General features: G+C 43.9%; 2 protein-coding genes across 2 annotated transcripts; one reads left to right on the forward strand and one right to left on the reverse strand.

Moving 5' to 3' along the window:
- Positions 1 to 667: 667 nt before the first annotated feature.
- On the forward strand, positions 668 to 2016 carry LOC132830482 (nuclear speckle splicing regulatory protein 1-like; the record flags this gene model as incomplete). Its single annotated transcript, XM_060848237.1, has 3 exons — positions 668 to 742; positions 1734 to 1781; positions 1984 to 2016. Coding segments are annotated over 3 exons (156 nt in total), but the record flags the coding sequence as incomplete, so codon positions are not given.
- A 27549-nt stretch (positions 2017 to 29565) lies between these two features.
- dhx33 (DEAH (Asp-Glu-Ala-His) box polypeptide 33) lies at positions 29566 to 119869 on the reverse strand. Its single transcript, XM_060848154.1, has 12 exons — positions 119650 to 119869; positions 110903 to 111063; positions 99870 to 100097; positions 91758 to 91928; positions 81926 to 82111; positions 66216 to 66327; positions 58882 to 59041; positions 58624 to 58712; positions 44799 to 44926; positions 41568 to 41771; positions 39090 to 39176; positions 29566 to 31669 (listed from the first exon to the last, which is right to left on the reverse strand). The coding sequence occupies exons 1-12, from the start codon at positions 119831 to 119833 to the stop codon at positions 31361 to 31363; spliced, it is 2019 nt and encodes a 672-aa protein (XP_060704137.1). The 5' UTR covers positions 119834 to 119869; the 3' UTR covers positions 29566 to 31360.
- Between the last annotated feature and the right edge of the window lie 24285 nt (positions 119870 to 144154).

Genomic DNA, 144154 nt, shown 5'->3' on the forward strand with positions numbered 1-144154 from the left:
AGAAATGTGCAGAGAGAGACACGCGCAGAGAAAGACACGCAGAGAGAGAGACGCACAGAGAGAGACGCTCAAATAGAGACATACTTTCAGAGAGAGAGACATGCAGAGAGAGCGAATGTGGTGCAGAGAGAGGGACATGCAGAGAGAGAGAGAGATGTGCAGAGAGAGATGCGCAGAGAGAGAGACACAGAGAGAGAGAGAGAGAGACACGTGGAGAGAGAGATGTGCAGAGAGACACGCAGAGAGACAGAGAGACGCTCAGAGAGAGACACGTTCAGAGAGAGAGAGGGACACGCAGAGAGAGTGACAGCGGCGCGGAGAGAGAGACGCGCAGAGAGAGTGAGATGCACAGAGAGAGAGAGACGCACAGAGAGAGTGACAGCAGCGTGGAGAGAGAGAGAGTGAGATGCACAGAGAGAGAGAGACGCACAGAGAGAGAGACACACACACAAAAGAGAGAGAGAGAGATGCACAGTGAGAGGGAGATGCAGAGAGAGAGAGGCACACACAGAGAGAGGCGCACAGAGAGAGAGGCGCACAGAGAGAGAGGCGCACAGCGAGAAGGACACACATAAACAGAGAGAGACGCACAGAGAGAGAGAGACGTGCACAGAGAGACGTGCACAGAGAGACGCACACAGAGAGAGAGAGGCGCACAAAAAGAGAGACACAGAGAGAGAGAGAGGCGCACAAAAAGAGAGACACAGAGAGAGAGACGCACAGAGAGAGACATGCACAGAAAAAGAGACGTGCAGAGAGAGAGAGATGCACAGAGTCAGAGAGATGCAGAGACAGAGAGAGAGAGATGCACCGAGAGAGAAAAAGAGACAGAGAGAGACGCTCAGGGAGAGAGAGAGACATGCAGAAAGAGCGAGAGCAGCGCAGAGAGAGAGAGACATGCAGAGAGACAGAGAGAGACGTGCAGAGAGAGAGGCGCACAGAGAGAGAGAGAGACGCACAGAGAGAGAGAGAGACGCACAGAGAAAGAGACGTGCAGAGAGAGAGAGAGATGCACAGTCAGAGAGATGCAGAGAGAGAGAGAGAGAGACACGGAGAGAGAGAGAGAGAGATATGCACACAGAGAGAGATGCACCGAGAGAGAGAGAGAGACACGTTCAGAGAGAGAGAAGCGCGCAGAGAGAAAGACACACAGAGACAGAGAGAGAGAGAGAGAGAGACAGAGAGAGAGAGAGAGAGACAGAGAGAGACGCTCAGGGAGAGAGAGTGACATGCAGAAAGAGCAAGGGCGGTGCAGAGAGAGAGAGACATGCAGAGACAGAGAGAGATGTGCAGACAGAGAGGCACACAGAGAGACACAGAGAGAGAGAGAGGCGCACAGAGAGACAGACGTGCACAGAGAGAGAGAGAGAGACGCAGAGAGAGAGATGCAGAGAGAGAGACACACACAGAGAGAGAGAGAGGCACAGAGAGAGAGAGAGGCACAGAGAAAGTGAGAGACGCACAGGGAGAGACACGCAGAGTGAGAGACATGTGCAGAGAGAGACACGCGCAGAGAGAGAGAGAGAGAGACGCGCAGAGAGAGAGACGCACACAGAGAGAGAGACTCAAATAGAGACACACTTTCAGAGAGAGAAAGAGAGAGACATGCAGAGAGAGCGAATGTGGCGCAGAGAGAGGGACATGCAGAGAGAGAGAGAGACGCACAGAGAAAGAGACATGCAGAGAGAGAGAGACGCGTGGAGAGAGAGATGTGCAGAGAGACACGTTCAGAGAGAGAGAGGGACACGCAGAGAGAGCGACAATGGCGCAGAGAGAGAGACGCGCAGAGAGAGAGAGACGCGCAGAGAGAGAGAGAGAGTGAGATGCACAGAGAGAGAGAGAGAGACGCGCAGAGAAAGAGAGAGAGAGAGAGAGACGCACAGAGAGAGAGACGGGCAGAGAGAGAGAGACACGCAGAGAAAGAGAGAGGGACGCAGAGAGAGTGACAGCGGCGCGGAGAGAGAGAGACGCGCAAAGAGAGAGAGTGAGAGACACACACAGAGAGAGACAGAGAGAGAGAGAAAGTGAGAGATGCTCAGGGAGAGAGAGAGACATGCAGAAAGAGCAAGAGCGGTGCAGAGAGAGAGAGAGAGAGAGACAGACAGACAGAGAGAGAGAGAGAGGTGCACAGAAAGAAAGACACACATAGAGACAGAGAGAGAGAGTGAGACGCACAGAGAGAGGGAGACGCAGAGAGAGAGAGGCACAGAGAGAGAGAGAGGCACAGAGAGAGAGAGGCACAGAGAGAGAGAGAGGCACAGAGAGAGAGAGGCACTGAGAGAGACGTGCAGAGAGAGAGAGAGAGATGCACAGAGACAGAGAGATGCAGAGAGAGAGAGAGGAACAAGCAGAGAGAGAGGAACGAGGAGAGAGAGAGAGAGAGAGAGAGAGAGAGAGAGATATGCACAGAAAGAGAGAGATGCACCGAGAGAGAGAGAGAGAGAGAGAGAGAGGTGCACAAAGAGAAAGACACACATAGAGACAGAGAGACGCACAGAGAGAGAGAGAGAGAGACACACACAGAGAGAGACAGAGAGAGAGAGAAAGTGAGAGATGCTCAGGGAGAGAGAGAGACATGCAGAAAGAGCAAGAGCGGTGCAGAGAGAGAGAGAGAGAGAGACAGACAGACAGAGAGAGAGAGAGAGGTGCACAGAGAGAGAGGTATACAGAGGGAGAGAGATGTGCAGAGAAAGAGAGAGATGTGCAGAAAGAGAGGTGCACAGAGAGACGCACAAAGAGAGAGACGCACAGAGAGAGAGAGACACGCACAGAGAAAGAGACGTGCAGAGAGAGAGAGAGAGAGAGAGAGATGCACAGAGTCAGAGAGATGCAGAGAGAGAGAGAGACACGGAGAGAGAGAGAGAGATGCACAGAGAGAGAGAGAGAGAGAGATGCACCGAGAGAGAGAGAGACACGTTCAGAGAGAGAGAGGCGCGCAGAGAGAAAGACACACATAGAGACAGAGAGAGAGAGAGAGACGCACAGAGAGAGAGGCGCACAGAGAGAGAGAGAGAGGCATGGAGAGAGAGACGTGCAGAGAAAGTGAGAGACGCACAGAGAGAGACACGCGCAGAGAGAGACACGTGCAGAGAGAGACCCGCAGAGGGAGAGACACGCACAGAGAGAGAGAGACACGCGCAGAGAGAGAAATGTGCAGAGAGAGACACGCGCAGAGAAAGACACGCAGAGAGAGAGACGCACAGAGAGAGAGACGCTCAAATAGAGACATACTTTCAGAGAGAGAGACATGCAGAGAGAGCGAATGTGGTGCAGAGAGAGGGACATGCAGAGAGAGAGAGAGATGTGCAGAGAGAGATGCGCAGAGAGAGAGACACAGAGAGAGAGAGAGAGAGACGCGTGGAGAGAGAGATGTGCAGAGAGACACGCAGAGAGACAGAGAGACGCTCAGAGAGAGACACGTTCAGAGAGAGAGAGGGACACGCAGAGAGAGTGACAGCGGCGCGGAGAGAGAGACGCGCAGAGAGAGAGACACACACACAAAAGAGAGAGAGAGAGATGCACAGTGAGAGGGAGATGCAGAGAGAGAGAGGCACACACAGAGAGAGGCGCACAGAGAGAGAGGCGCACAGAGAGAGAGGCGCACAGAGAGAGAGGCGCACAGCGAGAAGGACACACATAAACAGAGAGAGACGCACAGAGAGAGAGAGACGTGCACAGAGAGACGTGCACAGAGAGAGGCGCACAGAGAGACGCACACAGAGAGAGAGAGGCGCACAAAAAGAGAGACACAGAGAGAGAGAGAGGCGCACAAAAAGAGAGACACAGAGAGAGAGACGCACAGAGAGAGACACGCACAGAAAAAGAGACGTGCAGAGAGAGAGAGATGCACAGAGTCAGAGAGATGCAGAGACAGAGAGAGAGAGATGCACCGAGAGAGAAAAAGAGACAGAGAGAGACGCTCAGGGAGAGAGAGAGACATGCAGAAAGAGCGAGAGCAGCGCAGAGAGAGAGAGACATGCAGAGAGACAGAGAGAGACGTGCAGAGAGAGAGGCGCACAGAAAGAGAGAGACGCACAGAGAGAGAGAGACACGCACAGAGAAAGAGACGTGCAGAGAGAGAGAGAGATGCACAGAGTCAGAGAGATGCAGAGAGAGAGAGAGACACGGAGAGAGAGAGAGAGAGATATGCAGAGAGAGATGCACCGAGAGAGAGAGAGACACGTTCAGAGAAAGAGAAGCGCGCAGAGAGAAAGACACACAGAGACAGAGAGAGAGAGAGACACACAGAGAGAGAGAGAGAGAGAGAGAGAGAGAGAGAGAGACAGAGAGAGACGCTCAGGGAGAGAGAGTGACATGCAGAAAGAGCAAGGGCGGTGCAGAGAGAGAGAGACATGCAGAGACAGAGAGAGATGTGCAGACAGAGAGGCACACAGAGAGACACAGAGAGAGAGAGAGGCGCACAGAGAGACAGACGTGCACAGAGAGAGAGAGAGAGACGCAGAGAGAGAGATGCAGAGAGAGAGAGACACACAGAGAGAGAGAGAGGCACAGAGAGAGAGAGGCACAGAGAGAGAGACGCGCAGAGAAAGTGAGAGACGCACAGGGAGAGACACGCAGAGTGAGAGACATGTGCAGAGAGAGACACGCGCAGAGAGAGACACGCGCAGAGAGAGAGAGAGAGAGACGCGCAGAGAGAGAGACGCACACAGAGAGAGAGACTCAAATAGAGACACACTTTCAGAGAGAGAAAGAGAGAGACATGCAGAGAGAGCGAATGTGGCGCAGAGAGAGGGACATGAAGAGAGAGAGAGACGCACAGAGAAAGAGACATGCAGAGAGAGAGAGACGCGTGGAGAGAGAGATGTGCAGAGAGACACGTTCAGAGAGAGAGAGGGACACGCAGAGAGAGCGACAATGGCGCAGAGAGAGAGACGCGCAGAGAGAGAGAGACGCGCAGAGAGAGAGAGAGAGTGAGATGCACAGAGAGAGAGAGAGACGCGCAGAGAAAGAGAGAGAGAGAGAGAGACGCACAGAGAGAGAGACGGGCAGAGAGAGAGAGACACGCAGAGAAAGAGAGAGGGACGCAGAGAGAGAGAGAGGGACGTGCAGACAGAGAGACGCTAAGGGAGACGCGCAGAGAGAGACGCACAGAGAGAGACGCACAGAGAGAGACGCACATAGAGAGAGAGAGATGCACAAAAGAGAGAGAGAGAGATGCATGAAGAGAGGGAGACGCACAGAGAGAGAGGAGCACAGAGAGAGAGGCGCACAGCGAGAAGGACACACATAGAGACAGAGAGACGCACAGAGAGAGAGATGCTCAGGGAGAGAGATACATGCAGAAAGAGCGAGAGCAGCACACAGAGAGAGACATGCAGAGAGAGAGAGAGAAAGACATGCAGATAGAGAGGCGCACAGAGAAAGAGACGCGCAGAGAGAGAGACGCGCAGAGAAAGTGAGAGACGCACAGAGAGAGAGATGTGCAGAGACAGAGTGACGCACAGAGGGAGAGAGAGAGAGACAGAGAGAGATGCTCAGGGAGAGAGAGACATGCAGAAAGAGCAAGAGCGGCGCACAGAGAGAGACGTGCAGAGAGGGGCGCGCACAGGGAGAGACGTGCAGAGAAAGAGAGACACGCAGAGAGAGAGACGCGCAGAGGGAGAGAGACGCGCGCAGAGAGAGAGACGCGCGCAAAGAGAGAGACGCGCAGAGAGGGAGATGTGCAGGGAGAGAGACGCGCAGAAAGAGAGAGACGCACACAGAGAGAGAGACCTGCAGAGAGACGTGCAGAGAGAGACCCGCAGAGAGAGAGAGACGCACAGAGAGAGAGATGCGCAGAGAGAGAGAGAGACGCACAGAGAGACACGCAGAGAGAGAGAGAGACGCACAGAGAGACGCGCGCAGAGAGAGAGACGCGCGCAAAGAGAGAGACGCGCAGAGAGGGAGATGTGCAGGGAGAGAGACGCGCAGAAAGAGAGAGACGCACACAGAGAGAGAGACCTGCAGAGAGACGTGCAGAGAGAGACCCGCAGAGAGAGAGAGACGCACAGAGAGAGAGATGCGCAGAGAGAGAGAGAGACGCACAGAGAGACACGCAGAGAGAGAGAGAGACATGCAGAGAGAGAGAGACGCACAGAGAAATGCACAGAGAGAGAGACGCAAAAAGAGAGAGACGCTCAAATAGAGACACACTTTCAGAGAGAGAGAGACATGCAGAGAGAGCGGGTGTGGCGCAGAGAGGGGGACATGCAGAGAAAGAGAGAGAGAGAGAGAGATGTGCAGAGAGAGAGAGAGACAAGCAGATACAGAAAGAGAAAGATGGGCTTAGTAGAAGACTCACACCACTCCATCCACACCACCCAAGAATTCCTGAAGACCAAAGAAATTAGGATTGAAGAAGATGAAACAATGGCCTCCTTTGATGTAACAGTGCTGTTTACTTCAATCAACATCAACCTGGCCAAGGAAACAATGACTACACTATTAGAAGACCTAAAGACAGATGCTGAAAATGCGTTGCTGGAAAAGCGCAGCAGGTCAGGCAGCATCCAAAGAACAGGAGAATCGAAGTTTCGGGCATGAGCTCTTCTTCAGGAATGTGTTCAGGAATTCCTGAAGAAGAGCTCATGCCCGAAACGTCGATTCTCCTGCTTTTTGGATGCTGCCTGACCTGCTGCGCTTTTCCAGCAACGCATTTTCAGCTCTGATCTCCAGCATCTGCAGTCCTCACTTTCTTCCCTAAAGACAGATGCACCAAACACCACTAACTTCATCAGCAAGGACAGTATTGTCAAGCTAGTGGGCCAATGCCTTACCGCCCAGTTCACCTTCAAGAACAAAACTACAGACAAACCAACAGAAAACCCATGGGATCTCCGATATCAGGGTTCTTAGCAGAGGCAGTAATGCAGAGACTTGAGCAAACAGCTCTGCCAACCATCCAACCCAAACTCTGGGTCTGCTACGCATCATCACAAAACAAAATAAGTTCGAGGAAACCTTTAAGACCATTAATAATACCCTTTCTGGCATAAAATTCACTAAAGAGGAGGCAAACAACAACAAACTGCCATTCCTAGATGTCATAGTCGAGCGAACAGCCAATGGGGAACTTCAAACCAGCGTCTACAGGAAAACACCACATACTGACCAAATATTGAACTACAGAAACAATCATCTCAACACCCACAAATGAAGCTGTATCAGAACATTATTTCAACCACACACTGCAGCACAGGGGAACTGTGCAGATCAGAGGAAAATCACCTATACAGTGTACTCAAAACAAACGGGTATCCAATGAACACAGTCCACCAATTTCTCAGCAACAAACCCAAACAAGGAGACAAAACATGTCCAGCAACCCTAGCCACTCTTCCCTACATCAAAGACATCTCGGAAATGACTGCCAGACTACTCAGACCCCTTGGCATCATGGTAGCCCACAAACCCACCAACACACTAAAACAGCAGCTAATGAACTTGAAAGACCACATACAAACAACAGGCAAAACTAATGTCATTTACAAAATACCTTGCAAAAACTGTAATAAACACTACATTGGACAAACAGGCAGAAGACTAGCCACCAGAATACATGAACACCAACTAGCCACAAAACGACATGACCCTCTCTCGCTAGTATCCTTACATACAGATAAGGAAGGACACCACTTCGACTGGGACAACATATCTATCCTAGGACAAGCCAAACAGAGACACGTGCTCGAATTCCTAGAAGCATGGCATTCCAACCGGAACTCTATCAACAAACACATCGAGTTAGACCCTATCTACCACCCCACTGAGAAAAGGAAAGAAAAGTGACCTCAACACAGAAAATAACATTATCACAGGAAATGATATCACCAACCCAAAGAAAACCAAACATATACATAGAAAGCAGGAATTTTCAGCATTGCTTCGCCCGAGGCACACTGAAAACGTTACCTAGTAGGGTAACGAAATGTCTGGAAATGAACCTTCCAGCTCAGGAAAAACATATTTGGTACAGAGCATTAAATAGAGGGGAGGCTCTTCAGGAGTGTGGAGTATAGGATAGTGCTTAAAAACTTTGTAGTGTGAAAAGGGGTAGATAGGATGAAGGAAAACCCCAAGGTATTTTATAATGATATTAAGCATGAAAGGATTATCAGGGAAAGAATGCGGGCTATTAGAGACTAAAGGGGCAGTCCGTTTATGGAACTAGCAAATATGGTCACATCAGTAATGAATACGTTTCATCTGTATTCACAGAGAAGAGAGACATTTCATCTTGAGATTTCAGCAGGAATAGTGAGGTTAGAGAGCATGTTAAGACTAATAAGGAGGAGTTGACAGAATCATTGATTCTGTACAGCGTGGAAGCAGGCCATTCAGCCCATCAAGTCCACAGCAATCGCTCTAAGGAACATCCCGTCCAGACCCACCCCCCCCCATCCTATCCCATGGCCTGTACAAGTTTAGACTGTGGGAAACCGGAGCACCCAGAGTAAACCCACACTAAGACATGAGAATATGCAAACTCCATGTGGACAGCCACCCAAGGGTGGAACTGAACCCAGTCTCTGGTGCTGGGAGGCAGCAGTACTCTGGCTTCATGCACAGATTTCCTTTTGGTCCCTACTGGGCCCTCTCCTTTCCCTGGTTATTCTCTTCTCCTGATTCGTCCTAATCTTGCTGAACACATTTTTTTTCCATGCCCCGTCTTTATTCTTCCAATTACTTCCTTGATTTGTCCCCTCCAGCTATTAGATGCTTTAACTGAGATCAAGGTGCACAACACCCCGGGGCCTTATGAGACGTACCAGAGGCTGTTAAGAGAGCCTGGAGGAGACATTTAATACCCCACTGGTCACAAGTAAAGATGACTGGATGACAGCTAACGGAGGCTTATTCAAGAAAGGCAGCAGGGATTGGCCAGGTAATTGCAGCCCAGTTAGTCTGACGTCAATGATAGGGAAATTATTAGAGAGGATTCTGAAGTGCATGGTTAATCAATACTTGGCTAGGCAGGGACGGATCAGTGATCATCAATATCAATTTATTAGAGGGAGATCCTGTCTAATTTAATTGACTCATTTGAAAAGGTGATTGGTCCAAAGGTAAGAGACCATGGGATCTCAGACAAGGTGGCAACCTGAATCTAAACCTGGCTTGCAAGTGAGAGAAAAAGGGTGATGATGGAGGGATGTTTTTCTGATTGGAGGCCTGTGTCCAGTGTGTACCACGGTGCTGGGACACTTGCTGTTTGTTATATACATTAATGATTGGAGGTGAATGTAGAAAATATATTGTGAGTCTGTACATGACAGCAATTGGTGATGTTGTTGATCGTGAGGAAGATGGTCTCAGGCTGCACTCATTGATCAGTTGGTAAATTGGGCAGAGCAATGGCAGATGGAATTTAATCCTGGGAAGTGTGAGGTGATGCATTTTTGGGAGTTCTAAACAAGGGAAGAATACACACAATAAATGGTCGATCCCGAAGGATTACTGAGGAACCACGGGACCTTGGTGTACTAGTCCACAGATCCCTGAAGGTATCAGCACAGGTCGTCAGGGTGGGGAAGAAGGCATGTGAGATGCCTGTTTTCATTAGTCAGGACAAAGAACATAGGAGCAGGGATGTCTTGTTCCAACTTGGATTTATAAAACTTTGGCTAGGCCACAGATAGAAAGCTGTGTGCAATTCTGGTAACCACACTATCAGAAAGATGCAATTGCACTGGATAGGGTGCTGAGGGGATTCACCAGGATGTTGCCTCAAAAGGGTATGTCTCAGTTATGTGGAGAGACTGGACAGACTGGATTTGTTTTCCCTGGAGCAGAAGAGGCTGTGTAGGATCTGATTGAGGTATACAAAACTATGAGAGGCATAGGCAGAGTAGATTGTGAGAATATTTTCCTCATGGCAGACTAAGACCAGAGGGCATAAGTTAAAGGTGAGGAACAAGTGGTTTAGAGGAGATCTGAGAAAATATGTTTTCACTCAGAGGGTGGTTAAAAATGTGGAACGCGCTGCCTGACAGGGTGGTGGAGGCAGATTTGAGAAGCACCTGGATGGGCAGTCAAAATGTCAGGGCATGGTAAGCGATGGAACGAGGGCAGGTAAGTGGGATTAGTGTTGCTTGGGTATATTTTGATCAGCATTAACACAGTGTGCAGAAGGGACTGTTTCTGTGCTGTATTTATTTAATTTATTCGTGGAATGTGGGCATCACTGGCTGGACCAGCATTCATTGCCCATCTGAGAGTGAGGAGCTGAGTGGGAGAGGGGAGAGTGAGGAGCTGAGTGGGAGCAGCGAGAGTGAGGAGCTGTGTGTGAGCGGGGAGAGCGAGGAGCTGAGTGGGAGCGGGGAGAGTGAGGAGCTGAGTGGGAGCGGGGAGAGTGAGGAGCTGAGTGGGAGCGGGGAGAGTGAGGAGCTGAGTGGGAGCGGGGAGAGTGAGGAGCTGAGTGGGAGCGGGGAGAGTGAGGAGCTGAGTGGGAGCGGGGAGAGTGAGGAGCTGAGTGGGAGCGGGGAGAGTGAGGAGCTGAGTGGGAGCGGGGGAGAGCGAGGAGCTGAGTGGGGAGCGGGAAGAGTGAGGAGCTGAGTGAGAGTGGGGAGGGTGAGGAGCTGAGTGGGGAGCGGGGAGAGTGAGGAGCTGAGTGGGAGTGGGGAGGGTGAGGAGCTGAGTGGGAGCGGGGAGAGTGAGGAGCTGAGTGGGGAGCGGGGAGAGTGAGGAGCTGAGTGGGGAGCGGGGAGAGAGTGAGGAGCTGAGTGGGGGCGGGGAGAGTGAGGAGCTGAGTGGGAGCTGGGAGAGTGAGGAGCTGAGTGGGGGCGGGGAGAGTGAGGAGCTGAGTGGGGAGCGGGGAGAGTGAGGCGCTGAGTGGGGGCGGGGAGAGTGAGGAGCTGAGTGGGGAGCGGGGAGAGTGAGGAGCTGAGTGGGGGCGGGGAGAGTGAGGAGCTGAGTGGGAGCGGGGAGAGTGAGGAGCTGAGTGGGGGTGGTTGAATGCACTCTGGGAAGGCGAGTGAACTGATATATTTGGGCAGTGGCTGAACCTGAGACACCCACCCACCCTCCTCCTCTAACCAAAAAAAAAACTGTGGTGTTTGATATGTTAAGGATTTTCTATTTATCACCTATCTATTATTTGATTTTATAGTTGGACCAACTTAAGCTTAAGATTAAAAATGGCAGGAGATCCCAGACCTGTGTATTGCTCCTCTTGCTCAGTGTGGGAGCTCAGGGACGCAGTTGATGTCCCTGACTCTTTCAGGGAAACTAAATGAGGAGGTTCGTGGCAGTCAGCTAATAGTAACTAAAGCCTGTAAGGAACTAGATAATAAAGGCAGTGTGACTAAGGGGAAGAGTAGGCAGGGACAGTTGGTCTGAGGTGCATTTGTTTTCATACAAGATGCGTCGTAGGTAAGGCAGATGAACCTAGGGCTTGGATTAGTATCTGGGATTATGGTGTAATTGCAACTACTGAGACTTGGTTCAAGGAAGGGCATAACTGGCAATTATTTGGTGGGCGGCACGGTGGCACAGTGGTTAGCACTGCTGCCTCACAGCGCCAGAGACCCGGGTTCAATTCCCGCCTCAGGCGATTGACTGTATGGAGTTTGCACGTTCACCCCGTGTCTGCGTGGGTTTCCTCCGGGTGCTCCAGTTTCCTTCCACAATCCAAAGATGTGCGGGTCAGGTGAATTGGCCATGCTAAATTGCCCGTAGTGTTCGGTAAGGGGTATATGTAGGGTGGGTTGCGGGTCGGTGTGGACTTGTTGGGCCGAAGGGCCTGTTTCCACACTGTAAGTAATCTAATCTAATCTATATCCCAGGATATCAATGTTTCAGGCAGGATAGAGAGGGAGGCTGGAGGAGTTGCAGCTGTGCTGAAGGCGGGCACTATGGAGGGCTCAAGAAGTGAGGCAATATGGGCAAAGCACAACAATAGGGAGGGTGTGGTAACAATGTTGGGGCTGAACTCAGGCCTCCCAAAGGCAAGCAGGAGATAGAGGTACAAATACGTAAACAGATTATTGAAAGGTGAAGGAGCAACAGGATAGTGAAATCTTATAGCAACTGTACAAAGAGCTGGTGAGAACACATCTTGAGTACTGAGAGCAGTTTTGGTCCCCTTATCTGAGGAAAGATATCAGTTCATTGGAGACAGCTCAAAGAAGGTTCACGAGGATGTTCCCTCGTAAAAGCAAAGCAGGTTGGGTCTCTCCTCACTGGAGTTTCGAACAATGAGAAGTGATCTCAGTGAAACAGAGAGGATCCTTAAAGGACTTGACAGGGTCAATGCTGAGAGGATATTTTCCTCATGGGAGAGTCTGGGGCCAGACAGCACCAGCTCAGAATAAAGGGGCACCAATTGAAGATTCAGATGAGGAGAAATTTCTTCTTTCAGAGGGTTGACAGTCTTTGGAACTCTTTGCAACAGAGAGCTGTGAGGGCAGAGTCCTTGAGTCTATTTAAAGCTGATTCTTGATCAGTCAGGAATCAAGGGTTGGGAGGAAAGGACAGGAAAGCTGATGTGAGGAATGCTGGGTCAGCCGTGATCCTATTGAATGATGGATCAGGCATGATGGGCTGAACGACCTACTCCTGTTTCTATTTCTTATGGTTTTACTGCGAGCCATCTTCAAAGCCCTTTGGTCATCAGCTTCAGAAAGTTCCACTGTGCTGCTCCTCCAACTGGGCAGTTGTCTCAGAGGAACAATTGACCTTTGATCAGTCATTTACACTGTTATGAGGAATTTGGAGTGTTACAAAAGTCCCTTTGTTAATTCTTTACACAGAACATGAAAAGGGCAAAGGGCATGTCTGCCTTTCAGTGAACATTGCTGGGAGCTGAGTTGTTGTTCAACTGTGATGAGAAATGAACAATGCAATCTAATTAAAGCACCAACTGCCTGCACTAATGGCATGGAAATGTTAATTAACCCACTCTCCTTAGGAACATAACACTCTTCATGTGCTTACGAAGACGATTAAGAAAGCTGTTAACCTTTGTACACTGTACATTCACTTGGAAGCTTAACTGTTGGCAAGAAAAATCTGCCGGAAAAGCACATTTTGCAAAACCTAAGCTCACCTCAGAGAAATTAATCTTCCATCGACTCAAAAGCTGTAAAATTTACAAAATGACAAGTCACATTAAACTAAAAGAGCCATTGTAATAAATTAGTGTTTAAACAAAAACAGCTGTCAGAGAGCCAGAGATGACTTTTCAGGCTTGAGATAGACGCAGGTAGTTGGATACAGATAGTTAAAGATTGATATTAAAAATACTGTATGCACAGCTAGATGTATTTTGATTTGGAGATGCCGGTGTTGAACTGGGGTGTACAAAGTTGAAAATCACACAACACCAGGTTATAGTTCAACAGGTTTAACTGGAAGCACAGTAGCTTTCGGAGCGCTGGTCCTTCATCAGGTGATTGAAGCGTCGCTCCGAAAACTAGTGTGCTTCCAGTTAAACCTGTTGGACTATAACCTGGTGTTGTGTGATTTATAAAGATGTATTTTGAACAGTCAACATAAACAAAATGAAGAACAAAACTATGAATTAAGTACAGCACGGGGCGGGGGACACATTTAATCCATCAGCTGGCTCTTTCAAATAGCAATTCAGTTAGTCCCACTCCTAGTCCTTCCTCATTTCCCGGAAACTCCTTTCTCCTTCAAGCATTTGTTCTACATCCACCTGAAAGCTACTAATGAATATGTATCCAGCAATGTCTAAGGCAGCATGTTCCAAATTCTAACTGGCACTCACTTTCAATCTGTACCAGCCAATTATCAACTACAGTCTAGTTTCTTACCAGCACTTTGTCTGAACCTTTCCTGATTTTGAACACTTTGATCAAATCTCCTTTTTAATGTTTTTTAGCTCGATAGAGCACAATCTCTGCTCCAACTGAGGGGCCACAACAATTTTCAAGGTTGAAAATGAAATCACAGTGAGTGAATGCTTGTGATGCACTGCCCTAAATCCTGGAACCATTTGTGTAAATATCTTCTAATCTTTCCTAAATAGCATTGCACTGTGGCCAGACCAATGTTTCTATCGGTACAGATTAGCCTCCTGGTTTTCGTACTTTCGTTCAGAATCTGGGATAGTTGAGTCACTGTTAAGACCATAAGAAATGGGTTAAGAGTATGTTGTTCGACCTCCAAGCCTACTCCACCATCCAAGAGGATCACGTTTGATACGACATTCCTCACATCCCTTTTCCTTCCCTTTCCCCATAATCCTTCTGACCCCCTGTGACCCCACAGCTCCGTTGTGCTGCTCCTTCAAAAATCTGTGTACAAATACTGATAAAGAAACCATCCTGAAGTGGAGATACCAGACTCGAAATGTTAACTCTGCTTTCTTCCCATAGATGCAGCCAGACCTGCTGAGTTCCTCCACCAATTTCTGTTTTTGTTTCAGATTTCCAACATCTGCAGCTTTTTGTTTTATTTGTGCTTACAAATACTGCAGGATCCTGTCGTAGAAAAAATGTAGAGAATCACCATGAGACGCAGAGAGTTCTTCAAGAAGTAGGTCTTTTATTTGCAAAAAAAACCCGTGACACTAAGAAAGCAGATTCTCAAATGCCCACAGACCTCAGGGTTCATGGATTTTAATTTTTTTAATCATGTTTCTGTTAGCTTATCAGCATGTCCAACTATATTAATCAAAGTACCTCACTTTAGCTACACAATAAACCAGTGATGTTAGTTCCCATTATCTCTTTGTTGTACATTCCACTTAATGTTATTCTAATGTCATGGTTAGATATTTATTGCTCACTCTGCTACAGTGATCCTCCATTGCAGGCTAACTTGCCATGATAGATATTTAGCTGTTCCATCTATTACAATAGTCTCCTATCTCAAGCTGACTCCACTAACTATTAATTAGATATTTTAATGTCATGTCCCAAATATTTATGGTCCCAATGCTGTCATAATAACACTTAACAGAGAAACTTGCTTTATTACTTGTGTTATCTCATCTGGCCATAGTGACCTTTCAGCCTTAACCTTACTCTGCTAATTGGTGTAAGAGCATTCCACTATTCTTATCCCATCCTGCCTTGCACAGACCACACACTGCCAGTGGTCTTCATGCTTTAGCTCTTCCCATGCTTTCATGTTCTTTATTTTCCATAATACCCGTGTTCTGACATCCCCTGACTGCTGGGCTGGTATTCTCACCAATAAAGTATCCCTAACTTTCTAGAGTTGAACTTCATCAGTAATTTGTCTGCCCCTTCCAGCAGCAAGTCATGGTCAGTGACGCCCACACCACAATAATGTTTTTTTTTCAAAAATTAATGGCACATTTAGTCTATTTGGTCCATCACATCGAAACAGTCCTACTCAATCCTTGCTGTCCAGGTTTATTTTCTTCAACTGCTCTCCAATTTCCTCCTGAAATCACTGACCAATAACATCACAGGCCATAAATTCGAAGTTTAAACAAAAAATATACTTTCTATTCTTTTCCAAGTCTATCATTTGTTGCCCATCTACAAATGCTTTCAAAAAGGTGATGGTGAGTATTCTCCCAAGATCTCTTCCCAAAACTTTGAATCAATGTTCCCTCCTCCCTTTCCATCAACTATTGGGAACAACATTTCTCTGTTGACGAAGGCCCTGCTGTATATACTTTGAGCCTGCAGAGACACAGGCATGCATTCAATGACTCCTTAAGTCACTGTGGATCCCACCATCCCGAATGAATCACATAGCCACCCTTCTTTTAGAGTACAGAGATTCTCTGGCTTCTCTGACTTCCAGCAAGATATCAGGAATTGGATTATGCCACCCGTTTCCACATCAGAAGGACCGACATGCCTGGAGGGTGAAGGAAACATTTGAGCCATAAAGCATAGAAACATGCCATTTGGCCCATCATGTTTCTGCTGATGAACAAATACCAAACTGTGCTAATGCCACTTACTAGCACGTGACCCACAGTCTACTGTGCCCTGGCATTTTATGTGCTCATCCAGATGCTTCTTAAATGTTGCGAAAGGTTCCTGCCTCCACCACCCTCTCAGACTGGATGCTCCATATTTCCACCACTCTGGTGAAAATTTTATTCATCACTTACTCCTCACCTTAAATGTCTGCCCACTGGTCTTGGACACATCTGCCATGGGGAAAATGATCGACCCTATCTATACCTCTCATAATTCTGTATACCTCCCTCAGTCTCCTCTGCTCCAGGGAAAACAAACCCAATCTATCCAGTCTCTCCTCACATCTAAGATTTTTCATCCCAGGCAACATCGTGGTGAATCTCTTTTGCACCATCTCCAGGTCCAGCCAGAAAACTCTGTCATGCCCCTGAAAGTAACAGCAGACTGTCAGAGCTGCCCATGTAGTAGGTAGCTCAATATGTTTGCTTAGATCACTGCCCATCTGTATACCTCCCCATGGAGAGCCTCAATTGAGATGAGAAGCTTCACATCTGGTTTATGTCCTAGTCCTGAGGAGGACAAGATGAAAAACAAAGCCTCCCTGCTCTTCGACTCTATACCACAAATGATAAAGGCAAACGTCCTGTATGCCTACCCTATTAACCTGTCCTGCCACTGTCAGGTACCTGTGGACAAACATCCCAACATTCCTCTGTTTATAGTCACGTTCATGAATATCTTCCTTTCCCATGTCTCTGTAAGTTGGCTGCTGGAAACTTTCAACTTGATTTATATTATTGAAATCCTTCAAGTTTATCTCAAGTGAAGATCCTCCAAGCTATCCTCCCTATTCATTTGGGCCATGAATTCAGTAAGGCCCGGTAAGGGGTGTGGGGTTTATTGTTTCCGCTGTATCCAATGTAGGCGATGTGAGACAGCACACAAACAGAGTGCTATTCGCTCATCTCCATGGTGCCAGGTATTTGTTGGTGCAGTGGTACTGTCCCTATCTCTGAGCCAGAGACCCACATTCAGCTCCTGCCTGTCTTTGAACAGGCTAATAAGAACATCTCTACCCAGCAACACAATGGACTCTCAAAACCATTATCACCCCATCAGCGTCAATATCAAAGACAGCAACCTCCAGTCAATTTTATGTAATCAGATTTATTTTCAGCCAATACCTTTGATCCAATTACTGGGATTAAGCTGATTCTAAATACTTTCCCATCCAAACTACAATATGCCACGTATTGTGAAAATTTCTTTTACTCAGTAAGAAATGATGGCACCTTGTGGCACTATGCCATCCCTCCCAATTAGCTACAATGCATTCTGACAATGAAGGATATTCTATTCCATATCTCGGAGCTGAAAGAAAGTTGGGGGGGTTCATGTACCATTCCAGGATTTGAATACAAAAATCTAAGTCAACACTTCTGTCCACTTCTAAAGGGTAGCCTAGAACTCTGTGGGAAGCTGGGGAAATGATTGCCTCTTATTGAAATATTTGTATAGTCACAGATCAGGTGCAGGAAGACTGGAGGTTGGCTAACATGGTGTCACTGTTAAAGAAAGGTGGTAAGGACAAGCCAGGGAACTATAGACCTGACGTCGGTGGTGGGCAAGTTGTTACAGGGAATCCTGAGGGACAGGACATACATGTATTTGGAAAGGCAAGAACTGATTAGGGATAGTCAACATTGCTTTGGGCGTTGGAAATCATGTCTCACAAACTTGATTGAGTTTTTTGAAGAAGTAACAAAGAGGATTGATGAGGGCAGAGCGGTAGATATGATCTATATGGACTTCAGTAAGGCATTCAACAAGGTTCCCCATGGGAGACTGATTAGCAAGGTTAGATCTCATGGAGTACAGGAAGAACTAACCATTTGGATACATAACTGGCTCAAAGGTAGAAGACAAAAGGTGGTGGTGGAGGGTTGTTTTTCAGACTGGAGGCCTGTGACCAGTAGAGGACCACAAAAATTGGTACTGGATCCACTACTTTTTGTCATTTACATAAATGATTTGGATGTGAGCATAAGAGGTACAGTTAGTAAGCTTGCAGATGGCACCAAAATTGGTGAAGAGGGTTACCTCAGATTACCATTGGATCTTGATGATATGGGCCAATGGGCTGAGAAGTGGCAGATGGAGTTTAATTCAGATAAATGTGAGGTACTGCATTTGGGAAAGCAAATCGTAGCAGGACTTATACACTTGATGGTAAGGTCCTAGACAGTGTTGCTGAACAAAGAGACCTTGGAGTGCAGGTTCATAGCTCCTTGAAAGTGGCAGGTATATAGGATAATGAAGAAGGCATGGTATGCTTTCCTTTATTGGTCAGTGTATTGAGTACAGGAGTTGGGAGATCATGTTGCGGCTGTACAGGACATTGGTTAGGCCACTGTTGGAATATTACATGCAATTCTGGTCTCCTTATCGGAATGATGTTATGAAACTTGAAAGGGTTCAGAAAAGATTTACAAGGATGTTGCCAGAGTTGGAGGATTTGAGATATAGGGGCAGGCTGAATAGGCTGGTGCTGTTTTCCCTGGAGCATCGGAGGCTGAGGGGTGACCTTATAGAGGTTTATAAAATCATGAGGGGCATGGATAGGATAAATAGACAAAGTCTTTTTCCTGGGGTGGGGGAGAGGGCATAGGTTTAAGGTGAGAGGGGAAAGATATAGAAGAGACCTAAGGGGCAGCTTTTTCATGCAGAGGCTGGTACGTGCATGGAATGAGCTGTTAGAGGAAGTGGTGAAGGCTAGTACAATTGCAACATTTAAGAGGCATTTAAATGAATAGGAAGGGTTTGGAGGGATATGGACCAGGTGCTGGAAGGTGGGATTAGATTGGGTTGGGATATCTGGTCGGCATGGATGGGTTGGACCGAAGGGTCTGTTTTCGTGCTGTACATCTCTATGACTCTATTACTGCCACATTGTCAGTGGTGCCACCATTTGGGTGAAACAATGAAACCTCTGTCCTCAGGGAGATGTTAGAAACATGGAATGTAGGAGCAGGAATAGACCATCCAGCCTGTCAAACCTGTTCTGCCATTCATTACGATTTGTGCTGATCATCCAAGTCGGTACAAGGGGTCCCTGACTTATGAAAGTCCACTGTATGAACACGATTCCATGCAGAGGTGTAACTTTTAAAACTGAACATTTCCTGGACTTACAAACAGGTGCTTTTCACTGTCCTACACTATTTGCCGAATTGCAAACCAATGGTCTTTTTTTAATTCACTCATCACTCTCTGGGCCAGCATTTATTGTCCATCTCTGGTCGCTCTTGAGAAAATCATGCAGAGCTGCTTTAGAATCACAGAATCCCTACAGTGTGGAAGCAGACCATTCAGCCCATTGAGTCCACACCAACTGACCAAAGAGCACTCCACCCAGACCCAAACCCTATCCTACCCTATCCCTGTAACCCTGCATTTCCCATGGATAATGCACCGAGCCTGCACATCTCTGTACACAACGGGCAATTTAGCATGGCTAATTCACCTAACCTGCACATCTTTAAATTAAGGGAGGAAATCTGAGCACCAGGAGAAAATCCACAATGACATGGGGAGAACATACAAACTCCATACAGACAGTCACCTGGAGTTAGAATTGAACCAGTGCTGTGAGGCAGCAGTGCTAACCAATGCCTTCTCAAACTACTGCAGTCCATCTGCTGTGAGTTTACCCATAATGCCAGAAGGGAGGGAATTCCAGGGTTTTGAACCAACATACAGACTCCAGAATGGATTACCTGTATCCGATTCCTGCATTCTCATCATGTCCTTTGACCCTTTTTGTCCCAAGAACTATGTCTAGCACCTTCATGAAAACGTTCTATATTTTGGCTTTAGTGGTTTCCGTGGCAGAGAATTCCACAGACTCACAGGTGAAGAAATTTGTCTTCATCTCAGTTCTAAAGGATTTACCCTGCATCCTTAGAGTCTGATCCCCAGTCATCGGGAACATCCTTCCTGCCTTAACCCTTTTTGAATTTCAGAGGTTTCTAGGGGACCTTCTTCCAAATTCAAGTGAACATAATTCATCCAATCCAGTTTCTTCTCACAAATTAGTCCTGCCATTTCAGTAATCAGTCTCGTAAACCATTGTTGCACTCCATCCATAGCTGGAACATCCTTCTAGAGATGTAGAGACCAAAACTGCATACATTTCTCCAGATGTGTTCTTACCAATGCCTTCTCACAATCTATCATTTGTCAGATAATCGCTGTAAGATTTTTGCTACGTAAGTGGATGACGTCACATTTATCCCCATTATACTACACTGACCACCCATTTGCTTAATTAGTTAACTTGTCTAAATCATTCGGCACTGTAAAACAGGGAACTCTAGTGTGTAGGACCAAGATAACTAAAGGCATGACCACCAATAGTGAAGTGATCCCACATAGGTTTAAACATACAGTTATGGAAACTGAGAAAAGGAATGGGACCGTTTTCTCAGCAGCGAGTTGATATCGATTCAACAGGCAGTATCACCTCCAGTGGAGCCATGGCCACTCTGCCCTGAGCAGGAGAGTTACTCAGAGCATCATGGACAATACTTATCCTATAAATTAAAACCGAAAAACAGATTATCTGATCATTATCTCACAAGTGTTGGTGGGATGTTGCTGTGTAAAAATTGGCTGTCAATTTCCAACATTGCGCATGAGTATAAAAACACTTTATTGGCTGTAAAATCTTTTTGTTCATGAAAAGAACTATTGAGTAGTTCCCCCGCCCCGTACCTACGGGGTATGTTCCAAGACCTACCATGAAACTGCGGATAGGAGCGAACTCATTTGTTTAAACAGGAAATTTACCTCCCAGCAGCCCCATCGTCCCTGGTTCTGGAATGTTCTGTGTAATATGTTCGGGCTGCAGTAAACTGCAGGGGTAACTGAAACCACAGCTGGACCTGCAGATATGGCGATCGTCTTGTATAAATGTAAGTCTTCCTTTTCTGTTTGTCATTCCTTCCATGTGTTTACATGTTGAATGAAAGTGTATCTTCTTTCTTGAACTGAGTTTCAGGTGTTCTCTATGTTTCTTGTACTTCAAACATTTCTTGAGTTACATCATTCTTGACAGCTTTTGTTGCACCTGCATTCAGTTCCAAACTCATTGGGTCTATTCTGTTGTAAATAAAGTCTCTTTCAGTTCCACATTTTTCCTACAATCCTGGTTATCTGGCTCACCAGGTCTTGAATCCCACTTTTATTCACTTGGAAGCGACACAATTGATTAACACTATATCACACTGCCCAAAATTTCTTACGGAATATGCCACCTCCCCCCCTCCATCTGATTCAAAGTATGGGTTACACACAGAGCCCTGGGTATTAGTGCATGGCATTGTAATCACTGACACATTTACACAGGGCAAGGATCTCAAGTACCAGGCAATGATCATCACAGTTTGTTGGAGCGAGATATTGTCTCACCAATTTCATTGAGTTTTTGAAAAGGGAGTGGAGTTGTGGTTTACATACACTTTAGTAAGGCCTTTGACAGAATCCCACATGGAAGGCTAGTCCATCAGCTAAGAGCTCACAGGATCCAAGGTAAGTTAGCAAACTGGATTCAAAACTGGCTTGCAAATAGAAGGCAAAGGGTGAGCACAGTGTACCACAGGTGCTGCTCAGATCTTGCTGTTTGTTATGTATATTAACAACTTAGATGTGAGGAGATTGGTCTCAGGCTACAATCAGATATTGAAATTGGGCAGAGCAATGGTAGATGGAGTTTAAGTGTGTGGTGATGCATTTTTGGAGGTCTAATGAGGGAAGGATATATAAAATATATCGTAGGTCCCTCAGGAGTACCGAGCAACAAAGGGACCTTGGTGTACAAGTTCACAGATCCCTGAAAGGATCACACAGGTAGACAGAAAGATAAAAAAAACACATACAGGATACTTGTCTTCATTAGCTAGAACTTGGAATATAGAAGCAGGGATGTCTTGTTACAACTTTACAAAACATTGATTAGGCCATTGAAAGTGATATCCAAGTCCTGGTGCACAGATTAAAATCCAATCCAATCCAACACTTCCACAAATCCATAGGGAGAACTGCACTTTGTCTCTCAGACTGAATACCCGTGCAACAAAAACTATCAAAAACCAAGTCCTCGCGCTTAAAGCAGATTTCAGGAAGGAGGAGATGGGACGCAGCAACAAGCCGATAGAGCACCGCTTACTTCTAAACCCCAACAATGAGCATTGCTGCGGGAGCTCCGCTAGTGGGGTCCAGGAGTAATGAGAGGGACCCGGCTCCCCTCACGCCCTGGGCTGGCCCGATACCTGTACGCCAAGCTCATGCACTCCAGCAGGCGGCTGAGGCTGGGCTCACTGCTCCGAGAGTGCGGACACTCTGCCTGAGGACTTTGCTGCTCCAAGTCGCTGCATGTGCTGTCGCCGTGCGGTCTCGACACCATGAAGTGGCCGCTGTGAATCACCTGCGGACGGCTACAGGACAGTGAGTCCCCGCTCCGGGCCACACCGACCACCGGAGCCCGGGCTTCGCATTGTCCTCCCCAAACAACCGACCGTTCCTGATCCGCACACATCGCACTGCGGCCCAAGGGCAGCAACTTGCTCTGTCCGCGTCTCGACGTTAACCTAATGAGTCCACTGCCTGTTTCTATTGGACAATATTAACATAATGAAATAACTGCCCATGCCTCATATTATATACAAATGTAAAACATAGGAAACAGGAGCCCCTCAAATCAGCCAAACCATTCCATATATGTCTAATACTAAGAGGCATGTATTTAAGGTGAGAGGGGAAAAGTTCAAAGGAGATGCGAGGGACAAATGTTTTACAGGAGAGTGGGCGGACTCTGGAACATGCTGCCAGGGCTGGTGGTAGAGGCAGATACTGTAGGGGTGTTTAAGGAACTAGTTTAGTTTAATTTGGCATCATGTTTGGCACCACAAGGTTGACTGAAGGGCCGTTCCTGTGCTGTACTGTTCTATGGTCTATTACTCTACTCAGCACCCTGTTTGTGGTTTCTTCCCATATCTTTTGATCCATTTAGCCTTAAGAATGATATTTAACTTCTTGAAAACATTCAATGGTTTAATCTTACTTTCTGTGGGAGTGAATTCCATAGTCTCATCACTGTCTGGGTGAAGAGGTTTCTCTTCATTGCAGTCCGAAATAGCCTACCCCATATCCTTAGACTGTGAACCCTAGTTCTGAGCATCCCAGTTAATAGGAACATTTGTCCTACTACTTTCTTGTTGTGTTAGAATTTTATTAATTGCAAGAGATTTGCCATTCTTCTTCAAACCTGCAAGGAATACAGTTTTAACTGATTCTGTCTCTTTTCCTATGTCAGTCCTGCCATCCCATCTGCATAAACCTTCATTGCACTCCCCCCATAGCTGGAATATCCTTCCTCAGATAAGGAGGCCAAAACTATATCCACTACTCAAGGTGTGGTCTCACCAAGTCTCTGTACAATTGCAGCAAGCCATCCCTGCCCACGTACTCCAATTCTCGAGCTCAGAGGGTCAGCATACCATTTGCTTTTTTGTCACCTACTGCATACATGCTGAGTTTCAACAACTGGCATGCAGGGACAACCATGTTTCATTACACCTGCCCCTTTTTCCAATCTGTCACCATTCAGATAATAACCTGCCTGGCGTGTCCAACATTCTGACACTCTGAGAGCTGGATCAGTGAGAGTGAACAACTCCTCACTGAACAAAAAAAAACAACCTGCCTGTTTTTGTTCCCAAAATGGATAAGCCACATTGGGTAAATGTATGGCAGATGAAGTACAATCACTCAATTTGTCCAAATCACACTGAGCCATCTCTGCATTCTCCTCGCAGCTCATCCTTCCAACTGGCTTTGTGTCATCTGCAAATGTGGAGATATTACCTTTAGTTTCCTCATCTAGTTATAGCTGCAAATGTGTTGCTGGTCAAAGCACAGCAGGTTAGGCAGCATCTCAGGAATAGAGAATTCGACGTTTCGAGCATAAGCCCTTCATCATCTAGTTATAGTCATTCACAGGTATTATCATGTATCATTATCATGAAAGAGGTAGTGTCGGCCAAGCTAATGGAGCTAAGGGTAGACCAATCCTCTGGCCCTAATGGAATGCATCCTAGGATACTAAAAGAGATGAAGAGAGAAACAGCAAATGCACTTGAGGTAATTTTACAAAATTCACTCGACTCTGGGGCAGTTCCAGCAGATTGGAAAGCAGCAAATGAGACACCACTGTTTAAAAAGGAAGGTAGACAAAAGATATGGAATTATAGACCGGTTAGCTTAACTTCTGTAATGGAGAAGATGCTGGAGTCTATTATCAAGGAAGAAATAGCAAGGCATCTAGTTAGAAATTGGACAGACGCAGCATGGGTTCATGAAGGGCAGGTCATAATTAATCTTTTGGAATTCTATGAAAGCATTATGAACACGGCGGTTATCGGGAACCCAGTAGATGTGATGTATCTAGATTTCCAAAAGGCATTGAATAAGGTATTGCACAAAATGCTGCTGCATAAGATAAAGATGCATGGTGTTACGGGCAATGTATTAGCATGGATAGAGGATTGGTTAACCTTGGAAGCAAAGAGTGGGGATAAATGAGTGCTATTCTGGTTGGCAATCAGTGATGTGCCTCAGGGATCAGTGTTGGGACCGCAATTATTCATAATTTACAAAGATGATTTGGAATTGGGGACCATGTGTAGTGTGTCGCATTCTGTGGATGACACTTGTGTGAGTAGTCAGGCAAAGTGTGCAGAGAACTGTGAAACGTTGCAAAGGAACATAGATAGTGTAAGTGAGTGGGCAAAGACAAGGCAGGTGGAGTACAATGTCATTCATTTTGGTAGGAATAATAGTAAAATGGACTACTACTTGAATGGTAAGAAATTGCAGCATACCTGCAGCATGCAGAGGGACCTGGGTGTCCTTGTGTATGCATCACAGGGGGTTGGTCTATAGGTACAACAGGTATTTAAGAAGGCAACTGGAATGTTGTCCTTCATTGCTAAAGGGATTGAATTTAAAGGCAGAGAGGTTATGTTGCAGCTGTACAGGGTGCTGGTGAGGCCATACCTGGAGAATTGTGTGTAGTTTTGGTCTGCAGACCAAAGGATGTACTGGCACTGGAGGTCCACTGGGTTGATTCGAGAGTTGAGGGGGTTGGCTTATGAGGAGAGAATGAGTAGACTGGGATTATATTCATTGGAATTCAGAAGAATGAGGCGGGAACCTTACAGAAACATATAAAATTATGAAGGGAATAGATAAGATATTAATAGAGAGAAAGTCTCCATTGGCAGGTGAAACTAGGCCAAGAAGACATAGCCTCAAAGTTAGAAGGAGACTTAGGTCTGAACTGACTAGGAACTTCTTCACCCAGAGGGTTGTAAATCTACAGAATTCTCAGCCTAATGAAGTGGTTGAAGCTTCCTCAGTAAATGTTTTTAAGGCTAAGATGGATAACTTTTTGAACAGTAAAGTAATTAAGGGTTACGGAATAGAATTGTATAAGATTATAGGAGACATGGCCAGGGAGGAATCGACAGCAACCAGTCCCCTTCATCAAAGAGTCCACAGAAGGATGCATCTTTTTAAAGTGAAACACAGGAGGTACACAAGGGATTTGAAAGAATCATTTTCACACAGACATTGTGGGAAACTGGATTACAATGAACTAGAGAGTCATTAAGACACAAAACCTTTCAACAGGTTGTGGATGCACATTTGAAATATCATAAAACTTTCAAGGTACAGACCAAGTATTGGAAGGTGGGACCAGTGTTGATATAGAGTTTTGCTGGTACAGACTTGAAGGGCTGAAAGGCCTATTTCGATCCTGTATGATTCCACAAAAATGGCTATGCTGATGTCATGAGTAGTTGTCCATGTTCATTGGCTGGAAGGATCAAAATGGATGACTGATGCAGTTTGGCTAGCAGTCTCCAAAATCGTGGGCGGCACGGTGGCACAGTGGTTAGCACTGCTGCCTCACAGCACCTGTAGACCCGGGTTCAATTCCCGACTCAGGCGACTGACTGTGTGGAGTTTGCACGTTCTCCCCGTGTCTGCGTGGGTTTCCTCCGGGTGCTCCGGTTTCCTCCCACAGTCCAAAGATGTGCGGGTCAGGTGAATTGGCCAAGCTAAATTGCCCGTAGTGTTAGGTAAGGGGTATGGGTGGGTTGCGCTTCGGCGGGTCGGTGTGGACTTGTTGGGCCGAAGGGCCTGTTTCCACACTGTAAGTCTAATCTAATCTAATCAAGGTATATCAAAAAGCGCTCACTGTCACAGGGCAGTCCTTGTCAGACTGTTGATCCACATCAACATAATGAGGCCTTTACTTCTCATTAATATCACAAGCTTAGTGCTTATTGCAATTAGACAATATTAATATCAATGGTCCACTGCTAGCAGCTATTGGTTCACATTGACACTGTGAACAGTCGCGTAGGAAGGCCTTTGTCTAAATTAACATATTGAGACCAAAGTGTACTGGACTTGGACTATGTTAACATTCCAGCAGAAAGTGCATTTCCAATGCTACACTTTTCGACTCGGTGTTAACACTCTCGGAAAAAATGCTTTTCCAGCGCCATACATTTTGACTCTATGCCTGATGGCAAGTGGAGGGCAAGTTGTTGGAGGGAATCCTGAGGGACAAGGGCGTACATGTATTTGGAAAGGCAAGGACTGATTAGGGATAGTCAACATGGCTTTGTGTGTGGGAAATCATGTCTCACAAACCTGACTGAGTTTTTTGTGGAAGTAAGGTGTTCAACAAGGTTCCCCATGGGAGACTGATTAGCAAGGTTATATCTCATGGAATAAAGGGAGAACTAGCCATATGGGTACAGAACTGGCTCAAAGGTAGAAGACAGAAGGTGGTGATGGAGGGTTGTTCTTCAGACTGGAGGCCTGTGACCAGTGGAGTGCCACAAGGATTGGTGCTGGGACCTCTACTTTTTGTCATTTACATAAATGATTTGGATGTGAGCATAAGAGGTACAGTTAGTAAGTTTGCAGATGACGCCAAAATTGGAGGTGTTGTGGACAGCAAAGAGGGTTACCTCAGATTACAACAGGATCTGGACCAGATGGGCCAATGGGCTGAGAAGTGGCAGATGCAGCTTAATTTAGATAAATGCAAGGTGCTGCATTTTGGGAAAGCAAATCTTAGTAGGACTTACACACTTAATGGTAAGGTCCTAGGGAGTGTTGCTGAACAAAGAGACCTTGGAGTGCAAATTCATAGCTCCTTGAAAGTGGAGTTGCAGGTAAATAGGATAGTGAAGGCAGCGTGGTATGCTTTCCTTTATTGGTCAGAGTATTGAGTACAGGAATTGGGAGGTCATGTTGCAGTTGTACAAGACATTGGTTAGACCACTGTTGGAATATTGTGTGCAATTCTGGCTTCCTTCCTATCAGAAAGATGTTGCGAAACTTTAAAGGGTTCAGAAAAAATTTATAAGGATGTTGCCAGGGTTGGAGGATTTGAGCTATAGGGAGAGGCTAAACAGGCTGGGCTGTTTTCCCTGGAGTGTCGGAGGCGGAGGGATGACCTTATAGAAGTTTACAAAATTATGAGGGACATGGATAGGGTAAATCGGCAAAGTCTCTTCTCTGGGGTCGGGGAGTCCAGACCTAGAGGGCATAGGTTTACAGTGAGAGGGGAAAGATATAAAAGAGACCTACGAGGCAACTTTTTCACTCAGAGTGTGGTACATGTATGGAATGAGCTGCCAGAGGAAGTGCCGGAGGCTGGTACAATTGCAACATTTAAGAGGCATTTGGATGGGTATATGAATAGGCAGGGTTTGGAGATATATGGGCCAGATGCTGGCAGGTGTGACTAGATTGGGTTGGGATATCTGGTCGGCATGGATGAGTTGGACAGAAGGGTCTGTTTCTATGCTTTACATCTCTACGACTCTATGTTAACACTCTAGCAGAAAGTGCTCTTCCAGCACCACACTTTTCGATTATGTTTTAACACTCTCAGAAAAAGTGCATTTCTAGTGCCACACTTTTCGATTGTGTGTTAACACTCTCAGAGAAAGTGCTTTTCCTGCGCCACACTTTTCGACTCTGTGTTAACGCTCTCGGAGAAATTGCTTTTCCAGTGGGGAATACGGTATATGCTTCAGGAAAAATGAAACTTGCAAGTGCTTCTCCAAAAACCATATAATAACTGTGTATAAAATATGATTTAACATTTGTATCAAAATTCATAAAATGTTAAATTTCACCTGCAGTCTTCGAATAGACAAAGACACTTCAAGGTATCAACTTGGCTAACTTGGGTTTCTGCTCTATTTGTAGCCCACAGTCAAGTCTATCACCCAACCTGGAGTAATGGTGAAACATGCAAGATGACTCACCAGCTGTAAACAGCCTGAACCTCAGATCGTTGTACTTGCTTTGAATAGTTGGAAACCTGAGGCCAGCTAGCAGAGGCTGATGTTGTGAAAATGGGACTCTAAAAAAAAGCTAGTTTTGGGAACCTGATCAAAAAGCTTTGGAATGGTGAGAACAGCGGAACTGATAGCACTGTACATCATTCGGAATATGCAGACCTCAGCAACTGTCAGTGCACCAGAAACTAACAGACATGAAAAGCTGGACTTTACCAAATAAAACATTGGAGTAATAAATCAAGAATTTGAATCCGGAAGTGTTAACAGACAAGAAATCATGGGGAAACTTGCACTTTGACAGCCAAGTGAGCTCCAATAGGCATTTTGAAACCTTAACCATTCTAACATCTTGCCAGCATTAACCCTTGAAGATTGAGAATAGTTTTGAAAAAACAACATGAAGTTCTTGTTTTGCATTCATTAGGACAAATGGAAGAATGCCAAATTTCTTCCTGTCAAACCAATGGATACGACAGAAGTAGAAGGGTGCTGGTTGACTGGCAAAGCAACTGATTGGCTTAGATTGTTGACATTGTGAAAGCAGCAGAGAACGAAAGCTCCTGAAGTTCATGATTAACTAAAAAGATGCACACGTTCTGAACATACTATTTTTGACTGTGGGAAATTTAGCACTGCAGATGAATGGATGCCCCTGCAAGAGCAGATGAGCCACAGACTCAAAGAAAGTATCTTTTCCAACAGTATACAGCAAGGTCAGAAAATATTGCAATTACAATTCATTCTGTAGACTAGAAAAAGAGCCCAGTTAAAGTTCATTCTCCTCGTCTTATTCTCAATAACCTGATCACTGACCCGTTTCAGTACATGGATGTTACCCAAGAACAGGACAGTTTGAATGCCATTTCCCACACATGATGAGGAAGTGCCAGTGTTGGACTGGGGTGGACTAAGTTAAAAATCACACAACACCACATTATAGTCCGACAGGTTTATTTCAAAGTCCTAGCTTTCAGAGCGCTGCTCTTTCATGAGGATTAGTTACCTGACGAAGGAGTAGTGCTCCGAAAACCAGTACTTCGAAATAAACCTGTTGGACAATAGCCCAGTGTGTGTGATTTTTAACATTTTCCATACAGATTTTATAGTCATTCGAAGTGATACTCCCTGGAATGATACAGTCGAAAAGAAAATCAAAGCCTTTTGGAGAATAACTGCAGTAAAATAAAAACTAACTTAAACACTGGTTCTGCAATGATGTTTCAGTTTAGACAGACCATTTACAATTTAATTTGAAAATTTCTTTATTATAAACTTAATTAAAGATCCTACAAATCATACCAGAAAGGTATGGACGAGAAACTAGCAATCAAACTGATATTCTGTGAGGCTACTTAAAAAACAATAGCACTTGGGTTTCTGCCATCACACTCTGCACTCCAAAGATGCCACATCCCAGGAGAACTTCTATGTTCTCAGCCCAACTGGACAGGAAGCATTGATGGATCTGATGCTGGGGAATGAAGTGGGCCAGGTGGACCACGTGTTCACAGAAAGCATTTGAGTTAGAATGATCACTGATTAGATTAGCAATGGAAAAGAGTGGAAAGCACGCTGTGCTGGAACAAGATGGGACAGACAAGGGAACCGAGAATCAGGAGTCAAGTGACAAGGGAGATAGAGAATATTTTGAAACAAAACAAAGAGTGTAAGATGCATTTCAGGTGAACTCTTCAAGTGGGAACTATGTTACATACAATATAGTGAGGGAGAATGCAGAATTCAGAAAAATGATAATCTTATACTCGATTCCATCCATAGGAGGTATTGGAAGATTGAGAAAAGGCAAATCTGACAGTTTATTCATGAAGGAACCTTGCTCGAAAATTCAAAGCTGGTCAGTCTATTATAAGTCGTAGGTAGGCTTTTAGAAATAATAATCAGGTGGGGAAAAAAAAAGGCACTTTTTTTGGTTCACTGACAAACTGTGGGTGTCACTGACCAGGTCACATTTAGTGCCCATCCTATTTGCTCAGATAGCAATTAAGGGTCAATGACACTGCTATCTGCAGTCACATGTAGGTCAAACCAGATATGATAAAATTTTTTTCCCAAAAGGACATTAATGAATCAGGTAGGTTGTCATGACAATCATCAGTGGTTATGTGGTCACCATTAAACTCTCCTTTTATTTTTAGGTTGTTACTGAACTCTAATTTACCATCTACTCTGGGGGGGGGGGGGCGGGATTTGAACCCATATTCCCAGAACGTTTAGCCTGAGGTCTGAAGAGGTTTGAGTTAATTGTAAAGGATATCAAGAAGATATTTGTAAAGGGCAGCTCATATTTAAATAATCTAACTGACAAAACTCCACATAAAAAGAATGGTCAACAAAATTTAGGCTCATTTGAATGGGAAGAATACTGACTTGGCCTGAAAAAGAAATGGCTTTAAGACAGAAATTAATGAATTGCAGCAAATTACTTATTTTTATACACTGCTAAAGAATCCTCAAAGGAAATGTGATCAGAGCATGTGAATTTTATATTCAGTTTGAACATGAGACCCTGGGTCTGAGTCTACTGTTTTAAACTTAAATAAAAGCAATTACAAAGGAATGAACATAAAATTGGCTAAACTACAAATAGACGCACGCCCCTAACTGCACTGTGCAGACAAAGCATGCCCCAAGCAAACTACACGGACAGATCCTCATGCACTTCTGAATTTCTCAGAGATCTCTCAGTTTAAGGAAATGATAAAAAGAGATGACTTATTAAATTCTTTCCAGCTGATATGTAAAAACAATGTTAAAATCCAATTTCATGACTCCACCATTGACTGACAACAAAAACACGTGATAGTAGAAAATAAGAGAGTTAATACGGTTGGTCAGTCCATTTCTTCTCCTGGTGCTGTATCAGAAAAGGCCAATAATGCATTATATTTTGTTGATTCATATATGAATATAAAAAGACTGATATTTTAGTGCAAAATCATGTGGTTATTTGTCTACTGAAAACCAATGATGCACCCATCTACAAAAGACAAACTGGGAGCTGTCATTATTTCAGATGCATTAGCTGTTTACACCTTTTAACTTTCTGCCAAAATATTCTGGGGCTGCCTCATAAAGCCATTCAGGATCTACTACACACAAGTCCCGAATGTAGCATTTGGATGTGTGCAATAATTCATTGTACAAAATATAGGAAGGTTTGCAGTTGAAGAGGACTGAGGAAGGGTGGATAGCTACAGGCTGCCGGGTGTCCAGGGTTGCATAAGTCCCATCCAGCTGCAGCTCTGCAGCATTCAGAAAGAGAGCGTGAGCCAAGCACTGGCGGATATTGCTGGTGTTTGAACGAGAAGACTCCAAACGAACTCCAAACTAAAAGAAAAGCAAATTCAAATCACATCATCACAAATGTATTTTTAGTAAGAATTCTGAGTCAGCAAAATATCGCTAATTTGTAGAGTAATACAGTGATAGAAAAGCTAGGGACATTCTGAGCCAAGTTTGGCGAAAGGACTGAGCCATTTTATGGCACCGGGCCTGCGTTGCAACAAGAAAATTAACCAAGTTACTTGGGCCTGCTCATCATACAATGGGCACTGTTGATTGTCTAAATGTCAACTAAAGTAGGCTGGTAAGTGCTTTCCTTGAACAGTCCATCAAAAAGTAGCACAACAGCCAACTGCTTGCAATCTAAGATATCTAAAATTCTTAGGGTGGTTCGAGCAAAGTTGGAAAAAAATCATAGGATCCCAATAGTGCAGAAAGAGACCATTCAGCCCATCACGTCTGGACTGACCCTCTGAACAGCTTACTACCTCACACCAAATCCACCCCCCCACCTCCCCCCGCGCCCCCCCCCCCATCTATCCTTGCAAACCCACATTTACTTTGGCTCATCCACCTTGCCTCCATATTCTTGGAGGCCAAAGGGAGATTTAACATGGCCAATCTACATAACTTGCACATCTTTGGACAAGCTTTTAAATAAACCAGCTTTTGTATCATTTCTTTATTAACATGGTGACAATGTCATGAATTACACATACTGCACAGAAACAAGCCGATCGGCCTGATCATCAGAATTCCCATCCTACCAACATTGTGGGTCAACGCACATCAAGTGGACTGCAGCGATTCAAGCACCACCACCTTCTCAAGGGCAAATAGGGATGGGTTGTCAATGCTGGCCAGCCAGCAAAGCTAAAGTCCCACACAAAAAAAGATCCTTACTGGTGTTTACACTTCACACAGGTCTCCTTTCACCTTGCTTCAGGCCCATGTAACAACTTCTAACATTAAATGATAAAAATAAAGGGGGAGGGTATTTAAAATGTTGGCAGTCCCACAGCAGAGACACCATCCCCTGGTTTGGACCAGGTGCTTCTGGCTGCTGAGGAAAGGAAACGGTCAAGGCTCCAAACACAACTTTTTAGGTAAAAACAATGACTGCAGATGCTGGAAACCAGATTCTGGATTAGTGGTGCTGGAAGAGCACAGCAGTTCAGGCAGCATCTGAGGAGCAGTAAAAATCGACGTTTCGGGCAAAAGCCTTATTTCATCAGGAATAAAGGCAGACAGCCTGTAGCGTAGAGAGAAAAGCTAGAGGAGGGTGGGGGTGGGGAGAATGTAGCATACAGTACAATAGGTGAGTGGGGGAGGGGATGAAGGTGATAGGTCGGGGGCGGAGGGAGGGTGGAGTGGATAGGTCGAGAAGAAGATAGGCAGGTAGGAAAAGAAGATAGGCAGGTAGGACAAGTCACGGGGACAGTGCTGAGCTGGAAGTTTGGAACTAGAGTGACGTGGAGGATGGAGAAATGAGGAAACTGTTGAAGTCCACATAGATGTCCTGGGGTCGAGCTTCAGGGCAGAAGAAATGACCTGGGAGTTGCAGTGAGAGAGGGACTCCCTGAGATTCTTGTAGAGATGAGGAAAATGTCTTCAAGGCAGGCATCCTTGCAAGAGGATTCGCAGTAGGGTTAAAATCAACGAGGTTAAAACAATGACTGCAGATGCTGGAAACCAGATTCTGGATTAGTGGTGCTAGAAGAGCACAGCAGTTCAGGCAGTATCCGAGAAGCAGTAAAATCGACGTTCCGGGCAAAAGCCCTTCATCAGGAATAAAGGCAGAAAGCCTGAAGGGTGGAGAGATAAGCCAGAGGAGGGTGGGGGTGGGGAGAAAGTAGCATAGAGTACAATAGGTGAGTGGGGGAGGGGATGAAGGTGATAGGTCGTGGCCGGGGGAAGGGTTTTTTTAGCCCTTGTTAGAATCAGGTTGTTAACCATATAATGAGAATTACAAATATCACACCCAAAAAAGAGGAATTGAAACACCCAGCAAATACAAGCCATCTGATTGGAAGTCAATGGCAGAGACGTTTTTTTTAAAAACAATAATCTGAGACACAACAAAGAAAATGTTTGGATAAATAAATGAATGCTTACATTTGTTAAGACAAATGGCACTTGATTAATTTGATCAGGTGCCTTGAGGAGAGTAGTGCAGTATCAGTACTGCTGTGTAAATCCATTTGATAAAGGCAAAGTAATCATATATTAAACCGTTATATTCCGAGCATCTCTTAAATTTCCTAAACCTCTCCTCCAGATTAACTGAAGATTTCATAGTAATCTCTTGCAACTTTTATTTCTTTACTCTTTCATGGGATGTTAGCATCACTGATAAGGTCAGTATTTGTTTCCCATCCCTGATTTCCCTTGAACTGAAGGCAGCTAACATTGCAGTGCATTTGGAGTCACATACTAATTTCCTAAAAGGACACTAACAAACAAAATATAAGTTAGAAAAAGAACCATGGCAGAACAAGTTCAGCCACGTGGTGTCTCAAGAGACGAAGGTAAAATAACTCAACAAAGACCGATATTCCGTCACGAATCAACCCTTTATTTACACATGCAGAGAGTCCTTGACACTGATGCAGCTCCCTCGGAGCCAACTCTCAGAATAAACAGGATGTCTGATACACCTGTCCTTATCTGTCAGCCCCCAAGGCTCTCTGACTGGACAAGATTAACAGCCCCAATCAGTGAACTCTTTCCATGTGGTCCACCTGGCTTACCTCATTACAATCACTACATGAGGCAAGGCTAGGTAACCTCTCCTTTAATGCCAGGAGTATTACAGACAAGACAAATGAGTTAATGACATGGATTGACACATTTGAGAACAAGGAGGCAGTCTGTGAGAGAAGCTGGAGAACATTGGTAGAGTGTTAACTGAATATTTTCCACCTATCTTTATTCGGGAGAAGGAGGATGCAAGTATGGAATTCGTGAAGATCGACTGTGAATTTCCTGAGCAGCTTGATAAGTAGTGAGGAGATATTGGAGGCTTTGCATCTTTAGAAGTCTCCAGATCTGGGATGAGTGTAGCTCAGTGTTACGGGAGACAAATGGAGAAAATTACAGGGGTTCTGATCCAGATTTTTAAATGGTCTCTGGCCACAAGGGAAGTGACAGAAAATGACAGGACTGCTAATGTCTTTCTACTTTATAAGAGATAGAGGAGAAAGTGAGAACTGCAGATGCAGGGGATCAGAGACAAAAAGTGTGATGCTGGAAAAGCACAGCAGGTCAGGCAGCATCCGAGGAGCAGAAGAGTCGATGTTTCAGGCATAAACCCTTCATCAGGAATGTCATGTAAGAGGAAGACCAGGGAATTACAAACCAGTGAGGCTAATGTCAGTGGAAGGGATATCATTGAAGAAAATAGTGAAGGTGAAATTAATCCCCATTTAGAGAGTCAAGGTTGATCAGGGATCGAGACAATGACTTTGTCAGAGAGAAGTCATGCCTAACAAATCTGGTGGAATTTTTCAAGGAGTTGCCCAAGTGTATGATGAAAGTAGGGCAGTTGAAGTCATTTGGATTTCAGTAAGGCTTTTAATAAGGTCCCACATGGGAAAGAAGGTAAAAGCTTATGGGATCCAGAATAACTTGACAAGCTATATCTGGAACTGGCTTAGTGACAGGAGACAGAGGGAGGTGGTAGAAGGCTGTTCCTGTGACTGGAACCTGGTGTTCTGACACAGGGATCAGTGTTGAGTCCCTTATTGTTGATGAAATTCACAAACGGGCGGCACGGTGGCACAGTGGTTAGCACTGCTGCCTCACAGCGCCAGGGACCTGCGTTCAATTCCCGACTCAGGCGACTGACTGTGTGGAGTTTGCACGTTCTCCCCGTGTCTGCGTGGGTTTCCTCCGGGTGCTCTGGTTTCCTCCCACAGTCCAGAGATGTGCGGGTCAGGTGTATTGGCCATGCTAAATTGCCCATAGTGTTAGGTAAGGGGTAAATGTAGGGGTATGGGTGGGTTGCGCTTCGGCGGGTCGGTGTGGACTTGTTGGGCCGAAGGGCCTGTTTCCACACTGTAAGTAATCTAATCTAAGATGAGACTGTGGAGGTGATGATATGTTAGTTTGTGGATGATGCATAAGATTGACCGGGCGGTTGACAGTGAAGAGGAAGGCTTAGGTTGACAGAATGGATATGAACAGACTGGGCAGATGAAAATAAACCCTCATAAGTGTGAAGTGATGGAGGAAGGAGGGATGAAGCTGAAAATGTGTTGCTGGTTAAAGCACAGCAGGTCAGGCAGCATCCAAGGAACAGGAAATTCGACGTTTCGGGCCAGAGCCCTTCATCAGGAGAGTGTGCCAGGCAGGCTAAGATTAAAGGTAGGGAGGAGGGACTTGGGGGAGGGGCGATGGAGATGTGATAGGTGGAAGGAGGTCAAGGTGAGGGTGATAGGCCGTCAAGGTGAGGGTGTGGACCTGACGAGGGAGTCACAAAGGGAGTGGTCTTTGCGGAACGCTGATAGGGGAGGGAGGGACCCCACCACCAGGAATATATTTCCCTCCCCTCCCCTATCAGCGTTCCGCAAAGACCACTCCCTTTGTGACTCCCTCGTCAGGTCCACACCCCCCACCAACCCAACCTCCACTCCCGGCACCTTCCCCTGCAACAGCAGGAAATGCAAAGCTTGCGCCCACACCTCCTCCCTTACTTCTCTCCAAGGCCCCAAGGGATCCTTCCATATCCGCCACAAATTCACCTGTACCTCCACACATCATCTATTGCATCCACTGCACCCGATGTGGCCTCCTCTATATTGGGGAGACGGGCCGCCTACTTGTGGAACGCTTCAGGGAACACCTCTGGGACGCCCGGACCAACCAACCCAACCACCCCGTGGCTCAACACTTTAACTCTCCCTCCCACTCCACCGAGGACATGCAGGTCCTTGGACTCCTCCATCGCCAGAACATAACAACATGACGGTTGGAGGAAGAGCGCCTCATCTTCCGCCTGGGAACCCTCCAACCACAAGGGATGAACTCAGATTTCTCCAGTTTCCTCATTTCCCCTCTCCCCACCTTGTCTCAGTCGATTCCCTCGAACTCAGCACCGCCCTCCTAACCTGCAATCTTCTTCCTGACCTCTCCGCCCCCACCCCACTCCGGCCTATCACCCTCACCGTGACCTCCTTACACCTATCACATCTCCATCGCCTCTCCCCCAAGTCCCTCCTCCCTACCTTTAATCTTAGCCTGCCTGGCACACTCTCCTCATTCCTGATGAAGGGCTCTGGCCCGAAACGTCAAATTTCCTATTCCTTGGATGCAGCCTGACCTGCTGTGCTTTAACCAGCAAAACATTTTCAGCTCTGATCTCCAGCATCTGCAGACCTCACTTTTTACTCGAAGGAGGGACGAAACAAAGGAATACTCAATGAGCTTCCTAATGTTGCAATTCAGAGGATCGTGGAGTGCTTGTCCACAGACTGAAGGCAGCAGGACAAATTAATAGAATAGTTAAAAAGGCAAATGAAACTCTTGCCTTTATCAGTCAAAGCATAAATTATAAGACTTGGGAGGCTTTGTTCGAGCTGTACAGAACTTTGGTGAGGCCACAGTTGGAGCATTGTGTGCCGTTCTGGTCACTGTACTATAGAATGCGATTGCACTGAAGAAAGAAGATTCACCAGGAGGTTGCCTGGGATGGATCTTTCAACTATGAAGAGAGAATGGATAAACTTAGGGTTTTTTTTTGGGGCAGAGAGGTAGAGGGATGAACAGATAGATTGTATAAGATTATAAGAGGCATGGGTGGGGTAAAGAAACAGCAGCTGTTCCCCTTAGTTGAAGGGTCAATAGCATGGGGATACAAGTTTAAAATGAAATGCAGAAGGTTTAGAAGGGATTCAAGCTTTACGTTTTCACCCAGAGGGTAAAAGAATCTAGAATACACTGCCTGGGAAGGTGGTTGAGAAAGAAGACTTCATAGCTTTTGAATAGTACTTGGATGAGCGCTTGAAGTATCATAACATTCAAGGCTATGCACCAATTGCGGGGAGTGTAGGTGGTACAGACTTGATGGGCTGAAGGGCCTCTTCCATACTCTTGATTCTGATGGGTATTTAGAACAACTGATAATAGTTGCCATGGTTACCATGACAAAGACTGGCTTTAATTCAATTAATAAAATCTGGAATTCCACCACTGTCCTAGTAGAGTCCTTTGAGGACTCAAGTCCTCAAAGCATTAGCCTGGGTCAATGGATATAGTTCTATAACTACATAATTTCCTTCCAAGTTCTTAATTCTTTGTACCAGCTGAATAAATCTTGGCTGCAATTTCTTCAAACTCTTCACATCACTTGTAAGTGGAGGTGCATGGAACTGAATTCCAGCAGAGGTCTAAAACCATCTGTTTCACCAGTCTGTCTTCCTGAAAACTGATATTATCCTCCTCACTATCTGTTAACTGTCAGAGTTTTATACCAACTGAAAACTTTAAAATGATTGCCTTTATATCCAAGTCTAGATCATGAACATATATCAAAAAGTGCAGTGGTCCCACTATTAGTCGCAGGGAGGAGCATCTGAATTTTAACCTCGTCCACACCGGCACCTCCAGGTCATGGAGAAAAGAAGGAAGAGTGGTGACTTGATGGAGGTGTACAGGGTAATGAGAGGCATAGATAGAGTAGATAGCCAGAGACCTTTCCCCAGGGCAGAAATGGCTGTCAGCAGGGGTCATAATTTTAAGGTGATTGGAGGAAGGTATCGGGAAGATGTCAGAAGTAGGTTCTTTATGCAGGGAGTGGTGGATACATGGAATGCATTGTCAATGGTGGTAGTAGAAACAGAGACATTAGGGACATTTAAGCGAGTGTTGGACAAGCAAATGGACAGCAGTAAATTGAGGCATGTGTGGGTTAGGTTGCTCTGAGATTAAGATAAATGCTTGGCACAATATCGTGGGCCGAAGGGCCTGTACAATGCTGTACTGTTCTATGTTCTATATAAACTTGTGTTCAGTCTGAAAAACACTGTTCACCAGCCCTGTCAAGATTCTTTAGCTCAATCCACTTTGTTGCCTTTAAATTCCATTTGTGCAGGAGTTACTGCCAAAACGTTTTTGTTTGCATTGGTGGGTTTTGTCACCATCCAGTTCTATTTTATTACAAATTTCACATGTTAAAATAACCAAATTATATATCAAAATAGATATATTTAGATTCTTATTATTCCTCTTTAAATCCACCAACTCACACTTGATTAAACTGAAATAAATTTTCCACTTACACGCCCGGCCTGAAAATTGGTTACAACCTCAACTATGATGGTTCCTGCAGACTACGTACTTCCTCTCTCTGTGGGGAAGAATCACATCAGGCTGCTTCTTGGCCACTGGTCTAAGGAAACTGGAATTGATATCAATTGAGCCATCAACCAGAAGGAGGTATGTGAACTGGTGAGAAATTCATTTTTACCTTTGCACAAATGTCACGCAGTTGACATCTAACTTCTGTTACCATTGCCATGTTTCGGCCATTCACGAAGTTCTCTCTACACCATTCCTGACAAGGAGGCATTAAACAAAAGTAGGAAGTTATATATTACAAACAAAATGTGTTAGGCACACAATTGTTACAGTTATCACAAGATAGATAATGCAACCCAGCAACTAGGAATCATATTAAATCCCCCCTTCATCAACTGTTCACCTCCAGATAGTGCTAGAAAAGTTAAAAAGTCTTAAAATTGATAAATCTCCTGGCCCCGATGGGATACATCCTAGAGTTCTGAGAGAGGTGGCTGAGGAAATAGCGGAGGCATTGGTTGAGATCTTTCAAGAGTCACTGGAGTCAGGGAAGTTCCCGGATGATTGGAAGATCGCTGTTGTAACCCCCTTGTTCAAGAAAGGATCAAGACAAAAGATGGAAAATTATAGGCCAATTAGCCTAACCTCGGTTGTTGGTAAAATTCTAGAATCCATCATTAAGGATGAGGTTTCTAAATTCTTAGAAGAGCAGAGTCTGATTAGAACAAGTCAACATGGATTTAGTAAGGGGAGGTCATGCCTGACAAATCTGTTGGAATTCTTTGAAGAGGTAACAAGTAGGTTAGACCAGGGAAACCCAGTGGATGTGGTCTATCTAGACTTTCAAAAGACATTTGATAAGGTGCCACATGGGAGCCTGCTGAGCAAGGTGAGGGCCCATGGTGTTCGAGGTGAGCTACTGGGATGGATTGAGGATTGGCTGTCTGACAGAAGGCAGAGAGTTGGGATAAAAGGTTCTTTTTCAGAATGGCAGCCGGTTGACGAGCGGTGTCCCGCAGGTTTCAGTGTTGGGGCCACAGCTGTTCGCATTATATATTAAAGATTTGGATGAAGGGACTGGGGGCATTCTAGCGAAGTTTACAGATTATACGAAGTTAGGTGGACAGACAGGTAGTACTGAGGAAGTGGGGAGGCTACAGAAGGATCTAGACAGTTTGGGAAGCAGTTCCAGGAAATGGTTGATGGAATTCAACTTGAGTAAATGCGAGGTCTTGCACTTTGGCAAAAAGAATAAAAGCATAGACTACTTTCTAAATGGTGAGAAAATTCGTAAAGCCAAAGTACAAAGGGATCTGGGAGTGCTAGTCGAGGATTCTCTAAAGGTAAACATGCAGGTTGAGTCCGTGATTAAGAAAGCGAATGCAATGTTGTCACTTATCTCAAGAGGGTTGGAATATAAAAGCAGTGATGTGCTACTGAGACTTTATAAAGCTCTGATTAGGCCCCATTTGGAGTACTGTGTCCAGTTTTGGTCCCCACACCTCAGGAAGGACATACTGGCACTGGAACGTGTCCAGCAGAGATTCACACAGGATGATCCCTGGAATGATAGGTCTAACATATGAGGAACGGCTGAGGATCCTGGGATTGTATTCATTGGAGTTTAGAAAATTAAGGGGAGACTTAATAGAGATGTACAAGATAATACATGGCTTGGAAAGGGTGGATGCTAGGAAATTATTTCCATTAGGCGAGGAGACTAGGACTCGTGGACACAGCCTTAGAATTAGAGGGGAGACATTTCTTCAACCAGAGAGTGGTGGGCCTGTGGAATTCATTGCCACAGGGTGCAGTGGAGGCCGGGACGCTAAATGTCTTCAAGGCAGAGATTGATAAATTCTTGTTGTCTCGAGGAATTAAGGGCTATGGGGAGAACGCTGGTAAGTGGAGTTGAAATGCCCATCAGCCATGATTGAATGGCGGAGTGGACTCGATGGGCCGAATGGCCTTACTTCCACTCTTATGTCTTATGGTCTTATACTTGGATGTACTGAACTACAATACCCAGAGAACAGTCACCACAAATCATGTTGAACATTGTTCACCAATGATTGCACATCCCCAATTCTAAGCTTATGATGAAGCAGCTGAAATAGTTGGGCCTAGGACATTATCCTGAGGAACTCCTGCAGAGATGCCCTGCTGCTAAGATGACCGACTTTCAACCACAAACATCCTCCTTTTTGCTAAATATGACACCAACCCGTGGGGACTTTTCCCTGATTCGCATGTTGCTAAAGCTCCTTGATGTACACTCTACTTAATGCTGCCTTGATGTCAACTGTATTCTTTTTCCCCTCACTTCTGGAAATCTATTCTGTATGTTTAGACCAAAGCTATAATCTACTCTGGAGCTCAGAGTTCCTGGAAGAACCCAATCCGAACATCAGTGAGGAGATTCGTGTGGAGTATCGCTGAGTAGCTGGGTCGATTATTCTTCTTCATAAAGATTTTCCTCAGCACATTCTAGGGTTGCTGTGCATTAATTATTGGAGGTGGAGAGTTGCAATCTAAGTTTAACTCAATTCTCATTGTATAATCATTGGTGAAGTCAAAGGCTATTCCTCTTATTTGATCTAAACTGTCAAGCTCTCTCCAAAAATAAACTTCAAGAAATAGGTTTTACCTTATGTCCTCCTACATTCTTAAAAGCCTGATATATGTTCAGTAGGGTCATGTGATCTCCCTCACTTGAGATGAATCTCTTTCTCACAGAGTGTGCTTCTTCCCGTTTAGTGTGTGGATTGTACAGGACACTGTCCACAGAAAGCAATGAAACAATGGTCAAGATCTCTTCAGAACACTGAAACTCTGGAGACAGCAGGACAGCCTGTCAGAGAAAAGAACATATTTACATTTACATCATTCCTTACACATCTATCAGGAACATTACAGTTTCTACACCACTGATAGGCCATTTGGCCAAATGGGTGTTTATGCTTCACAGAAGTTTCCTCCCGTGTGCCTTCATCTGGTTCCATTAGCATATTGATCTATGTCCTTTTCCCATATGTTCATCTCATTCCCCATGAAATACGTCAATGTTATTCACCTGAATTACACCCTATAGAGGTGATTTCACTTTCTATTTACTAGCTAGGTTACTTTCTACTGAATTTCTGATTGCTCCTAATGGTTTCTTTCCTCCCCTCCCCAGAGAAGGGAGATGGAGGTCATCACTTCAGTTCCCTCCTACATAGGTAATGGCTATTTTGCCCCTGCTTCTCAGAAAAGGATGACATTCAACCTTCCCTTACTGCACTTCAACCCTATACCTTCAGAGAATGGTAGTTCGGAGAGTTCCGTTTTGTATCACTGACTTTACAGATTCACTTCAGTTATTTTCACTTATTTTTACTGTTAAAGAACATTTCTTTAAACCTGAACTGAGGGCATGCAAACCCACACATTAGTCCATGGTGCCTGGGCAAAGGGAGTGACTCTTCATTGTATTGAGTTGCCATGTTGGCTGGAAGTTGGTTCTTGCTGCAGTGGTTCTGGAATCACATACAGACCAGGCCAAATAAGATGTGTATCCTAAAGGATATTCATGAATCAGATGACTTTTTTAAAAACCCAATAATTAATAACAGTTTTATAGGCAGCATCAACTAACTTTCAATTTTGGATTTCTTTTTATTATTGATTATGGGATGCAGGGATCACTGGCTGGGCCAGCATTTGTTGCCCTTTCCTATTTGCTCTGCAATTGATGTCTTCATGAACCACTGCAGTCTATGCACTTTAGGTAGATCCTAAGGGAAGGAGTGCCGGGAGTTTGACCCAGTGATACCGAAAGAATAGCAACATACTGTCAATTCAGGATTAAGAGAGTGGCTTGGAAGAGAGCTTGCAGATGGTGGTGTTCCCATGTATCTGCTGTCCTTGTCCTTCTATATAGCAGTCATGAGTTTGGAAAGTGCTACATAAGTGCTGCACCACCCTTGGTGAATTTTTGTAGTGTATCTTGTGGATGGTGCAGACTGCTACTACTGAGGATCAGAGGCTGAAGAGTAAATATTTGCAATGTGTTGTGAATAAAGTGAGTTGCTTTGCCTTGAATGGTGTTGGAGCTGCATTCACCCACTCAAGTGGGGATTATTCCATGACACTCTTGACTTGGGCCATGTGGATAGACTTTGGGGAATCAGGAGATGGTTTACTTGCTACGGGTTTACTTGCTTTCATGGCTTGTGCAATTTAGTTTTTGATCATTTACAATCCCCAGGATGTTGATAGTGAGGGATTCAGTGATGCCATTGAATGTCAACTCAAATGAATACATTTTAAATTCTACCATCTGCCATGTTGGGAATTGAATTGGTAACCCAAAAATGTTCATCTGAGCCTCTGGATTACCACTCCAGTGACATTACCACTCTCTTTAAACAAAGCAACAGTTGTTTTTGCTGATGACACTGTTGATTGAGATGGGAGATGCCACAGTGAATAGAGAAGGGAAGGATGAAAAGAAAGACTTGTCAGTCTTTAGGGTTGCAGCAAGGCTGTAACATAAATTCCTATTATGCAGGAGTTGAAGTCAAGTTTATTATGACTACTGTCCGCCAAGCTTCTAGAAGGTCACTCAGGTTCAATCAGTAGTTAGGAAGGCAAATGCAATGTTGGCATTTATTTTGAGAGGATGTACTTCTGAGGCTCTAGAAAGCTCTGGTCAGACCACATTTGGAGTATTGTGTGCAGTTTTGGGCCTCATAGTTTAGGAAGGATGTACTGGCCCTGGAGTGGGTTCAGAAGAGGTTCATGAGAAAGGTCTCAGGAATGAAAAGCTTAACACTTGTGGAACGCTTGAGGACTGTGGGTCTATAGAAGAATGAGGACGGATCTAATTGAAACTTCAAGATTACTGAATTGCCTGGACAGAATAGATGTTGAGAAGATGTTTCCATTGGTAGGAGAGACTAGGTCCCAAGGGCACAGCCTGAGGAGTAAAGGGAAGACCTTTTAGATCAGAGATAAGGAGAAACTTCTTCAGCCAGACAGTTATGAATCTATGAAATTCTCTGCCACAGAAAGCTGTGGAAGTCAAGTCAGAGTGAGATAGATAGATTTTTGATTGTCAAAGGGATTGAGGAAAAAAGCAGGAGAATGGGATTGAGAAACTTATCAGCCATGATTGAATGGTAAAGGAGACTAGATGGGTGAATAGCCTGATTTCTGCTCCTATATTTTATGGTCTAATTCAACACAGGGAAAGGTTTGTACCTAATCATCTGTGTAATCATTCTGTACAATTTAGAATTGTATTGTATTTAATTGATAATTGATATTGTATAAAAGTGATGTATTTAATTTTGGACACTGATGAGTAGAAGCGCAGAAGTAGCGACTTGGGTTGCTATAAACATTGAAACTGCCAGGACAAAAGGGTTAAAATAAATAATAAGAGCACATTACTGCAGATGCTGGAATCTGAAACCAAAAGAGAAAATGCTGGAAAATCTCAGCAGATCTGGCAGCATCTGTAAGGAGAGAAAAGAGCTGACGTTTTGAGTCTAACTGACCCTTTGTCAAAGCTCAGCTTTGACAAAGGGTCAGTTGATTGAGTTAAGTTGTCTTTGCGATGTGGGCATTGCTTGTTATTGTCCATTTCTAACTGCCCTTGAAAAGATGAAGGAAAGCATCAATACTTCTTGGACTGCTACAATCCATGGGTGTGGGTACATCCGTAATGTTTTTCGGGAGGCTGTTCCAGGTGTTTGACCCAGTAACACTTAAGGAACAGCAATGTATTTCCAAATGAGAATGGTGAGTTATTTGGAGGTGAACATACATACAGTGGTGCATCTTATGCTTTGTCCTAGATGGTAGTGGTTGTGGGTTTTCTAGTGCTTTCTACCTTGGAAAATCTGGGTTCCAGAGGGAATGCTGCCATTTTCTTGCCCAGTTGTGTCAGAATGATCTGGCTGTCTTTGCACTCGATTGCACCCAGTAGCTCAAGCTGTTCAATAGCTGCCCGCACCGCATCTGTGGATACACAAAATCAGTTTCGACAGACGTTAAAGAGCTGACACCCACAGAGCACAACAGAATACTGGAGCTGGATGAATGTCAGATCATTCGGGAGGCGGAGGGGACTGTGAGAGGAGTTGCACAGAGGTAGTTACTCCACAGCCACGTGAAGAAGGTTACCGTCGGGGTAGGAAAGGGAACCGGCAGGCACCACAGGGATCTCATCTGATGGTTCCCCTCAACAAATAATTGACTGTTTAGAATCCTGTTGGGGGGGCGGGGGGATGACCTACCAGGGGTAAGCAATGAGGCACAGTTCTCTTGCACAGAGTCTGTCCCCTTTTGCTCAGAGGGGAAAGGGAAGAGGAGCAGACCTTTAGTCATTGGGGTCTCCACAGTTAGGGGTTTTGTGGGAATGAAATAGTCATGATTGGTGTGTTGCTTCTCAGGTGCCAGGGTTCGTTATGTCTCCGATCATGTTTTGGGGATCCTTAAGGGGAAGGGGGAGCAGCCCCAAGTCATGGTCCACATAGGCACCAACGACATGGGTAGGAAGAAAGGTGGGAATCTACGGCAGAAATTCAGGCAGCTAAAGTGGAAGCTTAAAGCTAGAACAAACAGAGTTGTTATCTCTGGTTTGTTGCCCATGCCATGTGGTTGTGAAGCCAGGAACAGGGAGAGAGCAGAATTGAACACATGGCTGCAGGGATGGTACAGGAAGGAGAGTTTTGGATTTTTAGATAATTGGAGCTTTTTCTGGGGAAGGTGGGACCTCCACTAACACGATAATTTTCACCTGAACCAGACGGGTACTGATATCCTGGGGGGGAAATTTGCTAATGCTCTTCGTGGGGATTTAAAGTAATGCAGCAGGGGATGGGAACCTGAATTGTAGTTCAGTGTACAGGAGGTTGAGGATAGTGAGGTCAGAGATAGCTTTACAAGGTCGTGAGAGGGCACCAGCAATCAAGGGTGTTGATTGTGCTTCGATGCCAGGAGCACCCAGAATAAGGTGGATGAACCTGCAGCATGCATTTGTACCTGGGATTTCGATGTTGTGGCCATTTCAGAGACATGGCTAGAGGAGGGACAGGATTGGTCATTGCAGATTCCGGGATTTATATGTTTCAGTAAGAACAGAGGAGATGGTAAAGGGTGGTGAGGTGTAGAACTGTGAATCAAAGGTAGTATTACACGAGCCGAGAGAATGTTTGAGGACTCATCCACTGAGGTAGTTTGGGCTGAGGTGAGAAACAGGAAGAGGAGAGGTCACCCTGTTGGGAGTTTTCTATAGCCTCCAAATTGTTCCAGGGATGTAGAGGATAGTATAGCAAAGATGATTCTCGATAGGAGCAAGAGTAACAGAGTAGTTGTCATGGGGGACTTTAACTTCCCCAATATTGACTGGGAATACTATAGTTCAAGTAGTTTAGATAGGTCAGTTTTTGTTCAATGTGTGCAGGAGGGTTTTCTGACACAGTGTGTAGACAGGCCAACAAGGGGCAATGCTATATTGGAGTTGGTGCTGGGGAATGGATCTGGCCAGATGTTAAATTTGGAGGTAGATGAGCACTTTGACAATCGTGACCACAATTCAGTTATGTTTACAATAGCAATGGGCAGGGATAGGTATATACTGCAGGGAAAGAGGTACAACTGGGGGAAAAGGCAATTATGATGCAATTAGGCAAGATTTAGGATGCATAGGATGGGGAACAAAACTGCAAGGGATGGATACACTTGAAATGTGGAGCTTATTCAAGGAACAGCTATTGCAGGACGTTGATAAGTATATACGTATCAGACAGAGAGGTAGCTGTCGAGAGAGGGAGCTGTGGTTTACTGAAGAAGTTGAAGGTCTTGTCAAGAGGAAGAAGAAGGCTCAAGTTGGGCTTGAGAGTTTTTTCAGTTAGCCAGTAAAGATCGAACGGGAGGGCTAAGAAGACCCAGGAGGGGATATGAGAGGTTGTTGGCGGTTAGGATCAAGGAAAACCCTAAAACCTTCTATCGGTATATCAGAAATAAAAGAATGACTGGAGTAAGATTAGGGCCAATCAAAGATAGTAGTAGGAAGTTATGTGTGAAATCTGACAACATAGGGGAAGCACTTATTGTCAAGTATTCACATTGGAAAAGGGCAATGTTAGTGAGAATACAGAGATAGATGGGATTGAGAATGACAAAGAGGAGGTTTTAGCAATTTTGGAAGATCTGAAAATGAACCCTGGGCCAGATGGGATTTATCTACGGATTCTCTGGGAAGCCAGGGAGGAGATTGCAGAGCCTTTGGTAGGTGTAGTGGCAGAAGTCTGGAGGATAGCAAATGTTGTTACCTTGTTTAAGAAGGGGAGTCAGGACAACCCTGGTAATTATAGGCCAGTAAGCCTTACTTTGGCTGTGAATAAGTTGTTGGAAAAGGTTATAAGAGATAGGATTTGTAATCATCTGGAAAGGAACACATCAGTTCAACCACAATTGTTTTAAAAAGTGGGCGGCATAGTGGCTCAGTGGTTAGCACTGCTGCCTCACAGCACCAGGGACCCGGGTTCGATTTCAGCCTCGGGCGACTGTCTGTGTGGAGTTTGCACATTCTCCCCATGTCTGCGTGGATTTCCTCTGGGTGCTCTGGTTTCCTCCCACTGTCCAATGATGTGCCGGTTAGGTGAACTGACCATGCTAAATTGCTCATAGTGTTAGGTGCATTAGTCAGAGGGAAATGGGTCTAGGTGGGTTACTCTACGGAGAGTCGGTACGGACTTGGTGGGCTGAAGGGCCTGTTTACACACTGTAGAGAATCTAAAAATTTGATTAGGGATGGTCAACAACGTTTTGTGAAGGTAGATCATGCCTCATTAATCTTATTGAGTTCTTCGAGAAGATGACAAAACAGGTGGATGACGGTGAGCCATTTCATGTGTTGTACATGAACTTCAGTAAGACGTTTCGTAAGGTTCCACACGGTCAGCTATTGTTCAAAATACAGAGTTTCAGGATTGAAGGTGATTTAGCGGTTTGGATCAGAAATTGGTTAGCTGAAAGCTGGTGGTTGATGGGAAATGTTCATCCTGGAGCTCTGGTATCAGTGGTGTGCCGCAAGGATCTGTTTTGGGGCCACTGCTGTTGTAATTTTTATAAATGATCTGGATGTGGGCATAGAAAAATGAGTTAGTAAATTTGCAGATGACACTAAGATCGTCAGAGTTGTGGATAGTGCCAAAGTATGTTGAGGATTACAAAGGAACATAGATGAGATGCAGAGCTAAGCTGAGAGGTGGCAAATGGAGTTTAATATGGATAAGTGTGAGGTAGTTCAATTCAGAAGTAACAGGAATGCAGAGTCCTGGGCCAATGGTATAATTCTTGGCAGTGTAGATGAACAGAGAGATCTTGGTGTCATTGTGCATAAATCTCTAAAAGTTGCCCCCCAGGTTGATAAGGTTGTTAAGAAGGCATTTGGTGTTTTGGTGTTTATTGGTAGGGGAATTGGGTTTCGGAGCTACAAGGTCATGCTTCAGCTGTACAAGACAATGGTAAGGCCCCACCTGGAGTATTGCATGCAATCCTGGTCACCACACTATAGGAAGGATGTGGAAGCTTTGGAAAGGATTCAGAGGCATTTACTAGGATGTTGCCTGGTATGGAAGGACGGTCGTACGAGGAAAGGCTGAGGAAACTGAGGCTGTTTTCATTGGAGAGAAGAAGGTTGAGAGGTGACTTAATTCAGACATATAAATTAATCAGAGGGTTAGATAAGGTGGACAGTGAGAGTCTTTTTCCTCAGATGGTGATGGCTGGCATGAGGGGATGTCGATCTAAATTGAGGGGTTATAGATATAAGACAGATATCAGAGATAGTTTCTTTACTCAGAATGTAGTAGGGGTGTGGAATAGCCTACCTGCAACAGTGGTAGACTCCTGGCGTTAAGGGCATTTAAATGGGTATTGGACATACAAAATTTGAGTTGGTTAGGTTTATTTTCATTAGAAAAAAAGGAGATTGAGGTTTACAAAATCATGAAGGGTATAGACAGAGAGGATAGAGACAAGCTTTTACCCAGGGTGAAGGATTCAATATTGAAAAGTCACGCTTTCAAGGTGAGAGGTGAAAGGTTTAAGAAGGATACATGTGGCAAGTACTTCACTCAAAGGGTGACATTTGGAACGCGTTGCCAGCAGAGGTGGTAGAGGCAGGCACGGTAGATTCAGTTAAGATGTGTCTGGACAGATGCGTGAGTAGATGGGAAACAGAGGAATACAGATGCCTAGGAATTGACCAACAGGTTTAGACAGTACACTTGAATCGGCTCAGGCTTGGAGGGCCAAAGGGCCTGTTCCTGGGCTGTAGATTTTCTTTATTCTTTGAATAATAATGGACGGTGTAGGTTAGGTGGGCATCAGATTATTTTCACAGGTTGGCGCAACAGAGAGCTGAAGGGGCTGTACGGTGCTGTAATATTCTATGTTCTCTAATGTGACACGGAAAATAACAAAATTCAAATATTACATTAAGAATCTAAAACTTTTAAAATTTTGTTCATCCAATCATAAATCATTCTTCAAAATAGATGTGGTAGAAAACACTCTGCTAGTTCAAAGATCGCAAGTATATTAGAAATAACATACTGAGACTATTCCATGATGTGCAAGCACAAATCAGCAACTACAAGCATCAACAACTTAGAATTAATCGATGGAACATCTTACAGATTTGGCCTGTGATTTGGGACATGCTTCTGAACAAGTGTTGCATCCTGTGACAGTTCTAGTCTGAATAATTTTGCAAAGTTGGCGCAGCAAGATAAAGGAGTGGGTCATTCGACATCAAGTCTGGTCTGCCAGTGAATAAGTTCAACTGATGTAACTGAAGCTTTAACTTCACTTTGGTGTCAGCTCCACATAATTCTCAATTCCCTCATCAACTCAAAATAAAGCTCAAGATGTAGGAACAGAAGCAGGGTATTCAGCTCATCAAGTCTGCTTCACCATGCAGAGATCATGGCTGATCTAACAATCCTCACCTCCATTTTCTTGCATATCTCTTGATTCCCTTACTGATCAAAAACCTTAATCTTATACATGATTAATTATCCAGCCCCTACAGCTCTCTGCAGTAAAGAATTCCCTAAATTCACTACTCTCCTCATCTTTGGCTTAAAAGCTTTCCATATCTTGTTCTGAGCCTTCAATTCCTAGCCGTTCCCACAAGAAGAATCAACACTTCCATATCTACTTTGTCAAGTTCCAGAAGAATCCTGATGTTTCTATAAAAGGTTGCCTTTCATCTCCTAAACTCCAATCATGCTCATTTAAAGAGCTGGTGTGGACACACTTGCCTAATAACCTCCTTTTGTACATTGAGAGAACATGCAAACTCAACACAGGGCCCTGGTGCTGTGAGAAAGCAGTGTTAACCACTGAGCCACCATGCCAGCAGTTGAGTAATTTACATGAATTTCAGCAAGACCTTGATAAAGTCCCATACATCGGGTTAAAGTACATCTCTTAACACAGTGTTTGTCACCATTGTGCACATTTTATCATCATAAGTGGCAGAGATTGAATCATACTGCACAGGAGAGATCCTTCAGTATGTGGAATCCATTCTGCCAAAAATGCACTAAGACGTACATGAGTCTCACTTTCCAGCACTAGACCCCTGCCCTTGAATGTTTTAAACACTTCAAGTGCTCATCTATGTACTACTTAAAAGTTGAGAGACTAGCTTTTATTTTGAGATTTATTAATTGAATTCTAATTTTGCCATTTGGTTTTAGAATCCACGTTCCAGAGCTTCAGCCCCAAGGAACTGCTTCCCTCTTGATTAGAAGGGCCAATGGGCTGAGGATTGGTAGAGAGTTTAATTTAAATAAATGTGAGCTGCTGCATTTTGGAAAGGCTAATCAGGGCAGATGTCATACACTTAATGGTAAGGTTCTGGAGAGTGTTGCTGAACAAAATTACCTTGGAGTGCATGTTCATTGTTCCTTGAAAGTAGAGTCACAGGTAGATAGGATAGTGAAGAAAGCGTTTGGTATGCTTTCCTTTATTGGTCAGAGCATTGAGTATCGGACTTGGGAGGTCATGTTGCGGCTATACACGACTTTGGTTAGGCCACTTTTGAAAAGTGGCCAGGCAAGTTGAAACAGTTGTTAAGGAGGCATATGGGACCCTTGGGTTTATAATTAGAGGCATATAGTATCAATGCAAGGAAGTGGTGCTCCACTACTCCAAATCATTGGTCAGACCACATTTGGAGTATTGTGTCAAACCCTGGGCAACAAAGACAAAAGAGAGAAGTTATACGTGGAGTCACAGGAAGTGGGAGAGATCCTTAATGAGTACTTTGTATCAGTATTCACCAAGGAAAAGAACATGACAGTTGTTGAGGTCAGGGTTGCATGTGTGAATACTCAAGAGAATGTCAATATATTGAAGGAGGAAGTTTTGAGTATCCTAAATTGCATTAAGATATAAAAGTCCCCAGGGCCAGACCGGATCTATCCCCAGGTTACTGCGAGAGGCTAGGGAATAAATAGTTGGGGCATTAGCAGATATCTTCCTGTCCTCTTTGATCACAGGTGAGGTTCCAAAAGACTGGAGATTAGCCATGTTATTCCCGTGTTAAAGGAAGAAAGCAGGGATAATCCAGGAAATTATAGCTGGTGAGTCTGACGTATGCGGTGGGTAAGCTCTTGGAGAAGATACTGAGGGACAAGATATATGCACACCTGGAAGAAAATTGACTAATTAGTTACAGGCAGTATGGTTTTGTACAGGGAAGATCATGTCTGAATGAGCTGATGGAATTTTTTGAAGAGGTGACAAGGATAATTGACAAGGTAAGAGCTGTGGATATGATTTATACAGACTTGAGTAAGGCTTTGATAAAGTCCCACATGACAGATTGGTACAAAAACTAAAATCACATGGGTTTGGGGTGGGCTGGCGAGATGGATACAAAATTGGCATGGCCATAGAAGACAGAGGGAGCAGTGGGAGGGTTTTTTTAGAATGGAGATGTGTAACTAGTGGTGTTCCACAGGGATCAATCTCAGGCCCTCTGTTGTTTGTAGTATATATAAATGATCTGGAGGAAAACGTGGGTGATCTGATTAGTAAGTTTCCAGATGACCAAGTGGAGTTGCTGATAGTGCCAATGATTGTGAAAAGGTACAACAAGATATAGACAGATTGGCAACTTGGGCACAGAAATAGCACATGGAGTTTAATCTAGACAAATGCGAAGTGATGCATTTTGGAAGATCAAATTCAGGTGTGAATTATACTGCAAATAGCAAAACCCTTAGGAACATTAACATACTAACGGATCTGAATGTGCAGGTCCACCATTCCCCAAAAGTGGCAACACAGGTGGCCAAAGGGACTAAGAAGGCATATGGCATGTTTGCCTTCATCAGCCGCTGCAAGGACAAGAGTTGGCAAAATATTTTGCAGCAATATAAAACTCTTGTTAGGCTGCATTTAGAGGACTGTGTTTAGTTTTGGTCACCATAACACCAGAAGGACCTGGAAGCTTCAGAGAGACTACAGAGAAGGTTCTTAAGGATGTTATCTGTCTCAAGAGCATCGGCTATGAGGAAAGATTAAAAAGACTGAGATTGTTTTCACTGGACAGGCAGCGGCTAAGAGGAGACCTGATATAGGTCTACGCAATTATGAGAGGCATAGATAGGGTGGATTGTCAGAGGCGTTTTCCCAGGGTTGGAATTTCAATTACAAAGGGACACCAGTTCAAAGTGAGGGGGGAGTTTAAGGGAGATGTGTGAGGGAGATTTTTCACACAGAGTGGTTGGAGCCTGGAAAGCACTGTCAGACGAGCTGGTGGAAGCAGGCTCATTGGTGAAATTTAAGAGGCATCTGGATGGCTACATGGATAGGGAGGGAATAGAGGGATCCAGACCGAATAACAGCAGAAGGTTTGTTTGTTAGTTTAGCTATGGCATGATGATCGGCACAGGCTTGGAGGACCGAAGGGCCTGTTCCTGTGTTGTACTTCTCTTTTGTTGTTTACAGAAAGATGTTAAAGCCCTCGAGAGAATTCAATGGATATGTGTTCAAATGATACCAAGAATAAAGGATTTAAATACAAGGAATGATAAGAGAGTTTGGGTTTATTTTCCTCGGAGCAGAGACAATTGAGTGGTGACCATATTGAGCTAATCAATATTTTAAACAATTTTGACAGGCAAAACATTTCACATTTCCATGAGTTGGTATGTCAGTAACTAGGAGTCACAACTTCAAGGTTGTCAGCAACAGAACTGGGGGTGAGATGAGGAGAAACGTCTTTATTCAGAGGGTTGTTAAAATTTGGAATGCACTGCCTGATAAGAGTGGCGGAGGCAGATTCCGCAGGATGTATGAAAAGAGAGCTGGATATATATTTGAAAGGGAGGAAGTTAGAGGGAGGAATAGGGCTGGAGAGTAGGACTAGCTGGGTAGTTCTTTCGGGAGCCAGTATAAACACGGTAGGTCGAATGGCCTCCTTCTATCCTGTAAAATTCTATGATTCTAACCTTAAACATTCTCTGAGCATCTACAAGCCCCTACAGAAGAGAATTCCAAAGGCTCCCAACCCTCTCAGTAAAACATTTTTCTTTATCTCAGATATAAGTGGAATTGCCTTATTTTCAAATTGTGTCCTTGGTTCTCTTCCACCTCCCCCCCGCCTCCACCACCACCATGCCAATCCAGGGGCAACATCTAACTAATATATATGCATCTGATCTCTATGTCCCTTAATCTATTTTGTATACTTCAATCGCCTTTCATTCTTTAAAACTCTAGAAAATGCAGTTAGCCCACATTCTTTTCATAAGATAGTGCCTCCATCAGAGGAGCAAGACTGGTGAACCTTCGTTGCTCTCCCTTTTGGGCAATATCTTTCCTGAGACAAGGAGACTAAAGCTCCATACACTAAGGCAGGTGCAGTCCAACCAAATGACTACATGACTGAAGCAAGATTTTACTACTCCTCTAGTCAAATCTCATTGCAATAAATGCCTACATGTCATTTGTTCTTCTAACAGATAACTGCAACTGCACATTACCTTTTAATAACTTATTGACAACAACTCTAGGGTCTCTTTGCACATCTATACTTCCTAAACTCTTATCATGAAGAGGTATTCTACACAACTGTGTCTCCTGACAAAGTGGATAGCCTAACGATTTTTGACATTATATTCCACAGAATCCCTACAATGTGGAAACAGGCCATAAGGCCCAATGGGTCCGCACTGTCCCGCCTGGACCCATACCCCACCCTATTCCTCTAACCTTACATTTTCCTATGGCTAACCCAACTAGCCTGCACATCCCTGAACACTATGGGCAATTTACCTTGGCTAATACATCTAGCGTGCACATCTTTGTGGGAGGAAACTGGAGTCTCCCAGTGGAAACCCACATAGACACACGGAGAACATGTGAACTCCACAACTCCACACAGATTGTTGCCTGACAGTGGAATCGAACCTGTGTCCCTGGCACTATGAAGTAACAGTGCTAAGCACTGAGCCACCATGCCACCCGAATTCCTATTCACTAAGTCTGACTAAATCTTTCTGAAGCAGCATTACACCTTCTTCACAACACAGATTCCTACTTAGTGCTCTTTCATTAATGAATTTGAAGTATAATATTTAGTTCTTACATCCAAATCAGTCAGATATATTGTGAACAGCTTGAGCTTCAAGTACTTGATCTGAACAGTAAGCCACTAGTCATACCCTGACAATGCAAGAACAACCCATTTCTTCCTAAACTCTGTATTGTGTTTGTTAGCCAATTCATGCCAATACATTACCTTCTATCCCATATGCTTTAATTTTTCAAACCAGCATTCTGAGAGGGACTTCAAAGGTCTTCTGAAAAATCTATATCCACCACCTTCCCTTTATCAATTTTGTTGGTAACATCTTCAAAAAACTCCAACACATTTGTCAAACATTTTCTCATTTGCAAATATTACATTCAATCAGATCATTATTATCTATGTGTCTATTTACCACGTCTTTTATAACAAATGATAGCATTTTCCACTCAACCGATACAAGGCTAACAAGTCTGTAGTACCCTCTTTCCTTTTCTCTCTCTCTCCTTTCTGAAATACTGGTGTGTTACTTAATACTTGCTAATCTGCAAGAATCATTCCAGAACCAAATTAATTTTGGAAGATTCATCAATAATCTCTACTGCAACCTCCTGCAACACTGATATAGATATATCGCCTTTCAGCCACATTAAATTTCTCCAGTACAAATCTCTAACTAATGCTAATTTCCTTCAAATCTAAAATCACACAACACCAGGTTATAGTCCAACAGGCTTAACTGGAAGCACACTAGCTTTCGGAGCGACGCTCCTTCATCAGGTGATATTACCACCTGATGAAGGAGCAGCGCTCCGAAAGCTAGTGTGCTTCCAATTAAACCTGTTGGACTATAACCTGGTGTTGTGTGATTTTTAACCTTGTACACCCCAGTCCAACACCGGCATCTCCAAATCATTCCTTCAAATCTGCATTCTTCCTAGCTGCTTGGATCTCCGTTTCTGTGAGATTTCATATATCTTGCTAGTTTGTTTCCTCTTAAGGATTGAGAGTGTTTAAGTGCCTCTTTTTTGTCTTCTGTTTTTTCCACAAATTTGGGATTTTTGTGCCTTACACTATGAAGATAGATTCAAAATATTTGTTCAAATTTCTGTTTCCCACTATTAATTCCCAGACTCACCCTTATGCATCAATAGTAACTTTAACGTTATCCTTTTTATATACTTGTAGAAACTTTTTTAAGGACCGGGTCTTTTTATTGTGTGTTTAGAAGTGGACTAAGATAATATACAGCTATTCTAAATGAGTGTGAGAGAGAGTGGCTGCCATTTGGAAAGCAAATAACTTGACACCCATGCTAGGTACCATATAAGCAACTGTTTAAACAAGCAATAATTGAAGGTTGAGGCATAGATGGTTTAGAAATGAAAGGTTGTCTAAATGGAGCTTTTTGTTGACTCATCCGTGGACTTATAACCACTTAATAATAACAGAGACCTCGAACAGATTACAAAGAAAGAGACTGGCAGAGCCCGCATGAAGAATGAAGGACGAAACAGTGTGAGAGATGAGACAGCAAGCACAATTGAGTGACAGCACCTATGTAATGGCAAGAGCAGCAACATGAAAGGCAGAGTTGGAATGCAATAGCATGGGTGATGGAGGGGAAAAACGCGGGTGCAAACATCAGGGGAGAAAGCACAGGCAAGAGTGGCAGTGAGTGAGTGAGTGCGATATATATATATTTAGAGGGAGAGCAATAGAAAACAATAGGAAGCGTGAGCGCAATAGATAGGACGCAACCATTCGCATGATAGAGAGCACAAGCATGATAGAGAAGGCAATAGATGTACAGCATGAACGAGCGAGCGAGAGATAGAATGACACAGAAATCACAAATCAGGAGAGCCAGTGCAATTGGGAGAATGCAAGCACAACAGAAAGAACAAGACTCTGAGTGAGGGAGGGAGAGATAAGTGTTCTCTCATTCGTCGCTCAGCAGTGGTATCTATTCCCTGCAGTTAAAATGTACCGTAAACCTGAATACAGTTGATGTAAGCTGCGACTTTTAACTAATAGGTCAGAAACTTTCTCATTGAACCTGCCACATTGTAATTCTTATCAATCAGTGGAAGCATCTAGAAAAAGATGATTGAAGCAACAAACTGGCCAGCACAAGATCAAAATGATTATCTCAATAACTGAACCTGCTGTCTATAACCTACTCTACTGGTTCTGTTTATCTGCCTGCGTGTGCAATGGATAGGTTAAGGAGACTGGAGTTGTAATTGGTGACATATGCCAAAAGTTCATACTTAATTAGCTAGAGACTAATTACTTATAATAAACAGTGATGCTTTTTCAGTACAGAAAACCCATCCCATGCTTTCTGGCAACTGAGTCTGAAAATCAGGTAAATTGAGGTACTTTGCATACTTCATAAGATCTTGAATTTTTGATCATAACTGCAGGAAGAAGGGGGTTCAATTTCTACCATACTTCCTCAGTGAATCATAATACCTTGAATGTCTTTTCAAAATTTTTATTTGTTTACTCTAATAATGTTAACTTTTTTTTATGTGAGTCATTCTTGACTGATTTCTAAACATTTCCTTACCTTCTGACCTACCAGTAACCTTCTCAATATTTACATCTATTCACTTTATCTAATAATGTTCTTAAATTGCTTACTTAGTCACTGGGGGTGTATCCCTCTGCTCGCCTTTTGTTCAATAGATTCTCTCATTGAGGGTTAGAAACTCTCAACTATCTTACATTTTAACTTACCTTCCCAGTTTTCTCAACCAACTCCATGCTCATACCCTTGTACTTTGCTCATACTATAGAAATTTCATGGTATATTGGGAGGTGTTTCCATTCATGGGAGAATCTCAAACTAGGGAACATAATTACAAAGTAATGAGATATTCATTTAAAACTGGAGGTGAAAGAATTTCTCCTGAGTAGAGAATGCCTGGAATTCTCTCTTCCACTGAAAATATTTCAAGAGGAGGTAGACAGATATTTGAAAGACAGGACTTGAAGACTTGGGAAACTGGCATGAAAGAGAAGTTAAAGCCCAAGCAGATCAGCTACAATCTTATAGAACGACAGAGTAGACTTAAAAGGTGGTATGGCCTACTTCTGCTTTCATTTCTATGTCCTTGCTAAAGGTTCTGGATACAAGGCAGGGAAGTGCCTTTGAGGATTATTAGATGAACCACAGCCACATTGAATGGTGGAGCTGTCTCCATGGGCCAAATGTCCTACTTCTGCTCCTACAAATTATGGTGCCTGAGGAGTGAACCAAAATATCACAGAGGGAATGGTCTCTTCAGAAAAGAGAGGGGAGGGGAAGGTGTATTTAAGAGGAGTGTTGTGAATGGCAAGAATTTTGCCCTTGTCATTTATACCCTACTGAAGATCCAGCTCTTGTTTCTTTACTTGACCCAATATCATCACCTTATGCCTTGCATTAGTGTCGCTCACTGTTTAATCTCATTACCTTCCATCTTATTGCATATCTTTCCCTTTAGTTCTTTCCCTCCTTTACCCCTGCCTCTGTAGTTACTTAAATCTGGAACATGAACTTTCATCAGTTCTGATGGAAGGGCTCGCTCATGAGAAACATCAATTCTTTCTCCCTATAGGTTGTGCCTGAGTTTGAGTATTTCTCGCATTTTCAATTCATATATCAAATTTCAAGAATTAATTGAATAATTAGTGGGAAAAATCAAAGTCAGATAATTTTTCAGGCTTTTTGTAGGTTAGATTAGATTCCCTACAGTATGGAACCACGTCTGTTGGCCCAATCGTCCAAAGAGTAACCCACCCGGACCCATTTCCCTCTGACTAATGCACTTAACACTGTGGGCAATTTACCATGGCCAATTTCCCTGACTTGCACACCTTTGTGAGAGGAAACCACAGCACCCAGAGGAAACCCATGCAGACATGGGGAGAATGTGTAAACTCTACATGGACAGCTGCCAGAGGCTTGGGTCGAACCTGGGTCCCTTGTGCTGTGAGGCAGCAGTGCTAACCACTGAGCCACCATGTCGCCCCAAATGTAGAAACTCTACTTGCCTGGGGTAGGTCAATCAAGGGTAGGAATGTGATTGAACCATTTCTCTCTTACCTGGAGATGGTTTTGACATAAAGTCAAATGTCAAGATGTTGGGTATCCGAAGGGCCAGCAGCTGAAGCATCACACTCGCCAGATTACATCTGCAGACAGTTACACAACAGGAAGTACAAGGTGGGTTACACAACTGGCTGAAGTTAGCATTAAATCATCCTATTTTACAACCCGTCAGAACAAATGTCAGCACTCACCTACAAATAGTAATAGTAATCACAGAGGTTTTAAGAGAAATTTAAGAAAAAGCAGGATCACCTCTGTATCTCTGGTACGGTCATGTTGTGGAATTTCTCAAACTCTTCCTCAGTATAGAGTCGGTAACAGATTCCCGCCTGCTGCCGTCCAGCCCGCCCAGCTCGCTGCCATGCTTGGGCTTTTGAAACTTTCTGCACAGCAAGGACCTCTAACCCACTCTCTGTAACACAGCAACATTTGTCATGCTTTTCTCATTCCACTTTATTTGATTCAGTCACGTAGTTAGGAATGTTTCAAAACAAGTACTCAACTTGCACAAACACAAAAGCAGAGAATGATATCCTTAACTTCAAGAGTTAAATTGCAAAAGGTAATGCTTAAATTACAAAGGAATGATGATTTGGAGGGGTTGGTGTTGGACAGGGTTGGACAAAGGTAAAAATCACACAACACCAGGTTATAGTCCAACAAGTTTAATTGGAAACACTAGCTTTCGAAGCACTACTTCTTCATCAGGTGGTTGATGAAGCTTCGAAAACCAGTGCTTCCAAATAAACCTGTTGCATTATATTGATGTTGTGTGATTTTCAACTTATTACAAAGGAGAACTTACACAAACATATGGTGCATTGTCTGGGACTGAGGGGTGATTTGACCAAAATGTTTTTAAGATATCAATGGAAACAGACATTGGTGGAGAAGGAGAAACTAGTCCTACTGGTTATCCCAGATAAAAGGACAATTATTTTTAATAATTAGAGTGGTATCTTTCAGAAGTGAAATTAGTAAGAGAGGTTGCAGGCATTTGAAACTCACCCACAAATGAAAAATGATGATAGATTTATGCAATCCAAATCTTTTTACACTTTTGTTAACAAAGAGTAATGGGGCAACGTGGGATTAGGTCACAGATCGATTACAATCACCTGAATGGGCAAATGGCCTTCTATTACATGAGGCTTCTTGCTGTTCCAATGCTTCTCAATGGAAACATTTCAAAGTACTCGAAGAGCAGCCTTGATAAACAAAATTTACCATCAAGCCACAGAGAGATAGAAAATCGGGTGAGTGACCAATAGCTTGGTCACAGAAATAGAATGTAAAGGAGTTCTTAAACCTTTCTGCCCTCTGCTAGCAAGGGAATTTTAAGATTTGAAGTTTATGCAGCTAAAGGCTTGGTAGCCAGTGGTGTATCTGTGGAACTGAGGAGACTATCAAATCACACAAAAAGAGTGCACAGTAACTAATAAAGCAAGGAAGATTTTAACAAATGCAATAAAGCATAAAAGCAGACTATCAATCATTGTACAGGTAAGGAAGGAGGAAACATTTTGCAAAAATGAATGTGGATCCATATAGGCAGAATCAGAAGAATTTATAGTGAGGAATACAGAAATGGCAGAGAAGGTAAATGATTAGTTGCTTTCACTGATATGATTCAAGAAATCTCCCAGAACAGGAGACTCAACTAGTTAAGAAGAATGAGGAGCTGAAGAAAATTAATATTAGTAATTAGATTGTACTGAAAAAATTAATAGTGCCGAAAGTTGTTAAGTCCCCATTGTGTTGAAGGACATGGCAGTAGAGATGGTCAATGCATTGATGACTATCTTCCAAAACTTATAGATTCTTGGAATGATTCTTATGAATTGAAAGGTAACAAATGTTGCCTCATGATTTAAGTTTGAAGTGACAGTGAAAGCAGGGAACTACAGAGCTGGTTCCCTGGGGAAAGGTTTGGAAAAATCCTAGAATTTATAAAAGGTGTAAGAAATAGATATTTGGATGATAATGATTTGATTGGGCACAATAAGCATAGATTTTTGACTTACTCGAACTGTTCTTAAGATGCCATATTACTAACAAAATTGATAAAGGAAAGATGATGGACAGCATATAATTAGATTTTCAGAAGGCTTCTAATATTGTCCCCCAGGTGGAGGCTGGTGAAGAAAATGAAAGTACATATAATAGAAGGTAATGTACTGGATGGATTAATGATTGGCTAACAGATGGAAAGCAGAGTTGGTATAAATAGCTCATTCGTACATTGGCAGACAAACTCGCATCGCATGGATGAGTAATTAAACCCCAGCTGTTCACAATGCGTATCGATGATGATGAATTTATACATTTCCAAATTTGTAGAAGATACAAAGCAAGTGACAATGAGTGTTGTGAAAAAGATATAAAGTGCCTTCAGAAGGATTTGGACAGGCTTAGTAAATGGGCAAGAACTAGGTTGATAGAGTTAAAAATCACATAACACCAGGTTATAGTCCAACAGGTTTATTTGAATGTACACACTTTCAAATAAGCCTGTTGGACTATAACTTGGAGGTGTGTGATTTTTAACTTTGTCCATCCCAGTCCAACACCGGCATCTCCATATCAAGGTGGATAAAATATAACGCAGAAAAATGTTAGGCTATTTGGTTTGGTTAGGGAAATAAATGTGCAGATTTTTTCTTAAATGGTGAGAGGTTGGAAAATGTACATGTACAAAGAGACCTAAGTGTTCTTGCCAATAAGTCAATGAAAGGCTAACATGTAGCTGCAATAGCCTATTATGGTGGCTAATGGAAATTAGCCTTTAATGCAAGAGAATGAGAGTCTAGACATAGTGAAGTCTTGCTGCAACTGTACAGGAGTTTGGTTCGAAAGCATTTGGTGTACTGTGTATAGTTTTGGTTAACTTATAAAGGAAATGAGAACTAGGAATATGAAAATTCAGCCCCTTGAGCCTGCACCACCATGTAAATACAAGCATAGCTGATCTCAACTTGGCCTCAACTCCACTTGCCTGCCAGCTCCTTGTAGCCTTTCAACCTGTTACTAAATAAAAATCTCCTCATAAATTATTCTGCGTCTCAGCATCCACTGAATTTAGAGGTAGTGACCTCAAGAGATCCATGAGCCTTACAGAAATAATTGCTCATCAACAATTTTAAATCTGCCATCCCTTATTCTAAAATTATAACTTTTTGTTTTAGTTTACCCCATAAGGACAAACATCTGCTCTGCTTTTGCATCTTGTATATGTCAATTAGATCTTCTCTCATTCTTTCAAACTCTCGCAAATACCGGCCTAAGCTGTTCAATCTCCCCTCATATTATTGCAACAGATAGTGTGCAACAACGATTCAGCAGACTTATCCTGGGATGGCAGGAGATGTAGAGAGGTTGACAAACTGCATTTGCACTTTCTGGAGTGTCAAAGAATGATAGGTGATCTCAGTGAAATTCAGAAAATATGTAAAGGGACAGACTGGTAAATGCAGGCAAGATGTTTCCTCTGGTTGTGGAGACGAGTAGCGGGCACAACATAAAAACAGGGTGCCAGCTACGTCCAAGATGTGGAGAACTTGTTTTCGTTTTTTTTAAGTAGGATATATCTACCGCAAAGGACTGTGGAAGCTCAGTCTTTTGATATGTTTAAGGTAAAAATTGATAGATTTCTGATTCTCAGTGACGTACAGATGCATACCTAACTGCTTATATCTGCAGAAAGAACTATGTTATTAATCAGTCAGAACAACATTACCTGTGTTGACATGTGTTGCTGTGAAACACAGTAACCTGGAATCATTCTGTTATTCTGCCCATAGTACCTGATGGGAGTTATAGTGCTAGTGGGTGCAGTGGCTGTTGGCACCCAACATTCAGAAGTTTGAATTTGAGACAGCATAGCTTTGAATGACAGTCATCATGTGAGCAATGAGGTAAGTGGAGATAAGCACCTACAGGGACTGGGACTGATATCCTCATTGGGAGATGTGTCAGTGCAGTTGGGCTAGGCTTAAAACTAGCTCCTGAGGTGGATGGGAACCTGAAAAGTACCCCAAATTGAAAAGGAGTTAAGCTGGTAAAGCTTTGCAGAAAAGCTGCAATGGAAAATAGAACACAAGAGAAATAAAAAGCCAAATATGCTTTGAAAGCCAAGTGGCATCAAAAAGACTAAAGTCTCCCAACCTGAATGCATGCAACATTTTCAACAAGCTTGATAAAACAGAAACAGCCATTACAGAAACATGGCTGCAGTGGCTAGGACAGGGAACTCAATATTCAAGGATATTTAACATTTAGGAAGGAAAGACAAAGTAGGTTAAACAAGAAAAGGAAAAGTGCAATTGCATTATTAATACAAGATGTGATTAAGGAGGCTGTTGAATCAGAAGAATCTGTGGAATCAAGGCAGAACAAAGTGACAGCAAGAGACATTGTCAGCCCTTGTGAATGGAAAATAAAGATAAAGAATAAATAAAGAAAATCTCATTTGGTAAACCTGAAAGTTTATTGTGAGGGTGTTACTAACAAAACTGATAAAAGGAGACTCGATGGATCGAGTATATTTGGACCCTCAGAGGGCATTTACTAAGGTCCGAGAAAGGAGATTGTTTCACAAAACTAAAGCACATGGCTTTGGTCGCAGATTAATCTAATTCTGAAGAAGAGTCACCAGTTTCTGCAGCAGTTGGTTTTCATTTCAGATTTTCAGCATCCACAGTTCTTAGCTTTTTGTCTGTTAGCCAGGAGTAAAGTGCAACATTCTCACATTAGTACTAGTGGGGTACTGAAAGAATGAGAACCTGAGCCCAGCTGTTCACAAGCTATACCAATAATTTGAATATGAAGACTAAATGTAATATTTACAAATTTGGAGATTACAAAGCTAAGCAAAAACGTGTGCTGTGAGGAAGATGTAAAACATTTTGAGGTGGTTTTGTCATTGGGCAAAAACATGGCAGAGGGAATATCATGTAGAAAATTATGAAGTTATTCATTTTGGTAGGAGGAGCAAGTGAGCAGGGTATTTCTTAAATATAAGAGGTTGGAAAGTATCAATGTGTGAAAGGGTCCTGAGAATCCTTGTCAATATGCAAGTCTCGTAAGCTATTTATTGTCTTTACTAAAAGAGGATTTGAGTCTAGGAGTAGTGAAGTCCTGCTGCAACTACATAGAAACTTGGTAAGACCGCATCTTGAATTGTGTCCACTTTTGGTATTCTTACCTCAGATCTATAGCGAAAGGCTGAATAGGCTGTGGCTGTTTTCTCTGGAGTGTCAGAGGCTGAGAGGTGACTTTATAGAGGTTCACAAAATCACAAGGGGCATGGATAGGATAAATAGACAAGATCTTTTCCCTGGGATGGGACAGTCAAGAATTAGAGGGCATAGGTTTAGGGTGAGAGTGGAAAGATTTAAAAGGGACCTAAGGGGCAACGTTTTCACACAGAGGGTGGTGCATGTATGGAATGAGCTGCCAGAGGAAGTTGTGGAGGCTGGTACAATTGCAACATTTAAAAGGCATGTGGATGTAAATAAATAGGAAGATTTAGAGGGATATGGGCCAAGTGCTGGCAAATGGGTCTAGATTAGATTAAAATATCTGGTCGACACGGATGAGTTGGACCAAAGAGTCTGTTTTCATGCTTTATATCTCTAAGACTTGAAGGATATTATTACAATAGATGGAGAAAAACAAATGTTTATCACACTTGTTTCTCAGATGGCAGAACAGAGCTATGCAAAGGGCATACAGGGCCTGTATCCCTCAGAGTTTTTCAGAAATGAAGGCTGACCTCACTGAAACCTACAAAATACTGAAGGGATATACAACGTACATGCAACTAAGACAGTTGTATGTTTGGGCAGTCCAGAATCAGGGAGAACAATGTAAAAATAATGGGGATGCTACTGAGCAAAGAAAATGGAGAGTTTCTTTTAGACTGAGGATTGTGAAGCTTTGGAATTCTCTATTCCCCAGAGGTAGGAATACTTAGTCTTTGAATATATTTGAAGTATAAGTTGATAATGATCATCAGTGGCAGAAAGGGTTATGTGCACAGTGTGGGATACAGGCATTGATATGTTTCAGCAGCCATGACTACTCTAAATGGTGCAGCAGACTCGATGAGCTTAATGGCCCAATCCAGTTCCTATACTTCCAACTAAAACAGGTTATGAGTGGCTCCTGTCAGACCTCTCCAACAGCAAGCACTGGAGAGAACATCTTGTGATTGTTATAGAGTCATAAAGCTGTACAGCACAGAAACAGACCTTGGTCCAACCAGATATCCTAACATATGTCCTCTAGTTCTGGACTCCCCTATCCCAGGGAGAAGACCTTGTCCACCTACCCTATCCATGCTCCTCATGATTTTATAAACCTCTGTAAAGGTCACCTCTCAGTCTCCATCACTCCAGGGAAAATAGCCCCAGTCTATTCAGCTTCCCCCTATTGCTCAAACTCTCCAACCCTGGCAACATCCTTGTCAATCTTTTCTGAACCCTTTCGCGTTTCAAATTTTCCTTCCTATAGCAGGGACACCAGAACTGCCTAACCAATGTGCTGTACAGCCACAACATGACCTACCAACTCCTATTTTCAAAGCACTGACCAATAAAGGCAAGCATACAAAACACCTTCTTCACTATCCTATCTATTTGTGATTCTACTTTCAAGGAACTATGTACCTGCACTCCTAGGTTTCTTTGTTCAGCAACGCTCCCCAGGATCTTACTATTAAGTGTATAAGTCCTGCTAAGATTTGCCTTTCCAAAATACAGCAGCTCACATTTATCTAAATTAAACTCCATCTGCCACCCCTCAGCCCATTGGCCCATCTGATCAAGATCCCATTGTAATCTGAGGTAACCTTCTTTGCTATCTACTATACCTCCAATTTTGGTATCATTTGTAAATTTACTAACCATACTTCCTATGTTCACATCCAAATCATTTATATAAATGACAAAAAGCAGTGGACCCAGCACCGATCCTTGTGGCACACCACAGTCTGAAAAGCAACTGTCCACCACCATCTTCATCTTCTACCTTCAAGCAAGTTCTGCATCCAAATGGCTAGTTCTCTCTGTATTCCACGTGAATCTAACCTTGCTAACCAGTCTACCATGAGGAACCTTTTCAAATACCTCACTGAAGTCCATATAGATCATGTCCACCACTCTACCCTCATCAATCATCTTCACTATTTCTTTGAAAAACTCAATCAAGTTTGTGAGACATGATTTCCCAGGCACAAAGCCACGTTGACTATCACTAATCCGTCCTTGCCTTTCCAAATACATGTAAACCATGTCCCTCAAGATTCCCTCCGACAACTTGCCCACAACTGTTGGAGCAGCTTTTCACCACACCTATCCAATCCATTTAAAGCAGATAACCTTTCTGAGTGGCTGACCACAAGTGAATTTTGCCATGTGATTTGATGATTTTGGGACCAGATTTGCTCAGCACCCATGTGTATTTTGAGCATTAGGGAAAAGCAAGGTGAAAGTGAAAGGATGTGTGTAGTGGTGGTTGGTAGGGGTGGTGGTGAAGAGTGAACAGACCAGAAGGAACAAGGAACGTCAGAGATGAATATCACCTACCAGGGGTGTAGCGCTTGGCTTTCACCATGCCTGTATCCACAACGTATTTGATGCCTGGAATGGTGATCGATGTTTCTGCGATGTTTGTGGAAAGAATCACTTTACGGCAGCCCTATAACAGATCAAAAATCATCAACACATGCCATTGTGGAATCTTTCATTTCCAGCCAATACACCATTTCCAATTACTGTTCATAAACCTGTGCTCCATGTCATTCCCAAAAGGGCAAATGGACTTTGAGAGTGTTGTGTGGAATTATTTTATTGTACAGACAGAAACCTTTTTAATATTAGAAACCATAGAAAATCAGAGTAGGAGTAGGCCATTCAGCCCTTTGAACCTGCTCAGCCATTCATTATGATCATGGTTGATCATTCAACACAACTGCCTGTTCCCGCCTTTCCCCACATCTTTTGATTGCTTTAGCCCCAAGTGCTTTATTCAAATCCTTCTTGAAATCGCACCATGTTTTAGCCTTGACTGCCTTCTGTGGTAGCGAATTCCATAGGCTCACAACTCTAGCTGAAGAATTTTTTCCTCATCCGTCCCAAATGATTTACCCGATATCTTTAGAATGGAACCCAGGTTCAGGATTCCCCCTCTGCTAGAAACATCCTACATACAACTAGCCTGTCTTAGACCTGTTAGAATTTTATAGGTTTCTATGAAATCCCTCTCAATCTTTTAAATTCCAGTGAATATAAACCTAACTGATTCAATTTCACCTCTTCGGTCAGTCCTGCCATACCAGGAATCAATCTGATAAACCTTCAATGCAGTCCCTCCATCGAAAGAGCATTCTTCCTCAGAAGGGAGACCAAAACTACACAATATTCCAAATGTGGTCTCACCATGGCCTTGTACAATTGCAGCAAAACATCCCTGCCTTCTCTCTTGCTGTGATGTCCAAATACCACCCGCCTTCCTCACTTTCTGTTGCACCTGCATACTTAGCTTCAGTGACTGGTGTATGAGAACATCTGTCTTGTTGAGCACTCCCCTCTCTCAATTTATAGCCACTGGGGCAGCACGGTGGCGCAGTGGTTAGCATTGCTGCCTCACAGCACCAGGGTCCCAGGTTCGATTCCAGCCTTGGGTGACTGTCTGCGTGGGCTTCCTCTGGGTGCTCCGGTTTCCTCCCACAGTCCAAAGATGTGCCGGTTAGGTGAATTGGACGTGCAAAATTGCCCAAAGTGTTAGGTGCATTAGCCAGAGCGGAATGGGTCTGGGTGGGTTACTCTTCAGAGGGTCGGTGTGGACTTGTTGGGCCGAAGGGCCTGTATCCACACTGTAGGGAATCTAAATCTAAAATCCATCTCCTACCTTCCAGTTCCTGCGACCAAACTGGATATGTCCACACTATTCAGATTATACTTTATCTTCCTTGCATTTGCTGACTCACTCAGCTTGCTGTAATCACACTGAAACATATCTCTGCAACTTCCTGACAGCTCACTCTTTGACATAGCATTGGCTTATGTTTATGGGATATATGCATCATTGATGAGGACAACATTTATTGTCCATCAAAAATTGTTCACTGTAGTTCATGAGGCATAATTACCATCCAAGTATACTTTCCTCATCATGATTTGGGACAGCTGAATTGCTTACCAGCTGGTAGTTACAATTCAATCACATTGCTCAAACCACCTGATTGGCCAGCATTTATTGCTGGTCTCTAATTATGTTGGAGAACATGGTGATGAGCTGCCTTCTTGAACCACTGCAGTCTATGTGCAAACGGTACACCCACAATGCCATTCCAGGATTTTGAAGCAGTAACAAGGAGTGCTGAAATGCTTCCAAGTCAGGATGGTGAGTGGCTTGGAGAGGAACTTATAGGTGATGGTGTTCCCATGTATTTGCTGCCTATGTCCTAAATGCTGAGATGCTGATGAGCATGGGCAAATTTTTGCACTGCATCTTGTAGATAGTACACACTGTTGCTCTTGAGCACTGGCGGTGCAGGGAGTGGATGTAGTGCCAATCTTATCCAGGGTTGTCTTTTCCTGGATAGTGTCAAACTGCTCAAAATGTTATTACTGTCTCCAGGCAAGTGGGGAGTATTCCATTACATCTCTTGACTTGTGCCTTTTGGATGGTGGACAGGCTTTGGGGATTCAGAAGGCAAGTTACCCATTGTGGCATTCCTGTTCAGTTTCTCATTGATGGTAACCACCAGGGTGATCATAGTGGGGGATTCAGTGATGCTAATACCATTGAAGGTCAAGGAGCAACTGTTAGATTGTCTCTTAGAACACAGAACAATACTGGATGTTGCAGGCCCATCGGTCCACGATGTTGTGCTGAGCATTTACTGGGTCGATCTTGTAAAAGTAAACTCCCTATTCTTGGCCAAATAATGTGGAACTTTCCATATATTTAGTGTAAAAGTCAACCCTAGTTCTTCACAGATAACAAATCAATATTTCTGAGTCAGTATACCAGCCGTCATGTCCCATTCCAGATTTCCAGTTTGCCAGTTGTTCCGCTCCACTCTCTGTCTTCCAGTCCACTGGCTGTTGTGCTCTGCTCTGGATTTTCAGAATTACCATAATTTGCTTTCTCTTCTTTTATTCATTTAGAGATCAATTGGGTTCTGCTAATGATACAGTATGAATTTTGACAGGCATGAATTTCAGCCCCTCAAAAATAGTATCCATGTAATAGTCAAACCCATAAATTTAATCCTAAAAAGTAGTAAAAAAATTAGACTATTACTCGAGTTTATACGGTATCTTAATCTAAGATCAATCTAACCTAAACACCCCTCAATTTACTGCTGTCCATCTGCTTGTCCAGCAGCCGCTTAAATGTCTCTAATGTCTCTGACTCTACTACCACTGCTGGCAATGCATTCCATGCACCCATCACTCTGAGTAAAGAACCTACCTCTGACATCTCCCTTATACCTTCCTCTAATTACCTTAAAACTATGACCCCTTGTGACAGCCATTCCTGCCCTGGGGAAAGTCTTTGGCTATCTACTCTATCTATGCCTCTCATTATTTTATACATCTCTATCAAGTCACCTCTCTTCCTTCTTCTCTCCAGTGTGAAAAGCCCCAGCTCACTCAACCTCTCTTCACAGGCTATGTCCTCCAATCCAAGGAGCATCCTAGTAAATCTCCTCTGCATCCTTGCTAAAGCATCTACATCCTTCCTGTAATGAGTCGACTAGAACTGGACACAATATTCCAAATGTGGTCTAACCAGGGTTTTATAGAGTTCCAGCAAAATGTCCCGTTTCTTAAGCTCAATTCCCCTGTCAATGAAAGCCAAAACATCATACGTCTTCTTAACCCTATCAACCTGGGTGGCAACTTTGAGGAATCTATGTATGTGGTTCCCAAGATCCAATTGTTCCTCCAAACTGCCAAGAATCCTGTCTTTAACCCTGTATTCAGCATTCAAATGCGACCTTTCAAAATGAATTACTTCACATTTATCCAGGTTGAACTCCATCTGCCACTTCTCAGCCCAGCTCTGCATCCTGTCAATGTCTTGTTGTAGCCTGCAACAGCCCAGGATGCTATTTACAAAACCACAAACCTTTGTGTCATCGGCAAACTAACTAACCCACTCTTCCATTTCTTCATCCAAGTCATTCAAAAAAACTACAGAGTAGAGGGCCAAGAACAGATCCCTGTGGGACACCACCGTTCACCAAACTCCAGGCAGAATACTTTTTATCCACTACCACTCGCTGTCTTCTTTCGGCCAGCCAATTCTGTATCTAGACAGCCAAACTTCCCTGTATCCCATACCTCCTAACTTTCTGAACGAACCTACCGTGGGGAACTTTATCAAATGCCTTACTGAAATCCATATACACCACATTCACTGCTCGACTTTTGCCAACTTGGCTTGTCACATCCTCAAAGAATTCAATAAGGTTTGTGAGGCATGACCTGCCCCTCACAAAGCTGATTAGCTTTAATCAAACAATGTATAAAGTCATAAATCCTACCTCTCAAAATCTTTTCCAGTACCTTGCTTACCACAGACGTAAGACTGACTAATCTGTAATTCTGATGGACTTCCCTATTCCCTTTCTTAAACAGAGGAATGACATTTACCCCTCTCCAATCATCTGGTACTATTCCCACGGAGAGTGACGATGCAAAGATCATCGCCAAAGATGCAGCAATCTCAGTCCTTACTTGTTGTGATAACCTTGAATATATCTGGTCCGGCCCTAGGGACTTATCTATCTTGATGCTTCCCAGAATTTCCAGCACATCCACTTTCTTAATATCAATCTGTTCAAGCCTATTAACCTGGTCCACTGTGTTCTCACTATCAACAAGATCTCTCTCTCTTTCTCTCGTGAATACTGAAAAAAAAACTTATTTAGGGCCTACCCTACCCTTTCAGACTCCAGGCACAAGTTCCCTCCACCATCCCTGATCGGCCCTACCCTCTCTCTGATCATTCTCTTCTTCCTCGTGTAAGTGTTGAATGATTAGATTAGATTAGATTAGATTATTTACAGTGTGGAAACAGGCCCTTCAGCTCTACAAGTCCACACCGACCCGCCGAAGCGCAACCCACCCATACCCCTACATTTACCCCTTACCTAACACTATAGCATGGCCAATTCACCTAAACCGCACATCTTTGGACTGTGGGAGGAAACCGGAGCACCCGGAGGAAACCCACGCAGACACGGGGAGATTGTGCAAACGATACACAGTCAGTCGCCTGAGTCGGGAATTGAACCCAGGTCTCAGGCGCTGTGAGGCAGCAGTGCTAACCACTGTGCCACCGTGCCTCCCACCGTACAGATTAGTCAGTCTTACGTCTGTGGTAAGCAAGGTACTGGAAAAGATTTTGAGAGGTAGGATTTATGACTTTATACATTGTTTGATGCTTTTGGGTTTTTCCCGAACCCTTCCCACCATGGTTTTTTTGTGCCCCCTCCTACCTCTCTTCAGTCCATTTTTGAGTTCTTTCCTAGGTACCTTCTAATGCTGTGCCAGATCCTTGCTTACTCAACCTTAAGTAAGCTTCCTTCTTCCTCTTGATGAGAAGCTTCTCTTCTCTTGTCATCCAAGCTCCTTTACCTTACCATTCCTTGCCTGTCTCAGTGGCACAAATTTACCCAACACATGCAACATGTGCTCCTTAAACAGCCTCCACACTTCTGTTGTGTATTTCCTATAGAACAACTGTTTCCCACGTATACTCCACAGTTCCTGTCTAATAGCAGTATAATTTCCCCTCCCTCAATTAAATACTGTCTGTTCCTATCCCTCTCCATGGCTGTGATAAAGGTGAAGCAGTTGTGGTCACTATAACTGAAATGCTCTCCCACTGAGAGATCTGACACCTGGGGGTCATCTTGAGGATCGTTGCCTGGCACTGTGCCACACAAATGTTAGTTGCCACTTTTCAGCCCAAGTCTCAATTATAACGAGTCTTGACATATTTTAATATGGACTGCTTCAGTGTTGAGTCCTTGCAAATGGTAGTGATCTTTATGTAGTCATTGTGTCCTGAACAATGTCCGTGAACCAGATTGGTTTTGATGACTCTGGGTTGTAGAGTCATAGAGATGTACAGCACAGAAAACAGACGCTTTGATCTAACTCGTCCATGCCGACCAGACATCCTCACCTAATCTAGACCTATTTGCCAGCACTTAGCCCATATCTCTCTAAACTCTCCCCAATTATACCCACCCAGATGCCTTTTAAATGCTGTAATTGTACCAGCCTGCACCACTTCCTCTGGCAGCTCATTCCATACATGCACCACCCTCTGAGTGAAAAAGTTGCCCCTTAGGTCTCTTTTATATGTTTCTCCTCTCACCCTAAACCTATGTCCTCCAGTGCTGGACACCCTCACCCTCGGGAACAGAGGAGTCCATTTATCTGATCCATGCCCCTCAAGATTTTATAAACCTCTATTGCCCCTCAGCCTCCATCACTCCAGGGAAAATGGGCCCAGTCTATTCAGCTTCTCCATATAGCTCAAATCCTCCAACCCAGGCAACATCCTTGTAAATCTTTTCTGAACCCTTTCAAGTTTCATAACATCCTTCCATTAGGAAGGAGGTCAGAATTGCATGCAATATGCCAAAAGTGGCCTAACCAATGTCCTGTAGCCACAACATGACCTTCCAAACCCTCTACTCAATGTTCTGACCAATAAAGGAAAACGTACCATACAACTTCATGATCATTATGAATTAGACTGATATTTTATTTGAGATTAAGGTTTACAAAATGGTAAAAAAACTAGTGGTAAGCAAACAATCAGGAATGTTTTCTTCGGAACCAGCAGCCAATGACTGCAAAGCTAAGGAAATGGGAGAAAATTAATTATGAAAATTAATTGGCAAGAAATATGAAAAACAAACAGTAATAGTTTTTAACAGGTAGAAAGAAGAACAGTATCTTAAGTGTGGGTCCTTTGGAGGAAACAACTGGGAAATTAATAACAGGAACAGGGAAAAAGCAGACAATTAAAACCTATATTTTTCATCTGTCTTCATGGTGGAAGACACTATAAACATCCCAAAGATAATAGGTTAGCCAAGTGCTAATGAGATACATTCATTGCCACAGAAAGCAATGAAGGCCAGGTCACTGAATATATTTAAGACTGAGATAGGCAAGCTCTTGAGTATCAAGGAGTTCAAGGGTTACAGGGAGAAAGCGGGTCAATGGGTTTGTGAAACTTATCAGCCATGATTGATTGACTCGATGGGCTGAATGGCCTAATTTCTGCTTCTATGTCCTCATGGACCAGCTTTAGACGCATTATCTCAAAAAAATATATTACCATTGAGGAAGTGCAACAATGGAGGTTCACCAGATTTCTTCCTGGAATGACAGGACTATCTTACAAAGAAAAATTGGATAAACTGGGTCTGTGTTTGTTAGAGTTTTAAAGTATGAGGTGATCTCATTGAAATTAGTAAAATACTTAAAAAGAATATACAGGGTGGACACTGGTAAGATGTTTTCTCTGTTTGAGGAATCGAGAACATGAGTGGGCACAACATTTCAAACAAAACAAAAGGGGGCATCACTTATGTCAGAGACGAGGAGATCCTGTTTCAAAATTGGAATTTGCAACCACAGATGATTGTGGAAGCTCAGTCATCGAGTATGCTTAAAATGTAGAGATTGTTAGATTTCTGATTACCAATGGCATACAGGATTGGGGAATGGTATGAATGAAGGTATGAAAAAGTGTTCAATCGTATTTGATCAGACTGAATAGCAGGGCAAGCTCGATAGGCTTAATGTCTAGCCTGTTTGTGTGTTCTTGCAACAGTCTCCGTCAGCAAAAGTATTTGACAAACTAATTGGACTAAAGGCAGAACAGGTCGACAGGACTGCACTCAAGAACTTTAAAAAGAACAGATTGCAGAGATAGTGAAGACTTCAGTTGAAATACTGCAGCACTCACTTGATTCTGGAAGCATGCCAGCAGATTGGAAAACTATTAAGTGACACCCCATATTTAAGAGTGGTGTGAGGCAGAAAACTATAGGTCAGTTAATCTGACATCTGTTGTTGGGAAAATGCTGGAGTGCATTCATCTACATCAATAATCACTCACAATTGTCCACCTCGGAAATTCCATGTCACTGGCTGTGAATTCTGTGGGTCCTTTGTGCGGCTGATGAGCCTAATCCTCCAGCAATGAGGTATTTGCAAGAGATATAATTTGTCTTTGACCTTCAGATCATTAGCATTCTTTCCTATGGTTCCTTTGTTGTACTTCCATTTGCTGACTGTATTCTTGAAGGATTGTGTCGCTTCACACAGGAGCTTCCGCCAAGTGGTTTCTTCTGAAGTGATGTCTCCCACGTATTGACATCTACGTTGCATTTCTTGAGGCAAGTCTTCAAAGAGTCTCTCAAATACTTCCTTTGTCCTCCTCTCGTTCAAGTGTCTTTCTTGAGCTGGACAAAAATGATTTACTTTAGTAATGGAAACTCAGGCATGTGTCCGGCCTAGTGGAGTTGGTTTCGCAGTCTTAGTAGGGAGGTAGCTTCCCAGGTAGGGGAAATATTTCAGGTTTGGGAGAGTTTGATCCTGATGGAGTGATGAACCGGGTCTTGATCTGGGAATGTTTGGTAAATGATTTCAGTCTTCTTGAGGTTGAGGCAGGGACCAATTATTTTGCATGCTTTCATGAAGTCTTTAAGTGAGGATTGAAGATTCTCTTCTGAGAGAGTGGACAGAACATAGTTATCCACAGACTGAAGTTCCACAAGTGAGGTCATGGTCGTTTTATTCCTGTTTTTCAACTAGTCGAGGTAGAAAAGCTTTCCATCCGAAACTGTCGACAAAGTCCACATCACTGGGAAACCTGTTCTTAACAAGAAAAATGGTGGTGAAGAAAATAGAGAAAAAGGGTGGGCACATTGACACATCTCTGCCTGACCCCAGTCTTATTTCCAAAGGATTTTGCCATATTACTGTCACTGAGGACCATCACCAATACCTTGTTGTGGAGGCAAGAGGATGCAAATGAATTTAATCAGACAGATGGCTTTTGACAGGATCTTCAATAGCACTTCCCAAGTGACTGAGCCAAAAGCCTTGGGGTCAGGTCGATGAAGACCACTGGCAGTGGTTGGTGTATTCCTGTCATTTTTCTTGGATTTGCTGAGCAGTGAAAATCCTGTCCACAGTTTGGTCAGAAGCCCCACTAGCTTTCATGAAGGAATTCAGCCAAGATTAGGAGATAGTGCCTCGCAAGGATTTGGGCAGTGATCTTCCTGGAGATGGAAAACTGAGAGACTCTTCAGTCATTCCCAGAGTTCACTTTGTCTCTTTTCTTAAACACGATGGAGACAGTATACCCAAGAACTGCAAGGATTTCTTCTTTGTCTCAGATTTTCAGGAACAGTCGATGGAGATAATGGATAAACTCTGTCCCTCCAAGTTTGAAAATCCCTGCTGGAATCCTGTCTAATCCTGCAACTTTTCCATTCTTCATGTGTCTAATGGAGGTTTCAACTTCTGCCACTCCAGGTGGGAGTCCAAGTTCATCATAGATGGAGAGTTGGGGGATTTAATCAAACATGTTTATTACAGTTATCACATTTCAATGGATTAAGATTTTTATTTTGATTCATTTTGGATCTTTACAGTTACAAAGTTGAAAAGAATTATGGATACATACACAAATACGAAAGGTTTGGAGGGAACACAGGCCAAGCAGAGGGCAATGGTATTAGTTTAGTTTGAGATTATTGTCAGCATAGGCTGGTTCGACCAAAGGGTCTGTTGCTGTGCTGTATGATAATGTTCTTATAGATGCTTGTATCACAGTTTGAAGTGTTGTCTTCATCAGAAACTGACGTTTTATTGATCTCTCAAAAAAGAAAAGAGTGCCACCCTTAACCCCCCTTCAGTTTGAGGCCAAGGGTATTGTATCCATATATTGGTTTTGGGACAAGGGTAGTTGTGTTTGTCAGCAAGGAGTTGCAGCTCCTTCGCTTTCTCAGTCCATTGGCTCTTGATTTCCTCATTCTTCTTTGTTATTCTGCCTTTGCTGTTTGAGGAGTTCTACGCTTTGCCTCTCTGTGATGTCCTTATGCCTCTTTTTGTCAATGAGATCTTGGATGATGTGGTTATTCTCAAACCAGTCTTGGTGTTTCCTTGATTGTAACCAATGGTTTCTTCACTGAATGAAATGATGGCTGTTCTCGGCTCTTTCCAGGTTTCCTCCACTCCATTAAATGAACTGCCAGAGGATATGTTGGGGACTGGTACAATTACAACATTTAAAAGGCATCTGGATAGGTTTAATAGGGATATGGGCAAATGGGACTAAATTAATTTAGGATATCTGGTCAGCATTGACAAGTCAGACTGAAGGGTTTGTTTCCACGCTGTACATCTCTATGACTTGAAGATCACTATTTGAGTTTTTTTTTCTGAACTGCTTTTGTTAGCATTTGCAGGACATGGAGAAGCAGATGAGTCAATGGTCTGTTCACCAGTTGTCTACACCGGTCAATGCTGTGGTAACAAGGTCATCCTTTTAATTTCAGAACTGAATGATGATGTAGTTGATCATGTGCTAGTGCTTTGAACATGAATGCTTCCAAAAAACCTTAAACTTGTCTTTTTAATGGAACAGTGTTTTGGTGATGACCAACTGGCATTCCACACATTTGGTGAGCAAGATAATCCCATTGGTGTTGCAATTCCCTACTCCTTCATTTCTGATGGTGCCTCTCCGGAGTTGGGTGTCCTTTCCAACTGGTGCATTGCAGTCACCAAGCAGGATAATTTTATTTTCCTAAGGGATATTGATCAGTCTGATGATCAGGGTGGAGTAGTAACCTTCTTTGGATTCATCTGTGGCATCAAGAGTTGGAGCACAGACACTTATGACCATTACCTGCTGGTTCTAGATTTCTCAGTCCTGCCCATCACCTCTTGCCACAGGGATTATTGTGGAGTAGGTGGTTGAATTCCTTTATATAGATGCTTTGTGCAGGACATCTTTTAACGTGGAAATGTTGTTGAAATCAGCAGGTACACAGTTGTTGACAGAAAGTAGATCCAGTGACAAGGAAACCTTGATGACCAAAGATCCTCCTATTGCTACAGCCTGCATCCACTGTTGCAGACACTGATAGTATTTTCCATCTAGATTACTGTTGAAGACTTGTTTTGGATTGTGCTGTGTCTGGTTTCTCCTTTCCAATATTATGTTCATGCATGGCCCTGCCAGGAATTGAGAACTCCCGGTGGCACTGCTCTCAATAAATGGAACACTCGAGCCTCTCTACCACACCGTGGGGCAGCATGGGGGCTCAGTGGTTAGCACTGCTGTCTCACAGCACCACGGGCCCGGGTTTGATTCTGACCTCGGGGTGACTGTCTGTGTGGAGTTTGCACATTCTCCCAGTATCTACGTGGATTTTCTCTGGGTGCTCCGGTTTCCTCCCACAATCCAAAGATGTGCAGGTCAGGTGAATTGGCCATGCTGAATTGCCCATAGTGTTAGGTGCATTAGTCAGGGGTAAATATTGGGTAGGGGAATGCGCCTGGGTGGGTTACTCTTCTGAGGAGTGGTATGGACTTGCTGGGCCAAATGGCCTGTTTCCATACTGTAAGGAATCTAATCTAATTACACCGAGGTGGCAATCCACACTCCATTGTTATGGAAGAAATAAGCTTAACACAATAAAACAGAGTCCACATAGGTTTTTTTTTGAAAAAGCATCATGTTTGACAAAATTGCTGAATTGAGGATATATCGAGCAGAGTTGGTAAAAGGGTACAGGTAGATTAGTATATTAGGATTGCCAAAAGGCATTTGAGAAAGTGGCATGTGATAGGTGACTGCGCAAGGTGGGAGCTCATAGTATTGGAGGTAATGTATTTGTGTAGATTCAGGACTGGTTAATTGACAAAATCCTATAAATGTTTTGAGGATTAATGTGTCTTTTTCAGGTTGGAAAGATGTAATAGAGGAGCATCACAAGGATCAGACCAAGGGTCTCAATTATTTACATTCTAAATTAAAGAACTTGCAGGAAGGAGCAGAGGGGCTGCAAAGAAAAGCCTGGGAACTCTAGACCCAGTAAGCCTAATATCTGTGGTAGGTAAGTTACTTGAGAAGATTCTGAGAGTTAAGGTGTACATGCATTTGGAAAGACAGGGTTTGATAAGGAATAGTCAACATGGCTTTGTGCATGGGAGATCGTCCCACACAAATTTGTTAAAGTTCTTTGATGAAGTGACCAGGAAGATTGAGGGCAGGGCGGTAGACAGAGTCCAAATGGATTTCACAAGGCTTTTGATAAATTTCCACATGGTAGGCTGCTCTGGAAGGTCAGATCACATGGAATCCAGGGGGACTGGCAAACTGGATACACAACTGGCTTGACAGTAGGAAGCAGAGGGTAATAGTGGAAGGATGCTTGTTGAACTGGAGGCCCTTTACTGTTTGTTATCTATATCAATGATTTGGATGAGAATGTATAAGGCATGATTAGTAAGCTTGCAGATGAAACTCAAGTAGGCAGTAGCGTGGACAGTGAGGAAGGTTGCAGCAGGACCTTGATCAGCTGGGGAAATGGGGCTGAGAAATGGCAAATGGATTTTAATATGGATAAGTATGAGGTCTTACATTTTGTAAAGTTGAATCAAGGTAGAAGTTTCATGATTAATGGTAGGGCCTTAAGGAGTACAGTGGAACAAAGAGACCTTGGAGTTCAGGTGTACGGTTCTCTGAAAGTGGAATCACAAGTAGACAGGGCAGTGAAGGCTTTAAGCACACTGGCCTTCATCAGGCAGGGCATTGAGTATAGAGGTTAGGAGTCTAGATTAGAGGGGTGCTGGAAAAGCACAATAGGTCAGGCAGCAGCCGAGGAGCAGGAAAATCAACGTTTCGGCCAAAAGCCCTTCATCAGTGATGGGCTTTCCTGATGAAGGGCGTTTGCCCAAAACATCAATTTTCCTGCTCCTCAGATGCTGGCTGGTCTACTGTGTTTTGCCAGCACCACTCTAATCTAGACTGATTTCCAGCATCTGCAGTGCTCACTTTTGCCTAAAGAAGTTAGGAGTTATGTTACAGTTGTACAGGATGTTAGTGAGGTTGCATCTGGAGTATTACGTTCAGTTTTGGTCACCCTGTTACAGGAAGGATGTCATTAAACTGGAAAGAAATTTACAAGGATGTTGCCAGGACTCAGTGGTCTGGGTTATACAGGGAGGTTGGACAAACAAGGAGGTTTTCCTTTTAGCGTGTAGGAGACTGCGAGGTGATCTTATAGAAGTGTATAAGATCATGAAAGGCATGGATAGGGTGGATGTACTCAGTCTTTTTCCCAGGGTTGGGGAATCAAGGACGAGAGGGGCATCAGTTTAAGGTTAGAGGGGAAAGAATTAAAGGGAAACTGAGAGGCAACATTTTTACACAGAGGGTGGTACACATATAGAATGAGCTGCCAGCGGAAGTGGTTGAGGTGGGTACATTAACACTTAAAAGGCATTTGGACGAATGCATGGATAGGAAAAGTTTAGAAGGATATGAGCTAAGTGCAGGGAAATGGAGTTAGTATGGATGGACATTCTGGTCAGCATGGAGCAGTTTGGGCCAAAGGGCCTGTGTCAGTGCAGGAGGACTCTGACTCAATTGTAATGTATTTAAATTTGTTGATGTTACAAATATGTTGGCAGGGTATGTTATAAGAGGGACATAAGGAATCTGCAAGTGAAGAGATAAGTTACACGTATGAGCAAAAACTTGGCTGATGAACTTTAATTTATGAAAGTGAGGAGTGTGAAATTCTTGACAGGATGAATCCAAATGGAGACTATTAATTCATTAAAGGAGAGAGACTCCATAAAATGCACAGTAGTGTGATTTGGGTATCCCTTTACATCAAACACAGGTGCAGTAAGTAATTCAGTAGATAAATACAATGTTGACCTTTTATAGCTATATGGTTGGAGTTTACAAATAGGGAAGTCTTGTTATGACTCCACAGGGTATTTGAGGTTGCACCTGGAGTACTGTGTACAGTTTGATGCCCATATTTAAGGGAGGATATACTGGTATTGGAGGCTATTCAAAAGACACTCACGAGGCTGATTCCTGGATTGAAACAGTTGACTAATCAAGAACAGCTCAATATGTTTGGCCTTTATTCAATTGAGTTTAGTAGAATGAGGGGTGATCTTATTGAAACATAAAAGATTCTGAAGAGGCTTTACAGGGTAAATGTTGAGAAAATGCTTGCACTCATTGAGGATTTTCACGTAGGATACATAGTTGAAGAATAAGGGGACACTCATTTAAAACATAAATGCAAAGGAATGCTCCCAAAGGGTAGTCAATGCCTGGAATTTTCTATCATGGACATTGTGGAGGCTAGATGCATTTCAAAAGGAGGTAGACAGATTTTTTTAATATAAATATCAGGGAGTGGAGGGCTGTAAGGAGCTGGCATGAAGGAGGAGTTGAGGCCCGAGATAGATTAGCCATAATCTTATAAAATAGCAGGGCAGGAATGAAAAATCAAATTCCTGTTCTTATTTCTAATGTTCCTTTGGTTCAAATATTAACTGGCCTTAAACACATTGAGCTGCTGTGGGAATTTAACCTCCGGCTTCTATTGCATTTGTCCAGGCTTCCAGATTATTAATCCAGTAGTAATGTCATTACATTATTGTTTCCACAGAGAAAAGTGTTATATTTGATTACAAACTGAGAATTTACAAAACCCATTAATTATAGTATACCAAATACTCAGACAAGTGCTTCAAGCACAAATCTGAAATCTAATCATGATATTCTCCATGGAAGAAATTATGCTTATGCCATCAACAGGGAAAATAGAAGCTTCTCAAAGCTAACCACAATGATTGCAGCGAGACTTTGGCATACGAGTAATGTCAGGTCCACGCCCTCCCCCACCAACCCACCCTCTCCCGCCATTGCAAGAAGTGCAAAACCTGTGCCCATACCTCCCCCCTCACCGCCGTCTGAGGCCCCAAAGGATCCTTCCACATCTGACAGAAGTTTATCTGTACATCCACACATGTCATCTACTGCATCAATCACACCTGATTTTGGCTCCTCTCCACTGGGGCGACAGGATACCAACTTGCAGATCGTTTCAGAGAACATCTCTGGGACACCTGCAGTAACCAAATCCACCACCCTGTAGCTGGACACTAACTCCTGCTCCCACTCCATCAAGGGCATGCAGGTTCTGGACCTCCTCCATTGCCAACCTTACACCTAGAGGAATCTTCTGCCTTGGGATCCTCCAACCACACAGGATCAATGTGGATTTCACCAGTTTCCCCATTTCCCCTCTTCCCATCTTGTCCCAGTCTCAACCTTCCAACTCAGCACTGCCCTCTTAAATCGTCCTACCTGTCCATCTTTATTGACAGCTTGCCCCAGATTCCACTCCCACACTCCACCCCCCCCCCCCCCACCCCCCCCACCCCCACCTCCCCCTCCCTCACCCCCCATATATTTCTCAGCCCCCTTGGCCCACAAGCTTCATTCCTGATGAAGGGCTTACGCCCAAAACATCGACTCTCCTGCTCCTTGGATCCTGCCTCCGGCGTGCATTTCCAGCATGACACTCTTCGATATTGGTAATGTCACCAAGCTCGTAACTGAAAGGCTCAGATTTCTGCTCCTGGGTTGAAATTCCACCTTGGCAGCCAGTGGAATTGAAAGTCAGTATTAATGATCATTAAATAATCAGCACTTATGGCAAAATCCCATCTTGTTTATTAATTTTTTTCAGTAGGAAAACAGCCATCCTCATCTTGACTGTCCTATATATAATTTCTCAGAACAACAGTGTAGATGATTCTGAATTCTGTTCTAATGCAATTCACCTACATTCAGATCAGGCATATAAAATAAATCTGTCCTCACCAGAAAGACACATGTTCCACAAAAGAATAAGAAAACATTTCTACAAATTTAGATCCACCAATACTCAGTAACCTTAGGCTTTCATTCCAAAAGGGCTAAGTTCAGAGCTTTGCAAACAAATGGGCATAAATAAGAAGGACTGGCAGGGAACATAGTAACTAAAGAGAGCTCACAAAGCAAATGGTGCATACAGGCTAACTTAGAAAGCCCTGCTGTCTCAAGTTTGCTCCAGCAATTATTCACTCTCCAAAAAATGGAGAGCTTACTTTCGTGCTTATTTTAAGATTTGCTCAACAGGAATTTTAAGAAATACCTTCTGTCCCAGTTGAAAGACTCGAAGCTGCTGCAGGTGAGGGAGTGATGCATACAGAGGGAATATTGACATCTGCGCACAGCCTTGTGGAAGGTGCTTGGCAATTTCCCTGCATGTTCGACTCATGGCCTCAATTTCCTCTTGACCGGTCAGAAAAACGAGAATGTTGTGTGAAGGTGGTGCTTCCTGTTCGAGAAATAAGTTACTCTTGAAGAAATATGCTTTCAGAAATCTTCAACACTCCTCACACTACTCTCTATTTCACTTGTTTTCAATGAGAGCGCCTCACATTCATTCAGATATATACAACAATTCAATATAAACAACAATGCGAGCAACAGTCAAACGGGTGCAAGAACATGAGAAATAGCTATATGGCTCATTGAATCTGTTCACATGATCACAGCAGCTCAAGGGCTTCAATTTCACTTTCATGCTACTCTCCATCTCTCTGACAGATCAAACATCTGTCTCTCCCACCTGCAAACATATTCAATGATGGAACATCCACAGCACCCTGCAGCAGAAAAGTTCAAAGATTTGAAACATTTTGTAATGAAGTAATTTTCCTCTTCCCAATTCTAAATGATTAGTTTCTTATCCTGATGCCAAGTTCTGTGTCTACCTTGTCAAACTCCCACAAAATCTTACATTTCAATGGAATTTCCTCTCACTCATCTAAATGCCAGAACATTGGCCCTAATCTTTTTTTAAAAAATCAGTATTTTTATTGAAAAAAGATTTTAGGTATTTTGTAATTTTGTTAAAAAGTATGACCACTGTACAATATAATAGCAACAACAAACAAAAAGAAAAAACGACTAATCTACTCCACAAACTACCAAAACACAAAAAGAATGAAAAAACTCTTGAACTACAGTTCAATAAATAACCAATAAGAAAAAAGAAAAAAATAAACAGACAAAATAAAATTATACCAAGTTATAACATGTTGCTTAAGTAACATTCAATGAAATTACTACACTCAGTGCATTCTCATCACAGCTCCCCAACATTGGGAGCAATAGTGAGTGTACCGTATTTATACAGGATTCTTCCTCCGAGGGGACCCGAAACCGACAGGCACAGGCCTCACACTAGACAAAGACTCTGGAATATATCGTCAATACATCTGCATCAATATAATTCAAAAAGAGCAGGCATGTTCTACAGAACTATTCCATTTTCTGGTGCACCATACTCGTAAGGAGGTCCAGGGGGATGTGTTCTATAACTATCCTATGCCAACTCGAGAGTCCTGGGGGAACTTTCCGACATCCAGCTCCCTAGTCTGGACTTGCCCACAAGAAGAAACATCCTTTCCATAGAACATAACAGCACAGTACAGGCCCTTTGGCCCTCAATGTTGCACCGACCTGTGGAACCAATCTGAAACCCATCTATCGTCCACTATTCCATTTTCATCCATATGCCTATCCAATGACCACATAAATGCCCTTAAAGTTGGCAAGTCTACTACTGTTGCAGGCAGCGTGTTCCACGCCCCTACTACTCTATGTTCTATGTACTCGCTGAGTAAAGAAACTACCTTTGACATCTGTCCTATATCTATCACCGCTCAATTTAAAGCTATGTCCCCTCATGCTAGCTATCGCCATCAAAGGAAAAAGACTCTCACTGTCCAGCCTATCTAATCCTCTGATTACCTTGTCAAGATTACTCAATCTTACATACATCAAGCCACCCTTTACTCCAGAGAAAAGAACTTCAGCCTAATCAACCTATCCTCAAAAAACAATCCTCAGATGACATTAAAATAGGTCGTATTGTGGAATGAAGAAGGCATTTGAAAAAATACATGGGTAAGAAAGGTTTAGAAGGGCATGGACCCGACTGCAAGGAAATGGGGTTAGCGCGGATGGACATTTTATTGGCATGGACCAGTTTGGGCTGAAGGGCCTGTCTACGTGCTGTAGGACTCTATGACAAACCACTCATTCCAGATTTCAATCTCGTAAACCTCCTCTGAATCACCTCCAATGCTTTTACATTCTTTCTTCCTCAAGTATATTGATCAAATAGATCAATGGGCTGAAAAATTGCAGATGGAGTTCAATTTGGATAAATGCGAGGTATTGCATTTTGGTACAACAAACAACGGTAGGATTTATATAATTAACAGTAAGACCTTAGGTTGTGTTATAGAACAGAGGGACCTAGGGGCTTAGGTCTTTGAAGTCTTTGAAGTTTGCGTCACATATAGACAGGCTGGTTAAAAAGTTGTTTGGCATACTTGCCTTCATTGCTCAGTCTTTTAAGTACAGGAGCTGGGAAGTCATGTTGAGGTTGTACAGGTCATTGGTTAGGACTCTTCTGGAATACTGTGTCCAGTTCTGGCCACCCAGTTAAACAAAAGATATTGGGAGAGGCTTCAGGAGAGATTCACCAGAATGTTGCCAGGTATGGAAGGTCAGAGTTATAAAGAAAGGCTAGATAGGCTTGGACCATTTTCACCGGAGGATAGGAGGTTGAGGATCAACCTTTTAGGAGTCTATAAAATAATGAAGGGTATAGATAGAATTAATGGTCATTTTTTTTAACCCTAGAATGTGGGATTTCAAGACAAGGGGGACACATTTTAAGATGAGAGGAGACAGATTTAAAAAGGACATGGGAGCAATGTCTTTTTTAAAACATTGGGTGGTTCGTGTGTGGAATGAACTTCCTGAAGATGTGGATACAATTACAATGTTTAAAAGACAATTGGATAAATATATGAATAGGAAATGTTTGGAGGAATATGGGCCAGGAGCAGGCAAGGTGGGACTAGTATAGGATTATGTTCAGCATGGACTGATTGGACCTAAGGCTCCGTTTCCATGCTATATGACTCTATGACTTCATAAAGACAACAAAACTGCATTCTCATCAAAGCTCTGTCCAATGAATATCCTTATTTTTACATGCAATTACTGTTGCAATGTGGTATGGTATTCCATTAGCCTCCCTCATTACTTGCTGTATCTGCTTACTAACTTTGTCACTCTTGCATGTGAACACAGATCACTTTGTAATTCAGAATTCTACAGTTATTGTCCACTTAAATAATACTCTGCTTTTTTAATTCAGCCTGTCACAGTGAACATTTTACATTTTCCCAAGTAATACCTCATCTGCCAGAATTTTGCTCATCCACTCAACCTTAGGTCAATCTGTTTGCAATCTCCTTACATTATCTATGCAACATATTTTCCTACCTATCATTGGCTCATCAGAAACCTTAGTTACCATGTCTTCTCGCCCGTTAGACATCTAAATATTTCTAATCAACCTCTTCAACCTGAAGCAGGTGGGATTCGAACCCAGGCCTCGTGGCTCAGAAACAGGGGCTCTACGATGTTTCATTGATCCACAGTGCATGTTACTCCTTCAAAGGACTCAAATAAATTAGTTAAAAACAATTCCCTTTCACGCAGTCGTGGTGACTGTTCCCTAAAACTTATGTTTTAAATAATTTAGTGTCCGAGACGTCTCAGACCATGTTTTCAGAATCCTTAAGGGGGAGGGTGTGCAGCCAGAAGTCGTGGTGCACATTGGCACCAACGACATAGGTAGGAAGAGGGGTGGGGAGGTCATTCAGGAGCTCAGGGAGTTAGGCTGGAAGCTAAAAGCTAGGACAGACAGAGTCATCATCTCTGGGTTGTTGCCGGTGCCACGTAACAGTGAGGCAAGGAATAGAGAGGGAGTGCAGTTGAATATGTGGTGTAGGAGGGAGGGCTTCAGGTATTTGGACAATTGGACTGCATTCTGGGGAAGGTGGGACCTGCACAAGCAGGACGGGTTGCACCTGAACCAAAAGGGCACCAATATCCTGGGGGGTAGGTTTGCTAGCACTCTTTGGGTGGTTTAAACTAATTTGGCAGGGGGATGGGATCCAGACTTGTAGTCCAGCAAATAGGTTAGCTGTTTGTCAGGATGTCCAAGAATGTAGGGAGGCTGTGGAGAAGGTAGCACTGACAGGGAATACTTGTGTACACAGAGATGGGTTCAAGTGTGTATACTTCAACGCAAGGAGTATCAGAAATAAGGTGGATGAACCAAAGCGTGGATTGGTACTTGGGACTACGATGTTGTGGCCATCATGGAAACGTGGTTAGAAGAGGGACAGGAATGGTTGTTGGAGGTTCCTGGTTACAGATGTTTCAGTAAGATTAGGGAGGGTGGTAAAAAAGGAGGGGGTGTGGCGTTGCTAATTAGAAATGGTATAATGGCTGCAGAAAGGCAGTTCAAGGGGATCTGCCTTTGGAGGTAGTATGGGCTGAAGTCAGAAATAGGAAAGGTGCAGTCACCTTGTTGGGTGTTTACTATATGCCCCCCAATAGCAGCAGAGATGTGGAGAAACAGATTGGGAAACAGATTTTGGAAAGGTGCAGAAGCCACAGGGTAGCAGTCATGGGCGATTTCAACTTCCCAAATATTGATTGGAAGCTCTTTAGATCAAGTAGATTGGACGGGGCGGTGTTTGTGCAGTGTGTCCAGGAAGCTTTTCTAATCAGTATGTAGATCGTCTGACCAGAGGGGAGGCCATATTGGATTTGGTACACGGTAACTAACCGGGACAAGTGATGGGCTTGTTAGTGGGTGAGCATTTTGGTGATGGTGACCACAATTCTGTGACTTTCACGTTGGTTATGGAGAGAGATAAATGCGTGCAACAGGGTAGGTTTTACAATTGAGGGAAGGATAAATACGATGCTGCAATACAGGATTGAGGAGCATAAGTTGGGAGCATAGGTTCAGGGAAGGATGTCATATGTACCTGTCAGGCAGGAAAGAGATGGTCGTGTGAGGGAACCTTGGTTGACGAGGGAGATTAAATGTCTAGTAAAGAGGAAGGAGGCTTACATAAGGTTGAGGAAACAAGGTTCAGACAAAGCATTAGAGGGATTCAGGATAGCCAGGAGGGAGCTGAAGAAAGGGATCAGGAGAGCTAAGAGAGGGCATGAAAAATCTTTGGCGGGTAGGATCAAGGCCTTTTATGCGTATGTGAGAAACATGAGAATGACGAGAACGAGGGTAGGTCCGATCAAGGACAGTAGTGGGAGACTGCGTGTTGAGTCGGAAGAGATAGGAGAGGTCTTGAATGAGTACTTTTCTTCAGTATTTACAAATAAGAGGGACCGTATTGTTGAAGAGGAGAGTGTGAAACGGACTGGTAAGCTAGAGGAAGGAAGGAAGGAAGATGTGTTGGGCATTTTGAAAAACTTGAGGATAGACAAGTCCCCCAGCCTGATGGGATATATCCTAGGATTACGTGGGAAGCAAGAGAGGAACTTGCAGAGCCATTGGCAATGATCTTTTCGTCTTCACTGTCAACGGGTGTGGTACCAAGGGACTGGAGAGTGGCGAATGTTGTGCCCCTGTTCAAAAAAAGGGAATAGGGATAACCCCGGGAATTACAGGCCAGTTAGTCTTACTTCAGTGATAGGCAAAGTAATGGAAAGGGTACTGAGGGATGGATTTATGAGTATCTGGAAAGACACTGCTTGATTAGGGACAGCCAGCACGGATTTGCGATGAGGGTAGAGCATGTGGATGAGGGTAGAGCAGTGGATGTAGTGTACATGGATTTTAGTAAGGCATTTGATAAGGTTCCCCATGGTAGGCTTATGCAGAAAGTCAGGAGGCATGGGATAGTGAGAAATTTGGCCAGTTGAATAGAGAACTGGCTAACCGGTCGAAGTCAGAGAGTGGTAGTAGATGGTAAATATTCAGCCTGGAGCCCAGTTACAAGTGGAGTTCCACAGGGACCAGTTCTGGGGCCTCTGCTGTTTGTAATTTTTATTAATGACTTGGAAGAGGGAGTCGAAGGGTGGGTCAGTAAATTTGCAGGCGATATGAAGATTAGTGGAGTTGTGGATAGTGAGGAGGACTGTTGTCGGCTGCAAAGGGACTTAGATATGATGCAGAGCTGGGTTGAAGAGTGGCAGATGGAGTTCAACCTTGTCAAGTGTGAGGTTGTCCATTTTGGAAGGACAAATAAGAATGCGGAATACAGGGTTAACGGTAGGGTTCTTAGTCAGGTGGAGGAACAGAGGGATCTTGGGGTCTGTGTTCATAGTTCTTTGAAAGTTGCCACTCAGGTGGATAGAGCTTGTAAGAAGGCCTATGGTGTATTAGCGTTCATTAGCAGAGGGATTGAATTCAAGAGTCGTGAGGTGATGTTGCAGCTGTAGAGGACCTTGGTAAGGCCACATTTGGAGTACTGTGTGCAGTTCTGGTTGCCTCACTTTAGGAAAGACAAGGAAGCTTTGGTGAGGGTGCAGAGGAGATTTACCAGGACGTTGCCTGGAATGGAGAATAGGTCGTACGAGGATAGGTCGAGAGTGCTAGGCCTTTTGTAATTGGAACGGCGAAGGATGAGGGGTGACTTGATAGAGGTTTATAAGATGATCAGGGGTACAACAGAGTGTTACAAGGGGACATAAATTTAAGGTGAAGGGTGGATGTCAGGGTTAGGTTCTTTACCCAGAGAGTGGTGGGGGCATGGAATGCGCTGCCTGTGGAAGTGGCAGAGTCAGAATTATTGGTGACCTTTAAGCAGCAATTGGATAGGTACATGGATAGGTGCTTAAGCTAGGACAAATGTTCAGCACAACATCGTGGGCCGAAGGGCCTGTTCTGTGCTGTATTGTTCTATGTTCTAATACCAATCTAATACCAACTCTTTGCCTTGATGTGCCTTCAATTGGAGGTCATTAATTAATTCTGTTACATTACGCAATATAAAGTCTAATATAACCTGCCCTCCAGTTGGTTCCAGAATGCGTTCCTGTACAAAACAACTCTTGAAAACATTCTCTGGACTTGTTATCCATTGTTGGTCTGATATTCCCAGCTCAGGAGTCATTTCATGATGATTGCCATTTTTTAAATGAAAGTACCCAATTTTATCTACTTTCTGCTACTATTTGGTGGTGGTGGGGGTGGTTTGTTGCCACTTATTAGTGACTTTATTCTTCTACTATTCCTCACCTTTGCCCAAACAAATTCTACAACCTGATCTCCTGAACCAAGGACTGCACAAATTCAATCTTGGTTTAACAGTACTACTGCAAAACCTTGATCTTGTTTCCCATTCTTCTCAAATGTATGATATCCCTAAATCTTCAGGATCCAGTCCTTATCTTTATGCTGCCAATATTTCAATATGCAATGAGCTTACAGTGCATACATGCACTGCAGTGCATACAGATACAGAGCCTTCGGTTTTGTTCTTAATTTACCTGCAAGTTAGTAAAAGCCAAGAAAGTCTAGCTCTCAGTTTTGTAAGTATTCGTGTAAACTTCTCAACTCAGTGCAAAGAACTGGGATATATCAGTGAAGTCAATTTTTTTTAAAAAATTGTGTTTAGTATGCTTTCCTTTATAGGTCAGAACATGGAGTATAGGGACTGGGAGGTCATGTTGCAGCTGTACAGGATATTGGTTAGACTGCTTTTAGAATGCTATGTGTAATTCTGGTCTGCCTGCTTTCAGAAGAATGTTGTGAAACTTGAAAGAGTTTAGGAAAGATTTACAAGGATGTTGCCTAGGTTGGAGGGTTTGAACTATAGGGAGAGGCTGAACAGGCTGGGGCTGTTTTTCATGGAGCGCCAGAGACTGACGGGGTGACGTTATACAGGTTGATAAAAACATGAGGGGCATGGATAGACATGGTCTTTTCACTGGGTTGGGGGAGTCCAGAACAAGAAGGCATAAGTTTAGGGCGAGAGGGGCAAGATTTAAAAGAAATTTAAGGGGCAACTTTTTCACGGAAAAGAGTGATGCATGTATGGAGTGACCTGCTCGAGGAAGTGTGGAGGCTGGTACAATTACAACATTTTAAGAAGGCATCTGGATGGGTAAATTGGACTGGATTAATTTAGATTATCCGGTTGGCAGAGTTGGACTGTAGGGCCTGATTCTGTACTGTGCATCTCTGTGACTCTATAAAGATGTAACATCTCTGAATTTCAGTTTATATAATAGTCAGGAAACGGAATAATACATGTGCGTGTTTTGGGATCTTTCAAATTCAAATCTATATTTAGATAGCTTTTTATTGTTTTTGTATTTGTGCACAGTAGATTTCTGCTGCTGTTAAAGAAACTCTTCAGCCTCATGTAATTACATTTCAGTTAATGGCCACCAAATTAACTAAAACAAAAAAAAACTTATCAATCAAGATTTTGTTCTGGAATCTGACTTGACAAGCAGTACCATCGGCTAGGATCAAAATATACAATAATCCAGAGATTATTATCCTAGATGCCCTGTTCTTCAATTTGGTGTTTCTTTGCTAGTCATTTCCTTTCCTCAGTCTTTGGTACAAATATGATCTTCCACCTCCTACTCCCAAGTTCCTGTCCAACCTTAAGTGAATGTCAACCCTGGCACAAAGCACGAAATGTTTCTTTTGCTAATCTTCTTTGTTTACATAGCTTCCTGTTCCAAAGTCTCACAGTCAGTTAGTCGATCCTGCAATCATCAATCTCATCCAAACAAACAGAAATAACCTCAAACCTGTTGGATAATTGCCAAAAACTGAGGCTCCACCACTCCTACCCTGAGTCCCCCTTCCTGCCATACTCTTAGTTACCCTTAACACTGACCACATCAGAATACCCTACTTTATGAATGTGACCACATTCTAGGATAATCTATCCCTTCTTCCCTTATATGCCTCACAGCGCCGAGGACCTAAGTTCGATTCTACCCTTGGGCGATTGTCTGTGTGGAGTTTGCACATCCTCCCCATGTCAGCGTGCTCTAGTTTCCTCTCAGTCCAGATGTGCAGTTTAGGTGGTTTGTCCATTCTAAATTGCTTACAGTGTCCAGGGATTTGTAGGTTAGATGGATTAGCCATGGGAGATGCAGGGTTACAAGGATAGAGTAGGTCTGGGTGGAATGCTCTTTTGAAAGTCAGTGAGTATTGATGGGTCAAATGGTCTGCTTCCACACTCTAGGGATTCTTATTGGTTGCAGTGATTGTAATTCAGCATCCAGCTCAAATTCTAAAGGTGAAGTTGCTTGAGCTTTATATACCTTGCTTAGATTTATTTGTCCTGAATCACACTGGCCTCTTGGAGCTCCCGCAGATTGCAGCTGTGACACATCATCTATTCTGCTATTCTTAACGTGTTTTAATTAATTATGTATTTAATTATTTTCCATAATCCAGTAGGAGACTTCTGTGTCACAACAGAGCTGTGATGTTATATACAGACTGTAGTGCTGAAAATGAAGACCAACAGGAGACAGTAAAGCAGTTTACGAAAAAGAAACATGGATAAGGAAGGAAAATTAAAATAACTGGTGGAACACAAAGTGGAAAATGCTTGGGCTCCAACGGTTACAATGAAGTGCATTCAAAAAAAGAGCAAAGGCTTGGACTATAATCTTCCAAATGTTAATGTTGATTTGGTAGTGATGTCAGAGGATTGGCCAGGGTTGACAACATAATGCCGTGAATGCAAAAAAAAGGAAATAAAACAATAAAACAGGGAACTACAGGCTAATTGGTCAAAACACTGATCGTGAATAAGCTTCTGGCCACATAGATTCACAGGTCACCCAGAACAATGGGGGTTAATGAAGAACAGCTGGCTTGGATTTGTTTAAACTGGCACTTGAAAAGAATAACTGAGTTCTCTGAGATGACAATACTAAAACCACATTTCAAAATAAAGTATTTAATTGGCTCCCAAGATGATAGAATGTATTGCTAAACGAAAGGCGTAGACATGGCAGATAATAATAAATAATATCATACACAAATGAAAACTCAAAGTTCAGACGAAAATCAACCATTTGGGCACTAAGGTACTCACCTGGTGGATCTGAAAGATTGATACTAAAGAAGCATGGAGATAGTCACTCTGGGATTCCTTTGTGTAGAAGACCTGAATGGAATGCTGCCTCCCCTCCAGATACAAAACAGGTGCTCTGTCAAAGTACTGAGAGAAGAGATCGACATCCATAGTGGCAGACATGACAAGTACCTTTCAAGTAGAAAAGAATGAATGAATCATTCAAACTGTTTTGCCTGCTAAGAAACCTTTACCCTGACATAGGAGGAACTAAAATGAAAAGCTCATGAATAAGATATACAACAACAAAAAACAGCATAACTCAATCCAAATGAGAGAAAATGACTCTTTGAAATCATGGAACAAGCTTCAGCCTGGGTTTGCAGCAGTTCCACCACACTGCATGGTTATTCAAGCTGCATTGAACATAACCAATTATGAAGAGGTTTGATGGATTTATTTGGAGAAGCTTTTTCACTTGGGGAAGAGGTGAAAACAAGGGATAAGCACTAACTGATCAATGACAATAATTATTTGCCAAGAACCAATTATATCTTGTTTTTGTGCAGTGGAGTGCATGTAATTTTGTACAATTCACTGAGGAAATAAACTCTTATCGAACACCAAAAATATTTTTAAAAAGCAATCCTGTAGCACAGAAGATTGACAGTTGGATGTCATGGGCATGTTATATGGTAGTTAATTTGTTAGTGTATATGTTGCCACCGACTGGCAGGAAGAAAGATTAGGACAAGAAAGGGATCCAAATACCGAAATATTTGGATATCAGAATGGGAAGTTGAGCAATTGCTCGAGACGTTCAGCATACAACACAGTTGACAAGAATGGTAGTCCCACAATGGCATTTGAAGAAAACCACCAACTATTTTTTTAAAACCATTCTTTCTCACTTCCGTGTTTGAAAGAGCAGTGCATTTTTGAAGTAGACAGCCAGATACCCATGGTAGGCATTGAAAACAACAGCTTGAACAAGCAGATATCAATGGAGCCGAGGCCATATACTGATGCAGCTCTTGTTAGGAATAAAACATGTGGACTAATGACACTTATCAAGGACCGAAATCTTGTGCTTGTCAACATTGTGTGATTGATTATCAGTGGCACAGCAGCTTGGAGCTATGAACAAGTTGCAGAGTAGGTGGGGAGTGGGGGGAGGTTGGGGGTGTGGGGAGTAGAAGTAGATAAGGAGAGACAGAGGGGGTAGAGACAGAAAGGCAGGGTGGCGTAGAGATAGGGAGGATTAGGGACAGAGAAGTGGAAGGGGGCTTAGAGACAAACAGCAAGAGAGAGGGGGAGAAAAATCAGAGGGAAAGGGACAAAGACAGAGTTGAAAAAGAAGGTGAGGGAAGCCATTAGCGTCCCTGCTGATTACACTTGCAAGAAGTGCACCCATCTCCAGCTTCTCCAAGACCATGTTAGGGAACTGAAGCTGGAGTTGGATGAACTGCGGATCATTCGGGAGGCAGAGGTGGTCATAGATCAGAGCTTTAGGGAAGTAGTTACTCCGAAAGTTATAGACAGATGGGTGACAGTGAGGGGGAGTGAGAGGAAGCAGCCAGTGCAGGGACCCCCTGCGGTCATTTCCCTCAAGAACAAGTATACCGTTTTGGATACTTGTGGGGGGGATGACTTACCAGGGGTAAGCAACGAGGTTCAGGCCTCTGGCACAGAGCCTATCCCCGTTGCTCTGAAGGGAAGGGTGGAGAAAGGTAGAGCGATAGTTATTGGGGACTCAATAGTGAGGGGCACAGATAGGCGGTTTTGCGGGGGCGACAGAGACTCACGATTGGTATGTTGCCTCCCAGGTGCAAGGGTACGTGATGTCTCTGATCGTGTTTTCCGGGTCCTTAAGGGGGAGGGGGAGCAGCCCCAGATCGTGGTCCACGTTGGCACCAACGACATAGGTAGGGAGAGGGGTGAGGATGTTAGGCAGGCTTTCAGGGAGCTAGGTTGGAAGCTCAGAGCTAGAACGAACAGAGTTGTTGTCTCTGGTTTGTTACCCGTGCCACGTGATTGAGAGTCGAGGAATAGGGAGAGAGAACAGTTAAATGCGTGGCTACAGGGATGGTGCAGGAGGGAGGGATTCCGGTTTCTGGACAACTGGGGTTCTTTCTGGGGAAGGTGGGACCTCTATAAACAGGATGGTCTCCACCTGAACCTGAGGGGCACCAGCATCCTTGGTGGGAGGTTTGCTAGTGCTCTTTGGGAGGGTTTAAACTAACTCTGCAGGGGCATGGGAACCTGGACTGTAGCTTTAGGGTAAAGGACCTTGAGTGTAGGGAGGTTAGGAACATGGCATCGATCTCGAAGGAGGGTGCCAGTAAACAGGAAGGTGGATTGAAGTGTGTATACTTCAATGCCAGAAGTATAAGAAATAAGGTAGGTGAACTTGCATCGTGGGTTGGTACCTGGGACTTCGATGTTGTGGCCATTACAGAGACGTGGGTAGAACAGGGACAGGAATGGCTGTTGCAGGTTCCAGGGTTTAAATGTTTTAGTAGGTGTTTTATGTAGGTGTTAAATGTTTTAATAGTTTTATCAGAGATGGGGGTAAAAGAGGGGGAGGTGTGGCATTGCTTGTCAAGGATAGTATTACAGCGGTGGAAAGAACGATGGAGGAAGACTTGCCATCTGAGATAGTTTGGGCTGAGGTTAGAAATAGGAAAGGTGAGGTCACACTGTTAGGAGTTTTCTACAGGCCTCCTAATAGTCCGAGAGAAGTAGAGGAAAGTATTGCGAGGATGATTCAGGAGAAGAATGAAAGTAGCAGGGTGGTTGTTATGAGGGACTTTAACTTCCCAGATATTGACTGGGAAAGCTATAGCTCGAGTTCGTTAGATGGGTCGGTGTTTGTCCAATGTGTGCAGGAGGGTTTCCTGACACAATATGTAGACAGGCCAACAAGAGGTGAGGCCATACTGGATTTGGTTCTAGGTAATGAACCAGGCCAGGTGTTAGACTTGGAGGTAGGTGAGCACTTTGGGGACAGTGACCACAACTCGGTGACTTTTACTCTAGTGATGGAGAGGAATAAGTGTGCACTGCAGGGCAAGAGTTATAGCTGGGGGCAGGGAAATTATGATGCGGTGAGGCATGACTTAGGATGCGTGGATTGGAAAAATAGGCTTCAAGGGAAGAACACAAATGATATGTGGAGATTGTTCAAGGAACAGCTAATGGGTGTCCTTGATAAGTATGTACCAGTCAGGCAGGGAGTGAAGGGTCTTGTGAGGGAGCCGTGGTTTAATAAGGAATTGGAATCCCTTGTGAAAGGGAAGAGGGCGGCCTATGTAAAGATGAGGCGTGAAGGTTCAGTTGGGGCGATTGAGAGTTATAAGGTAGCCAGGAAGGATCTAAAGAGAGAGCTAAGAGCAGCGAGAAGGGGACATGAAAAGTCCTTAGTTGGTAGGATTAGGGAAAACCCAAAGGCTTTCTATAGGTATGTCAGGAATAAAAGGATGACTAGGGTAGGTATCGGTCCAGTCAAGGATAGTAGTGGGAAGTTGTGTGTGGAGGCGGAGGAGATTGGAGAGACGCTAAATCAATACTTTTCGTCAGTATTCACTCAGGAACAGGACACTGTTGCTGATGTGAATATTGAGTTACAAGTGATTAGAATGGATGGCCTTGAGGTATGTAGGGAAGAGGTCTGGGGAATACTGGAAAGGATGAAAATAGATAAGTCCCCTGGGCCTGATGGCATTTATCCTAGGATTCTCTGTGAAGCTAGGGAGGAGATAGCGGAGCCATTGGCCTTGATTTTTATGTCGTCGTTGTCTACGGGAATAGTGCCAGAAGACTGGAGGATAGCGAATGTGGTCCCCTTGTTCAAGAAGGGGAGTAGGGATAGCCCTAGTAACTATAGGCCAGTGAGTCTCACTTCTGTTGTGGGCAAAGTCTTAGAGAGAATTGTAAGGGATAGGATTTATGAACATCTGGATAGGAATAATGTGATCAAGGATAGTCAGCATGGTTTGTGAAGGGCAGGTCGTGCCTCACAAACCTTATTGAGTTCTTTGAGAAGGTGACCAAGGAAGTGGACGAGGGTAAAGCAGTAGATGTGGTGTATATGGATTTCAGCAAGGCATTTGATAAGGTACCCCATGGCAGGCTAATGCAAAAACTACGGTGGTATGGCATTGAGGGTGCATTAGAGGTTTGGATTAGGAATTGGCTGGCTGGAAGGAGACAGAGGGTAGTAGTTGATGGTATAGGTTCATCTTGGAGTGCAGTTACTAGCAGTGTTCCACAAGGATCTGTTTTGGGACCATTGCTGTTTGTCATTTTAATAAATGACCTAGAGGAGGGGCTTGAAGGCTGGGTGAGCAAGTTTGCGGATGACACGAAAGTCGGTGGAGTTGTGGACAGCGAAGAAGGATGTGGCAGGTTACAGCGGGATATAGATAAGTTGCAGAGCTGGGCAGAAAGGTGGCAAATGGAGTTCAATGAAGCTAAGTGTGAAGTCATTCACTTTGGTAGTAGTAACAAGAAGATGGATTACTGGGCTAATGGTAGGCTACTTGGTAGTGTGGATGAGCAGAGGGATCTTGGTGTCCATGTACATAGATCTCTGAAAGTTGCCACCCAGGTAAATAGTGCTGTGAAGAAGGCATATGGTGTACTGGGCTTTATTGGTAGAGGAATTGAGTTCCGGAGTCCTGAGGTCATGTTGCAGTTGTATAAGACTCTGGTGCGGCCTCATCTGGAGTATTGTGTGCAGTTTTGGTCGCCATACCATAGGAAGGACGTGGAGGCATTGGAACGAGTGCAGAGGAGGTTTACTAGGATGTTGCCTGACATTGTAGGAAGATCGTTGAGGAAAGGCTGAGGCAATTGGGGCTGTTCTCATTGGAGAAAAGAAGGTTTAGGGGAGATTTGATAGAGGTGTACAAGATGATTCGGGGTTTATATAGGGTTGACAGTGAGAACCTTTTTCCGCTAATGGAGTCAGCTGTTACTAGGGGACACAGCTTTAAATTAAGGGGTGGTAGGTATAGGACACATGTTAGGGGTAGATTCTTTACTCAGCGGGTTGTGAGTTCATGGAATGCCCTGCCAGTAGCAGTGGTGGACTCTCCCTCTTTATGGTCATTTAACCGGGCATTGGATAAGCATATGGAGGTTATTGGGCTAGTGTAGGTTAGGTAGGCTTCGGTCGGCGCAACATCGAGGGCCGAAGGGCCTGTACTGCGCTGTATTTTTCTATGTTCTACGTTCTATGTTCTATGTTCTAAGTGATTTTTACAGCCTGGATGCACAGCCTTTATTCTACGCTCAAAAACTCAACTTAAAATCTGAAAAAAAAATCAGTTACCCTCCGAATTGCCAAAAATATTTTCAAGCCAAATCAGCCACAATGTACTTCTTACAGACAGTGGAAGCATCCAGAGAGTCATCCAAATAACTCACGCTTGTCTGGATAAAAAAGGATCTTCTCAACATTCGACCGGGAAGCAAAGACCATTGAACTAACGTTGCAGTTTTTCTACTCTGCCAATAATCTATTTGCCCTATCTTTTTATGTGTATGTGTGACAAAGCATTTATAAAGGGATCACATTTCCATTTGTAGTTTATATGCCAGTGGTTAATATTTGTTTCCCTGTTGTTATAGTCTAACTACTTGAAATAAACAATAATCCTTGCTCATATAAAAATATAGCCTGTGCTTTTTATCAATCTTGGTGTGAAAGTCAGAGAAATTGGGATATTTTGCGCGCTTTAAAAAGAACTTTAACATTTGGCACAACTCTCAAAATAGGAGGGCTTCAGTTTATAGCACAGAACCCCAATGGGTCATAGAACTACTGAAGTAAACAAACGGTTTAACAAATGGAGGCAAAAGATTGGGAGGGTATGGTGATAGTGATAAAGTGAAGAGAAAGGTCAAGCTGAGGAGGAATGATGCAGAGATGTTAAAAAAGATAGTACAAAGGTTCTAGTGCTGCAGAGAAGCAGCAACCTGATGAGAGAAGTTTCACTGTGGACTTCAATGAAAACTGGTTCTGGATTGGGGGGGGGGGGGCTGGTATTGGAGGTAATGAGTAAATGATAGGTGGGGATAGAGCCCAAAGGGAGAGAAAAAACAGTTAGAATGGATAATGAACTGGCTAAGAGGGTGAATAGCTATTAACAGGGACTGTTAGTGGCTAACAGTGGGTTGTGTGTGATATGAGACTATGTGATAATGTGCCTGATGTGTCGGAGTTGGGGTAGTGTCATGGGAGAGCTCAAGTTCTAAAGTTATTGAACTCAGTATGGAGTCCAGAAGGCTGCAGGGTTCTCAACTGGAAAATGAGGTGCTGTTCTTTCAGCTTGCACCGAGCTTTGCTGGAGCACTGCAGCAAGCCTGAGACAGAGATGTTGGACAGGGGACATGGTGGTGTGTTGAAGTAGTAGGCAACTGAAAGCTCAGGGTCTTTTTTTGCAGACAGAACGCAGGACTTCTGCGAAGCAGTCACCCAGTTTACGCTTTGTTTCCCCAATACAGAGGAGCATTTGCTGTGAGCAGCAAATGCAGTAGACTAGATTGTGTTAAGTGCAGGTAAAACACTTATTCACCAGGAAGGGATGTTTGGGTCCTTGGATACTGAGAAGGGAGGAAGAACACAGACTACACATTCTCCGCCTACAGGGGAAGGTTCCGTGAAGCTGTCGGGGGAGGGAGTGGGGGGATTGTTTTTGGGAGTGAAGGAAGAGTAGACCAGGGTGTTCCGGAGGGAATAGTCCCTGGGGAAGGCTGACAAGGGAGGGAGAGAATGTGTACCTGGTGGTAGCATCTCACTGGAGGTGGTGGAAATGGCTACTATGATCCTCTAAAGTGGATACAGTCTTAACTACTGGGTAGACAAGAGATGTGGAAATTGGCTGTTTTTCAGATGTATGGAACACATACAATGCTCTTCTCCATGGTTTAGGACCAGGAACAACACAGACTTTGAGAAACAATAACAGTTGCAACAGTTTCAAAATGTGCAACTGAAACAAAACTTGCAAGTGCAGGAAACCATAAGGAGGATGGCAATAGATTTCAAGAGGACACAAACTGGCCAAATGAATAAACACATGACAAATAAATTCAACGCATAGTGGTCAGTGTCTGTCTGTGGTACATCTTTGCAGCGGGCAGGACAGGCTAACAAACATACACCATACGGAATCTTGCGTTCAATGAATCAAAGCACAGTATTAGTGTAATGGAAAATTAACAAAATTAACATTTACTCTGAAATCCATTTACTCTGAAATCTGCTTTCCTAAATTTAAAACTTTTCTGACACTTTGCACCTTTGCTGAAGCCTGCAGTCGAGGGACAGCTGGTCTCTGTGGAACTTTGTAAACATTCAAACTGGCCTGGAGAGCAGTCGATTTCAGATTTGAGTTAAGGAAAACAAAAGAAAAGTATGTCCACATTAAAGGAAAAAAAAACTTGAGTTTTCCCAGTCTTTGCCCTTGAGGCCATGACGTTATTACAAAGCCATATAAACACTTAAACCCTATTTTGTCCAGTTCTTGGCACTAAATTTTAGGAAGGAGGTGGACAAGAATCAAATCGATTTACTTGAATGACTCATTCAACTAAATCTATTTGATTCTCCAGGGATGAAGTAATTATAGTTAAGTGGAGAATGGAGTCTTGTTAGAGCAGAGAAGGACAAGAGGAGATTTGACAGAGATGCTTTAAACCATGAAAGGTATAGATTAAGTAAATAAAAAATAAATGATTTCCACTGGCTAAAAGAAAGATAGTAAGAGGGCACAGGTTCAAGGTGATTATTAAGAGTACCAGACAGAACATGATGAAAATCTTTACAGAATTAAAGATCAAAATTTACAATACACTACTTCATAAGTTGGTGGATGCAAAATCAGTAATATGATTCAATTGGGAACTGGATAAATACTTGGAATAAAATATAGAAGAATTGGACATGGTGGAATTAACTAGAGTACTCTTCTAAGAGTGATTGCAGGCTTTTTAGACCAAATGGCCATCCAACTGTTCTGGACCGCTCTGTATAACAGAAACCCCAGGAAGGGGTTAGGCAGCAACAAAGATGTGGCGTACAGTTTGAGAGATTTGCACATGATAGAAGACAAACTAAACTCTTACTTTCAGTGGCATTTTGCTGAGTTCCTTCCGTTTTTTCTGTGCAGCTTTCACAATGCCAAAGAGAACATCAGTGTGAACAGTCCTTTCATGGGCTTCATCCAAAATCACCACACTGTACCTGCGAAGGAGTGGGTCTCCAATAGCCTCTCGCAGCAGCATCCCATCAGTTAAGAACTTGATTTTACTCTTGTCAGAGGTGAGATCTTCAAAACGGACAGTGTATCCAATCTGAGACATGAAATGCAAAGAAAACATTCACGAACAGCAAATAGGGTATATCAGAAAGAAACCAGGATATATTAGTAACACCAATTCCTGAAGAAGGGCTCATGCCCGAAACGTCGATTCTCCTGCTCCTTGGAGGCTGCCTGACCTGCTGCACTTTTCCAGCAACACATTTTCAGCTCTGATCTCCAGCATCTGCAGTCTTCACTTTCTCCTAGTGAATAATTCACATCCTGGCTCCCAAAGCTCGTCCATCATCTACAAGACACAGATCAGGAGTGTGATGGAATACTCCCTGTCTGCCTGGACAAGTGCAGCTCCAACAACACTCAAGATGCTTAACATCATCCAGGTCAAAGCAGCCCATTTAACTAGCACCATGTTCACTCTCCACAACCAATGTTCAGTAGCAGCAGTTTGTACTAAACACAAGATGCACCACAGAAATTCACCTTCAAGACCCACAACCACTACCATCTAGAAGGACAAGGGCACCAGATAGATGGCAATACCACCATCGTCAAGTTCCCCTCCAAAACCACTCACTATCCTAACTAAGAAATATATCACCATCCCTTCACTGATACAGGGTCATAATCCCATAATTCCCTACACTGTGGGTCTGCCTACATGACATGGACTGCAATTGTTCAAGAAATCAGGTCACTAGCATCTTCCTAAGGGCAACCAAGCACGGGCAGTAAATGCTGGCCCAGCCAGGGATGCCCACATCCCACAAGTAGATAGAAAATGTTAGCATCTTTAAACAATACAGAAGGTCAGGGTTCAGCCATACATCTGTAATTAGAACAGAAAACCAAGTACTTTCACTAAATTGGAGAAAAAGAGTTGCACAAACTAGTTCTGCCAATCAGAAAGAAAGATCAAAAATAAATATAAATGTGTTTGTTTCAAAGCACTTCATGATGGCATCAGTCCTACCTATCTTTAACTACCTTCAGCCCCACAACCCTCAAAGATCTGTGTACTCCGAACTCTGACCTCCTCAACACCTTAGTTTAATCATTCCATCTGATGGACATGATTTTGGCTACCTGAGCACCAAGCCCTCAAATTCCATCCCTAAATTCTCCATCTTCCCCTTCATTTTAAAATATACTTATTTATTAATCACTTCCCAATATCTCTTCCTACATGGTTTGGGGTTAAATTTTGTTTCCTAATTGCTCCCGTGAAACTTGGGATGCTTTGCTACATTAAAGGAACGAGCTAAATACTCATTACTGTTGTCATCCAACTAACTAACTGACTGAAAGGAAAATGCACACAGGCAGAGGATGAAATTTTAAAAACTGCAAATGCAAGAAATTTGAAATGAAAACTGAAACTTCTTACACAGAGCACAGTTCTGAACAAGGGTCATTGTTTCCCTCTGCACATGCTGCCAGACCTACTGAGTTTTCCATCAATTTCTATTTTTGTTTCTGACTTCCGGCATTTGTAGTTCTTTCATTTTATTTGTTCAGGTTAGTTTAGATGACTGTGTAGCTTCAGAGGTAGTGCAGAGAGCAGACTTTACATTTCTTGGACATTGGGATCAGTTTTAAGCATGCTGGGACCTGTTCAAAAGAGACAGGGTTGCACCTAAATTGAGATGCGACCAGCATCCTTGTGGGCAGGTTTGCTGCTGTCTTGGAGAGGGTTTAAACATACTTGGTGAACTGTGGGAGCCAGAGATAATGATCTTCAGGGAAGATGAACAGCCAAAATTAGAAAGGATAGCAAATGAGTCAGAAGGCCATAATTGTTATTGGCCAGTTAAGGCACAATGGAGTTTGGGATGTTAGATGGTGTTTTCTGTTCAATGCCTAGAGTCTGACAAACAAGGTAGATGACCTGAGGGTACAAATTAAAACAAATAATGTTATTGCTAATGCCGAGACGTGGTCGAGACACAGGGAGGATTGACAGCTCAATATTCCAACCACTTTCTGTTATTTCTTTTCACTCCTGATGAAGGGCTCCAGCCTGAAACATTGATTTTCCTGCTCCTCGGATGCTGCCTGAACTGCTGTGTTTTTCCAGCAACACACTCTCAACTCTAATCTCCAACATCTGCAGACCTCACTGTCTCAGCACATATTTTCTTCAGGAGAGACAGGGAAGAAAGTAAAAGAGGTGATGTCATAATTTTGATCAGAGTATTTATAACAGGAGTGAGGAAGATTCCTCAAATGAAGCTATATGGGTAGAAATTAAAAATTAAAAGAAACAATTATGATCCTGAGTGTAATGCAAGCCCCGTAACAACCTGAGAGAAACAGAAGAGCAAACATAAGACTCACAGAGCCTTTAATCCAACCAATACATGTCGAACATAATCCCAAACTAAACTAATCCCACCGACCTGTTCCTGGCACATATCCTTTCAAACCTTCCCTATTCATGTACTTATCTAAACATCTTTTAAAAATAGAGTGTGCGAGAATTGGACAAGTGGTTGAAGTATCAGTGAGGGAGCATTTTGCAGACAGCGATCAGAAGTCTGTTAGATTTAAGATTGTTGAGGAAAAGGATGAGGATGGGTCTGAAATCAAAGCTCTAAACTGGGAAAGACTGGTTTTAATAATACCAAGTACGATTTGGTCGGAGTGAACTGGGTCATTTACTTTCAGGTAAATCTGTCACAGGATAGTGGAATGCATTCAAGAAGGAAATATGGAGAATATAGGGCCAACATGTTCCAATGAAGGGGACCATCAAATCCTGTGAACCCTGGATATCAAGGGATATACAGCATTGGACTAAGAGAAAAGGGAAGGCTTATGGCAGGTACAGAGGGGTCAAAATAGCAAGAGCTCTCAGAGTACAGAATGTGCAAACGAGAACTTGAAAAGATTGGGCAACATGAAAGGATAATGGCAGCTAAAATAACGCAAAATCCTAAGTTGTCTTACAGATACGTTAAGAGTAAAAAGGATAACAAGGGAAAAACAGAGCTTTGTAAGGATTGCAGTGGCAATATATGCAGGGAGCCTGAAGATGTAGTTAGGGTTGTAAAGGAATACTGTGTGTTGATGTTCACTGGTGAGGAGGATAACATGGGGATAGAAATCAGGTCTGCAATATACTTAAAGTTAGCATAGACAAATGAAGTTCTGAGAGGTCTGGAAGGCTCAAAACTTGATGAGTCGTAGGGGCTATATAAAATCATAGAATCCTGACAGTGTGGACCAAGTTGCCTGTTTCCACATGCATGTGTAAATGTAGGGGAATGAGTCTGGGTGATTTGCACTTCGGCGGATCGGTGTGGACTTGTTGGGTGAAGGGCCTGTTTCCACATTGTAAGTAATCTAATCGAGTGCAAACTGACTCTCCAAATTAGACCCTCATCCAGATCCATCCCTATGCCAACCCTGGAAGCCTGCATTTCCCACGGCTAATCCACCTAGCCTGTATTTCCCTGGACATTATAGGCAATTTACCTTTGCCAATCCACCTTACCTGCACATCTTTAGACTGCAGGAGGAAACCAAAGCATCTGGAGGCAACCCACACAGACACAGGGAAAATGTGCAAACTCCAAACAGTCCCCTGAGGGTGGAATTGAACCCGGGACCTTGGTGTTGTGAGGCAACAATGCTAACCACAGTTCCACAGCTCCCAGTTTGCTCTGGCCAAATAATCATACTTGGTAGAATTAAAACCAGTCTTTCCCAGCTTATCCCAGGGTATTGAGTGGGGGGGGGGGGGGGGGGAAGGAGGAATATATAGCTCAGGCACTTGATCAATTCCTCTCTAGCTACAAGAGAGTTGCCAGAGGACTGGAGGACAGCCAATGCAGTTCCGTTATCCAAGAAGGAGGCAAAGGATAAACCAGGATACGACAGGGCTGGCCAGTCTACCCAGTGGTGGAGATGTTTTTGGAAGCAATTCTGATGGACAATTAATCTGCATTTGGAGAGGCAGAGATTAATCAAGAACAGTCAGCATGGTTTTTAAAGATTAGATTCCCTCCAGTGTGGAAACAGGCCCTTCGGCCTAACAAGTCCACACTGACCCTCCAAAGAGCAACCCACCCAGACCCATTTACCCCTGACTCACGAACCTAACACTATGGGCAATTTAGCATGGCCAATTCACCTAACCTGTACATTTTTGGATTGTGGGAGGAAACTGGAGCACCCAGAGGAAACCCATGCAGATACAGGGAGAATGTGCAACCTCCACACAGAGGGTCACCCAAGGTGGGAATCGAACCCAGGTCTCCAGTGTTGTGAGGCAGCAGTGCTAACCATTGAGCCACCGTGCCGCCCAGTAAGATAAAAATAAAGGAGGGGCTTTGTTAAGGGAGGTCATGTCTGACCAACTTGATTTGATTTTTCAGACAGGTGACCAGATGGGCACAATGCTTTTGATGCAGTCCACGTGGACTCCAGGCTTTTGACAAGGTCATGCATGTGGAAGACTAGCAGTGGGAGACTCTGGGTTTTTACATTCCCCTTTAATGGGCTTGATGTTTGCAATTCTCATTTTCTGGTATCAACTTGTATTTCAAGGAGGGCTGAAAGATTGTGTGGCCAAAGCCTTGACAATTTTCTTATCTCGGCAACCCGGTCCAAACCAGGGGTGATATTTCAATTCTGGGGACTGCCAACATTTTAAATACCCTTCCTTTATTTTTATCTTACTGGAAGGAGACCTGTGTGAAGCGTAAACGCAAGCAATGATCTCTTTAACTGATTGATTTGTTTCTATCCAGTACGTTTGTGTAAATTGTGGCATTTTTATCATGCTGGTAAATATAGTATGAAATATCACAAGTGTAGAACATATCCTTGAATGTTATGTGAAGAACAAGAGGATGGCCGGAGTGAGGGTGGGGCCTATCAGTAATAGTGGAGGGAACTTGTGCCTGGAGAGCAGCACCATAGCACAGTGGTTAGCACTATTGCCTCACAGCACTAAGTTCTCAGGTTCAATTCCAGCCTCGGGCAGACTATCTGCGTGGAGTTTCTCCCAGTGTCTGCACAGTTTTCCTCCCACAGTCCAAAGATATGCCATTTAAGTGCCTAAATTGCCTGTAGTATTCAGGGATATATAGGTTAGGTGCATTACTCATGGGAAATATAGGGTAGGAGAATGGGTCTGGGTGGGTACTCTTCAGAAGGTTGGTGTGGACTTGTTGGGCCAAAAGGTCTGTTTCCACATTTTAAGGATTCTATGGAGTCGGACGAGGTAGGGGACGTCCTTAATGAATATTTTGCTTCAGTATTTACGAGTGAGAGAGAGACCTTGTCATTTGTGAGGACAGTGTGAAACAGGTCACACAGATACGCTGAAACAGGTTGATGATCAGAAGGAGAATGTGCTGGAAATTTTGAAAAACATGAGGATAAATAAGATTCCTGGGCTAGACAGGATATACCCAAGAAGAAGCGAGGGAAGAGATTGTTGCGCCTTTGGCAATGATTTTTGCATCCTCACTGTCCACTGGAATAGTTTGAGATGATTGGAGAATGACAAATGTTCAAGTCAGGGAATAGGGAGAACCCTGGGAATTACAAACTAATCAGTCGGTGTTGGGTAAATTATTGGAAAGGATTCTGAGAGAGGCAGGATTTATGATTATTTGGAAAACCATTGAGAGGCGCAGATCATGCCTTACAAGGCTTACTGAATTATTTGGGGTGGCACAGTGGCTCAGTGGTTAGCACTGCTGCCTCAAAACACCAAGGTCCCAGGTTTGATTCCAGCCTCGGCTGACTGTCAGTGTGGAGTTTGCACATTATCCCCGTGTCTGCATGGGTTTCCTCTGGGTGCTCCCATTTCCTCCCACAGTCCAAAAATGTGCTGTTCAGGTGAACTGGCCATGCTAAATTGCCTATAGTGTTCGGTGCATTAGTCGGAGGGAAGTGGGTCTGTGTGGGTTACTCTTCAGAGGATCGATGTGGACTTGTTGGGCCGAAGAGCCTGTTTCTACATTGTAGGGAATCTAATCTTCTATGTGACGAAACACATTGATGAAGAAAAGCAGTGAATGGGGTATACGTGGATTTTAGCATGACGTTTGATAAGGTTCCCTGTGGTAGGCTCATTCAGAATGCAAGGAGATATGGAATACAGAGAAATTTAGCTGTCTGCATACAGAATTGGCCAGCCCACAGAAGACAGAGGGTAGTAGCAGACGGAAAGTATTCAGCCTTGGGCTTGGTGACTAGTGGTGATCCGCAGGGATCTGTTCTGTGACCACTGCTCTTCGTGATTTTTCTAAAAGTAACTTGGATGAGAAGTGGAAGGGTGGGTTAGTAAGTATGAAGGTTGGTGGAGTGGTGGATAGTATGGAGGGCTGTTGTAGATTGCAACAGAACATTGACAGCATGCAGAGCTAAGCTGAGAAGTGGCAGATGAAGTTCAACATGGAAAAGTGTAAAGTGGAAGGTTGAATTTGAATTCAGATGACAGGGTTAAAGGCAGGATTCTTGGCAGTGTGGAGGGTCAGAAGGATCACTGGGTCCACGTCCAAAGATCGTTCAAAGTTGCCACCAAAGTTGATGGGGTTGCTAAGGCAATGTAAGATGCATTGACTTTCGTTTGAAATGGTTTGTTGGTTTGAAATGTGTGTACTTCAATGCCAGGAGCATCCGGAATAAGGTGGGTGAACTTGCAGCATGGATGGGTACCTGGGATTTAGATGTTGTGACCATTTCAGAGACATGGCTAGAAGAGGGACAGGGATGGTTAGTGTAGATTCCGGGATTTAGATGTTTCAGCAAGAACAAGAGAACATGGTAAAAGGGGTGGTGGTGATGGAGGAATGTTGCATTGTTAATCAAGGGTAGTGTTAGAGCAGCTGAGAGAACACTCGAGGACTCATTCACTGGGGTAGTTTGGGCTGAGCTTAGAAACAGGAAAGGAGGTCACTCTGTTGGGAGTTTTCTATAGGCCTCCAAATTGTTCCAGGGATGTGGTAGGTGAGCACTTTGGCGATAGTGACCACAATTCCGATATGTTTACAGTCGCAATGGGCAGGGATAGGTACATACTGCAGGGAAAGAGGTACAACTGGGGGAAAGGCAATTATGATGCGATTAGGCAAGATCTAGGATGCATAGGATGAAGAAGGAAACTGCAGAAGATGGATGTACATGAAATGTGCAGCTTATTCAAGGAACAGCCACTCAGGACCTTGATAAGTATATGCCTATCAGGCAGGGAGGTAGTTGTCATGAAAGGGAGCCATGGTTTACTAAAGATGTTGAAGCTCTTACCAAGAGGAAGAAGGCGGCTTATGTGAGGTGTGAAGACTCAGTTAGGGGGCTTGAGAGTTATAAGTTAGCCAGTAAAGATCAAAAGAGAGGGCTAAGAGGGGACATGAGAAGTTGCTGGCGGAAAGGATCAAGGAAAACCCTTAGGCTTTCTATAGGTATATGAGGAACAAAAGAGTAAAATTAGGGTCTTTCAAAGATAGTCATCGGAAGTTGTGTGTCGAATCTGAGGACATAGGCAAGTGCTTAATGAATACTTTTCGTCAGTATTCACATTGGAAAAGGGCAATGTTAGTGAGAATACAGAGATACAGGCTACACGATTAGATGGGATTAAGGTTGACAAGGAGGAGGTTTTAGCAATTTTGGAAGATCTGAAAATAGATATGACCCCTGAGCCAGATGAGATTTATCCTCGGATTCTTTGGGAAGCCAGGGAAGAGATTGCAGAGCCTTTGGCTTTGATCTTTATGTCATCATTGTCGACAGGAGTAGTGCCAGAAGGCTGGAGGATAGCAAATGTTGATCCCTTGTTTAAGAAGGGGTGTTGGGACAACCCTGGTAATTATACGCCAGTGAGCCTTACTTTGGTTTTGGGTAAGGTGTTTGAAAAGGTTATAAGAGGTTTGATTTGTAATCATCTGGAAAGGAATAATTTAAGGATAGTCAACATGGTTTTGTGAAGGGTAAGTCGTGCCTCACTAACGTTATTGAGTTCTTTGAGAAGGTGAGAAAACAGGTGGATGAAGGTAAAGCCGTTGATGTGGTGTATATGTTTGATAAGGTTCCACATGGTAGGCTATTGAACAAAATATGGAGTTTCAGGATTGAAAAGATGGTTTAGCGGTTTGGATCAGAAATTGATTAGCTGAAAGAAGACAGACGGTGGTGGTTGATGGGAAATATTCATCCTGGTGCTCAGTTACCAGTGATGTACCGTAAGGATGTGTTCTGGGGCCACTGCTGTTGTCATTTTTATAAATGACCTGAATGTGGGCATGGAAGGATGGGTTAGTAAATTTGCCAATGACACTAAGGTAGGCAGAGTTGTGGATAGTGCCGAAGGATGTTGTGGGTTACAGAGGAACATAGAAAAGATGCAGAGCTAGGACTGAGAAATATCAAATGGAGTTTGATACAGAAAAAAGTGTGAGGTGATTCACTTTGGAAGGAGTATCAGGAATGCAGAATACTCGGCTAATGGTAAGATTCTTGGCAGTGTAGATGAATAGAGAGATCTTGGTGTCCATGTGCATAAATCCCTGAATGTTGCCACTCAGGTTGATAGGGTTGTTAAGATGGCATATGGTGTGTTGGCATTTATTGATAAGGGAATTGAGTTTTGGAGCCACAAGGTCATGCTTCAGCTGTACAAGACACTGTGTAAGGCTGCACCTGGACTATTGCATGCAGTTCTGGTCACCGCATTGTAGGAACAATGTAGAAGCTTTGGAAAGGGTTCAGAGGAGATTTACTAAGATGTTGCCTAGTATGGACGGAAACCCTTCCGAGAAAAGGCTGAGGGAACTGAGGCTGTTTTCGTTGGAGAGAAGGTTGAGAGGTGACTTAATTGAGACATATAAGTTAATCATGAAGGCTAACATGAGGGGACACAGAGTTAAATTGAGGGGCAATAGATTTAGGATAGATATCAGAGATAGTTTCTTTATTCAGAGAGTAGTAGGGACGTGAAACTGCCTGCCTGTAACAGAAGTAGACTTGCCGACGTTAAGGGCATTTAAACGGGCATTGGACGTACATATGGATAATAATGGAACAGTATAGGTTAGATGGGCATCAGATTAATTTCACACGTTGGCGCAACATCAAGGGCGAATGTTACTGCGCTGTAACATTCTATGTTCTGTTCTATCTCCCCTCTACCTTCCTCCAATCACCTTAAAATTGTGACCCCTTGTGACGGCCATTTCTGCCTTGGGGAAAAGTCTCTGGCTATCTGCTCTATCTATGCCTCTCATTATCTTGTACACCTCTATCAAGTCACATCTCTTCCTTCTTCTCTCCAGTGTGAAAGGCCCTAACTCACTCAACCTCTCTTCATAAGACAAGCCCTCCAATCCAGGCAACAACCTGGTAAATTTCCTCTGCACTCTCTCTAAAGCATCCACACCCTTCCTATAATGAGGCGACCAGAACTGGACACAATATTCCAAGTGTGGTCTAACCAGGGTTTCATAAAGTTGCAGCTAAACCTTGCAACTCTTAAATTCAATTCCCCCTACTAATGAAAGCCAAAACACCATGTGCCTTCTTAACAACCCTATCAACTTCGAACAACCTACAATTCATTCGTAGGAAACTGCGACTCCCTTGTTCGGTCCATGCCCCCCACCAACCCACCCTCCACTCCAGTCACCTTCCCTTGCCACAAGAGGTGTAAAACCTCCCCTCTCTCCGCTGTCCAAGGCCCCAAAGGATCCTTCCACATCCAGCAAAGATGCTCCTGCGATTCAAACACCTGTGTCTGTTGCTCTTGGTGTGGTCTCTTCAATATTGGGGAGACAAGACGCAAACTCACGGAACGTTTCAGGGAATATCTCTGGGACACATGCACCAAACAACCCCACCATCCTGTGGCTGATCACTTCAACTCCTCCTCCCCATCCGCCAAAGACATGGAAGTCTTGGGCCTCCTCCACCTGCTAAATCCAAACCACTCCATGCCTGGTGGACGAACGCTTCATCTTCTGCTTTGGGACTCCCCAACCACATGGCATCAATGTCGATTTCACCAGTTTCCTCATCTCCCCTCCCCCAACCTCATCCCAGATTCAACCCTCTTGAACTTTCCTACCTGTTCATCTTCGTTTCCACCTATCTGCTCCACCCTTCCCTCTGACCTATCACTATCATCTCCCCACCTCCATCTACCTATTGTCTTCCCAGCTACCTTCCCCCCCCCCATCCCCACCCCCACCCTCCTATTTATCTCTCAGCTCCTTTGGGTGGCTCAGTGGTTAGCACTAGAGACGCAAGTTCGATTCCCGCCTTGGGCAACTATCTGTGTGGAGTTTACATATTCGGTGTCTGCATGGGTTTTCTCTGGGTGCTCCAGTTTCCTCCCACAATCTAAAGATGTGCTGGTCAGGTGAATTGGCCATGCTAAATTGCCCATAGTTTTAGCTGCCTTAGACAGGAGTAAATGTAAGGGAATGGGTCTGGGTGGATTAATCTTTGGAGGGTTAGTAAGGATTTGTCGGGCCAAATGGCCTGATTGATAGTGTAGGGAATCTAATCTAAACAAACATTCTAAACTTCACCTCCCACATCCCTGAGGAAGGACTTCTGCCCAAAACGTTGATTCTCCTGCTCCTCAGATATTGCCTGACCTGCTGTGCTTTTCCAGCATCAAACTTTTCAACTACAACAATGATATTGATGAGATGATCAACCATGATCTAGAATGGTGGGGCAAGCTCAATGGGCTGAACGTCCTACTCTTGTTCCTGTTTCTTTTGTCCTTAGAAGTTCCACATCAAGAGCAACCAGGAACGTGCAACAAATGGTCGCCTTGCCACTCACGATGACACTTTGAAAAGCAATAAAACAAAACCTTACCAATGTGCCTAACTCCGTTTTCTTTTCTTCTGAAACCCTAGCTGCAAGTGATATTGCTGCCACACGTCGGGGCTGCGTGATGCCAATGATACCCTGTCGTCCGATGCTAGCTTCATACAGATACTGTGGAATCTGTGTCGTCTTCCCAGAACCTGTCTCACCTTGAATTGAAAACATCATAATATGAGTCAAGTTTAGCGAGTTGTCCCATCATTTGGGCTTTATACCTGGCTAAGACTTTTAAGCTGATCTCTCTCGAAACCTTCACGACCAATAGTTTGAGCAGTCCTTCATCCTATTGATATAGATTGGAATCCAAATCCTAAGAAAGGAGTACTCAAACACGCTGTACTGAAATCATCTCATCAAGACATTTAAAAGAAATATTCACATGTTTACCATGAAAACTTTTTGTTTTTTCTATGTCCATGGATTTTAGAAGTCACCAATGAGACCAGCATTGTTTGCATATGCCAATTTTCCAAAGCTGAGTTAAAAGTCAAGCACGTTATCACAGGAAGCGTCTGGGGTCACATATAGGCCAGACAAGGTAAAGTTTCCTTCTCTAAATGTGATTCATGAACCAGATGTGTTTTTAACACAAACTATAATGGTTACATTTATTTTCCAATTTTATTTTAATGAACACATCTCCAATCTGGGGTTCTGGATTAGTAGCTGAGTGACATGACCACTACATTATGTACATACTCAGGATAAATTGACCTTTGAGGTTGGCAACATGTACTTGGTATGGTGCCACATGGTCAAACCCTAACTATTTACAATCTACGTTAATGAATTGGTGCAGGGGTAGAAAGCAGTATCGCCAAGCTTGCAAATGACACTAAAATAGGTGGAAATGTTACAATGAAGAAATAAGAAATTTACAAGTGGATTTGGATAGGTTCGATGAATGGGCCAAAGTTTGGCAGATGAAGTTTAACGTGGACAAGCGTAATGTTATCTATTTGGTCAGAGTTACAAATCACACAACACCAGGTTATAGTCCAATAGGTTTAATTGGAAGCACCAGGAGAGCCGCTCCTTCATCAGGTGGTGTAGGAGCGGCTCTCTGAAAGCTAGTGCTTCATAACCTGGTGTTGTGTGATTTGTATCTTTTTACACCCCAGTCCAACACCGGCATCTCCAAATCATATTTGGTCAGAGGAATAGAAAGACCAACAATTGGGAAAAATCTCAAAGTACTTCAGTGCAGATGAATTTGGGTGCCCTCATGCATTAATTACAGAATGCTAGTTAGCATGTACGGCAGGTAAGAGGGAAGACAATGGAATTTTGCGATTTATTGCTAAAGAGCACGAACATCGATAGGTATACGAGTTAGCCACTCAACCTCCCCAGCCTGTTCTAACATTCAATGAAATCATGGCTAATCTGAGGCCTGTCTTTACATCCCTTAATACCTTTGCTTAACAAAATTTTAAATGTAAGACAGGTAAATTTAAGTGTTACTGCAACTGCATGAGAACTGCATACAATTTTGTTTCCCTTACTTGAGGAGGGATGTAGTTGCATTGGAAGCAGTTCAAAAGAGATCCATGGGTTTGATTCCAAAGATGAAGAAAGACTGAGCAATTTAAGCAATTCCTATGTGGAGAATAAACATAAGATCTAGGAGTAGGAGTAGGCGCAAGCCTGCTCTGCCATTCAATAAGATCTTGGCTGATCTTTTCATGGACTCAGCTCCACTTATCCACCCTCTCGTCGTAACCCTTAGTTTTTTTTTAAAACAATAAAGGAATTATCTTGGCTTTAAAAACATTTACTGAAGTATCGTTAACTATTTAATTGGGCAGAGAATTTCACAGAGTGAAGAAGTTCTTTCTCAATTCAGTCCTAAATCTGCTCCTAATTTTGAGGCTGCGCCTTCTTGTCCTCGTTTCACTTGCCAATGGAAACATCCCCTCTACTTCTACCTTATCTATTCCCTTCAAAATTTTATGAGATTCCTCCCCCCCCACCTCATTCTTCTGAATTCCAATGAATATAATCCCAGTCTACTCAGTCTCTCCTCATAAGCCAACCCCTTCAACTCTGGAATCAATCTAGTGAACCTCCTCTGCACCCCCCTCTAGTGCCAGTACATCCTTTCTCAACTAAGACGACCAAAACTGCACGCAGTACTCCAGGTGTGGCCTCACCAGCACGCTGTACAGCTGCAACATAACCTCCCTGCTTTTAAACTCAATCCCTTTAGCAATGAAGGACAAAATTCTATTTGCCTTCTTAAATATTTGTTGTACCTACAGACCAACCTACTGTGATTCGTGCACAAGGACACCCAGATCCCTCTGCACAGCAGCAAGCTGCAACATTTTACCAATCAAGTAGGAGTCCTTTCTACTGTTATTCCTATCAAAATGGATGACGTCCCATTTACTAACATTGTATTCCAACTGCAAGACTTTTGCCCACTCGAAGTATCTACATCCCTTTGCAAAGTTTCACAGTCCTCTGCACACTTTGCTCTATCACTCATCTTAGTGTGTCAAAGTTTAGAGCTGACACTATGTGTCAAATAAGATGAATTCTAATGGAGGTATATGAAATGCAAAAGGGATTGACAAAGTACTCAGAGAGGATGTTTCCTCATGTGGCACAATCTAGAATGAAAGGCGATTGTCTCAGAATAAGGGGTAGCAGTTTTAGAACATAGATTAGGAGAAATCAAAAGTATTATTGATTTATGGAAATCACTACCCCAGAGCAAAGTGGATGCCAGGATATTAAGTAAGTTTAAGGAGGAGATAGATACACCTTAAATTAGGAACAGGTTGAAGTGTTGTGGGGAGCAGGCAAGAACGTGGAGTTGAGGCCAAGATGAGATCAGCCATGATCGTACTAAATAGCAGAGCAGGAACAAGAAGCTGAACGAACCACTACTGCTCCGAGTTCTGATGTTAACACGAGACAAGGTACTTTTATTGAATAGTGTTAAACCATAATGACTAAAGTGAATTACTTATTTGTACAGCCTCACCACAATCACGGTCATTCCTCAGAACCTCATAGGAGGTTCTCCATCCAATCATTTACCAGCTGCCCCTAAGTTTAGGGGAGGCTTGTGTTGAATGGACGATGTTTTAGTTGCAATGGTAGTGCCACTCTTAATTTAATAATGGAAGTCAAGCAATGCCATCTCAGGAGTTAGGTTGCAAACAATCTCAAAGTCTACTTGACTTTATGCAAACAGCACACTACGTATCATGAAATGACATTATTTCAGAAAGAAAGGTGTTGAGGGTAAATTCAGTTGCCTTCAAGGTCTCATTGAAATGTAGTTAAAAATCACACAACATCTTTACCCAGAGAGTGGTGGGGGCATGGAATGCGCTGCCCGTGGGAGTGGTAGAGTCAGAATCATTGGTGACCTTTAAGCGGCAATTGGATAGGTACATGGATGGGTGCTTAACCTAGGATAGATGTTCGGCACAACATCGTGGGCCGAAGGGCCTGTTCTGTGCTGTATTGTTCTATGTTCTATCAGGTTATAGTCCAACAGGTTTATTTGGAAGCACTAGCTTTCGGAGGGCTGCTCCTTCGTCAGGTGGTTGTGGAGCATAAGACCATAAAACAGAGAATTTATAGCAAAATATTACAGTGTCATGCAACTGAAACAATATACTGAACAAACCTGGATTGTTGTTAAGTCTTCCATCATTTAAAATGGGTTGAAGGTTTCGGATCATTAATATGTAAATACCAGAACTCCTTTTAAGTGACCTTCTCCAGATAACTTAAGGTTTTATAACAAAAGGTGACATCTCAGCTCAGACAATGCCTTAAAGGTATGAGGTCTGTATCCCAGTCTTGAGTCTGACTGGTTCTATTTCCAAAATGCAGTTTACAAGATGTTTTTGAGCAAAATAGAATGCATCTGCAAATATAATTCACCAAATACAAATTCACTCCATAGATATATGAGAGCGCGAGAAGTGTAGTGGGGTCACCGCTAGTGTGACATGAACCAAAAGTCCCAGTTGAGGACATTCCCATGGGTACCGAACTTGGCTATCAGCCTCTGCTTGGCCACTTTGCACTGTAGCCTATCCAGATGTCCACAGTGGAAGATGGTCAGTCACCCAAAGATCCAAGGCCGAATGTCCCAGATCGCTGAAGTGTTCCCAGTCTGGGAGGGAATACCCCTGCCTGGTGATTGTGGCATGGTGTCCATTCATCCATTGTCGTTGCATCTGCTCAGTCTCGCCAATGTACCATGCCTCAGGGCATCCTTGCCTGCAGCGTATGAAATAAACAAAGTTGGCAGAAGCACATGAGTACTTGGTGTGTACATGGTAGGTAGTGCCTCAAGGGTAATAGTGGTATCTGTGAGAACTCACTGACATGTATTGCAGTGGTTGCCACGACAGGGTTGTACCACATTGTGGTCAATGTTGTCCTGAAGGCTGGGCGGTTTGCTGCAAACAATCGTCTGTTTAAGGTTTGTTTAAAGGTGAGAAGTGGAGGCATGTGGAAGGTCTGGGTGAGATGCTCTTCCACATTGAAAATGTGTTGCAGGCTGCAAAGAACATGGAGTAGTCTTTTTGGCTTCCGGGAAGAACTGGACAACGAACGGTACCCAATCAGTTCCAACCCGTGACTGTCTCCTGCAGAGGTCATTATAGTTTCTCACTGCGACACATTGGAACTGGCAATCGATGAGTTCAGCATTGTACCCTGTTCTCATGAGGGTATCCTTAAGCACCTTCAGGTGTCCGTCACGTTCCTCCTCATCCGAACAGATCCTGCGTGTGCTTAGGGCTTGTCTGTACGAGTTGGCTGTTTTAATATGTTTAGGGTGGAAGCTAGAGAAGTGTAGCATTGTGGGGTTATCCGTAGGTTTGGGGTAGAGTGAGGTACTGAGATGCCCATCCTTGATGGAAATACATGTCATAGAGACATAGAAATGTGCAACACAGAACCAGACCCTTTGGTCCAACTCATCCAAGTCGACCAGATATCCCAACCCAATCTAGTCCCACCTGCCAGCACCCAGTCCATATACCCATCCAGAAGTCTTAAATGTTGCAATTGTAACAACCTCCACCACTTCCTCTGGCAGCTCATTCTATACACGTACCACCCTCTGTGTGAAATAGCTGCTCCTTCGGTCTCTTTTATATCTTTCCGCTCTCACCCTAAACCTATGCCCTCTAGTTCTGGACTCCCCCACCCAGGCAAAAAACTTTGCCTATTTATCCTATCCCTGCCCCTCATGATTTTATAAACCTCTATAAGGTCACCCCTCAGCCTCTGACGCTCCAGCCTGTTCAATCTCTCCCTATAGCTCAAATCCTCCAACCCTGGCAACATCCTTGTCAATTTTTTCTGAACCCTTTCAAGTTTCACAACATCTTTCTGATAGGAAGGAGACCAGAACTGCACACAATATTCCAACAGTGGCCGAACCAATGTCTTGTACAGCCGCAACATGACCTCCTAACTCCTTTACTCAATACACACTGACCAATAAAGGAAAGCATACCAAATGCCTTCTTCCCTATCCTACCTACCTGCAACTCCACTTTCAAGGAGCTATGAACCTGCACTCCAAGGTCTCTTTGTTCAGCAACACTCCCTAGGACAATACCATTAAGTGTGTAAGTCCTGCTAAGATTTGTTTGCCCAAAATGCAGTTTGTTGGGCTTAGGACTGGTTGCCCCCGATACCAATTGATTTCAGTTTTGCAAGGGCTCCTCGATGCCATACTTGGTCAAATGCAGCCTTGATGTCAAGGGCTGTCACTGTCACCTCACCTCTGGAAATAAGCTCTTTTGTCCATGTTTGAACGAAGACTGTAATGAGATCAGGAGCTGGGTGATCCTGGCAAAACCCAAACTGGGTGTCACTGAGCAGGTACTACTTGATAGCACTGTTGACAACCTCTTCCATCACTTTACTGATGATGGAGAGTCAGCTGATTGGGTGGTAATTGGCGGTTTGGATTTGTCCTGCTTTTTGCGCACAGGACAAACCTGGGCAATTTTCCGCATCGTCAGGTAGATGCCAATGTTGTAACTGTACTGGAAGAGCTGAAAAGTACTTAAAAGAAATTCTGGGGCTTACAGATTGCATTTCAGTTGCATGACATTGAAATCTTGTAAATTCTGTGTCTTATGGTCTTATCTCTACAACCACCTGACGAAGGAGCAGTGTTCCCAAACAAACCTGTCGGACTATAACCTGGTGTTGTGTGATTTTTAACTTTGTCCACCCCAGTCCAACACTGACTCATCCACATCATTGTTGAAATGTACTTCAATGTCCCAGAAAAATATAGTGTGCAATTGCCATCCTCCAGCACTTGGAACACCAGAAACAGGTCAAACTGGCACTGACTTATACGTTTCTGAACACTTTGCAACCAATTAAGTTTGAAGCTTAATCACTATTAGTTTGTAGGCAAATTTGGAACCTATTTCCACATAAACAGCAGTGAGGAAATAAAGCAATCTTGTTTCGTCGTTGTATTTTTCTGTTACCACAGATACTGTCTGACCTGCTGAGGAGTTCCACAATTTTAGGGTTTTATTTCTCATTTCATTGGTATTAGTTAGGAACCAAATATTGAAAAAACTCATTGAGACAAAATTCCAATGTTCCTTCATTAGTCTGTCAGGGAGCTGTTATGTTAACCTGGCTAAAGTTTGGTTTTAACATCTCACTGAAAAGCAAACACCTCGGATAAAGTTTCATTCATTCCTTTCCTCAGAGGCTGAAGATAGTCACCGGATGGCGGTGTAATTTGCCACATACTGACACAATGTGATGTTAGCATCCCACAATCCTGTGAGATTGGGGGCAGTCAGGGTGGGTGTGTAGGTCTACAGGGGAAGGGTAAGCAGGGCAGCGCTCAGTTTGCCATTTCAGGGTTGTAATTTTTCAAAACTCTTTGTATTCTGGAGAAGTACAAGACAAATGGAAAACTGCTAATATGACATCACTAGTCAAAATAGATGGAGGAAAAAAAGCAGGTAACTAGAGGTCAGTTGGGGGGAGGGGGGGAAGATTTCAGGGAGGGGCATTTCAGTTTAGGGTTGCTTTTGGGGAAGAATGTGGTTTCCAGGAAGAAATCATTTTGGGGTGTAGTTTTGTTGGGAGAGGCAGAGGAAGATGTGATTTTGGGTGGAGGTTTGGAGGGATGATTTCTTTGGGGGTAGGTCAATTTCAGAGATGGTTTCGGAAGAGTCTGTTTGGGGGTTGATTTTGGGTCGAGGCTGATTTGGGGGTTGGTTTTCCAGGGTGATTTTTTTGGAAGGGTGGGGTTAGTTTGGGAGGAGTCAATTCAGGGGAGGGTTTTGATGGGGGGTGCAGGAGGTGGTTTCAGAACGGCAGGGTTAGTTTTCGGGTAATTGTGGAATGGTGGCCTGTTTGAGGGGGTTTGTTTGCAGGTCATTTTGTGGAGTCAGCTTGGGGGATGGTTGAAAAGGATGTTTAATTTGAGGGGCAGTTAAATTGGAAAAGCAATGGCTTTCAAGGAGTTAGATGGGGAGTTGGTTTTGGGCATGTTAGTTTTAGAGGGTCAGTTTGAAGGGAGGCTTGGGATTTCAGGGGTGCTTTTGGAGGGAGGTTAGTTGGGGAGATGGTTTTGGACCAAGTTAGTTTGGGGGATGTCAGTTCAGGGAGGGTTTTAATGAAGCTGGAGAAGAGCAGCATTAGTTTGAGGATTAATTCCACAAGGGGTGTCAGTTTGGCAGTTGATCCCACAGTGGGTTCTTTTGGGGGCGTGATTTTGGGGAGGGGTGTCCAGTTTGCAGATGATTTCAGGGTGATGGGGTCTACTTAGGGTGGCACAGTGGCTCAGTGGTTAGCACTGCTGCCTCACAGCGCCAGGGACCTGGGTTCGATCCCTGCCTCAGGCGACAGTTTGTGTGGAGTTTGCACATTCTCCCCATGTCTGCGTGGGTTTCCTCCGGGTGCTCCGGTCTCCTCCCACAGTCGAAAGATGTGCAGGTTAAGTGAATTGGTCATGCTAAATTGCCCGTAGTGTTAGGTAAGGAGTAAATGTAAGGGTATGGGTGGGTTGCGCTTCGGCGGGTCGGTGTGGACTTGTTGGGCCGAAGGGCCTGTTTCCACATTGTAAGTAATCTAATCTACTTTGGATTGGAGAATGTGAGGGCTGCAGATGCTGGAAGTCAGAGTTGACAGTGTGTTGCTGGGAAAGCACAGCAGGTCAAGCAGCATCTGAGGAGCAGGCGAATCAACATTTCAGGCATTGGAGGGCTGTGCCTGACCTGCTGTGCTTTCCCAGCAACACACTCTCAACTCTAGTTTGGATTGGTTCAAAGGGGAGGGTGGTCCACTTGCCAAGTGGTTTCAGAGAGGGATGTGGTCCAGTTTGGGAAAGATTTGGGGGGGGGGGTCGGTCAGCAGTGGTGGTCCAGTTTGGGTAAGTTTCTGGGGTGGGAGGGACAGGGGAGTGGTTTAGTTTAGGGGCGGTTTCATGAGGTGGTCCAGTTTGAAGGAGGTTTTGGGTGGGAGGGGGAGTAGTTTAGTTTGCAGGAGGTGGTCCGGTTTAGGGGGTCTTGATGTTAAAGGGTGGTAGTGTTTCAGTTCAGGTAGGGTGATGTTAGTTTAGAGTGTAGCTCAGTTTGGTGGTTGGGGAGGGTGTTGTGTTAGTTTGGAGGGTGGTTCAGATTGGTGGGGTGGTGGTCAAATTTGATGGTGTGCGGAGGTTGGTATTATTTGGGGGAGGTTTCGGTGAGGCCATGTGATGGTGGTACCTATAATCACCGCCGTGTCCAGCTGTCGCAGTTGTCCAAGGAGTTTTCCCCGAGCCCGGTAAATGGGCAGTTCTCTCCGCTGTTGATCGATCTCCATCTCCTGCAAAAGTGCATTATTCCGCCTTTGACCACACACAGGTTGCGATGTTTTGAACTTCTTGGCCGGAGGAGGCCGACTCTCCATGTAGACTCGGATCCACAATTACACAGTAACCACCACACTACCGGCCGGAAATACCCGAGGCCGCCCGGAAATACCCGAGGCTGAGCGGACATACCCGAGGCCGCCCGGAAATACCCGAGGCTGAGCGGACATACCCGAGGCCGCCCGGAAATACCCGAGGCCGCCCGGAAATACCCGAGGCTGAGCGGACATACCCGAGGCCGCCCGGAAATACCCGAGGCCACCCAGAAATTAAGCTGACGGTCGATCCTCACCATTTTTGGGAGGGAGGCAGTCAGGAGAAGTGAGCTTTTTGTCAGCAATGATAAATTACTGGTTCAGAAGGAATCATCGGCTTACTCCAGCTAAGGGCAGAACTGTGCCTTTTCTGTTAGGAAGTTCACAATCTGCATTTGGTTGTGAATTTAGTCGGTATGGTTGGTAAATTGGCAGATGATACCAACATTGGTGGTGGAGTGGACAGTGAAGATTACCTCAGGGTACACGGGACTTTGATCAGACGGGTTAATAGGCAGAGGGGTGGCAGATACAGCATATGTGCAGTTAATGGTTGGTCCCTGGGGAGCACCACCAAGCAAAACTGTGGAGGTGCCAATGTTGGACTGGGGTGGACAAAGTTAAAAATCACACACCACCACCAGGTTATAGCCCAATCATTGGATTATAACCTGGTGTTGTCTGATTTTCAACTTTGACCAAACAAAGATAGGGGTGTAGGTGCATTGTGGGGGGAGGGGGTGGCACCGCTGCCTCTCAGTGCATGGTTCGATTCCAGCCTTGGGTGACTGTGTGGAGTGGTCTGGTTTCCTCCTACAGTCCAAAGATGTGCAGATTAGATGAGTTGGCCATGCTAAATTGCCTGTCGGGCTCAGGAATGCATAGGTTAGATGCATTAGTCAGGGAAACAAAGAGTTAAGAGGGAAGAGGAAAAGTCTGGTTGGGATTTTTTTCTGAGGATTGGTGTGACTTGGGCCAAATGGCCTGTTTCCACAGTGTAGAGATTCTATGAATTCTATGAGTTATAGGTACACAGAGTAGTGAAGAAGACATTTGGCACACTTGCCTTCATTGGTCAGAACATTGAGTATAGATATTGGAATTGAAAAATGTGATGCTGGAAAAACACAGCAGGCCAGGCAGCATCTGAGGAACAGGAGAATTGACGTTTCGGGCATAAGCCCTTCTTCAGGAATTCCTGAAGAAAGGCTTATGCCCGAAACGTCGATTCTCCTATTCCTCGGATGCTGCCTGGCCTGCAGTGTTTTTCCAGCATCACATTTTTCAACTCTGGTCTCCAGCATCTGCAGTCCTCACTTTCTCCTATAGATATTAGAATGTCATGTTGTGGCTGTGCAGGACATTGGTGAGATCACATTTAGAATACTGCATGCAATTCTGGTTTCTGACATTCTGCTAAAAGCTGGGTTCTCTTCCTGCTGCTAGAATTGTATTTGAGACAATCTATTTTACTGAATTTGCTTTTGCTAAGGGTGTGCTCATGGGATGTTACTACTGTATATTGGAACAGTTAATTAATTAATATATATTATTTTGTTAAGCATATATTGCATCCACAGTTCTTTTGGCTTTAATTGTACTACTAACAAAGGCAGCATCTCTATAATACTGCAAGCAAGCATGAGTGTTGAGTATTGTGCTGAAGTGGGATTTGAACCTATAAAATCAGGCAAAAAAGCTACTCCCTGAGCTGTTGCTGACTCTCTGTCAAGAAATACTTCAGGACATGTGGTGGAGGGTTGTTTTTCAGACTGGAGGCCTGTGACCATTGGAGTGCCACAAGGATTGGTGCTGGGTTCTCTACTTTTTGTCATTTATATAAATGATTTGGATACGAGCATAAGAGGTACAGTTAGTAAGTTTGCAGATGATACCAAAATTGGAGGTGCAGTGGACAGCGAAGAGGGTTACCTCAGATTACAACAGGATCTTGACCAGATGGGGCAAATGGGCTGAGAAGTGGCAGATGGAGTTTAATTCAGATAAATGTGAGGTGCTGCATTTTGGGAAAGCAAATCTTAGCAGGACTTATACACTTAATGGTAAGGTCCTAGGGAGCAACGCTGAACAAAGAGACCTTGGAGTGCAGGTTCTTAGTTCCTTGAAAGTGGAGTCGCAGGTAGATAGGATAGTGAAGGCGGTGTTTGGTACGCTCTCCTTTATTGGTCAGAGTATTGAGTACAGGAGTTGGGAGATCATGTTGCAGCTGTACAGGACATTGGTTAGGCCACTGTAGGAATACTGCGTGCAATTCTGGTCTCCTTCCTATCGGAAAGATGTTGTGAAACTTGAAAGGGTTCAGAAAAGACTCACAAGGATGTTGCCATGGTTGGAGGATTTGAGCTATAGGGAGAGGCTGGACAGGCTAGGGCTTTTTTCTCCGGAGCATTGGAGGCTGAGGGGAGACCTTACAGAGGTTTACAAAATTATGAGGTGCATGAATAGGGTAAATTGGCAAAGTCTTTTCCCTGGGGTCGGGGAGTCCAGAACTAGAAGGCATAGGTTTAGGCTGAGAGGGGAAAGATATAAAAAGAGACCTAAGACGCAACTTTTTCATGCAGAGGGTGGTACGTCTATAGAATGAGCTACCAGAGGAAGTGGTGGAGGCTGGTATAACTGCAACATTTAAGAGGCATTTGGATGGGTATATGAATAGGAAGGTTTTGGAGGGATATGGGCCGGGTGCTGGCAGGTGGGACTAGATTGGGTTGGGATATCTGGTCGACATGGAAAGGTTGGACCAAGGGGTCTGTTTCTATGCTGTAGATCTCTATGACGTAGCTACCTTGGTCAGCGATGGTGTTCCTGAGCCACAGTTGATGAAATGATCAAAGTCACACACCCAAAGTATTTTCTGTGCCCTTATTGGCCTCAAGTCTTATTTCAAGTGGTATTCAGCAGAGGAAATTCCTCTGCCAAGGGAGGGCTGACAAATGCATTCTTGATGCCTTTCAGTACTGGCATTGACAGGGCTGCTAACATCCTGGGAACGAAACTGAAAATCAGCAAGCTTCCTTTTTCACGCTTTATCTGATGCTATGAGTGTCCATAAGGTCTACAGTATACACATATGCTGCATCATTTGTGGGAGTTAGGGATATGGATCTGCTTCCAATTATATAAAATGACAGTGGATGTCAGGAATGTCGCATCCGAATGAATCCCAGAGCAGGCTTGAGTTGCTCTTCTAGAACATCCACATTCTGTCAACAGAAAAGTTTCCAATGGCCTGCTACTTTAACACACTAGAGTCTATATATAGTGGTGCTGGAAAAGCACAGCCGGTCAAGCAGCATCCAAGGAGCAGGAGAATCGAAATTTTGGGCAAGATCGTCAGAAACCTGATGAAGGATTCTTGCCCAAAACGTCAATTCTCCTATCCCTCAGATGTGACCTGACCTGGAAGAACAGCATCTCATTTCCCACTGCGAACCCTGCAGCCTTCTAGACTCAATATCGAGATCAGTAACCTTAGGACTTGAGCTCTCCCAAGGCCCTAGCCCAACCCCCACACATCAAGCCTTGTTATCACATCGTCTGCTATTACACACAACCCATTGTTAGCCACTTTGGATGCTGCCTGAACTGCTGTGCTCTTCCAGCACCACTAATCCAGAATCTGATTTCCAGCATCTGCAGTCATTGTTTTTACCCCATTGTTAGCCACGAACAGTTCCCATTAATAGCTACTCACCATCCTAGTTGGATCGTTATCCACTCCTTTGTCTGTCCAACTGTTCTTCTCTCCCTTTGGACTCTATACCACCTAGCATTTACTTCTTACACCCTTCTCCCACCTCTACCCTATAAACTGCATATAAATTGATATTTTCCAACCTACCATCAGATCTGAAGAAGGGCCATTTGACCCGAAACGTTAACTCTTGATTTCTCGTCACAGATGCTACCAGAACCTGCGGAGTTTTTCCAGCAATTTTTGTTTTTGTTTCTGATTTACAGCATCTGCAAATCTTTTGGTATTTATTTTGACAGTACAAAATGAAACAAAAGTATTAGTTTAACTGCAACTCTATCAAAATGCTTAATAAAATAATATATACTAATCTTCTTGTCAACTCTTCAAAAAACTCAATCAAGTTGGTGAGATGATTCCCCACATTAGAGCCATGTTGATTACTCCTAATGCAAGTAAATTCTGTTTCTCAGAACACCCTCCAACAACTTACCACTGAGTAAGGCTCAGCGGTCTGTAATTCACCCATTTTCTCTATACAGACATTTTGATTCTGGCTGATAGAGCTTCTTGAGAATAATGATAGATCAGATAAATATGCCAGATTACTCAGACCCCTTGGCATCATGGTAGCCCACAACACACTAAAACAGCAGCTAATAAACTTGAAAGACCCTAAACAGTCAACAAAAAAATCTAATGTTATTTACAAAGTACCTTGCAAGACTGCAATAAACACTACATTGGACAAACTGGCAGAAAACTAGCCACCAGGATACATGAACATCAACTAGCCACAAAAGGACATGACCCTCTCTCACTAGTATCCTTACATACAGAGGAGGAAGGACACCACTTCGACTGGGACAACACATCCATCCTAAGACAAGCCAAACAGCAATACACACTAGAATTCCTAGAAACATGGCATTCCAACTGGAGTTCAACCCCATCTACCACCCCCGAGAGGGGAAAAAACAGGAAATGATGTCACCACAGGAAGTGACATCACCAACCCAAAGAAACCCAAACATATAAATAGAAAATAGGAATTATCAACAGTGCTTTGCCCAGACAGCAAGGTAGATGTTACCTAGTAGGGTGATGAAGCATCTGAAAGTGAACCTTCCAGCTCAGCGAGCAAACCTACATCTAGAACCTCAAACTGAGCTACAAATCTTCTCAAAACTCGATCAGTTACAACAGCTGGTGCCAGAATACTAGGTGGAGAATATTAGGATAATTTAAAATGAGATGCATATGCGGCAACAAAGGGGCATCCATATATGGGGTATGTTTGACACCAATTTACTTGTGCTTATACTTTTGTGTCCATAGCACCTGAATGCATTTGACCCACTGCTAAGTGGTTTCAATATGGAAATCTCCTGGATTTGATTTACTGCCCATGTACTAGTATTTGTGCAATTGATTGTGATATTGGAGCCATAGAGTTAAGATTAGAGTGGTGCTGGGAAAGCACAACAGGTCAGGCAGCATCTAAGGAGCAGAAAATTGACGTTTCAGGCAAAAGCCCCTCATCGTGCCATTGGTTGCAAATCCTATCAGATTGACTATCGGAAAGATGTTGTGAAACTTGAAAGGATTCAGATAAGATTTACAAGGAGGTTGCTAGGGTTGGAGGATTTGAACTATAGGGAGAGGTTGAATAGGCTCGGGCTGTTTTCCCTGGAGCATCAGAGGCTGAGGGGTGACCTTATTGAGGTTTATAAAATCATGTGGGACATGGATAGGATAAATAGACAAAGTATTTTCCCTGGGATGGGGGCATCCAGAACTAGAGGGCATTGGTTTAGGGTGAGAAGAGAAAGATATAAAAGAGACCTAAGAGGCAACTTTTTCACTCAGAGGGTGGTTCGTGTGTGGAATGAGTTGCCAGAGGAAGTGGTGGAGGCTGGTACAATTGCAACATTTAAAAAGCATCTGGATAGGTATATGAATAGGAAGGGTTTGGAGGGATATGGGCCAGGTGCTGGCAGGTAGGACTAGATTAGGTTGGGATATCTGGTCGGCATGGACGAGTTTAACTGAAGAGTCTGTTTCCGTGCTGTACGTGAATGGATCGGTTGGAGAGACAAGTAGAGGCAATGGGGAACTTACAGAGCAAGGGAATGTGATGGATGACCGTTATAGGAAGGGGGGGAAAGTCTCAGATACAGTCACATAGATGGGTTAACTCCAGGAAAGGTAAGAGAGGTAGGCAGTTAATGCAGGAATCTTCTGTGGCTATCCCCATTTCAAACAAGTATGCTGTTTGGAAAATGTAAGGGGTGATGGATTCTCAGGGGAACGTAGCACGAACAGCTGGGTTTCTGGTATTGAGACTGACTCTAATGCAACAAAGTTTATGCCAGGTTCCAAGAGATCAGTTGTGTTAGGGACTATTTAGTTCAAGGTACAGATGAATGTTTCTGTGGCCAGCAGCAAAAAATCAGAATGGTGTGTGGCTTCCCTTGTGACAGAATCAAGGATGTCTCAGAGAGGGTGCAGAATGTTCTCAAGGGGGAGAGGGGTCAGCAGGAGGTCATTGTCCACATTGAAACCAACAACATAAGAAGGGAAAAGGTTGAGATTCTGAAGGGAGATTACAGAGAGTTAGGCAGGAATTTTTAAAAGGAGGTCCTCAAGAGTAGTAATATCTGGATTAATCCCGGTGCTACGAGTTAGTGAGGGCAGGAATAGGAGGATAGAGCAGATGAATATATGGCTGAGGAGCTGGTGTATGGAACAAGGATTCACATTTTTGGATCATAAGAAGCTCTTTTGGGGTAGAAGTGACCTGTACAAGAAGGACAGATAGCATCTAAATTGGAAGGGGACTAATATACTGGTAGGGAGATTTGCTGGAGCTGCTCGGGAGGATTTAAACAAGTAAGGTGGCGGGGGGAGGAGGCGGGGTGGTGGTAGTGCTGGGACCCCAAGGAGCTAGTGAGGAAAGAGATCAATCTGAGACTGGTACAGTTGCGAACAAAGGTGAGTCAAACAGTCAGGGCAGTCAGGCACAAAGCAGAGACAAGGTAGGACTGATAAATTAAACTGCATTTATTTCAATGCAAGGGGCCTAACTGGGAAGGCAGATGAATTTCGGGCATGGTTAGGAACATGGGACTGGGATATCAGAGCAATTACAGAAACGTGGCTCAGGGATGGACAGGACTGGCAGCTTAATGTTCCAGGAACAAATCCTCCAATAAGGATAGAAAGGGAGGAGAGGGTGGGCGTTTATGATAAGAGATAGCATGACAGCTGTACTGAGGGAGGATATTCCAGGAAATACATCCAGGGAAATTATTTGGGTGGGACTGAGAAATAAGAAAGGGATGATCACCTTATTGGGATTGTATTATAGACCCCCTAATAGTCAGAGGGAAATTGAGAAACAAATTTGTAAGGAGATCTGTTATTTGTAAGAATAATAAGGAAGTTATGGTAGGGGATTTTAACTTTCCAAACATAGACTAGGGCTGCCATAGTGTTAAGGGTTTAGATGGAGAGGAATTTAAGTGTGCGCAAGAAAATTTTCTGATTCAGAAGGTGTAAAACTCGACCGACTCTTGGGGAATAAGGCAAGGCATGTGACTGTGGGGGAGCACTTTGGGGCCAGTGATCATAATTCTATTAGTTTTAAAATAGTGATGGAAAAAGATAGACCAGGATAGATCTAAAAGTTGAAGTTCTAAATTGGAGATAGGCCAATTTTGACGGTATTAGGCAAGAACTTTCAAAAACTGATTGGGGGCAGATGTTCGCAGATAAAGAGACGGCTGGAAAATGGGTAGCCTTCAGAAACAAGATAATGAGAATCCAGAGAAAGTATATTGCTGTTAGTGAAAGAAAAAGCTGGTAGGTATAGGGAATGCTGGATGACTAAAGAAATTGGGGGTTTGATTAAGAAAAAGAAGGAAGCATATGTCAGTATCGACAGGGTAGATCGAGTGAATCCTTGGAAAAGTATAAAGGCAGTAGGAGTATACTTAAGAGGGAAATCAGGAGGGCAAAAAGGGGACATGAGATGGTTTTGGCAAATAGAGTAAAGGAGAATCCAAAGGGTTTATACAAATATATTAATGACAAAAGGGTAACTAGGGAGAGAATACGGTCCCCTCAAAGATCAGCAAGGCAGCCTTTGTGTGGAGCTGCAGGGGATGTGTGAGATACTAAATGAGTATTTTGCACCAGTATTTACTGTGGAAAAGGACATGGAAAATATAGAATGTAGGGAAATAGATGGTGACACCTTGAAAAATGTCCACATTACAGAGGAGAAAGTGCTGGATGTCTTGAAACGTATAAAAGTGATAAATTCCCAGGACCTGATCAAGTGTACCCTAGAACTCTGTGGGAAGTGATTGCTGAGCCCCTTGCTGAGATAATTGTATCATCAATAGTCACAGGTGAGGTGCTGGAAGACTGGAGGTTGGCTAACGTGGTGCCACTCTTTAAGAAGGGCAGTAAGGACAAGCCAGGGAACTACAGACCAGTGAGCCTGATGTCTGTGGTGGGCAATTTGTTGGAGGGAATCATGAAGGACAGGATGTGCATGTATTTGGAAAGTCAAGGACTGATTAGGGATAGTCAACCTGGCTTTGTGTGTGGGAAATCATGTCTCTCAAACTTGATTGAGTTTTTTAAAGAAGTAATAAAGAAGATTGAGGGCAGAGTGGGATATGTGATCAATATGGACTTCAGTAAGGCATTCAACAAGGTTCCCCATGGGAGACTGGTTAGCAAGGTTAGATCTCATGGAATACAGGAGAACTGGCCATTTGACTAGAGAAATGGCTCAAAGGTAGAAGACAGAGGGTGGTGGTGATGGAGGGTTGTTTTTCAGACTGGAGGCCTGTGACTAGTGGAGTGCCACAAAGATTGGTGCTGAGTCCACTACTTTTCAACATTTACATAAATGATTTGGATGTGACCATAAGCGGTATCGTTAGTAAGTTTGCAGGTTATACCAAAACTGGACAGCGAAGAAGGTTACCTCAGATTACAACGGAATCTTGATCAGATGGGCCACTGGGCTGAGAAGTGGCAGATGGAGTTTAATTTTGATAAATGTGAGGTGCTGCATTTTGGGAAAGCAAATTTTAGCAGGACTTCTACTTAATGGTAAGGTCCTAGGGAGTGTTGCTGAACAAAGAGACCTTGAAGTGCAGGGTCAGAGTATTGAGTACAGGAGTTGGGAGGTCATGTTGTGGCTGTACAGGACATTGTTTAGGCCACTGCTGGAATATTGCGTGCAATTCTGGTCTCCTTCCTATCGTAAAAATGTCGTGAAACTTGAAAGGGTTCAGAAAAGATTTACAAGGATGTTGCCAGGGTCGGAGGAATTGAGCTATAGGGAGAGGCTGAACAGGCTGGGGCTGTTTTCCTTGGAGCATCGGAGGCTGAAATTGACCTTTATAGAGGTTTACAAAATTATGAGGGGTGGAGGCTGGTACATTTGCAACATTAAAAAGGCATCTTGTTGGGTATATGAACAGGAAGGGTTTGGAGGAATATGGGCCAGGTGCTGGCAGGTTGGGTTGGGATTAGATTGGGTTGGGATATCTGGTCGGCATGAACAAGTTGGACCGAAGGGTCTGTTTCCGTGCTGTACATCTCCATGACACTGACTCTTTCAGGAATTGGAGTCATAGAATCGTGCAGCAAGAAAACACACCCATTGGTCCAACTCATCCAATAACAAACAGTTTTCTCAACTAAATGTGTCTCATCTGCGTCTACTTGGCCCATATCTTTCTAAAACCTTGCCTATTCATGTACCTATCCAAATATCTTTTAAACGTTGAAACTGTACCTGCATCTATTTGGGGCGGCACAGTGGCTCACAGCACCAGAGTCCCAGGTTCGATTCTGGCCTCCGGCATCAGTCTGTGTGGAGCTTGCACATTCTCCCTGTGTCTGTGTGGGTTTCCTCCGGGTGCTCTGGTTTTCTCCCACAGTCCAAAGATGTGCAGGTCAGGTGAATTGCCCATGCTAAATTGCCCCTTAGTGTTAGGTGCATTAGTCAGGGGGAAATGGGTCTGGGCAGGTTACTCATCAGAGGGTCGGTGTGGACTGGTTGGGCTGAAGGGCCTGTTTCCACAGTGTAGGGAATCTAATCGAGAATCTAATCTATCACTTCCTCTGGCAGTTCATTCATATACACACCACCCTTTCTGTGAAAAAGCTGCTCCTCAAGTCCCTTTTAAATCTTTATCTCTAATCTTAAACCCTCTAGTTTTTAACTTCCCTAACCTGGAGCAAGATCTTTACTATTCATTTTATCTGATTAGACTAGATTAGATTAGAGTAGATTACTTACAGCCGGAAACAGGCCCTTTGGCCCAACAAGTCCACATCGACCCTCCAAAGAGCAACCCACCCAGACTCATTCCCCTACATTTACCCTTTCACCTAACACTACAGACAATTTACCATGGTCAATTCACTAAAATGCACATCTTTTGGACTGTGTGAGGAAACCAGAGCACCTGGAGGAAACCCACGCAGACATGGGGAGAATGTACAAACTCCACACAGACAGTTGCCCGAGGTGGGAATTGAACCCGGGTCTCTGGCGCTGTGAGGCAGCAGTGCTAACCACTGTGCCACCATGGTGCCCTCTGTGCCCCTCATGATTTTATAAACCTCTATAAACCTCAATTTTAGAGAAGATTTGTAGCTCAGTTGTGAATCAGGTTGTAAATTTGTTTGCTGAGCTGGTAGATTTGTTCTCAGACGTTTTGTTACCATGCTAATTAACATCATCAGTGAGCCTCTGGTGAAGTGATGGCGTTCTGTCTCCCTTGCTAATTATGTCTCTTGTCCTGTTGCTTTGGGTGGTATCATTTCTGGTTCTTTTTCTGAAAGACTGGTAAATGGGGTCCAAATCGATGAGTGTTAACGGAATTCTGGTTTGAATGCCAGGCCCCTTGGAATTCCTGTGTGTGTCTTTATTTTTAGCCTGTTCCAGGATGGACATATTGTCCCAAGTCAAACTGGTGTCCATCTTCATCTGTGTGTATGGATACTAGTGATAGTTGGTCATGTCTTTGGTGGCTAGTTGGTGCTCATGTATCTTAGTGGCTAGTTTCCTGCCCGTCTGTACAATGTAATGCTTGTTGCAGTCCTTGCAGGGTACTTTGTACAAGATGTTCATTCTTCTGGTTGTTGGTACAGGGTCCTTTAAATTCATCAGGAGCTGCTTCAGTGTGTTGGTAGGTTTGTGGGCCACCATGATGCCTAGGGGCTGGAGTAGTCTGGTCATCATCTCTGAGATGTATGGCAGGGTATCTACAGTCTCTGGGCATATTGTCTTCTTGTTTAGATCTGTTGTGGAGGAATTGGTGGACTGCGCTTATTGGGCACCTATTGTTCCTAAGTACATTGTATAGCTGTTTTTCCTCGGCTTCTCGTAGTTCCTAGGTGCTGCAGATTGTTGTCACTCATTTTAAATAATGTCCTGATTTAGTTCCTTTTGTGGGTGTTGGGATGATTGCTCCTGAAGTTGAGTATCTGGTCAATTGTGATCAAAATCTCAGATCGAAAATGTTACTCTTGCTCATCTCTCAACGGATGCTGTTTGACACACTGATTATTTCCTCTTTGTATTTCGCTAATTATGAATGAGAAGAGATGATAATATAATTCAATAGGTTAAATTCTAAATAGTGTACAGCAGAAGAATGACCTGGGGTTGCATGTGCAGAAATTGTTGCAGGTGCAGGACAGGATGAAAATGTAGTTCACAAGTCAGATGGGATGCTAGGTTTTGTAAAATAGAGGCATGGAGCATTAAAGATGTTTTGCACATACATGCGCATGTAAATATAAATGTTTACATCTTTAAATAATTCAAAATACACACTCTTTAGAGAAAGAAAATGAACAGATTTCTCTCTAAGATTCATTTTTTAAAATTCTGGTCAATTGTGAAGGGGTAAAATGTACCTAAGGCTGTGATCTGGTGTTCTTGTATAAGTGATCAAGTCAGTATCCACACATCTTAATCTGGGATGTTGGCAGACACCGTTTACTCAGGAAACACAATTGAAGTCTTTCAGATGACCTCCACATAGGTCTCCGCCTGGACCTGGCCAGGCTGGCTATGAACAGATCCAGGTTGTCTCCGCTGACTGCCTCCCCTTTTTCTGTGCTTGCATTCGAGCCTGGGTATCATTGGGGAGGGAGCGTGCGGGTGTCCATCAATGCTCTCGATGCCTTTAAGGAGTGGTGGGCATGGTGGAAGATTTTTTTTTATTTCCGCATCCAACTGTATTTTAATTTAGCCCCCTCCTTCTCTTCTGCTCCCCCCCCCCCCCCAACCACTTTCATTTTTTTGACTTAAACATTGCTTTTATAGAGCTTTGCCTCTTAGTGTTTCCCTAGCCACGTGGTATATTCCAGGTGGTGGAAAATATAGAATAAAGTTTTTGCAGAATGGTGTCATTTTGCAGTGTCACTATATTTAAAAAAAAAGTGTTTTAGTCACTCTTCCAGAACAATCAACACCAAGCTCTGCACATTCAGTATAAGGAGAGATCACATCCGAAGTGAGGTATAACCCAAGTGAGAATGTAGTTCTGTGATTTTTGAGCAGCATGTGAATTTGGTGGAGAGGGGAAATATGTTTTTCACTGTTTGCTTTGGCTCTTAATGTCTTTTTAACAGAATAAATTGAAATCCAGGATTGGGGGCCCAACATAAAATAAAGAGTGACCTCACAGGAAAGCAGAGATTTATTGGTTGGTATTAGCTGCTAATTTGACTATCTGTTATAAGTTACTTTCAGATTACAGGACATGCACCCCGTTGTGGTTAATAGTGACATCTGTAGCAAATGTTGGTGATCTGAGGGACTCTAGTTCAGAGTTGGTTAGTATGAGCAAGTTTTGGTTAGTATAAGTCCAAGCTTCAAGCACTGAGACACAACAGGGGGACACTTTCCTGGACACGGTGTTTCAGGAGGCAGACATGCTGCTTAGATTAACTACGTTAAATTAGGTCAGTGGTCAAGAACAGGAGGTTTGACTACGAGCAAGGCAGGTAGAGGGATCTAGGAGGTATTGCAGCAGGAGCCTTAGCCTTTGAGCTTGTCCAATAGGTTTGAGATTCTTGCTCCCAATGTAGAGGTTAAGCAAATTGACCATAATACCATGGTACAGGGAGGCATTCAAAAGGGAGGGGAAAGAGAAATATCGTTGTAATCAGTATAGCCAGGGTTATAGACACTGTTCCGTGTGGCCACCCCTGAAAGCTATTTGACTGCCTGGTGCCTGGGTTCAGGATATTTCATCTGGGCTGCAGAGGAATGAGTGGGAGGGGAAGATCCAGTTATTTGTGATCCATGTAGGTACCAACAATATAGGTAGAAACAGGAAAGAGGTTCTGCTGAGAGAATATGAATAGCTCAGGGTAAAAGTAAAAAGCAGAACCAAAAAAGGTTGTAACTCTCCTATTAATATCTGAGCTATCTGGTCAGCATGGACGAATTTGATCGAATGGTCTGTTTCCGTACTGTATGACTCACTGACTCTACTAGTTAATTAGCACAGTGTTGCAAAATTAGGGAGGTAAATGCATGACTAAAAGATTGGTGTGGGAGAAATGGGTTTGAAGTCATGGCCCATTAGTACTGGGGAAAGGAGGGAACTGTTCCAATGGGACAGACTCCACCTGGGAGTTATGCTGGGACTGGGGAACTGGTGAATTGCATAACTAGATTTGTTGAAAGGGCTTCAAAATAATTTCTGGCTGAGCAAGGAATTCAGTTGCACAGTAAATGAGAAAATCGGAGATGAAAGAGAAAGTAGGATTATAGGCTAGGGCTGATTGGTTTCCTTCCTGGTTATTTTCTGGTAACAATCTGTGGATGTCATATTGCATCGAGGAACTGAAAAAGATGTTGGGAAATTTGATAGAACGAACCTAAAGGCTTTGCACCTTCATGCACAATGCATGCAGAATAAGGTATTGGAACTGAAGATGTAAATCAACGTCAATGAAGATCGAATCTGGGCACATAAATATTCAAGGATATTTGATCTTCCAGAAAGAGAGGAGGGCTGGAAAGATGGTGGAATAGCACTGTTTATAAGAAATGCAATTAGGATAGATGTCAGGGATGGTCTAGGCTCAGATGAGGATAGAATCCATTTGGACAGAGGTAAAATATGGTTATATATTGTATATTTATATGTATAGCTATATATCCCTGGGCACTATGGGACAATTTCCCATGGCCAAGTAGCAATTGTGTTCAGACCCCTAGACGTACAGGAAAAGCTTTAAATCAATTCATAATAGGAACATACAAAATGAAAAGAGCAATAATTACGAGTGACTTTAATCTTCATGCTGATTGAGTTAATCAAGCAGAAAAGATTAGCCATGACAACAAATTCAGGGAGTGCATTAAGGATAGTTTCCTTGAATAGAATGTCATAAAGCCAACCAGGGAGCATGTTATCTTACACCTGATAACAGGTAATGAGGCAGGTTTCAGAAATTACCTCAGTGTAAAAGAATTACCTCAGGTCAAGAGTGAGAAACTTGAGTCAAAAATTACTGTTTTAAAATTAAATAAAGCAAATTAAAATGGAAATGAGGATAGAGTTAGCTAAAGTGACCTGTAAAGACAAATTAGCAGGAATGACAGTCAAGTAGTGGCAGTCATCTAAGGAAGTTATTCATGACTCTCATCAAAGTAAATCCCAGCAAGGAGGAAAGATTCTAAGACAGGGGTGGCATGATGGCTCAGTGGTTAGCACTGCTGCCTCACAGCGTCAGGGACCCAGGTTCACTTTCAGCCTTGGGCAACTATATGTCTGGAGTTTGCACATTCTCCCCATGTCTCCCTGCAATTCCTCCCACAGTCCAACGTTGTGTAGGTCAGGTGAATTGCCGATGCTAAATTGCCCATAGTGTTCAGGGATGTGTAGGTTAGGGTTAGGGGGAATGGGTCTGGATAGGTTACTCTTCGGAGGGTCGGTGTGGACTTATTGTGCCAAATGGCCCGTTTGCACACTGTAGGGATTCTAATTCTTTCTATGTAAGACAGATAACCAACCACAGATAACCAAGGAAGTTAAGGAAAGTATTAAGTTGAAAGAGAGAGCATATAAGGAGGCAAAACTCAGTGATGTGCCTGAAGATTGGATAAATTCAAAATCCAGCAAAGGAGGTCTAAACAGATAATAATGTTAGAGAAAATAAACTACAAGGGCAAACTAGCAAGGATGTAAAACCTGATAGTAAGGGCTTCTTTACAAATATAAACAAGAGGGGTCAAAGTGAATTTAGGTCCCTTAGAAAATGTATCTGGGGAGATGATTGTGGGGAACAAGGAAATAACAGAATAGTTAAACATATTTGACATGTCTTTATTGTGGAAGATACTTTGAACATCCTATTAAAACTAGAGAAAAAGGGGAGGAATTAAATACCATCATCATCACCAGAGAAGTAATATTAGACAAACTAATGGGGTTAAAGGTAGAATGCTTGATGACTTGCATTCTAGTATCCCACAAAGATAGTGGATGTAATCGTAGTAATTTTTCAACAATCCTTGGAATCTAGAGAGGTACCAGAGATTTGGAAAACTTCCAATGTGACCACCCTATTCAAAAAAGGGAGGAAGGCACAAAATAAATAACTATAGGCCAATCTGCCAAACATCTGTTATCAACACATTTTTGGAATCAATTAATTATGAAAGCAGTAACACTTACTGGTAAGGCCCTAGGGAGCCTTGTGGAACAGAGACCTTGGAGTGAAGGTTCATAGCTCTGTGAAAGTAGAATCGCAGGTAGATAGGATAGTGAAGAAGGCGTTTAGTCAGAGTATTGAGTACAAGAGTTGGGAGGTCACGTTCTTAAGAAAAATGAGTGGAATTATTGGGAGAAGTCAAGGAGACCATGCAGAGTATTACTGTAACTGAACGAACAATCCAGAGGCCAAAGATAATACTCTGTGGAAAGTGGTTCAAATACCATCAGAACAATTTTGGGAATTCAAATTCAATTAATACAACGTGGAATCAAAAGCTAGTCTCAGTAATGGCAAGTAATACTGATTATTACTTATTGAATTTACTTATTCCCTTTGGTGAAGTAAATCTACCATCCTGTGAGTGGGCCTGGTGTTCCAAGGCTGGGCCAGGACTCTATGAAGACTGAGCACCTGTGTGCTGTGGGGTGTGCATTTGCTGCCTTCAGGAGTGGACTCTGCCCTTGGTTGCGGACTCTGTTTTTAGCAACGGACTCTGCAGTTTGGAGTGGACTCTCATTCTGACAATGCACATTGTATACTGGAGTGGACTCTACCTGGAAATGGATTCTATATCTTGAAGACTGTGTACAGATTTGGACTGTGTACCAGAAAGGACTCTGTTTTGGTAACTAACTGTATAGTGGTGTTTCCTGGGTCTATCACCTGCACTGTCTTGCATGTCCCTGGGTCTGGCAGGCCTTGCTGGGAGGCTCGTGGGTCATCCTGAAAGCTGTCCCCCCAAGAGCCGGAGGGTGGGTAGACTATACTGTGAACCTGAAGTTGGTAGGCTGTCCTGAAAGCCAGAGGGTGGATAGGCCACCCTGATGCCAGTTGCCCCGAGAGCCAGATGGTGGGTAGGCCGTTCTGAGCACTGTTGTCTCGAGAAGGGGTAATCGGACGGGCTGCCCTTGAGGTGGTCGAAAGGTGTGTCAGGGCAGCCGAGCACCAGAAGGTGCATAGGGGCGGACTGAGATACGGAAGGCTTGTGGGCTACCCTGCATGCTGTTGTCCTAGGGAAGGGGACAGGCTGTCCTAGAGGTGGCTGGAAGGTGTGCCAGGATAGCCCACTGGCCGGATGGTGCATCTGGGTGGGTGAGAGCCTAATGGTATGTAGGGGCAGCCAAGAGTCAGAAGGTGGGTAGCTGTCCTCAGTGCTGTCACCCCAGGCAGGTACCAGGGCAGGCTGCCCCAGAGGTGGTCAAAAGGTACTAAGGGTGGTTAGTGAAGCCGGAAGGTGGGTAGGCCGTCCTGATCGCTGTCACCCTGGGCAGGTACCAAGGTGGGCTGTCCTAGAGGTGGTAAAAAGGTGTCAGGGCGGACTGAGAACTGAAAGGGGCATGGGGTGGATCAAGAGCTGGAAGGTGCGTCGGGACGGGCTGCCTTAGAGTGGCTGGAAGGTGGGGGGGATGGGGTCTTGCTGGATCTGTATTGTCTGCACTTTTTTTAATCTAACAACTGGATTGTCTTATGCATAAAGGTTATTGTCACTGTCTTTTTATATTTGAAATTGGGATTTGTGGTTTGTCCTCCATTACCTGTAAACTGGTTGAACAGTAGGGTTTGGGGCTGAGCTTTGCTGCTCCTCTCCCTTGTAAATTTGCTGTTGTATACAGCTGTGAATGTTAACTGTTTTTTTGTAAATTGTCTTGTAATTTAATAAAATATTATAAACCTGGAGATTGAGTCTCCTCCGTTTAGGGGACTGACTCTATGCTGGTTTGTGTTATAGTCAGTATGTTCCTGTTGCAGTTGGTTTCTGCTCCTTTTTTTTTCCCTGAGGTGGAAACCTGATTCCTGAACTGGCTGAATTATTTAGCCAGTTTGTTAACTGGCGTTCCTTTTTAGCGAGGACTGATTATGTGTATCAATGTTTCAGGTGTAGCTCAGTTCTCATTAGGGGATTGTTGTTTCACTGGCTGGTTACAGCCTGTGTGTTACTTTTTTTTCTCTCTTTTTGAGAAACGGATAATGTTAATTTTGTGGTTGGGCTTAGCCCTTGGACTCTCTGGTTTCCTTTTTTTTGTATATATTCTCACTGGTTTTGGTGTTTGAGACTGAGTCCTTGTGGAAGACAAACATTTTACCAGAGGAGCTGTTCCTGTGGGGAGGCCTAGCACTGGGACCGGGCCTCTGAAGATTGAACACCTGTGTGTGTGCGCTAGGAGGTGAGCACTTGCTGTATCCTGGAATTTGGGAAAAGACCTTTCCTTCAGGAGTGGATCAAACCCCTGTGTTAACTGCACCTGTACAATGTACTGTGTTCCTGTGAGTGGGCCTGGTTTTCCAAGGCTGGGCCAGGACTCCATGGAGACTGAACACCTCTGGGGTGTGTATTTGCTGCCTTCAGGAGTGGAATCTGCCCTCAGTTGGGAGCCCTGTTTTTTTTTAGCGGTGGACTCTGCAGATTGAATGGACTCCATTTTGGACAATGCATCTCATAAACTGGAGTGGACTCCATTCCTGGGAATGGACTCTATATATATATATATATTTTGAAGACTCATATATTTGGACTGTGTACCAGAAAGGACTCTTTTTTTTTTGGTAATTAACTGTATTGCATTGTTTGTTGGGTCTATCACCTGCACTGTCTTGTGTATCCCTGGGTCTGGCAGGTCTTACTGAGCTGGTAGGCTCATGGGTCATCCTCAAAGCTGTCACCCAGAGAGCTAGAGGATGGGTAGACTATCCTGTGAACCTGAAGGTTGGTAGGCTGTCCTGAAAGCCAGAGGGTGGGTAGGCCATCCTGATGCCGGTTGCCCTGACAACCATAAGGTGGGTAGGCCATTCTGAGCACTGTCCTCCCGAGAAGGGGTAATCAGGACAGCCTGTCCTAGAAGTGGCCGGAAGATGTGTCAGAGCAGCCAAGAGCCAGAAGGTGCCTAGGGGCAGGCTGAGATCTGGAAGGCTTGTGGGCTACCCTGCATACTGTCATCCCAGAGAAGGGGACGGCTATCCTACAGGTGGCTGGAAGGTGTCAGGATAGCCCACTGGCTGGATGGAGCATCTGGATGGGAGAGAGCCCAATGGTACGTAGGGGCAGACAGAGCCAGAAGGTGGGTAGGCTGTCCTGACCGCTGTCACCCTGGGCAGGCTGTCCTAGAGGTGGTTGAAAGGTGTCAGGAGTGGGCTGCCTTAGTGGTCAAAAGGTGGGAGGGACAGGGGCTTGCTGGGTCTATATTGTCTGCACTTTCCTATGTAACAGGATTGTCTCATGTACAAATATCACTGTCTTTTCATATTTGAAACTGGGATTTGAGGTTTGTCCTCACTTCCCTGTGAACTGGTTGAACAGTAGGGTTTGGGGCCTGGATTTGCTACTCCTCTCCCTTGTAAAATTGCTGTTGTATACAGCTGTAAATGTTAACTTTTTTTTGTAAATTTGTTTTGTAATTGTTGAATAAAACAAAAAAAACAGGATTATGTCAGGGCCACTTTCTTCCTGCTAGTTTCCTTTCTTCCTGGTGGTGGAAAATTGAATAAAGATTCATGCACCTTGTGTTTTTCACTGTCTCTCACCTGCGCGTGCACACAACATGGGTACTGGGGGAAAAAATAAGCACTACCGCAGTTGGGTGGTAGTAGGGGGGGAAAAAAAGAGGAATTTTTCACTGTTTCATCATGCAGTGTTGCCCTTTGCTGTGAAGGGCACTGCTTGTCACTGGCCACTTGGGTGTTTCTTTTCTTCCTGGTGGTGGAAATTGAACACAGATTCGTGCACCTTGTGTCTTTCACTGTGTCTCACACCTGCACACACTCTCAACATGGGTGCTGGGGGAAAAAATAAGCAGGAGAGTCAGCATCTCCTCAGTTTAGGGGACTGACTCTGTACAGGCTCGGCCGCGGTCAGTGTGTTGCTGTTGCAGTTAGTTCCTGCTCCTTTTTTTGGGGTGGGGAAACTTGATTCCTGAACTAGCTGAATTATTTAGCCAGTTTGTTAACCTGGTATTCCTTCAGTGAGGACTGGTTTCTAAATTCCTGATGCACACAATGTGTTTTAGGTGTAACTCAGTTCTCATTTGGGGATTGCTGTTTCACTGGCTGGTTACAGCCTGTGTGTTATTCTTTTCTCTCCTTGTCTTTTTCCTCAAAAGTAAAATGTTAATTTTGTGGTAGGGATTAGCCCTTGGACTCTAGTTTCCTTTGTTTTAAACTGGAGTGGACTCTATATTTTTGAAGACTCTATATTTGGACTCTGTGTACACCAGAAAGAACTGTTTGTTCACAATTAATTCTGTCATGTTTCTTGTTGGCCTTATCACCTGCACTGTCTTGTGTGTCCCTGGATCTGGCAGGTCTTACTGTGAGCTAGGAGGTTCATGAGTTGTCCTGAAAGCTGTCACCCCAAGAGCCGGAGGGTGGGTAGGCCACCCTGATGCCAGTTGCCCTGAGAGCCAGACGGTGGGTAGGCTGTTCTGAGCGCTGTTGTCCCGAGAAAGGGTAATTGGGATGGGCTGTCCTAGAGGTGGTAGGACGGTGTGTTAGAGCAGCCGAGAGCCAGAAGGCGCGTAGGGTCAGGCTGAGATCCGGAAGGCTTGTGAGCCGTCCTGCACGCTGTCGTCCCTGGGGAAGGGGACAGGGACGGGCTGTCCTAGAGGTGGCCGGAAGGTGTGTTAGGGTAGTCCACTGGCAGGACGGTGCATTGGGGTGGGTGAGAGCCCAATGGTACGTAGGGCAGAACGAGAGCCAGAAGGTGGGTAGGTGTCCTCTGTGCTGTCACCCCAGGCGGTTACTGGGATGGGCTGTCCTAGAGGTGGTCGGAAGGTGATGAGAGCGGTTAGTGAAGCCTGAAGGTGGGTAGGCCATCATGACCGCTGTCACCCCAGGCGGGTACCTGGGTGGGCTGTCCTAGAGGTGGTTGAAAGGTGTGTTAGGGTGGACCGAGAGCCGGAAGGGGCGTAGGGGCGGGCTGCCTTAGAGTGGCTGGAAGGTGGGAGGGACGAGGGCTTGCTGGGTCTGTATTGTATGCACTGTGTTTTATGTAATTGGATTGTCTTTTATGTACAAATGTCATTGTTGCTGTCTTATAATGTTTGAAACTGGGATTTGAGGTTTGTCCTCATTTCCCTGTAAACTGGTTAGAACGGTAGGGTTTGATGCCTGGTTCTGCTGCTCCTTTCCCTTGTAAAATTGCTGTTTTGTATACAGCTGTAAATGTTATTTGTTTTTGTAAACTGATTTGTTTAATAAAAATAAACAGGAGTCTCAGAGTTACCTCAGTCCAGGGACTGCCTGTGAGCTAGCTGGTCACAGTCACCTGTAAATAAAGGGTGACCTAGTGACAGAGAACTGGCCTCTGTGCAGTTATTTCATTGAGTAGAGAAAACCTTATGCTTCTGAAGAAAACTCACTTCTAACATCATCTTTGAGTGGGGATAAGCATTTTAGCATCATGCCTTTATTTTGGAAGCTTGACTCGTTCAATCTTGTCATCAAAGACTGGGAAATCTGGCATGTGGAAAGAATGTGTTATTTTTTCCAGGCAAATGACATTCATGCAGTGGTAAAGAAATTAATAATTATTTTGGTTGCTTGCAGAGCCAAAGCATTTTTGGTTATTGGAAGCTTTAATTTCTCATATGCACCAGATACTAAAACCTTTCAAAAGATGATGGATTTAGTTAAAGAATATTACAACCCCCAAGCCACATCTAATTCTGAAACATTATTTGTTTTATTCAGCAGTCAAGGGAACCCGTATTGGGATTTTTGACGAGGTTAAGACAACTGGCAGAGGCATGTGATTTTGGGCTAACCCTGAATGAGATGCTGAGAGACTGTTTGCTATGCTGAATTAATGAAGTAACCATGCAAAAGCACCAACTAGCTACAGCAAAACTGGATTTCAGATAGGTAGACAACTGGCTTTGTCCTTAGGAAATGTGGCAAATGGAGTATGTGAGCTACAGGGTATCTCAATTGAAATGGACACCCTCAACTGTGGGACTGAGTTTGGGAAACATCACTTGAATGAAGAAAATTGCAGAGCCTCATTCTGCACAAACCCTGAGTAGTGGGAGTTTAGGTCAGTCCACAGGGGAAAAAGCCCAAAACAAAGCTAAGCCTCCACCAAATGACCAAAATTTTCTTCAGGATTCAGGCTGGCAAGCTTATTGTACTTGCTGTCGGTATGCAGTGATAGCAAAGGGGTCTGATGAGGCCTGACTTCAGTAAGAATCTTCATTAGCCAGTATCCAGGAGAGTGCACATCTAAAAACTCCACTTACATATGGTTGGGAACAGTTAAATCATCCAAATCAAAATAAATGTCTGGTTAAATGGTTACCCAGTTCTCATGGAGTCTGATAGCGGCACAATGGTCGCAGGACGAGTCTTTAACAAGATTCGTTCTAGACTCCAACCTTAAGTTTGTGCAAGACCTCGGCAATACTGAGAACGCATAACAGGGACCGCTTACAGATTAAGGATATGACTTTGGTGCTGGTCTTCTATGAGAAGACTGATTGTAGTAAAAGGCTTGGGTCCAACTGGATGGGGTAGAATTGGTTGAGAAGGATTCACCTTCATTGGCACAACATTTTCTGATGAGAAAATGGCTGCTTGTGTGAAGTCCTAATTAAACACACAGAAGTTTTTCAGGAAGGGGTATCAAAGAAGCCAAACCACCTTATGCAGTGGGGAGAAGACTCTGCACCAGGTTAAACCTGACATTCCTGGACTGGGTAGTAGTGAAACAGAATTAGGAGCCACCTCTAAGCGAGAGAGAGAGAGAGAGAGAGAGAGAGAGAGAGAGACTTTGTCAGGGGATGACATTTGGTATTGAAACCACAAAAATTGCCCTGCATGGATAAGAGTTGAGGTAGGTGTATGGTCAGGTCCCATGTCATACAATGTTTGGGTAGGTGGGGCTGTCCTAAGTAAACACATGAATTGCATGAGAGCTGCTACCTCACAAATGGGCAGAAGCAAAACATCGTCCCTTAGAACAGCTAGAGAGGCTGTCAGAAACTGTGGGTTCTCCCCTTCCATGTAGTGTCAAAGAAATGAGTCCCAGATGGATGTAGCCTCTATACCGTTACCACCTGAAGAGGAAGAATTTCTTCCAAGATACTCCAAGCACAAGAAATGGACTACAATCCGGTAAATGCAGCCCATGTTAGAGTCAGAGGAACTGGACCTGGGCTGAAAATGTCCTAGGAGAAGCAAGAAGAAAAAGAACAGGTCGACAGCCCTGGATTTTGCAGTTGAAGTTCTAAATTAGAGGAAGGCTAATTTTGATGGTATTAGGCAAGAATTTTCAAAAGTGATTGGGGGCAGGTGTTCGCATATAAAGGGTCGCCTGGAAAATGGGCTGCAGTCACTGAGGCCATCTTGCACTTCATGTGGAGATCAAAGATGGCCCAGGTCCGAAGGGACACCATATAAAGATCTGGGCAAAGGGGAAAAAAACATACCCAATGCCATCCTCACCTTGATGACCACCTTTGTGTGTGGCTGCATCACGCTAATCGTTGATCCCCGGTATGCAAACACTAAGTGTCACTAAGTACTGAGGTTCTACCTGTCCCCACTGTTGCAAAGGATGGGCCTGGCCTCACTGCTCTTCAGGTAGTTGGACCGTTCCGTATCAGCTGTCTTTCGTGGAGAAATTTAAGAAAAAAACATCTTCGGCCACAAGTCCATCAGGAAGTGGCCAGCACGTAGTGTCCTTGAGACCCTTTGGCAAAAGGAGAAGGAGAATTCTGTTGGGCAGTTCCCTGGGCAGACTGCCAAAGTCATTTGGCAGAATGTTTCATTGCCAGAACTGGCTTGGCTAGTGTTGAGCAGGGCCCTGCCTGCGAGATCCTTTATACGTCCCCAGACTCTCTGTGCCACCGCACGCTGCCCTCGAAGCAGCTGTGGAGGGGATGAGCCTGTCACACACCTCTTTCTGGAATGTGCCTATGCAAAGGAAGTCTGGAGGGGTTTGTCAAAGTTTGGCCCGAGCAGCTCCGTGACATGGGACTCCGTGCTGTACGGTCTGTTCCCCAGGAGGCACATTGAGACGATCAACAAGTGTGCCTGGAGTATAATCAACTCGGTGAAAGACACTCTTTGGTCTGTCTGAAATCTAGAACATAGAACATAGAAAAATACAGCGCAGTACAGGCCTTTTGGCCCTCGATGTTGCGCTGATCCAAGCCCACCTAACCTACACTAGCCCACTATCTTCCATATACCTATCCAATGCCCGTTTAAATGGCTAATTCACCTGACCCGCACATCTTTGGACTGTGGGAGGAAACCGGAGCACCCCGAGGAAACCCACGCAGACATGGGCAGAACGTGCAAACTCCACAAAGTCAGTCACCTGAGGTGGGAATTGAACCTGGGTCAACCACTGTGCCATCGTGCTGCCCACTGTTTTTTACACTGGAGGCCTGTGACCAGTGGAGTGCCACGAGGATCGGTGCTGAGTCCACTACTTTTAGTTATGCTCACATCCAAACCATTCATATAAATAAGAGATATAGTTAGTAAGTTTGCTGATGATTCCAAAATTGGAAGTGTAGTGGACAGCTTAGAAGGTTACCTCAGATTATAACAGGATCTTGATGAGATGGGCCAATGTGCTGAGAAGTTTAATTCAGATAAATGTGAGGTGCATTTTGGGAAAGCAAATCTTAGCAGGACCTATGCATTTGATGGTACAGTCCTGGAGAATGTTGCTGAACAAAGAACCCTTGGAGTGCAGGTTTGTGATATACATCTCTACATCTCCATGATCGGTGATTTTGGCCAGGTGGACCTTGTTAACTATAAGATCACATTGGCCCAAGTTACTGTGCCAATCAGAGAGCCCTGGCTGAGAGATATAAGCAGCTATGGTC

Source organism: Hemiscyllium ocellatum, chromosome 31, assembly GCF_020745735.1.
Source record: "Hemiscyllium ocellatum isolate sHemOce1 chromosome 31, sHemOce1.pat.X.cur, whole genome shotgun sequence".
NCBI lineage: Eukaryota > Metazoa > Chordata > Chondrichthyes > Orectolobiformes > Hemiscylliidae > Hemiscyllium > Hemiscyllium ocellatum.

Coding starts and splice junctions, on each gene's coding strand:
- dhx33 (XM_060848154.1), bottom strand. CDS start 119,833: ATGGAGAGTCGGCCTCCTCCGGCCAAGAAGTTCAAAACATCGCAACCT. Junction 100,098..110,902: donor AAACGGAGTTAGGCACATTG/GTAAGGTTTTGT, acceptor TTCATGTCTCAG/ATTGGATACACTGTCCGTTT. Junction 41,772..44,798: donor TGGAACCCAGATTTTCCAAG/GTAGAAAGCACT, acceptor TTTCTCTGACAG/GCTGTCCTGCTGTCTCCAGA.